At 34.2% G+C, this 144179-nt stretch overlaps 11 protein-coding genes across 12 annotated transcripts in view; 5 read left to right on the top strand and 6 right to left on the bottom strand.

The window, feature by feature from the left end:
• The window catches only part of LOC132546902 (annexin A7-like), a 16744-nt gene extending 8250 nt beyond the window's left edge, over positions 1-8494 (bottom strand). Inside the window, exons 1-10 of the mRNA XM_060210629.1 lie at positions 8480-8494; positions 6955-7156; positions 5856-5932; positions 5290-5370; positions 4922-4966; positions 4180-4242; positions 3513-3527; positions 1934-2174; positions 1630-1724; positions 1-12 (exon numbers count right to left, since the gene is read on the bottom strand). The exon at positions 1-12 is cut by the window's left edge and continues 102 nt beyond it. Of these exons, the coding sequence (XP_060066612.1) occupies positions 1-12; positions 1630-1724; positions 1934-2174; positions 3513-3527; positions 4180-4242; positions 4922-4966; positions 5290-5370; positions 5856-5932; positions 6955-7156; positions 8480-8494 (846 nt within the window). The remainder of the gene's footprint in view (positions 13-1629; positions 1725-1933; positions 2175-3512; positions 3528-4179; positions 4243-4921; positions 4967-5289; positions 5371-5855; positions 5933-6954; positions 7157-8479) is intronic.
• Positions 8495-12789: 4295 nt separating this feature from the next.
• On the top strand, positions 12790-23990 carry LOC132546905 (annexin A7-like). The gene is made up of 14 exons (XM_060210632.1): positions 12790-12798; positions 12955-13030; positions 13883-13935; positions 14338-14439; positions 14567-14686; positions 15706-15967; positions 16172-16266; positions 17220-17333; positions 18287-18377; positions 19612-19712; positions 20155-20409; positions 20922-20997; positions 23027-23139; positions 23865-23990. The coding sequence occupies exons 1-14, from the start codon at positions 12790-12792 to the stop codon at positions 23988-23990; spliced, it is 1593 nt and encodes a 530-aa protein (XP_060066615.1).
• Positions 23991-27509: 3519 nt separating this feature from the next.
• Positions 27510-55358, bottom strand: LOC132546884 (protein N-terminal asparagine amidohydrolase-like). Of its 2 annotated transcripts, none has more exons than XM_060210612.1 (12): positions 55299-55358; positions 48001-48051; positions 44810-44921; positions 37256-37361; positions 36637-36702; positions 34834-34936; positions 34079-34152; positions 33622-33675; positions 32996-33049; positions 31649-31749; positions 30928-31041; positions 27510-30499 (listed from the first exon to the last, which is right to left on the bottom strand). In XM_060210612.1, exons 3-12 carry the CDS (start codon positions 44888-44890, stop codon positions 30338-30340), a joined length of 915 nt encoding a protein of 304 aa, XP_060066595.1. In that variant the 5' UTR covers positions 44891-44921; positions 48001-48051; positions 55299-55358; the 3' UTR covers positions 27510-30337. The 2 variants fall into 2 exon arrangements, with proteins under 2 accessions (XP_060066595.1, XP_060066594.1); XM_060210611.1 differs by lacking the exon at positions 55299-55358 and adding an exon at positions 53281-53352.
• A 1999-nt stretch (positions 55359-57357) lies between these two features.
• On the top strand, positions 57358-59275 carry LOC132546895 (cocaine esterase-like). Its single transcript, XM_060210623.1, has 2 exons — positions 57358-58907; positions 59101-59275. Exons 1-2 carry the CDS (start codon positions 57358-57360, stop codon positions 59273-59275), a joined length of 1725 nt encoding a protein of 574 aa, XP_060066606.1.
• Positions 59276-65251: 5976 nt separating this feature from the next.
• Positions 65252-67475, top strand: LOC132546893 (carboxylesterase 1D-like). Its single transcript, XM_060210621.1, has 2 exons — positions 65252-66792; positions 67045-67475. Exons 1-2 carry the CDS (start codon positions 65252-65254, stop codon positions 67217-67219), a joined length of 1716 nt encoding a protein of 571 aa, XP_060066604.1. The 3' UTR covers positions 67220-67475.
• Positions 67476-73445: 5970 nt separating this feature from the next.
• LOC132546892 (fatty acyl-CoA hydrolase precursor, medium chain-like) lies at positions 73446-78657 on the top strand. Its single transcript, XM_060210620.1, has 3 exons — positions 73446-73503; positions 75592-77149; positions 77922-78657. Exons 2-3 carry the CDS (start codon positions 75600-75602, stop codon positions 78094-78096), a joined length of 1725 nt encoding a protein of 574 aa, XP_060066603.1. The 5' UTR covers positions 73446-73503; positions 75592-75599; the 3' UTR covers positions 78097-78657.
• A 4759-nt stretch (positions 78658-83416) lies between these two features.
• On the top strand, positions 83417-85791 carry LOC132546894 (fatty acyl-CoA hydrolase precursor, medium chain-like). Its single transcript, XM_060210622.1, has 2 exons — positions 83417-84969; positions 85617-85791. The coding sequence occupies exons 1-2, from the start codon at positions 83417-83419 to the stop codon at positions 85789-85791; spliced, it is 1728 nt and encodes a 575-aa protein (XP_060066605.1).
• Positions 85792-89397: 3606 nt separating this feature from the next.
• LOC132546906 (cocaine esterase-like) lies at positions 89398-91685 on the bottom strand. Its single transcript, XM_060210633.1, has 2 exons — positions 90133-91685; positions 89398-89572 (listed from the first exon to the last, which is right to left on the bottom strand). The coding sequence occupies exons 1-2, from the start codon at positions 91683-91685 to the stop codon at positions 89398-89400; spliced, it is 1728 nt and encodes a 575-aa protein (XP_060066616.1).
• Positions 91686-97739: 6054 nt separating this feature from the next.
• LOC132546907 (cocaine esterase-like) lies at positions 97740-100026 on the bottom strand. Its single transcript, XM_060210634.1, has 2 exons — positions 98480-100026; positions 97740-97914 (listed from the first exon to the last, which is right to left on the bottom strand). The coding sequence occupies exons 1-2, from the start codon at positions 100024-100026 to the stop codon at positions 97740-97742; spliced, it is 1722 nt and encodes a 573-aa protein (XP_060066617.1).
• Positions 100027-106614: 6588 nt separating this feature from the next.
• Positions 106615-115472, bottom strand: LOC132546912 (lysophospholipid acyltransferase 7-like). Its single transcript, XM_060210638.1, has 7 exons — positions 115249-115472; positions 113729-113855; positions 111593-111752; positions 109010-109161; positions 108219-108427; positions 107701-107880; positions 106615-107467 (listed from the first exon to the last, which is right to left on the bottom strand). The coding sequence occupies exons 1-7, from the start codon at positions 115470-115472 to the stop codon at positions 107131-107133; spliced, it is 1389 nt and encodes a 462-aa protein (XP_060066621.1). The 3' UTR covers positions 106615-107130.
• Positions 115473-123565: 8093 nt separating this feature from the next.
• LOC132546908 (solute carrier family 15 member 4-like) lies at positions 123566-135718 on the bottom strand. The gene is made up of 10 exons (XM_060210635.1): positions 135412-135718; positions 130131-130229; positions 129486-129571; positions 128859-128998; positions 128269-128438; positions 127537-127715; positions 126142-126328; positions 124659-124859; positions 124071-124205; positions 123566-123801 (listed from the first exon to the last, which is right to left on the bottom strand). Exons 1-10 carry the CDS (start codon positions 135716-135718, stop codon positions 123566-123568), a joined length of 1740 nt encoding a protein of 579 aa, XP_060066618.1.
• Positions 135719-144179: the final 8461 nt, after the last annotated feature.

The following is a 144179-nucleotide window of genomic DNA, read 5'->3' as shown; positions in this document are numbered from 1 at the left end:
TTCAATCAAATCCTGTACAGAAAATTGTGAGGTGTCGGGTTATAATCCTTAATATGCTAACAAAGTTAGGGTAGTGTTATGCTGCAATATAAATTGAATAACTAATGTATCAATATCACTTCATAGGTGGTTTAAAATATGTTATGGAATATCATATATAGGCTTACACCTTAAGGAAATATGAAACAAAAAAGAGTGATAAATCCCATTACATGTATTTTATTTCCAGCTACTGTTGCTAATGATTTTCAAGGGGCTCCACTCTATTTTTCAAACTTTTTTCAAAGATGAAATAAAACTGTAAAATACAGATATCTTGAAAATAAGTTGAACAAAGGAATTTAATGTTCATTTCATGACTTCTGTTAAAAGAAAATCCGTTTTAGTTTGAACTTTTGGTAAAACCGCAAAAATTTGAAGAACCAGAAAAACAAACTTGACATTATTACAAATATGTTGGGATTTCTTAAATTAATTTTGTGTTTAGTTACACTTGCTGTTAAGTATTCAAGATGGCACCTCAATGTAATGTAGGAATGGACATCTTTCACTAGAGATTTTGTTTGCTGGGTTAATCTTCTTGTAGCAGCTGGAAGCTACCTCACTGAACAACATACAGGAGGTCATCCAGAGCAATTAGGGTAAAAGAGATCCGAGAGGGATCTTGGGACCCACCATCATTTGATCTTTATTAGTTCTATTAAATTGGGATCTTTTCCCATCTTTCCTCTTCTCTCCTCTGTTTTTGCTTTTAATGATACAAAATTTGAACATTCCTTTGCAGAAATAGTGATAATATTCTTTAACTGCCAAAATGAAGATGGCCACCTGTCAGTAATTTTGTTTTTCTGATCAGTCCCAAAGTCAAATGGGCACAAGAAGGGACCAAGAGGAACCTACATATTAAATTTGAGAGATCCATCAGGTATTTCTCAAGAAACAGCAATAACAAAATTTTAAAGTCAAAATCCAACATGGCTGTTGCCAATCAGTCCCAAAATCAAATGGACACACCTAGGGACCAAGGGAAATCTACATAGATCCATCAAGTACTTCTCAAGATATAGCTATAACAGACTTCATTGTAAAAATCCAAAATGGCCAACTGTCTGTCATATTGTTTCTCCAATCAGTTCCAAAGTCAAATGGTACAACTAAGGACAAAGAAAAACCTACATATGAAATTTGAGAGTGATCCATTCAGTACTTGTTGAAAAATAGCCATGACAAACATTACTAAGCAAAATCCAAGATGGCCAATTGTCAGACCCAAAATTGAGAGGGCACAGCTAGGGATCAATGGAAGTTGAAATATGAGAAAAATTCATTCAGAAATAGTGATAACAAAAATTGATTATGGACGGACAGAGCGACAGACCACTGACAATGGACGATTTGAATAGCCCATCATCTGATGATGGTGGACTAAACATCTATGACTACCACAGATTGGTTTGTTTCACAGCTTCCTGTGAAACACTAACTATCACCTTGGACCTTTGCCTGACATTTTGTTGGCCGATGCTCTGACAGACTGAGCTTTTGCAGCCCCTCAGTGGAGATCAAGCCTTGATGGGGTATTATGCCTGTAATATAATGAACCCTTTCCCCCACCCCAAACCCACATACCCTTCCATAAGCTGTTTTGAATGCTTTCTTGAGCTTTTGTCTCTGTTCATTTGATCTGGTAACGACAACATGGATAATTGCATCCTCATTTGTTCCTGTAATGATAATACAAGGATCTCAATTCTATATTGTTTATTTATTATGTATGGTAAGAAAGGAAAGATAATCACATTCTGCAAGTGTCAACACAAAATTATGAGTTAACTGACAAGAGTGTTTTGTTATGAAATTAATACTATATAGTCTGGATAACTGGTATAGGGAATTTTAAAGTGAAGATACATTTATCAACAAAATTACAGACCTAAACCTTTCATAGCCCATCTGAGGTATCTGGAGTCATGCTCAGCGTTCCACTTTTGCCCTGTGACGTCTTCATCTTCCTCACTGAGGAGGAATGCTACGACTGGGTCTTCCTTTGGGTAAACCTGCAAGGCTGTCACAGTACCAGAGGTCATATCAAAGGTTCCAGATAGCTGTAGGCGTTTCCAGCATTCTGTTTTGTACACATTCTTCAGGTGTGCCTTCACCTCATCAGTCAGTCCCTGTTAAGTTAAACAGACAATATCAGTTGAACCATAAAATATCTATGATGTATGATTGCAATTAGGGTAATGTTAGTGGACATTTAGTGAATCTGGCAATGTATCACAACCTAGTATCAATATATCAACTTAGTATTGTACCTGAAAAATAGTTTTAACAATGCAATACATGTAGCTATGATGTCACACATCCAAAGCATTGGCCGACAAGAAACCCTACTGCAAATCTTAAATGTAACAAACTTACAAGGACCATACAAGCTTTTTTGTCATGTGCTATTTTTATAAAGTAATTCAAAATGATCCAGAAGTTTTTCTCTGTCTCTTTTTAAGTAACAGAGTTTATTATACAGTATATAAAGAGATAAATGAATAAAGAAATGAATAAATAATAAGAGGCCAATGGGCCTAACAGTCATCTGACTATAAAGACCTATAAATGAAAGAGGCCAAATAGGCCTAAAATAAATTGCTCAACTTCTCTACAGCTTACATAGAAGATATTGTTGGTTTATCAAGACATTTTCTGCAAGTTTGAAATCATATTCTCTATACAAACACTACACAATTGCCATTAGTTCAGAAATATTTCTTGTTGAAAAAGCAAGCTACAGGCCCAATATTAAGACCCTTGGCCTTTTGGTTATTGATGAGAAGTTGCTTAAGCATTTCAACACATCTGACCCCTGTGACTGTGAAAGTTGGTTAATTATCAGCACCTTGGTCCTTTCAGGTTTTGCGAAAAAGTCATTTAAACATTTTAACACATTTGATACATGTGACCATGAAAGTGGGTCAATGTCATTCATATTTACAAAGTTGGTAGCCCTACATACTAGCATGCAACTGGCATAATATCATCATTTTTGGCCTTTTGGTTTTGGTCCTTTTAGTTATTGAGTAGAAGTCATTTAAAGATTTAAACATATTTGATCCCTGTGACCTTTCAAGCAGATCAAGGTCATTTCTATCAACTGGAGGTTGATCAACTTTTTGAATTGAAGACATGATTCTCCATTCTCCATGATGTTTCAGAATAAATTTGGTCGAAATCCATTTAAACATTAGGAAAGAGTAGCATTTTGAAGCAAAATCTTGTCTAACTTCCCCTTTTTAGGGCCCACTTCTTAGTCCCTAGTCCCTAGTCACACATTTTTGTGGTTTCTCAACAAATAACATTCCACGGACCCTTGATTTCATGGACAAATGTAGCTCAATAAATCTACTTATACTAATTTAATAGTTCATGGACATATGAATTCAAATGTCATGAAAAAACATCATTAATTGTATAACAAAGAGCAAGATCCCTACACACAAAGAATAATTTCCACTTACCCCTGACGATGTAGACTGCAATTGAAATTAAAGGGAGTAAAATTTAAGGCATGTAGGATTATGTATGAAAATAAAAAGAAACATGCTAAGTTGCCTGGTTTGTTACAACAGGAAATACATTGACATAATAACATCAATATCATGTAGTGTTTAATAGGTGTGCAAGTTACATACAGTGTTTCAAGTCTTCATAGAACAAGTGGAAAATATCAATCAAAAAATCAGTTAACACAGCAATCAAACAAGTGATTCAATTATACCACTTAAATTATTTCATACAACTGATTTACTTAAGTGAATGATTCAAAACAGAGATATAATATAAATAATTCCAATGAAGCTAAACCAATAATGTACATTTGTAAAGAAGCAGAAAATGTGACTCATTATAACCCTGATACTGATTTGTAAATGACAGCAAAGTTACAGGATCACAATAGACTGATATTTACTCTATTGAATTTTTGATGAATAATCCATCCTGCCAGATAGGTACTATACTTTCTGCTGCTTGAAATATTCTAAGTTTCAATAAAGCTGTAAGACAGCAATGTGTGAGAAAAACAACTTATTGTGCATGTGACTTTCAAACAGTTAAAATGGAGACAATTAATAAAAGTAGTCACATGGGTTGGTAGTGTATAAGTTATTCTTATTGCCTATTTACCTGTTCCTCTTCTTCTTCTTCCTCTTCTTCTTCCTCTTCCTCTTGTTGTTGTTGCTGCCTTCTCTGTAAGATAATCAATACTGACATCATATGTGGCTTACAATGTTCAGCAGAATAAGACAAGCATTTGCAAAGGAAAAGTGGGAAAACCTTCCATATCCAACAAAGCATAAATGTGTAAATGGGGATTAATCTTCAGGAGTCAACCTGAAGGCTGAGAGGGTAAGTTTCCTTCTTTGGAATTGCTTGAGTGAAATTGTGCAATTCAAAGCATCAAGGCAATATCAGTCTGACCTCCCAGAGTTACTGCCCTTTGTTTTCATTTTGTCAGTACATTGATGGTTTAGTGATAAGATTAACAGCGGATGGGGGCTGAGAATGGGCAATGTTAACTCAAATGTCAGAAAACTGTTCATGGGAGAAGGGTGGCTCATATGGAGAATAGACCTCTACTTCAACTGAATCTGTTCTCAACCAGGAGTTTACTCTTTGTAAGTTTCATCATAGTATCTAGCAGACATCCTTTTGCTGAGAGGTCAAATATAGTGAATCTAGCAAATCAGGTAATGCGCATTAAATAAAATTGAATATATTTAAGTTTCTATGAAGTTGAAAGCTATGTGTTGTGTTTTTCGATTTGTCTGAAGTGTGAATTATGCACTTTACATACACATGCACTTATGAGAATTGAAGAAAGAACAGATGATTTTATAAAGGTCAACTTAACAAGAAATAGTTTTACCTGTTTTCTCATCATCTTCCTCTGTGCTTTGGCTTGTTGCTGAAACTACATGTACAATATACAGAATATTATTTCAGTGTATGTGAATATCACACTAATTTACAATTATGTTACAGTAGAACACAAAATCATCGCTACACACAACCAAATGATATCCAAAACACAACTACGTTGTACAGTGTTATATTTGTAAAATATCGTGTGTGATCTTGAACTGTAAACATACACTTCAGGACAAATTAATCTATATTTGCAGACCAACATGAAATTGCTTACAACCTTAATGCCAACAATTTGTAGCATATATATAATTTACTGTAAATGTGACCTTGAAAACAGTGCTAGACTGTATGACCTTGAACACTTACCATTTGCTGCATTTGCATCTGTTGCTGTATCATCATGTTGTTGTAGGAATCATAATTGACAGATTGTGGCATCGGTTGTTGCTGTAATAATCAGTAAGTATCTCAATAAATGACAATAATCAAACTTTTAAATGGTAATATTCTCTCCACTGAATAACCAAACTATTCAACAGAATGTAAATAATTTGAAAAAAATTGTGTAAAACAACCTGCTTCTAATTTAGCATTATTTTCAATTTGTCTACATGTGCTATGTTGGAGCAACATTAATTTGGAAAAGGGATACTTTGTCGGACTGGAACATTTGAGTTAAAGATTATGAATACCTGAAATATGAAAACATTTTGGTATAGCATATGATTTTAGAATTTTGATCTCTTCTTCAGTGAAATCTTAATTTACTTTATTGAAGAACAGTGATTAATAAGTCATCTAAATTTTCCTGTTTAAAAAAAAAAAAAAAATGATTCAGCTGAACTTATATTCATAAGACATCATGTAAATGTACCTTGTGTTATAAGTTATTGTTTTTTAGTGTAAGCCTGAGTTTAGATATATAGACAGACCTGGGGCATTGCTCCTTGGTAGGAACACTGTTGGACAGCAGGGACAGTAAAGCCAGCCACAGCGCCACTCTGATATCCTGAAAATACAGGGAGATGTGTCAGTGCTAGAAATTGAGTTGATCTATCATACCTCTACTGTCCAAATCAAAATATTTGTTAAAAACTTTTAATTATTCATCAATCATGTTTATTTCTGTGTATTATCGTATTATGATGGTTCATACTCCCGGGAAAACTCTCGCTACTAAATCAACCAATGAGCAACTTGGATTCTCTTTCATCTACTTAGAGTTCCTACCTAAATTGATATTTGGTAAAAGATTGTGCCCTCTGAGGGGTTTAAATTTATAATGTATGATAACAATCTGCAATTATTTGGCTTTAACACATTTTAATGTATGTGAGGGAGATTTAGACAGGTGTAAAATGTTGTTTTTTTTCCCTGAGTGGGTGGCTAGTTTCATTTTTGAACTTCAGGTTGTTGACTTCTAATGAAGATGAAAGTCGAGATGACGTTTATCCTAATTAACTATGCCATTTGTAGCCTTTGACAGGTATGCTTCTATGAATCAAGACAGTTGTTACTTGAGTTGAACTTAAAATATCAATACTATTAGCTTAAATGCTAAGTAATAACATAACAGTGATTGATTTAGTTGCATAAGTCCAGAACAGTATGCAATAACTGGCTAGATAGGAGGTAAGATATCAAAACATCAGCTGGATGGTACACAAACCAGGAACATTTTGTCTAAAACACTAACTAGATGGTGAGACAACCTGACAGATACTTAATTAGAATATGGGTCCTCATGTATATCTGACTGCAGGATATCTCCATCATGCAGAAGTAATTATGCATGCTCAGGATTTGGCGTAATTAACCTATGACCTTTGGTCAGTTGACCTCTCATTTCTAACATGCTATAAAATGACCTTGACACTTTTCATTTGACTATGAGGTTGATTTCTACAAACCTCAGGCTACATGATAATAAATTGCAAGGTAAAAGATCCAAACTTTGACCAAGACATTTGAATGAAAGATTTCACACTTTCAGCTATGTTCAGGTGAATTCTGCTCATATTTGTAACTCACCCCCTCCATATGCGCCATGTTGTCCCCCAGGGGGAGGAGCTGAGCCTACAGAATATCCCCCACCATATCCACCATATGAATTCACATTATAGGCAGTGCCACCCCCATATCCTCCATAGCCTGGTGGGGGAGGGGGGCCACTATTAGGGGGTGGGTATGCTCCACCACCATAAGCTCCATAACCTCCTCCACCGTAGTTACTCTGAAACCAAGAATGAAACAGAATTGTAAATTGAGAAAACATGGAAAAGTTCCTATGTCTATACTATCTAGCACAAATTATACAAATGTAGGAAGCTTGCTAGGCTAAACCAGGTTTATACCATAGTTTTCAACTTAATTGACATTCTTCATATACCTAAATCTTATTTCCTTTGAAAATTTCTCAGTTCAAATATTTTTTGATTCATCGACTGTTTCAAGTCAAATTAATGTGAGAAGCTTGTCACATGATCTGCAAAGCAATTTTGGGAAAATTATATAGGATCTCATTTCCCAGAAACAACAAGAAAATATGATCAAAGTGTCAAGGACACTTATAGGGGTGTGTATGATGCGTCTTCAAACAAAAAGGCCTAAAGAGGAAGTCATGGTGGTACTGGAAATGAAACTAAAATACAAACTTCCAGGATTTAGAATATTATAGGAAATTAGTTGCCAACACTAACATCTTCCATGGAATAACTGAAAATATTTAAAAATCTTTTCAGTCATTTCATGAAATGAACACCTTAGACTTCAAAAGTACAGACAAAGAGAGATAAATTGAACAGTAGACGATAACAAGTTTCTTCCAAACAGAGGAGAAGTGTAGTATTATGTGCATGAAATGGTTCCAAAATGTCTTATAAAACATGCCATCTTACATTTTCTTTTTAATCTATTGATCTTATATACATATATTCATAAAACAACAACATCAACAACTTCAAGAACTAATTTCAAAACACATTTTACATCCTTTCTGCAAAGACAATCTTTTTGTGGTTAAAATTCTGTCCAGGCTATAAATAACCTATAGCTAGCTTGCAGCTGATCTTTGATCATGAATATAGACACACAGTATTTAAAAATATACCAAACATCTCACCAGAATCACAATATAAACTCTATTTCAATAAAACTAGGGCAAAGAATGAACAACAGAAAGATTGATATAAAGACTCCTGAAAAAGTGCCAGGAGTTCTGGAAGAGTAAGTGTCTTCTGCTTCATTGATGACACCTGCCATTTAAATCTTGGTCAATCCAAGTAAGTAATGTCAAGTTTTCAAATGAGAACATGGGATACAATAACAGAACAGGGAAACTAAAGAGTATCAAACACATTCAACTTCTTATTGCACAAAGAAATATAATGAGATTACTGCGACGACCTTAAAACTTGCCCATAATTTTCACCATCCTAGCTGAGAATTGTACTGATTGATAACTTTGGATCTTCACTTGAGGTTCAAATGTGGTGCTATACTGATGTTGCATCTGCTTCCCATTTAATGCACCTTATGAAAAAGTGTAACAACTCACCCCATAGTATGACATGCTTCAGGTCCCTGTAAAATGAAATAAAACCATAAATATCACACCTCCTATGTACTGTTTAACTTTTTTAATTACTGCAAACCAGTGTTAAGCAATGGTACACACATAATAGAAATTAACAAGTACCATGATTTATCAATTATTATAAACATTTTACTGATCAGCTTTCTTGCATGGTGAAGGTATATTTTCCTTAGGAAGAACTGGTACATGTAAATGGAACTTGCTTGGATAACTAGCAGACTTGGCCTTTGTACAAAGGAAACACAAGTTATTAGAAATAAGGTGTAAACAAAATGTTAAATCAAAACTATAAGAATTCATCTGTTTCATCATTCTCAGATTGAAATATAAAGGGAAATCAAAGAAATTCAAACTGGGATTCGAACCCATATACTCTGAAATGTTATCAATATTCAAACTTTGATTCGAACCCATATACTCTGAAATGTTATCAATATTCAAACTTGGATTCGAACCCATATACTCTGAAATGTTATCAATATTCAAACTTGGATTCGAACCCATATACTCTGAAATGTTATCAATATTCAAACTGGGGTTCGAACCCATATACTCTAAAATGGTATCAATATTAAAGATATCCCGTCAGATGTTGCCTACATTTATCTAGTCCCGCCCACTCATTTTACGTTGATCAAAATTAACCGCTTAGCATTGAAGATCACATATATTGGCTACCTATGTAACGTTAGCTTTTAAGTATATAATAGTACATGGCACTGACTGCATAAGGTGTAATAGATTGTAATCATAGAACCCATAGAAAATGAGTTGTGATTTGAAAACAATTTAGGACAATTACTTTCTTAATGGGATACTGTAAACATATGCAGGTAAATGATACAGAGGCTTACCTGTGATAACGAAAAGATAAACAAGAACGATACTACGAACCAAAGATTCAGTCCTTAGTGACTGGTAAACAGTTTGTCTGATGTTGATCTAGGTGAGAGCGACGCTACGCTCGGCGGAAGTTTACCTGGCGTCGTCTGCTAGATCTGTGTATAAGTTGGTTCTAATGTATTTTTTCCGTTTCGATAAACTTTCGTTATTCGTAATTAACTGAAAACTGATTTTCGTTCTAATTTTTTGAAGTTGGGAGACATATATACGTCGTAAGAATATTATTTATTGTAAATTCGTTTACAGATATGGACACAGAGGCTTATTCCCAGCCTGCGTCCATCATATATCCTAATAAATTCCTAATAAATATACATAGTGTAGGTCTTGGATTCGATGTCTTTATTTCGGCATGAAGAACTACGTATGATACACTGCTTATACATATGGATCTATTAAATTTCCTTTTAGTAAATACGTATGTATGCATATAGATCCAAAATTTTCGTGGCCACTGAAGAAACTCCAGGCCTTCGGAGGGAACTTTCCTCGCCATTGCTGGACAAATGTAATCAATGATTTTCATGATATCATGCGTGAAGTGAAGATGTTTGGTGTTTCTTTTGTATATATTTTTTGTATTGAAAATATATGAAGAGAAAAACAGGAATGTTGAAAAATAATATTTGAAAGGTTTCGCTGGAAATACCGACTACATGATAGTATACTGGTTTGTAAGACTTGTAATTATTGATTGTGGATTTCAGAAACTTGTTCAGTTATGTATTATTGTTTTCTAGAACATTTATCAAAATCTATCGAGTGAGAAAAGCCGGTGCCCAGGAAAAGCATTTAAGCAACAAGGGATTTTTTTTTTCATATTTATCATTAAGACTTTTTTTTTTTTTTTTTAAATAAAATCGGTAATCTTGAATAAAACACAAGTTTATAGTTTCAAAACAATGTCTGTACGAGAAAATGAAAGAAGTTTGTATCTTGCTTGATATCCATAGTCATGTTAAAGTAAAGTAAATGTTTAAGTAAAATGCATTGTACGTGACTTTAGACAACGTTTGGTCTTGTAATAAAATTAATTTTGATTGGGTACTGAGTGGTTACACAATTTAGTGTCGCTTTCCCTCGGCTGACGGATCATGATCGTATCCAGTTTTGCATTGCAATTGATTGTGGAGTGCTAACCAAACGGACTACTATAACACAATTCAGAGAAAAAAATCACGGAAGCTGGGAAAATCATTTCGCAATTCACCTGCATTCATTTGCATGTATTACGCAACTAACGTGTTTTGGTTGTTGGCAGCAACAAATACATTGACTTGGGACATGTACAACTGTTTCCCTTTTTGTTTAGTACCCTTCCACAAATTCAGTTAAATAATGAACTTTGGGTCACAATAAGGCCTGACATTTCTTGGCATATGAAACACAGACACGAATGGCGGTCACATTTCTTTCTTTTAATCCTACGAGCCATGTTATTATGAAAGTACCGAGTCAATTTACACATTTATTGTCAACCTATAGGGAAAAATCCATGTATCGTGATTGGTTCTGATGGTATAATATACGTGGCCCGTCTTGTTTATGCTAGTCATCGCCCGTTTCTTTGTTTTCTAATCCACATTACGGCCATTGTGACTTACCTGTACTATATTTGACCAAAACAGCTTAACCTGCGATCTCGTGCAAACCTCCAGGTAACAACGTCTTGGAGACATGTAAACAACTAGCAAGCATATGCTGATCACATGGATGTTTGTATCGAAAGACGATTTGGCGTTATTTAAAGCTTCTCATTGAGACAAACAGGTGGGTCTCTAGGTAAGTTAATGAGGCAAGAGTAATTGATGTCACCTCTTAGCCGTCTAACGATATGGTTTACTATATGATATTGATAATTGTATAACGGTCTTTGAGTGCTTGATGGAAACAACTTCGAGTGTGTTGGGGGTCTTATGATATTGTAATCAGCAGCTGCGACTGTTGCTATGTACATAACACGCTCATTTGAAAGATCTTTTCCTTTCTTGAATGGGTTCAGTGTAAGTCGGAATGTAACATTTCAGGAGTTCACGGAATTTTTGCTTGATCCATAACAATCGGAAAATTAGATCTAGATGGAAAAAATGTTACATGTACCGGCAAAGTTTCCTGGGCTCGCACAAAAATGATTTTTCTCTTTTTATACTGTACATGCAGATATTTATTTTTTAACCGAGAGTTTCAAACTCGAATAATAAAACGAATCACGTGTAAATTAAAATGCTTTATTAGCCCAACATCATCTGATGGTAGGCTATTAAAATTTCCTTAGGTCCGTCCTGCCATCCGTCCATCAGTGAACAATATTTGTTGTCGCTATTTCTTGAAAAGTACTGGGCGCATCTTTCTCAAATTCCATATGTAAGTTTCCCTTGGCCCCTAGTTGTGTGCGTTATATTTTCGGACTGATCAGAAAAAATAAAATAGCCGACAAGAGACTGTTTTTGATTTTGACTTTGAAAACTTGTTATTTTTGTTTCATTAGAACTCAACTTCCATGTGCAGGTTCATCTTGGACCCTAGTTGTGTCGATTTGATTTTGGGACTGATAAGAAAAACAAAATGGCCAACAGGTGTTCATCTTTTCTTTCGCCAAGTAAAGTTTGTTATTGCCATTTCTTGAGAATTACTCAGTGGATCTCTCTCAAATTTCATGTGTTGACTCCCCTTGGTTACTAGTAGTACCCATTTGATTTTTGGACTGATAAAAAAACAAAATGGCTGACAGGCAGCATTTTTGAAAGTTTGTTATTAATTGCTCTTTCTTGTTAACAACTGCATAGATCTTTCTCACACCTCATGTTTAGGTTCCCCTTGATCCTTTGTTTTGTCTGTTTGAATTTTGGATTGATCAGAAAAATAAAATGGTGTCCAGGTGACCATCTTGGATTTGGCAGTTAAAGATGATTTTTGCTATTTCTGCAAAAGAATACTGGTAGTGTTCAAATTTCTTATCATTAACAGCAAAAACAGAGAAGAGAAGAGGAAAGAAGGGAAAAGATACAAATTACAAAAAACAAATAAAGTTCAAACAATAGTGGGCACCAAGATCCCTCTGGGATCTCTTGTCATTTAGGGTTAAGGATTTGCAAATAAGGTATTCTTCAAATGAGTATACGATAATATTAAAGGTCAATGAGGTCATGCTTGAAAAAGAGCTACATTATTGTCCGACATACGGGTGATAATATTGGTAGTAGTAGTATCCGTAATGGTTGGATCTCCGGAGTTGGATACAGCTGGCGATTTTTTCAATAATTTTTAAATGTTTGTGTAACAGTTTGAGTTATAAATATTAGATGAAGTTTTATATTAATGTATTCATATGATTTGTGATTAACAGGTGACACTTCAGAAAGTACAAAATGGCTTACGTAAGTAGAAAAAAAAATAAATATGAAAATCTTTATCAAATGTCAAAGCAAATGAAATTAAGATTCTTGTTTTATAATTAAATAGAACAATCAGACATATAAACAGCTAAAATCTTTTCAGAAATAAGATTTCATTTTGTGTGTCTTTATTTGCAGTATGGCAACCCGTACCAAAGCAATTACTATGGCGGAGGCTTTAGCTATCCTAATCAGGCCTACCAAGTCAATCCAGGTATATATGGAGTCAAAATATCAAAGTAAATTGTGTTATATTGATCCAAGTAATATCAGCTTGTCTTGACCCATAGCCCATATTTGACTACACTATTATAGTTATTAAAACAGCCCTCAAAATATTCAGTATTCAGAATAATCCATATTTAAAAAAATTCACAAGACTGTTCTGAAGTAATCAAAAAATGTCAGTTTGCCTATTTGCTTGCCTTAGTCTGAAATGCCTGAAGTCTACATGGATTGGTGATACACATGTTTTCATGTGCAATAGAAGATTAGCTGTTCATACCAGTATGAAAGCCACTGATTAGGGGTTCATTTGATGAATTAATCACGACAAGTTATGTTTTCAATTAAACACAATGATCATTCTTGAAAATAAGTTCTACAATGATATTTTAACATTTGCCATTGTTTTAGATATTTTTGAGTTGCCTTGAATCATACAACTTGAAGTTGATATGTGGATTATTTAATGTAAATAAAATGACAATTATAATTGATAACTCTGTATTTAGTGTGGAGTTATGTCCCTTTGAATTTAAAGCCATGTTGATACGAACTTACATTCATTATGGTATGGAAATAAATACTTTACTTACAAACTTATGGCTTGTGCAGATCGTCATAAATGACAGAATTTCTTAAGTTTTCTGTGACGTTTTAAAAGAGTTGAAGTCTGTACTGGTTTTCTTCCCCACATCAATATACAAAGATGTGTGTCATTAATTAAACAGATGTGTGTCTTTCCATTTCATTTCATATCACTTCACTCAGCTTATGTTTTGATCAGAGCTATAGATACAGTAGGATTTTAAATCATTACAATATCATTATGTTTACATTACAGGACATCCAGGGTATCCTCCACCCCAACAGATGATGATGAACCCATTTGCTGGTGTAAGTATTATATTGCTAACATCAAAAACAATCATCCTAGTTATGACCTATTTCTTTAATCCTGACCTTGACATCTGTATGCATATTGCCCCAAACTGTCATTCTTTATATGTCTGGTGATGACCTTGACCTTTATACATACAATATTTACCTGTAAATACCACACCTGATGATTTCTGATCTATGTAAGATTTCTTTTACCTACTACACACAGATGCTGTATTCCATAAGAAAGGTGGCAATTGTTATAAATATTTTCTGTTATAAGCCCAGGTGGCAAACATATAGACTCCATACAGGGCATGGACATATCAAAGACAATGATATTGTAGCTTTACAGCCATACATGGGCTTATCACCAGGCATGGTTTTATTGTTAGCTAGATATCTTATGCCTTCTAGATGCCGTGCCCTATGCAGCAGATGCCTCCTACCATGCAAACAAGCATCACCATTAACACAACCTGGAGCACAGACAGCTGCTTTCTTGACCTAGCACAGGAGGTACGTAGAGTTTATTGTAGAGTATAAAACCTTGATTAGCAATTTGCCTGAAAATTCCTTTTTATTCAAAATTTCAGTCGAGTAAGTTTAAACAAGTAATTGACGGCAGTTAATGCTATTTCTATAGGCTGGACTACTTGATGACGAGGAGGAAGAAGATGAGGACGAATATGAGGAAGATGATGAAGAGGAGGAAGAAGTCAAGAAATCACGCAAGAAGATCCGCAGGAAGGCTAAAAAGAAGGCTGTAAGTCCAATAGAAGAAATCATTATCCCCTCCCAACAAATGTCAGAAAGGGGAATGGGGATATAGAGAAATTCCTTATACATAATGTAACATGAATCCTTGTCAGTGGCCTCATTCTCTCAAGGATTTGATCAAACTTCACACACCTATAATAGATCATTATATCTCAAAGGATTCTCAATATTAGGGATATGGGATCAAGGTTAAGGTCACTTATTTTTAGAAATTCTTTTTAGCACTTTAACAGCTTCATTGTTTGAGGGATTTCATTCAAACTTCACATGCTTGCCCTTTTGACCATACTTATTTTTGAATTTCAAGGGGATTTGTAATGCCCTGACTTTAGGATTTTACAGTATAGCTGTCTTATCCCACACTAAAATAGAAATCCTGGTATCTCCGGTGTCATATCATATTTGTATCCCCTATCAGAAAAGGATCCTGATCACTTTTCACTTATCAGAAAAGGACCTGGGGATCGCTTTTCCTCAATAAGAAAAGGATCCCCCCTATAGTATTTTGATCCCCCTTGTGAATTTTATTTTAAACTTTATAGCTTTATAAATAAAATAAGATATGATAGGTAACTGTGTCTGGAACTTGGTCACTGATACCTGGGCTACCTGTACAGGTCTGGTTACATAACACCTGTTTAATCTATCATTCATAACAGTGCTTATTTGGGCTATTTCTGCTGTAAAAAAAAAAAATGTTAATTACCTTGTGAAAATGTCTTAAAAGGATGCATATTTCATTTTATACATAACATTACCGTTGAAGGTTACTGGAAATCATAATATTATGGCACACGTCTGATCCATCAATCGAAACAAGAGAAGATAGCTACAAATACTAAAAAAATAAATTATTTGTCTGGGTATCAACAAAGATTAAGAGGTTAGAGCAAAATAGTGTTGGAAAGTTCATTTATATTGAGTAGTTAGGTCACAGAAATGATGTTAATAACAAAATTATATATTCTGAAGATACAGTTTCATTTAGATTATAATTGGTTACAGAAAGTAGCAGAGAAAATTGCTGGTTTAAGTGATGAGGACCGAGCAGCCCTGAAGTCTCGGTACGTAGCCAGATTGAAGGAACACTTAGATAAATACAACAGTTTGGAACCCACTTCTGGCACTGTCAAGCCTTACACCATGTATACAGATGATGATCCTGTTGTTCCATTCATGGACACCTTTGATGGTACACCTGCTGCTGGAGAAAAATGGAACTCGGAATACGACTGTATATACCTTGATGCAGCTATGGATGGTTTAGGTACTCTCTAGTTTCAAGAACATTAATTGATTTCCAAACTTCTCCAAGTTCCTGACTGTTCAATCGATAGTTAATTAGCCCTATTTTTGCCATTGCTTTATAATTACATGGCATAACATGATATGTCATACATGAATAAAGGAATTAACTCTGATTATATAAAACAGCCAGTTATCTAAAGTAGGATTTATTTTACTTACTCAGGTACAAATGAGGATGCAATCATCCATGTTGTCACAACCAGATGTAACTCACAGAGACAGGAACTGAAGAAAAAGTTCAAGACTGCTTATGGTTCGGTGAGAATTACTGAATTGCATTTGTATACATATAAGTACCACTGTGTACATAGCAATGAAAAGATGATGACCTGGATCAGTCTCAGAAACAAGTGCAGATCCTGATCCGTTGGCTTTAATGACTTTGTTGCCTTTGTTTTATTATATAGTGCTTCACTTCAGAAGAATACATCACTGGCACCTGGAAGCATTAAAGATATATCATCACTGCCATTCAATGAAATCTGAATACAGAGAACAGGGGAAGTTATTGTAGTCAAGGACAAGAAGTGTTTATGAAACACTATGCTCCCATTGCAATGAAACTCTGAAGTAGGACATACTGTACTGTACTGTGTAAGGCATGTGACAATTGATGAAACATTTTTGTCTTCATTCTGGTAATTATTTAACAGTTTTAATTTAATTGTTATGGCCAAATTTTAAATTTTTTTCAAATACAGGTCAAAGGTCACGGTCAAGGTCACAAGGACAAAAGATTTTGATATCATCGGAAATGTCTTGTCACATAGAACACAATGCCAAATATGAAAGCCTTAACTGTTACGGTGCACTGCAATGATGTCAGCCCCACAGAATTTTCCATGAAAATAAACTCTTGTAAACCCTATAGCTATGTAAAGATCATAACCCCAACTTTGGAATTTTATGTTCTCAAAATAAAACCTGTGCACATTACATGGGTTTTTTCAGTAGTTGTGGGCAATGTTAAAGTTGACAGCAGACAAACAAACAAACAGCACAAAAACAACATGCCCACGATCTTTTGATCCAGGGGCATAAAAATCATTAATTTCTTCATGTTCTGTGTTTAAACATTTAATACATTGCTGTAGCTCCATGAAATGATTATTTGGACTGATGCAGCCATCATACTGTAGAGAGTTATAGTAAATTTAAATAAGTTATATTCAGCTTTTCACTAAACTGCATTGTTTTCATAATACATACAGGACCTGATTGAACGCCTGAAGTCAGAACTCAGTGGTGACTTGAAGGAATGCATTATGGCTCTGTTTGTGAGTCCTGATGTCTATGATGCTTGGTGTGTGAGGAATTCTATATATGTAAGTATCTGGATATATAAAATTCAATCCTAGATGTGAAATATATGATGTCCCATAATCACTATTTAAGGTCAGGATGACTGAGAGTAATAGTGCTCTGTCTGTCATCGTCAGCAGTGCATAAACTTTCCATTCAAATGACTTCTTCTTGATAACCAAAAGGCTGGTTGGTATGTTCCTATGATGAAGCTTGACAAAGTTTGCGAAAAGAAATTACCTTGACTTATATTCAAGGTCATAGGGATCTGATTTGTTAAAACATTTAAGTGTCTTCTTCTCGTGACCTTCATGGCCTTGATGCATGATATTTGGTTGCTTTATTTCTAGGATGAATCCTGACAAAGTTAGCAAAATGAAATGACCTTGAACCTTTAAATGACTTCTTTCATGAGCTAAAAGTCCTAGATGCATGATATTTGGCTGGTATATATATACCAGGTTAGCGCTGCGGGCAAATTGGACCTCTTATGATGATTAAGCATTGAACTGTCTTGTGGCATTTTTGATCATTATAAATGACACTTTTCAATGTAATCACACCATATTGGGAACTATAAAGGCCTTAACAAAATATTTTAACATCTATATATATTATCACAATCAATTTTGACTGTCTAATACTGATTATTGATTTAACTGAAATGGAATATTCATTATTGACAGTGAAATAGTCATTTTATCAACAATACACTAAGGTCATAATGTTCACACCTTGGATGGTATCTATTGTATCAGAAATCAGATATCTTTCTGTTTAGTTAATATAGAGGCATTTTCATGCAAATGTATAAATTGTATTTTACCTGCTTTATTTTGTGTGTAATTAACTTTCACAATTTTTTTGAAAGTTAATCACCATGATTATAGGTATAGCATAATGTACCAGTGTAGTATCCCAAAAATGTAAAAATGTTTGAAAAAAATGTTGGTTCACAGTAAGTGTCTTGTTACAGGGCTTAGGAACAGATGACTCCGTGTTATGTGAGATTATGTTTTCCCGCACCAATCCTCAGATTCAGGCCATGGTGGAAGCATACAAAGATGGTAAGCTAGCTCGGCTATTTCATGTGTAAAATACTGTAAAGGTGGAAATTGCGCGAGGGGAAAATTTATGCTAATTACATGAATGTCAAAAATTTTCCCTGCGTATAAATTTCCACATTTACAGTATACCATATTTACACTAAAATTAAACACATTATCCTGAACAAATTCACTGGATAACAGGCTTATTATGTGATAGATAATATTCAAATGTGTTCATTAATAATAATCACATATATATCGGACGATAAAACAACTTACTGATTTTTTTTTTTTAATTTCCACTAATTATGCAAAAGTCATTAGATTGTGAGAATAAGAAAGTAAGACATGCATACAATGTAGTTAAGTATGGGAGAAAATGAAAGCTAGAAAGATATCTTACTGGTTTGGTATCAAATCTCACTGTTTTTTTTCTGGAGAAAGTTATTTGGCCATAAGTTAGATATTTACAGATGCAGTTTCTTTTCAGTAGGGCAAAGATTAAATGATAAGATTATGTTAATTTTTTCCATGCGTTTGATTTCCCACAAGCATTGTAAAACTTAAAATCAGACTATCCGCAAAATTTTATCATTTATTGAAAAAAAATTGATGAAGATCATCAGTTTCAAAATAACACTGGTTGCCATTCGTTGTTTTGATCTAAGATAGCCGAGTTCATCACGTGACCTTGATTTCTAAATTTTCCTGCATCTCGCATGAGCAAAGACAATCATACGAATTAGTGTTGGGTCACTCCTATTTCATTTAAATATTTTGACGTTTTTGATTAAATGGTTATGCAAGCTTTTAAATAATATATTTAACAGAAAGTGCACAAATGTTAACAGATGTTTAAATGTTGTAATGCTTATTGTCAGCCATGAAATGAAAATCTAACCATTCAGTCCCTTAAAGATTTTGACAGAATGTGGTGAGCGATATGCCAAAAAAAAAAAAAAAATGTACATTACTTTGAGTTTTTTTTTTTAGGTTTCTGAGTCTTTACTTCACATATTAAGATAAAGATAGAATTTTGCCAGAACTTTCAAATACTTCAAATTAACCAGGTTATTCAAAGTCTTGAGTTTGAATTAACAAAGTGCAACTCTATCACTGAACACTGAAATAAATTTTAGGAAAGTTATTGTTATTCTACGCATTGACTCTTTCTGTAACATTTCAATTTTTTCCAAGTTTGTTATTTGGAAAAACAATTGATAGTAATAGATGTGTATGATTATTCCTACAGTTGCTTTTCCTGAACTAAAAGCCCCAGAGTGCGCCATGGAGGAAGACATTGAAAACGACACATCAGGAGACTACAAACGACTGTTGATATCGGCATGCCAGGTATAACGCTTGTTTCTACATCATTTTAAAATTTTGTCGTTGACACATTACATGAATAACTTTGCCAGTGAGTTGGTACCAGTGAGTGATATGATAGACAAAGCTGTGTATTATACTTTGTTCATACAAGATATCCTAACTCAGAGTTTAAACTACATGTATTGAAATTTAAGAACACTAAAACTGAAGGGAAAAGCAAGTGCTCCAGAATGGTAGAGTAATTAACTTTTCCTTTACATATATTTTGCAGTTTGCTTTGATAAGTTCACTACCCATTTTAACCACTTACAAATGATAAGTTTTTATGTAAATCAGTAAAACTTACAACATACCATATATATACTGTATGCCGATTCATGCTTTTGCTGTGGTGGAAAATATAAAAATGGCCTAAAACATATTTTTTGGTAAATCTGATTGTTTAATTTTTGATTGCCTATAGGGTAATCGTGACACTATTGACTTTGAGAGGTTAAATGAGGCTGTTGAAGAGGTCAAGAATGACATGGACATGCCTACGGGGATGTTTGCTGTTAACCATGACAAGTTGGTCGATGTCGCCAAGGCACAGCGTGATGCACAGAAATTGTTTGAAGCAGGACAGGATAGATGGGGCACAGATGAAGAGACTTTCAATCGGATCTTTTCCACTCGTGATCCCTACCAGCTTAAGAGGACATATGCTGAATATGTAAAGGTCAGCATACATATACAAACTACACCCAACAAAAGGTGTCATTGTAAAAACTTCCATGCACCAAACGCTGAAGTTATTTTTACTGCAGTTTTGTATATATATGTATATACATTGAAAAACCCGTTGACTCTCTGATGGCGTTTGTACTTTCTTATCTAAGAGACTATTTTCATTATCTACAATAAATTTTTTCTTACTTATTAAAGAAAAGTATCAATATAATCTAAACTCGATTTGCTTCTTTATAGCTAATTGTTTAAGGAAGGAAGGTTAACAAATTGCCAATTAAGATGTCCTAAACTTATGTAAGCACACTATAAAAGCTCCTGCACTTACAATATTTGAGAAACTGAATGTGTTTTATTTGAGCTGAAAATAAGCCTTGAATGTGAAGAGATGATGTCTCAACATTGAATGCCATAAGAAGGAACCAAGCTTTGGTATCTATGTTTAAGATGACTGTAAATCAGAAATCAGTGGGGTCATCCTCAATGTTACAAAATGTTTTACAGTTATCCCAGTGTGATATTGAGAATGCGGTGGATGACGAAACCTCTGGAGATTTTAAGATGGCTTTGTACACCTTAGGTAAGCACTTACAAACCCCAGCTAGTGCTACTAGAGGGTATTATATGTAGATGGGTTTGTGAGCTGTCCATTAGTCTATCTGTGCCAGTAACTTTTATCTGGAGCATATCTCCAGTGCTAAATTGCATTTAAAATCTATATACAGTCGAGACCCGATAATCCGTGCTCCGTTGGTCCGGAAATCTCGCAGTCCGGACGAGAATCAACGGGAACTGATTTCCGTAACATTATTTTGAGATACTAATTCGGAAATCCGGATTCGCAATCCGGGCACGATTTCCAGGAACCAAACCCAGAAATATGGTCTTTTTTGAGTCAATAATCCGGACGGAGAAAATACAAAAGAAATTTTTTTTTTCATAAAAAAAATAGACTGCTAATTCATCTTACCTAACTGAGGGCATTGTCCGTCACACATCATTGTATATCGATTGTATCAAGCTGACCTCTGTTTAATGTCATCATAAATTTTAAAATTATAATTTAGGTCAAGTGACATATTGCGATCACTTTTTGTTTAGCGCTTTTGTCATGTGTCGAGTGTCATAAACAACTTACATTTTCGGCTTCTTCTCAATAACCATAATGCCCAGGGTACTGATATTGGGCCTGTAGCTTGCTAGGATAAAAGGCCAACAAACTTGTGAAAATAAATGACTTTGACAAATTTTCAAGGTCACAGGGGTCAAATGTTGATATTAGATATTTAGCATGATGAGATGAAGAGCTACCAGCTTTGTTAAAATGAATGACATTGAGCCACTATCAGAGTCACAGATGTAAAAAAGTTTTTCAATGTTTAAATGCCTTCTTCTCAATAAACAAAAAGCACAGAATGCTGATATTGAGCCTGTAGTATCCTGGGATGAAGTACTACCAAGTTTGTCTATATTATTGACTGTAACCCAGTGTGCTGTTATTTGGTCTGTAGCATGCTTGGATAAAGGTGTACCAAGTTTGTTAAAATGAAAGACATTAGTTCACTTTCAAGTGACTTCTTCTCAATAAACAAAAGGCACAGGATTCTGATATTGAGTCAGTAGCATCCGAAATGATGTGTTACCAAGTGTGATTATATTATTGGCCTTGACCATTTTTTAAGGTCACATGTGTCAAATATGTCAAAATCTTTAAACAGCTTCTTCTAAATAACCAAAAGGGTTAGGGTGGTTATGTTGGGTGTGTGACATGCTGGGATGAAGGGTTATCAATTTTGTTCATGTGATTGACCTTTTCTATTTTTAAAGGTTACAGCGGTCAGATGTGTTAAAATCTTCAAATGATTTCTTCGCAATATTAAAAATTGTCAAAGCTGTTGAAATTGGTTCTTTAACATAAGTTGATGAAGGACTTTGACCTATATTCAAGATCTCTTCAGTCTGATTTCCTTTTCAAGAAAAATAGGTCCCAAGTAATGACATTTGTGTATATTAAGAATATGAGTTTGCAAAGACTGTTTTTATGAACCAAAAATGTCTTCTTTGTAAGCTGTAGTGTAGGCCTATTTGGCCTCTTGCATATATAGGTCTTTTAGTCAGATGGCAGTTAAGGCCTGTGGGCTACTTTGTTGTAGATAATTTGTTTATTTTCTTTCAGAAATAATTAAACTTGATTAGAATTATCAGTATAAGTTGACAGTTTGATGACATGTACATATTGACCTCAGCTGACCCCCAGGGGCTGATGGACGGGGCCAAAAATGGGTCAAATTGACTGATATTTCAAAGATGTTCTTCTTTTCATGGATGGAAGATTTTATATTGAAAAATTATATTTCTGAGTTTAGTTTCTTTTAATTCAAACTGGGTTAGAAGGTTTGACAGGGGACAGCAGATAATGTTATGCACAGTTTAAATTTGCATTATGTGTACAATGTAGATAAAGTTATCTTACTTTTTTTAACAAAATTATTTCTATGACATGTTACAAGAAGTACTTTTACTCAAGTGACTGTTAAGACCCAGGGACCTCTTGTTTTGTTTTTTGATAATTCTTGTTTTCCTACCTATTCTTACGTTCATCTTTCCAGTGATGTGTATCAAGTTTCCCCCTCGATACTTCGCCAAGAGGTTGACTTTGATGATGAAAGGATTGGGTACTGCTGACTCAGACCTCATCAGGATCATTGTTTCCCGCTCGGAGGTATGCTTGTCTGATCATTATCATCAAATTATTGACAACATCATGCTCTTTTTCTGTCTGTAATGTCTTTATATATCAGACATAGTTGCTAATGGTATCTTAATTCAGTTCAGCAAATTGGAACATCTTCAAGAATATTGTCTTTGGTGGTATGAAATATGAACAAAAATATATGCATTATTTATTTCAAAACAATTTTGATATAAATTCTATCTACTTGATGTGTTGCCAGGTTTCATTGCAATATCTGTGGAAAACTGTTTTAATTACAGTCTAGTTATTTCCCTTAGAAAAGTATCCATTTTCTGTTTTGATTTGAAGGATCATCATTGATTCCTGAAATTTCTTTTCTTCTTTCTTGTTAATGAGCTTAATTCTTATAAAATACACAAAAGATTTGAATGTTAATTATGGTGTATACCGTGATATGATTTTACATAAAGTACATCAGGCCCCAGTTGCTCAAAGCTTGTTTAGATGTCACCAGTGGTAAGTTAAAATGTTAAAATACGAATTTAACAAAATTGGAAACATTCTTTACCATTTTCACTTGCAACAATTTCAATTTTTTTGCTTACCACTGACTAGTGCCATTAGAGGTGATGACTGTTTCAACTTGCCTGTTATACTCCAAATATTTCAGGGAGTTATGAGATATTTACACAAGCTTTTAAAGTTTAAATGTCATTGACTGTAACGATGGCCTTGAATTTCTTTGTTTACAGATTGATATGGAACAAATTAAGGCTTCATTCCTTGAAGAGAATAAACAAACCCTTTGGAAGTGGATCGAGGGAGACTGTAGTGGGGACTACAAGAAACTTCTTCAAGGAATTGTAGGAAAAGACTAGTTGGCAAATCAGCATCTCGGGTCACCAATCAGTAGAAAGAATCCTTATGACCGAGGAAAGTGATGGGATCTTTATTGACCTTTCAGTGACAAATATGATTGTTTGTCCCTTGTAGTGGAATTGATAATTTTTTACTGAAAATGCAGAAATATCAATGCATATTTTAGGTGTTTGGACATAAAAAGAATGAATTTATTGATGGGTGTGTTGTAGCAAATATTCCCAATTAGATTTGAATTGCTTTAGCTTAGTTTTTGAAATAAACAGTTTTTGTCCATTATAAAACAGCAATACATGTTTTGATACATTACGTTTAATGCCAAAAGTTAAGCGCAAATTGATGGATTGGTCTATTTCATACCCTTGATTTATCATTTATGTATGAATATCATTTCTCCCCTGTTTTTACCTGTTAGAAGTGTTAAGTGTTCTGTGAATGGTAGGAGACTTTTGATCAATATAGCTAAAGTCTTGTCTTTGTCACTGCAATTGTATTTTCTTGAGAAATATTGATATGGTATTAAAAACCAGATATAACAGGGGTTGAGAGATATTACCTGGTATTATTATACACACCATGCAAAAGTATTGTATAGGTCCTGATCAGACAGGAACTGATTTAGACAGGTTATTCCAGAGTCTGGAAAATCAGGCATTACATTGTATGTTAATTAGGTAAACACATACGTACAAGCTTTTTAGTGAATATTTTTTTCAATTTAACATATTTCATTTGTCAGACCAAGTCAGATCATGTACCAGGAATTTGTAACGAAATTGACTAAATGAGTAGAGAAAACACGGAGTGTTGATGAAATATTGGTAATAATTTATTTTGATATAAAGTGTTTTATGCATTTAGTGCATTGTTGTGTTACCTAGTCTTGTACAGGAAGTCTTGGTGAGAATGTTTGGAATTTAATTTGTGATGTCATTATACACGTTACGGTCCCTCCATGGACAATGTTGGATACATAGTACAGGTATTTAAATGATCTTACATCAGTATTATTATAGACATTTTTTTGTCATATGAAAGTCCTTCTACATGTTTTTGTGATATATATCCTTTATTCTTTACCTACGTTTTTTGTATCTTAAATGATATGAAATGATTTTATTTACATGATTTTACACAAATTATTATTTTTCTACCGTAAATAAACAATATAAAACCATGTTTACTATATTTATATCATGTGACTTAAAATAGCTTTAATTTCAATAAATCTAAAATTTTGGAAAATTATACATTTATTTTGAAATTTATTAATTACTGTACATTTGTATTTCTTATCTGTGATAGTGCTGTAGATCTGTTTGTTTATCTCAAAGTGCATAATATATACTGTATACAGGGGATGCAACAGTGATAGTGTTTGTTCAAATATTGAAGTTTTGTCTCCCATTGTAATATTTATAAAAACACTTCATAGATATGTAGGACTTTTACAACTACTCTTTACCAAGACATTCATATTATGTACTGACACATTTCAATAAATTTTCCTTTCAAAACTGTTGTGTTTTTTTATTTCATTTTGCATTACATCATTCAGCGCAGATAGGGCATGATAGGTAAACTCTGATTAGGATCTGAGGTGTGTAGTGAAATGCTCCTTATCCGTCGCTGTTTGTATTTCTCAGGAAGCTGAGAAATGAACTGGTCTCTGCTGTCATGGTTGTGTTCTTGAACACCACATTTCCCCTAGTTTCTCTGGATGTTATGTGCCTGGTTCCCCTATGTTGTTCTGTGAGGCAGCCACCAGCTACTACAAGGCCTCGAAATGACCCTGACTGTTCACAGGGCAATGAACCAAACACACAGGGTAACAAACTCGACACAGTCGTAGTACAGCCAGCAATAAGATAAGAGTAGATGGAAAAAAATTGTCTAAAAAGCTTTTGTAAAAATCTTAGGAAAGGAATGTTCATGTTCAAATCTTGACTTCACTAACTTTTATTGAAATTGAACTGCCCGATATTGAACTTATGGCATGACAATCCAAAGATACAAATATGTGACAAAGAATACCCTGAAATCTTGACAATAACCCACAGCGTATATCATTATTCAGTAATGACTTTATGGCATGAAAATAAGTTGTTTCAAAGACCAATTTGCATTCTAGATGTTTTGAGCTGCAGACTGAGTGTGGCGAATATGCATTAGTTATGTTTGAGAATTTTTCACAAATATAGAATTTCCTGTCGTTGCCTGAACAAGTTATATTTTCCACACAAAGATGTATTGTTGATAGTATAATTAACAAAACCATAATCTGATTTCACAACAAATTGCAAAACACACACGTCTATTGCCAAATTGGTCACCAGATAAATGGCAAATTGCAATTTTAACTTAAATTTCGGTTGTGACCTACATAACATTGAGATTGCCCTACTAATTATTAAGATACTTTTCCTGCAAGACATCCATGATTTTTTTTTCAAGAGACTTCATGACTGTCTGCAGTCTGTTGCATTTAAACCTAATGGCAATATTTAGTAATGAATTTGATGTAACACAATCTCTCATTGTTTGGTCAGAACAACATCTTGGATTGTATTTGTCGGATGTCACTTGTTACACCATAATCAAACTTAATATGAAGCATCTTCACGAGTCAATGGTGTTTGAAACACTACCCTTTTTATAAGAGATCGTCAAAGGTGTTTGAAATGATACCCTTCTTTAAAGAGATCATCAAAGGTGTTTGAAATGATACCTTTCTTTAAAGAGATCGTCAAAGGTGTTTGAAATGAGACCCTTCTTTTAAGTGATCGTCAAAGGTGTTTGAAACGCTACCTTTCTTTTTAGAGATCATCAAAGGTGTTTGATACGCTACCTTCCTTTTTAGAGATCATCAAAGGTGTTTGACACGCTACCTTTCTTTAAAGAGATCATAAGAGATTATAATCCCAGGAAGTCTGAGGATATCAAGTATATGGAGATACACTATACAGAGACCTACAGCATCATAAGACATGAAAGAGTTACCACTGATCATAATCATAAAGCCATGGTCCCTCATTTTCAGAAGTCGTTGAGTAAATAGGTCAAGGAGTAAGTAAGTCAGCAAGTAAAAAATGTCAAGGTGTAAAAAAGAAAATGGAGAAGTTTTTGAAAATTTTTAACATGGCTTTCAAATATTGATTTCAAATTTCCTAAAGTTAGTTGAAAATGATAAATGGTTTGGTGGTTTCAGAATATTTGTTTAAGTTATGCATTTATGATTTACCCAGTTCACTTACTAAATGCAGATGATCAAAATCGGAACCATGACATAAACGTCTTTGTGACCATAGTACTGTACACTTTCATGACTGTGGTGAAACTTAGTTCCCGCTACAGTATATAAATTTGATTCCTATCAAGGAATGAACATTTATACTAGTTCAATGTATATTTTACTGTTCAAACACTTGCTAAATCATAGTAAAATCTTCTATCATTGTGTTGATGACAGAAAACTTCAGCTATCACATAATACAAAACAGCTAAACTGATTCTCTTGATAAAATGTTTAATTCATAACAATTAATTGTCATACACATGTAGAATTATCACATAAACCACAACAGCTTGGTTCAGGAAAACTTTCAGCTGATACATATTTAATTTCTACAAGCAATGAGTAGTGAGGACAAGCTTTTTATATTATATCACTCATCACAATCATAGGTTTCTGCTTATACTGCCACATTGGTAGCAAGACAGTGTCTTCATACACTGACCTATCAAATTGTCATTAAGATAGACGGCATCTGCTGTAGTGGAAATATCAGTTACAAATATATTTTCAGTTATATAATCCTAAATTAAGTTTTTATTCTTTAAAGGTCTTTCCCTTCATTGGTAATACAGAGGTTTGCATTACATGTTATAATACAGACCCTTTGTTAGCTTTGGGTCTGGCAGTAAATCACAGTGGCTGGGACAAGGTGGACATACTTAGATTTAATGGTATCACATACTAAAAGGGTTCATAAAATAACAAGAAAGCTTGTAAGATGTGAAAACAACATTAAAACTTTGATCTTTCCAAAACAGAGAAAAAAAAATTGCATATAATCTAATGATTTTTAACATTGAGACTGATTGCTTTATTCATATTTTCTTTGTCAATTTTTGGAATGTAATAACATGGATTCTTCCCCTTATTTCAGTTCTAGTTATGAATTCTACTGAAGTTTAAACTCAAGGGTACATATACAGTAATCATGTAAAGTCTGAATTGAAGAGACACATTACCTACATGTATTTGAAGACTTGACATGTGCTAAAAACATGAGATATATTTTTGATTCATTGTTTATATCATATACATTAACTTTCAAGAAAACTGCCATAAATCAATTAGAATTCTCGAATACTTCATTTAATGCAGACAAATTCGCGAATACATGATTCTGTGGACCCTAGTCTAGAAATGACTATGAATTCATCATTGATGAGAGTGAGAGTGATCAGAGACATGGACTTCAAAAAACTTCCCATATAAGCAACTGATAGCTTTATATAGGTCGCCATTTTGTCTATGACAGTCATGCAACTATACCTGAAAAGTGATTCAGTCATGAGATACTGTAAATGGTATCTACGAGTACAGACTACTCTGTAGAAACGAATGCTCCACATGCTTTACGGCTTGGAGAGTTTTAGGAGTTGTTTTCAAAGTAAGATGAAAAGTACTTCAATAGGACAGACATATTGTGTAGCGTTTCATATTACCAGCATATTTATACTTATCATACAATTTTCCTATTTATATTGTAATTCAATAACATACTTCTTTTTCATGTTTTAAACTCTATGTTTAAAAGATAAGTTTGTGATAATATGAATTGGAATATATAAACTCACAGAAGTGTCTGTAAAAGCGAGTTGTGATAACAGCGGAATAACAAGGATGTCATGAAGAGTTTTGAACAAGCAATCATGAGGGATTGAGTTTGTCATTGGTTCTCCTCAAAAATTAATGTGAAAATAAATCCCACATGAAATGCAAGTGATTTACAGGTAAATAACAAACTTAATATTGTTAAAATTAACAAATATACTTAACATACATGTACACAGGTATCTTTTACTGTTGGAAAGAATTATTTGAAGATATTTTTTCCTCACCAACTAATTTACATTTAACACACAGTAACTATTGTACAAATTTTTGTCTAGTAGTTTTATTAATTACATTTCAAGTATGAAAGTTTTATCCTAATATAATCAAACTGAATTAATATTTTTTAACTTTGGCAAACAACATATCAACTTTACAGAAAACCTACCAGTCTGCAAGCAGCATTACAAATTATGCTTCTGGACGGATAAACATTATGTAAAACATATTTCCCGATTTTTTTTCAAGTATGTTTGCTCTTGAAACAATGAGTAAACTCCAAGTTAGACAAATAAGTGTTTATTTAATATCCTTTTTCAAACCCAGATTAACGACTTCAATCTGACAAAACATAAAGACAACACAAACATAAATCACTGGCATTTCTATAAAACGTGCATACTGTCAGATAAATATATTTACAAAATTGATAAATTCTATAATTGGAAATTAAGCATTAAAACACAAGAGTGGATGTTCTATCAAAAATGAGATTACATTTATTGGTATAAGAGATGCCGAAAAAAGGCACAAACTCAGTTCAGAAAGTTCCATACACATTTTAAATGACTTCAACATTTTATCACAAACATAATTTTGATATGAAATATGATAACATTCTTCAGATAAAGAATTTGTTGTACCTTAGATATTTCCATCAATACTCAGGTGACACCACACTTACTTAAGTAGATTCTTGAAACTGATTTTGAGGCAGTTCCTGAGAGTTTGAGTAAAAAACCTTTCAAAATTTATGTCTTCAAAAAAGTCAATCTTTATTACTTTTCAGACTCGCTGGCTCTGAGATGATGGATAAAAAAATCTTCCCATTCAGTTTAATTAGCTTTACCATCAACAACCAATAACTCTTGTCACTACCTCCTCTGTAAATAAAATCTGAGATGATATATGACTTGCTGATGGAGTTAAATGCAAGTTTCTCATGGCTGCCTCAGTAACACCTGACCGCATCTACTATGACGCCTCATCTCCAAATCGACAAAATTATAAGTAAATAACTTCCAACATGATTTTCCCATTATAAAGCATGCAGAGATAATGATGTCACTTGGAAATTTCCATGATGAAGTGCATATGAAATGGCATGGAAAACATAAGTAAAATGAATATCACAGAAATACCAAGGGAGACAACTCTTAAGATCCTGATTAACAGTAACAAGACAAATGACCACTAATGAATACACATGCTGTAATTACATCATCATACAGGTTTCCACTTTTTGTTCTCCAGTTTGTAACAGTGAGGTTTTCCATCTTTAAACACTGTCTTGAGAGGCTCCGGATGCTCCTTAATCTGTAGTAGTGCTGCACGTACATGGTCTTCAAAGTAAGGAGGTTCCTGTTCAGGTGATGTTGACAGGTGCTACAAATATTACATCAGTATCAGTTAATAATTTTGAAATGTTGTTACAAAGCTTGTAATATGGAAAAAAAGAAAAAAAACAAAAACAAAAAAAAGCCTATGGTATGTGTCCAGTAATTGGTTTTTTAAGAATTCATATTTTAGATATCTATTCTTTTTCCCCTTAAATTCAGCATATTATTGCTCTATCAACAATAAAGTGTGATGAAATAATTCTTCCAAAGAATATGCTATCAAATTATAAAAAATTGATACAACTTATCATTTTTATGAAATCAATATTTAAAAAAAAAAGTTGGTTATCTCCCCTACGTCAATATACTTTTACCAGTTTTGCTTGTGATAATTTGTTTGTTATCTGGTATGAGGTGAAGTAGAGCAGTTTTGATAATTCAATGTTTATGTACCAACAATGTTTCATTAAGTACCTCTCTGATAAAGCTTTTTGGAAGTCCACATAGAAGGTCAATTTCATCCATAGTTGAATAGTTAAAGGGACCAATGGTGAGCGTGTTACTTTTCGGGTCATAAATATTGAGAACCTGGAAACCATCAATAGATAAGATATTCAGATTGCATACAATGATATCCCAGATAACATTTTAAAATCAAAATCTAACATCTGCCTACATCAAAAGTGTAACACACTAACTTAAAGTTTTCTTTCATCCATGGAAACAAGATTTTTCGGGTGTCACACAAAAGCCCTCACCAAGCAGAAATATGCAACTTTTTTTTATGTTATTGGTATTGAATTTCCTTAATTGTGTCAGATAGTGGATGACCAAGTCTGGTAATCAAAGTTGGGCCAAATTTCAATTATCATTAATTATCAAACTTCAATTCAATTTTCACATCCAGAACTGAATAAAAGAGTAAATATTGGTAACTTCCTGAAATTTTCTCATGTAAAGACTCTTAAAAAAATACATTGATGGGTACCAAGTGAAAATTAACAACATAAGTTATGAAAGAAACATAAAAAGTTGCATAATTTAGTGTCTGTATATTCTTTTTTTACCTGTTTTTTAAATTTTTTTTTTCAGGTAGATTTTTCTAGGGTCAATATATCCGAACTTTTCTCTGCAAACAACTCTCTTGACAACATTTTACAAATGAAAATCTGAAGTAAATATCTAGCTATCTTACGTCTTCAGATCCTGTAAAGTGTCGAGCACTTCTCAGTGGCTGGTCAGGACCATGGTCAGCAAAGCTCGCTTTAGATATCTCCCCAGTTTTAATATCTATAGCTGTAAACAATTATACAGTCAATTATCAAAAGATACATAACCCATCATAAGAATTCAGAATGAAGGATCTGACAAGTGTTGGAAAGATAAGACTGCTAAATAAATTTATTGTAACAATTAGTTATTTGACAATTCATTACAAATCTACCACAAGTTTTCCCTCAAAAGGAAGAAATACAGAATATTCAGCAAAAAATCGAAGGCATTTTTTGAACTAATGCATGTACTTATATCCTTTTAGTGAAAGTATTTGATCAAACAAGAGATCCAGTGAGATCTTGGAGCCCACCATTGTTTGATCTTTATTTATTCTTTAAAAGTTGGGTACTTTCCTTTTTTCACTCCTCCTTCTGCTCTTAATTATTTAAAATTTTTAAATTCCTCTAAGATGGTCACCAACAGGCAATTTTGTTTTTCTGATCAGTCCAAAAATCAAAATTGTAGAAATAGGGAGTAAGGAAAACCTAGGTATGAATTTGAAAAAAATTCAACAAGTATTTGTCAAGAATTAGCATGAACAAATTTCCACAGTCAAAATACAAGATGGCCACCATTCTGCCAATTTGCTTTTCTGATCAGTCCTATAATCAAATGTACACAAGTAGAGACCAAAGGGAACCTACATATGAAAGATCCATTCAATACTTCTCAAGAAATAGCAATAATAATCTTTCATATGGAATTAGAGAAAGATCCATCCAGTTACAGCTCAAGAATAACAATAACAAACTTTCATTGTCAAAATCCAAGATCGCCAACAGTTCATTTTTTTGATCAGTCCAAATATCAAAAGAGCAATTAGGGACCAACAGGAACCTTTGTATGAAGTTTGATAAAGATCCATGCAGTACCTCTTCAGAAGTAGCATAAGCAAGAATAGTTTAAGGAACGATGACAGACGAATGATGGACCAAGGACATGCCGATTTCTGAGGATAGTGGGCTAAAAATATTTATAAAACATGTTTATCAGTGTTATCAATAATATGTAGAAAAAAATCATGAAGATTTGAGCAACAATGGTGTAGAGGTTGTCAAGCTTGAGGTGTTAGATTTTCCCTATATTTGAGGATGGAATGAAATTGCAAAAGACACAGACTTAGAAAATAAAACTTAAAAGGGAAACCCTTACATTCTTTCTGCTTGACCTTTTGGTCAAGATGCAAAATGTTTGAACTATCAAATAAAGAAACATTTGCAATATTCCAAAGTAAAACAAAAGTAAAGAATATGCTGTAGTTACTTACCAATGCCATAGATATTGGGAAAAGGCAAATTTTTCTTCCGGATATTATTCATGTCTACAAGGAACAAGAATGATAAATATGAATACTCCTTCAATTTTAGTACATTGTATTTTCTAAAGACTAAAACTTTCATTGAAGTATTAATTTTTTAAAGTTTAAACATTGGACTACATAATGAAAGAAGCAATAACACTATGATATGTTACAATGTAGGTTTGGTAGAAGTGAGGGTCGGGCAAAGGGAAGGATAGCTGACAAAAGCAAACAAAAGGCCTTAAGACATGAAGTGTTGAACTGAGTAATGAAGCAATAGGTGAGAAAAGCTCTTGAAATAATACATCATATGAGTGAGAGAGCAGCAGGGATTCAGTCCATGTTGCACTATTGTGTGATTAGGCTTATCTCTTGCCAGCAATCTCAAATGGTTACACTGTACAACAGCAGATTTGGTGTGTTTAGGGATAAAAAGGTATGTGAATAGATCCAGGTGTCAATCACGGCAGTATGTGTGCAGATCTACAGGCTTATACATGTTCAGCATTACATCACATAACAACACATAAACCAATTCCTAAAGCTGAGTTATACGTTTATAGCAGACATTTCACAATCCTAGATATAAATACCTGTGATACAGCAGGTTTCCAAAAAGATGTCATCCTCAATGTCATGGAATGCCTCTGTAACAGAAAGAATATATCAGGATAGTTCTCATAGACAATCCCATACACTGGTGTTCAAGTCAATTATTTGTAACAAGGTCACTGAAGGTTAGCATTACTAGATCTTCATCTATACATGCTTCATGCCAAATATTACTTCACTGTTACTAAAAAGTATTAAGACATTTGACCCCTGTGACTCTGAAAGTGGATCAGGGTCATTCATTTGAACAAACATGCTTGCCTCTCATCCAGCATACTACACACCCAATATCAGTACACTGGTCCTCTTGGTTATTGAAAAGAAGATGTTTGTGAGCTAATAATTAACAATCCCCTAATTACACCAGTGTTATCTGCATCATGAGGGAGTGTAATAACAAGATATTAGTTTATATGATGATAGCTCAGTGCAGCTCACCGAGTGTTTTTATGGACAGCTCAGCTGAAACACCTCTCTCATCACAGAAACCTCCGATCAAATGGAGCTCCAGTCTGCAATATATGCAAAATAATCATCGTCACTATAATGTCATATTGTAGTAAATATTGAAGTGTTTATATACTAGGCTTTTCCCACTCATATGGGAATGGGCCTTTTTATCTCATTTTGGGAAAAAATGATTAATTAGGAAGGATATTTTAAGAATAAATTTTCTCTTTGAGGAATTTGGAAATATTATGAAATAAATTCAATGAGCCTTGCACTTGTAGGTTCTAGATATAAACCTAGTTTGAAACCTCATGAGAGTTTGTCCGTGTATTACTGCACGCTTACTTCAAATATCAACCAATGTTTTATTTGAATTATAACAAATACATTTATCATATTTCATCTTGTTAATTTGTACAAACATCTACCAAAAGTTTGTGACACATGCCAGTATCTGTGGTCACACTTTGATATTTGAATGTATTACAAATAATATCACATAACATTAGTATTTAAACACACTGCTGAACAGTCTGAAATATCTGCTATCAGAATATTACATATTATATCGAATTATATCTTCAGGATTTGCTACCTGGTTTTACCTTTTTATGTTATTGAGGCACTTAAAAAAATTAATAACACGATAATTAATCCCAAGATATAGAGACTTGTTACCATAGTTGTCATTACTTACTGTCATACCATTATACACTCTGGGAGAGATTGAAATAGTAGTTTACCTTCCACTGCTGTCTGGGAACTCTTTCACAAGCCTCAACATTTCCTTGGCTGCCTTCTGTACACCTGAGCCATCAAAATGAGCAAGGCATACAGCTCCAGACCCTGCAATAACCATGAAATTTTTACCAGATTGATATAATTTCTCTTACTCAATACATTCCTTGGTCAAAGAACTTATATTGCCTATATGAAATTGAATTTCATTTGCATAATTTATAGAGCATTTTCTTTTTATTGTACAAGTGCATGTACAGTGCCTATGGCACAGACCTTTAGACATTAGTACCTGTTGCATTATCAGGGTGGCTGGCATGGGGAGTTGAAAACCCAAAATCCCTGTGATGAGATTAGTTCTGTGGTGGCAGTATAGCTAAGGATCCAAGGATAAAGAACTACAGTGTATGATGATGGTATTCGATACTTCCAATTGAGAAAAGAAAGTGAGACTAGAAGTGGACAACACTACCACTGCTTATGTACATCAATGTACAAGAAATCCTTTGTCTTCTTGTATGGTTTGAAGACAGAGATGTTTGCCCTTGTGTGGTATAAAGACAGAGGTGTCTGCCCTTGTGTGGTTTGAAGACAGAGATGTTTGCCCTTGTGTGGTATAAAGACAGAGGTGTTTGCCCTTGTGTGGTATAAAGACAGAGGTGTCTGTCCTTGTGTGGTATAAAGACAAGAGGTGTCTGCCCTTGTGTGGTATAAAGACAAGAGGTGTTTGCCCTCATGTGATATAAAGACGAAGGTGTTTGCCCTCATGCGATATAAAGACAGAGGTGTTTGCCCTTATGTGGTATGAAGACAGAAGTGTTTGCCCTTATGTGGTATGAAGACAGAAGTGTTTGCCCTTATGTGGTATGAAGACAGAGGTGTTTGTCCTTATGTGGTATGAAGACAGAGGTGTTTGTCCTTATGTGGTATGAAGACAGAGGTGTTTGTCCTTATGTGGTATGAAGACAGAAGTGTTTGCCCTTATGTGGTATGAAGACAGAAGTGTTTGCCCTTATGTGGTATGAAGACAGAGGTGTTTGTCCTTATGTGGTATGAAGACAGAGGTGTTTGTCCTTATGTGGTATGAAGACAGAAGTGTTTGCCCTTATGTGGTATGAAGACAGAAGTGTTTGCCCTTATGTGGTATGAAGACAGAGGTGTTTGTCCTTATGTGGTATGAAGACAGAGGTGTTTGTCCTTATGTGGTATGAAGACAGAGGTGTTTGTCCTTATGTGGTATGAAGACAGAGGTGTTTGCCCTCATGCGATATAAAGACAGAGGTGTTTGCCCTTATGTGATATGAAGACAGAGGTGTTTGCAGCTCAATAGTATGCTGTTGGTTGTCTTTTGTTTTTTACCTCGTTCTTATTTAAGAACATGACAACTTACTTGCTTAGACTGACCAAGATTAAATATGCCAAAATTGCTGATATAGCAGAAGATGCTTTCTCTTCCATTATACTCCATCTTATTGTCCTTGTACATTTTCAAAAGGTAAATCTTTTTCTTGTTTTATTTAACCCTTATTTCATCAATTTTTAATTTGAATTACATGTAAAATTTCGATTTTATTGAGATATTCATTTTTTCAAATCCAACATGCTGAAACATGTAAATTAAGGATTATATTTAGGAACACTGGATTTAGAAGGTTTTTCACTATCTATTAGTTGAACTCGAGTACTAGCTACCTTCATAAGTTACTACCTATTACAAAATAGATTTGATAATCCAATATCTAACTTCCTGACATAAAACATCTAGATATCTCAACAAACATTTAATAAAAGACCAAAAGTTACTGTACCTGTATGGCGTAGAACAACAATGTGGCATGTTGTGGCATCCTCTGTTCCTAGAATGTTGAACACTCCTGCAATTCAAGACAAAAATGATAATTAAGGTATACTTTCATGTATTTAGTCATAGAGCAATAAGTTAAAATGTGATGTAATTGGCTGCCCTCAAACAACAAACTTAATTTCTTGAATGAATCAGTTATCAGGGCAGCTTGAGTGAGGAAATTCCCTACTTTCATAATGACCTTCACAGCAGTTATTTACCAAGTATGTTCTTTGATATCACAATTGGTCATATCACATTAAGTGTAACTGTAATTATTAAAGGTTGTCAGTTCAGCAAGAAATTAAATTGTGAAAAACATTTTCTGCATCTTGAAAATAAAATCAATAAACTGATTATAGTCTGTTGAAAAATAAATTTCTTGAGGTAAAACTAATTAAATAAGAAAAATTGAAAACAGTTATTCAAGCACAAAATCATGGCGTATTTAATGAATCTTATGGCAAAAATATGATAGGAAATATGTAAATATTCTGTTTAACGAAGGTTTTTTTGGTTAGCGTATACAACAGAAGACAATTAAGGCTTTTAATGCCAGAAAGACAAAAGAAAAAGTAACCAACCATCCTCGGGAGAAGTGACTGCCATCTCTCGCTGACCAACATATAAAACCCCTTCATCCTGTGAATGCATCTTACAGGACTGACAGCACAGTCGTTTGGACGAGCTCTGGCAATGGCAAAAGTGATTATTTATATAATTGTAGACGTTGTCATGTAAATTATGATGGCAATGATAAGGCCAACGATATGTATGTTCACAAATCAGATGGCAACAGTGAGGGCAAATATATGTATGTTCTAAAATCTGATGGTAATGGTGAGGGCAAATACATGAATGTTTACAAATCTGATGGCAACAGTGAGGGCAAATACATGTATGTTCACAAATCTGATGGTGACTGTGAGGACAAATACATGTATGTTCACAAATCTGATGGCAACAGTAAGGGCAAATACACGTATGTTCACAAATATGATGGCAACAGTGAGGGCAAATATATGTATGTTCTAAAATGTGATGGTAATGGTGAGGGCAAATACATGTATGTTCACAAATCCGATGGCAACAGTGAGGGCAAATACATTTAAGTTCACAAATCTGATGGTAATGATAGTGCAAATACATATATGTTCACAAATCTGATGGTAATGGTGAGGGCAAATACATGTATGTTCACAAATCTGATGGTAATGGTGAGGGAAAATACATGTATATGTATGATCATATATCAATTTGGTGGCAAGGTGAGGACAACTACCAGTGCATGTATAAACATGTTTCTGATGGAAATGGTGAGGGCATCTACTTGTATAGTCACAATTCTGATGGCAACATTAAAGGTAGTTGATGTAAAAAATGTTGAAGTCTAAGTCTACATTTTGTCAGAAATATATCAACAATACAAAGTAAATGGAATGTGATACTTGCTACATGTGCTATGTTAATACAAACTACAGATGACAAACCAGCGCTGTAAATGTGATCTCAATCACCAGATCATGATTTCAATTAGAACCACAAACAACACACAAGTCATATATCTACATTCTTCAAAATAAATCATAGTTTTATCTTTGTTTTTATAATGAAGAAATGTGAGGCCACGTTGTTTTGTACCCGACACTCTAGACTTTATCTGTCCATCTGTGACTTGGGACAATGACCTTTAATCCTGGTAAGGTGTGCTGACATCTGTGCAGCACCTTATACCTACCACAGATCACAGAGATCAAATAACCACCCATTGTTATAGGTGTTGACAAGTTACAGAGGAAAATGTTTATTTTCCAAACACAAGTGATTGTTTATCTTCAGATTTAGAGCACACAGACATGTTGATGTCTTTTTTAAAACCCAGTTGTTATATCTACTTTAAATATGACAGTTGTTCAAATACTTGTATACTCCCACACATATATGAACAATAGTGATTTCTGCAACATATGTACATGCAATGTGTTACAGACACAAGGTTTAAAATATTTATCATATGTGTCTCATAAATGTTCAATGCAAACAAGGCAGAGTGCCATGCTACTCTGTATATCAATGAGATTGCTCCTAAATTTGCCATGAGTTCTGGCCCTTTTGTTTGTGTAAGACCTGTTAATAAAAATCACGAATATAAAACCCTAAGTATTATGTCATTGTAATACATTTGTACTTTACGGGTATACCAAAATATGACCTACATAAATCTATGTGTTATGATAAGTGGATTCTAAAGGCTCAAGTTTCCCTATCCTAAGTACAAATACAATTAGATGAATCATTAGATAGAATACGTGTAAGAATACGTGTGGATATACTTTACGATTTAATCTCTGCCAGTGGTCATCTGATATGGTTTGGTATACACGTACAGAACTAGGCTTAAGTCCCACCTCACACACAGGTCATAATGTACAGTCAGGAATATCATTGACTAATCTACAGTAAATGGCTTTATAAAAAAACAGATAAACAATGAACACTCAGTCAAAATGTATCTTCTTTACTGATTTCCACAACTACTATTTACTGAAAATTATTGGTGTTATATAATACAATACATATGATATATTTTATCATTATGTACAAACATTTGAATCAAGATATTATGTACATGGATCTATTGCTGTAAATTAACACATCATTTTCAGAATTTAGTTTTCAACCTATGAAGATCTTAAATATTAAATCATGGATGGCAGTTATAACTGTATAGATAGATATATAGATAATTTGGTAAGATTACAATTAAGTTATTTTACAACAGCACAGTGTAGAATATTACGAAAGTGCCATAGAACGGACAGGATAAAAATTGAATTGATTTTACAATTCAGTATTGAATTTGTTCAATTGTTTTTCTGAGATACAAATGAATCATTTTAACGAGTCTTTGGTATCAATTTGAAAACAATGAATTAAATAAATTGTTAAACAAAACAAAACTTTCACTGAAATTGGGAATAAAACAGAATGATGGTGGATTACAATTATTTTCAAAAGTGATTAGATCACAGCAAATGATGTAATTACCTTTAGTACGAAACAACTTCATCAGATATCAAGCTTTACAAGGGACTAGAGTATGTATCATTAAACTTCATCAGATATCAAGCTTTACAAGGGACTAGAGTATGTATCATTAAACTTCATCAGATATCAAGCTTTACAAGGGACTAGAGTATGTATCATTAAACTTCATCAGATATCAAGCTTTACAAGGGACTAGAGTATGTATCATTAAACTTCATCAGATATCAAGCTTTACAAGGGACTAGAGTATGTATCATTAAACTTCATCAGATATCAAGCTTTACAAGGGACTAGAGTATGTGTCATTAAACTTCATCAGATATCAAGCTTTACAAGGGACTAGAGTATGTCTCATTAAACTTCATCAGATATCAAGCTTTACAAGGGACTAGAGTATGTATCATTACTAGGTTACATTCTGATTTACTCATATAAGCCATATAACATGTAAAGCATTAGCAATGATTTTCCTTCCAGACAACTTTCATCAAAACTGAATGGAACTTGAGCAAGTTACTTTATAACAAATTTAATTTAGAATAAAAAAAATTGAATGACCAGTGAGTTGAAATTACAAGTTTATTGCCATCCATTATAATAGGTATGGAAACTGTGTAATAGGAGCTATAATCCTTATCATATATTCAACAGTCCACTTGAGTCCAGTATTGACACATTTAATTCTATTTCAATAAACTGCTATATCCCTGGAGATTTCAGCACCCTATCACTATAGTATATATATCTCTCTGTGTTATCACCAATGTCGTTCATAGACAGGTCCACACTTTTATAACAGATAATTACAGAATCAATGTTTGGAACCCAAGTGAAAGCTATCTGGAAGTCTCTATACCTGTAATGATAGTCAGTGTATCTACCTGACCCCAGTACTTACACGGATGGTATATATATATAAACACACATTAGAGGAGAACGTGAGAGTACTAAATACTTGGAGACTTACCGTATTTACCCAACAATAAGCTATGTCTGGTAAGAATTTGTATGCTAGCTGCGTGCATTAAATGACACCGGGTAAGATTTGAATGCTGCCTCCCTGCATTAAATGACACTGGGTAAGAATTTGTATGCTGGCCCTCCAGATAAATTGACACTGGGTAAGAATTTGTATGCTAGCTGTGTGCATTAAATGACACTGGGTAAGATTTGAATGCTACCTCCCTGCATTAAATGACACTGGGTAAGAATTTGTATGCTGGCCCTCCAGATAAATTGACACTGGGTAAGAATTTGTATGCTGCCCCCTGGATTAATTGACTCTGGGTAAGATTTTAATGCAGGCTCCCCTGGATTAATTGACTCTAGGAAAGATGTTAATGCTGGCTCCCTGGATTAATTGACACAGGGTAAGAATTTGTATGCTGGCCACCTTAGATTAATTGACACTGGGTAAGAATTTGTATGCTGGCCCCCTTGGATTAATTGACACTGGGTAAGAATTTGTATGCTGGCTCCCCTGGATTAATTGACACTGGGTAAGAACTTGTATGCTGGCCCCCTTGGATTAATTGACACTGGGTAAGAATTTGTATGCTGGCCACCTTAGATTTATTGACACTGGGTAAGAATTTGTATGCTGGCCCCCTTGGATTGATTGATTTTTTATGGACCCCTGGGCTTATGGCTTGATAAATACAGTATACCACATGCAGTAGTGTACTCTGTATTTTTATAATTGTAACAAATATGTTTAGTATTATTAGCATTTATTATATCAAAGACATTTACCAACTTTTAATACAGCAAATTAAGTGCTATCCACTTTTAATCCAGCTCTAAGTTTTTAATACTGTATACTCCTTGACAGGAACAGGAATTCCTAGACAGGTATACTAAACTCTAAGTACATGTCTATAAGTATATCCATACTAGACTTCTAGACAAGTATACTCCTAAACAGGTGTTTTACTCCTGGTATGTATACTCCTTCTCCTAGACATATATATTCCTGGATCGGCAATTGACTCCTAGACAGGTAGTAGGCTCCTATTCCAAGATAGGTAGTTGACTCCCCTGCATTGTATAATCCTGTACTTGACTCCTAGACAAGTACTGGACTTCTAGGTAGGTAGTAGACTCCTAGGCAGATAGTAGACTTATAGACAGATTCTAGACTCCTAGGCAGGTTTACTTTTTGACAGGTGCTTGACTCCTAGCAGATAGTAGACTCATAGACAGCTTCTAGACTCCTTGACAATTATACTCTTAGACAGGTGCTTGACTCCTAGGTAGGTAGGAGACTCATAGGCAGGTAGTAAACTCAAAGACAGCTTCTAGACTCCTTGACAATTATACTCATAGACAGGTGCTTGACTCCTAGGTAGGTAGTACACACCTAAACTGGTACTAGACTCCTAAACAGGTTTACTCTTTGACAAGTACTTGACTGTCAGGTAGGTCCGTGAAACAGAGACCTAGACAAGTTTACTCCAAAACAGGTACTTGACTCCCATGCATGTACATGTACTAGAGCTGGTAGTAGACACCTAGACAGGTACTAAACTCTAAGACAGGTATAATCTTTGACTGGTGCTTGACTTCCAGGTAGATACATGAACTAGAGTCCTAAACAGCTACACTCCTGTTTGTAAGAACTTGTCTCCAAAACAGGTACGAAACATCTAAACAGGTACTCGACTTGCATTGGAGAAATTCAATATGGTTTCTGAACATAACACTGTACCTAATATTCTGGGTAAATATACCTAAGCAGTAAGGAAATTACTTTCTCACATATATTTCAACAAAAGATTGAATACTAAATAGAAATCATTTGATACCTGCCTGCCATAAAGGAATGTTACAATGAAGATTGTATACTACAGATGTGGTCCCTAAAACACTACTCTCTGGACCCTGACTTTCATTCTGACAGTGCTACAGATGTGGTCCCCAAAGCACTACTCTCTGGACCCTGACTTTCATTCTGACAGTGCTACAGATGTGGTCCCCAAAGCACTACTCTCTGGACCCTGACTTTCATTCTGACAGTGCTACAGATGTGGTCCCCAAAGCACTACTCTCTGGACCCTGACTTTCATTCTGACAGTGCTACAGATGTGGTCCCCAAAGCACTACTCTCTGGACCCTGACTTTCATCAGATGTCATTCTGACACTGCTATAGATGTGGTCCCCAAAGCACTACTCTCTGGACCCTGACTTTCATCAGATGTCATTCTGACACTGCTATAGATGTGGTCCCCAAAGCACTACTCTCTGGACCCTGACTTTCATTCTGACAGTGCTACAGATGTGGTCCCCAAAGCACTACTCTCTGGACCCTGACTTTCATCAGATGTCATTCTGACAGTGCTACAGATGTGGTCCCCAAAGCGCTACTCTCTGGACCCTGACTTTCATTCTGACAGTGCTACAGATGTGGTCCCCAAAGCACTACTCTCTGGACTCTCAGTGCTACAGATGTGGTCCCCAAAGCACTACTCTCTGACTTTCATTCTGACAGTGCTACAGATGTGGTCCCCAAAGCACTACTCTCTGGACCCTGACTTTCATCAGATGTCATTCTGACACTGCTATAGATGTGGTCCCCAAAGCACTACTCTCTGGACCCTGACTTTCATCAGATGTCATTCTGACAGTGCTATATCCAGTATGATGTTAGTCCTGCTGCTTTACCAAGATTTATGAAGACATTCATTAACCTTCCAAAACATTACTTAATGATGTACAAGCTTGCTCATTAAATAAGCTGGTAAACCTATACAGTTGACCTTGGTTGGAATCTACTTTCAGCCATATATGTAAGGTCTGTAAACTTAAAGCTCTTCTGTTCAAGTTCATCTTCACCATTCTCCTCCCATGGTACTGCCAGTTCCACTTCGATGATAATCTTTGACTGCATTTATTTCAGTGCCATGTCTTGGCAGAGTGTTGTGTCTATAATACTTGGGAATACAAGCTTCCCATCCAGGTCCACTTGCAGTTCTCACTTCTTCCTGTGGCTGGTCTCCTCACCTCAGATGTCTCACCATATCTCAAATCTTCCACTGCCTTACTTTCATATTTACACTTTTCTTCCTCTTCAAGGTCTGCCATTTAATTCACTCAGGACCTTGTTGTGACACCATCTTTATCTCCCATGCAGCAATGCTACCTCCTGATAGTATGTGTGACATTGCCTCTCATGTTCCACTCAGCTTATAAATGGCAGAAAGTAGATGGCAGTGTGTTATAAATTCTTGTTCTCAGTGAAAAATGTATTGATTTATTGATACTTCACAATATCGTTCAACCATGACAGTTTCCAATCAATGATTCACAATATCGTTCAACCATGACAGTTTCTACTTGGGTACTTTCTACTTCAACCATGCTCCTTGTTTGGCTAGGAGCAACATCAATTGTAGCAATTCTAGTTTCAGGAAAGAAACCCCAGATTGATTAGAAAACATAACAATAACTTCTAGACCGTGTATAGAAATTCATGCGATATGCTTCACTGATAACTTACCTAATGAAAGTGACACAGTGGTAGTCATTGAAAAGTAAGATATACATTAATGATACTATACTATACAGATAATATGCAGTTCTAAAACTTAAAATACAAAATATAAACATCAGATTTTGGCTTTTGAATCACTTCAAAATCACTGACACAATTTTTAGAATAACAAATGCTAGTAAATGTAATTATGACAAAGTTACAAAGTCTCTTAGCATGTGCTGGATGAAATCTGCTCTTAAGCTAACTGGGCTTTAAAGTTTAAATAATGGAGTCCTTGGAATGATTGCTCAATTGCTGGTTACTTGACAGGTCATCAATTTTTTTTATAGAAATATCTAAAAATAAGAAAAAGTTGATTGCAACCTTCCTGTCTATGGAAGGTCAATTTGAACTCCTCTCAAATAGATTTATTGAAGAATCACACAAGTTTTGAACTTGAGTGAATCACAAAGTGAGAAATTAACATGAACTAAATATATCACTCAGATGTACAAACATTGTGTATACTGTTAGTACAGCCACAATGATAAACATGAAGCTAGGATCAATGTTGTACCTGTATAAAGGCTTACTATAAGGTCCCTTAAAATTGCTTACCTTAAAATCATAACGGTCAAAGAATTCTTGGAGAGATTTTGGAACATGTCCAATAGAAAGTCCATTAATAAACAGAGGCATGTTGTCACATCCCCCAGCACAGGTGTTCAGGCTGAAATACACAATAGATTTCACTATTGATTACCTTATCTGGGGTTAAACAGGGACAAATATATAACATCTTTTCTATACAATGTACAGGTAATACAAAAATCTAAAATCCTTACTGTGGCCTTGCAATATGTGTATGTTTGGTGAACTGACCAGGTTTCAATAGACAAAACACCTCATCTAATCATGAAAGAAACTGATTCTAATTGGTAGTAATTATGTATATAAGTAAGCTTTCTGTATACATTTTAAGCATTGAAACTTGTCAGATCAAATCCTTGAGTATTCCGATATCTGGGCACATCCATCATATACTTGTCATCACTTGTAGATGAAAATTCCAATCCTCTCAATTTACAACGATTCTAAACCTGCATATTTGGATGTTTATTCTGACATCATATTTGGCCTACAATTTATTGGATTTGTCAGTGTGTCAGACTCGACAGGTTTTAGTCTGTAGACATAAACTGACATGTATAGAATCTGATACTGTAATCTAAGGAGACAACATAGTTCTATAAGAACTCTACTGGTACAGTCTAAGTACAGTACCTCAAAAACAACATTACACATCTATGTATTTGAGTGCATGCCAAAATTTTTCACCTTTTAAGCAAACACTGAATCACGGTTACAATAAAAATATTTCAGTACATACCAGGGCAAATTATTCCATAACACAAAATTTAACATTTAAAACTAGAACATGATTTTATCTACAAGCATATTTTATTAAACCCATTAAATCTAAAACAGGCCTTTCTTCTGCAGCCATTTAAACTGCACTTCACTTACATAATTTATAGCACCATAACCAATCAAACCATAAATGTACTGTATAATAAAATAACCTGATATTCACACTATTGTCCAGTCTGAGATGACAAGATTTCTGATATACAGCGATATATCAGTACTATATTCTATATTTCTACAAATCTATTCAGGTATATAATTATAACTATCTTGTCTGTAATCATATCGCTATGAAGAGTAAAACTGAACTAGTCATAGACAGCTGTACTAGGTAATCATACTGAAACCGAGTTGTATTCATAGAAATTTTTTCAATTCTCATTCATTCAAAAATTTTCATCTCATTTTATCATACCAGAAATAAACAAGACATTGATAAGGGTATATTGACATGTAATACTATATGCAGTCTTTAGAAATACCCTTTGACATTAATGGCTGAGGGTATTATTCTACGAGTCATTATAGTACATTATTATTACAGTTCCTCTATTCATTTTGTGAACAATATATCTATACAATACACATCCATTTAAGTTGTCAGAATATAGTACAATGTACTTTGACAGGCACGCTTGTAGTTTGTGGAATATCAACAACATTGATTTGAAAGCTCACACAATTGTAGATGTCTTCAGGTATTTTAAGCTACTTTACTGCTTGGGCTTTTCAAGACATTAAAAAAAGAAATATAATTTATACAGTGAATATTCATCATCATATGATTAAATGTGAAGGAGAAAAATATGAAATATAGTAAGTTCAACCCAAATGAAATATACCAGATTCAATCCAATACACACCCTTACTGGGAACTCAGTGAAATACTGTTTTATGTTGTATGATATTGTTGTGTATGAAAATCTCAAGTTTCTTGGTCTGTTTTACCTGCATGTATTGATCTGCAGGTAGAATCACGATATGCCTGAACAGTTTAATGAAAATCAATTTGTTATCATTTCATCATAATTGAATGTTTACCTGCATGGCTTATCCTGTTCATCAATATTAGATATGACAAGTATTGATTGTGAAGGAAATTTTGTAATTATCCAAATCGTAGGATGTTGTTTCATCATTCTACAATCTTAACCTAGACTGAATCAGAGATCAATTTGGGTTACATGGGTTTATAACAGAATAACTATGGTTGGTTACAATATGCTGAACAAATTAGCTAATTCACATTGCTGACTTTAATGAAATTCTAAACTACATTGTTGCATCATAGTAATGGATAGGTGATACAGGTAAGTTTGTTGTGTTCTGCAAATAGTTACACTTTGACCCTTAATAATTCTGAACACAAGAACAATACTAAAAGGCATATACATAACATAATATTTATACTATGTATATAACATGTATCAATACATGCACAGTGTATATATACATACATTGCATACCTTAATGATACACATAAATCTTTCTCAATTTTTCAAAATATGCTCCATTTTCTCAAGACATAAAACAGCCTCAATGACTGGCATAGTCACACCATCTCTTGTGCAGCATTATGGAAAAGGAGCAGGTTTTAGCTTCTCATTAATCAAATTCTTCAATTAAGTCTACTTTAGGTGCTTTACATAAGTAATAAAAACTGAATTTTATGATTTTTCCACTTTATGTTTATATAATGTCCAATTCTCCAGTTTCTCTTTATTTTCTTATCATTTCTTCATACAAAGGTTGGCTCCCCCAACGGCAGAGCTCAAACATATGTGGAAGGACGAGTAAGACGAAGCTTATCTCACCAAATGACATGAAGCTGTCCTTCAATAATAAGACAGGAAAATGGAAGGTAACTACATGTATATTTTATCATCTCTGGCCTCTTCATTCCGTCAAAGGACAAGGCTTTAACTAGAAAAGTATGGGGCATTTTTGTCACATTTTGAAAAAGAAAATTGGTGAATTGGGAAGTGATGAATGACTAAAATGTGAAATAATTTCAATTGGATATGAGGCCTATTGTCAGACCAAATATGCCCTGAGAAGTAGCACCAAACAAGAGAAATGAAAATACTGATGCAGATTGGGAGGAATGGGCTCTATTAAATGCGAGTTAAGAACCAAGATGAATGTCACAGGATCGCAATAGGGAGATCAATTTCTTTTTAAGAAAGTAAGCTACTTATATTTGCAATTCTGAATATGTGTTAATTGCACTGCACACCTTCCTCATCCTGTTCGATGTTTTTACCGCATCCTAAAGCTTTCTTTACAGCATGCACTAATTTCACAATTTTACTAAAAAAACAGTACTGCAATCTTATTAAGGCATTTAAAAAAATGTTATGTAAAGATTGATATATACTTACATTACAGTAGAATGACAGTAGTAATGCTGTTGGAGTTTAGCTTGACACGCCCTGTAACATAACAACAAGTACTTTATACACCAAAAATCCCAAACATATGCTAGTCAAATACCATGCATAGTAGTTAATTCAACAAATTCCACGACAAAGTCACATAACATTTAAATTGCACCTTTAAGTAAGAAAATTCCAGATTCTAACTAAGCAGTAAGAAAATGTCAATACTTCAATGTAAATGACAATTGACATACCTTTGACAGGTACAAATAAGGTTCCAGTTACAGAGCACTCTAAGATATACATGTAAGTACTGTACAGGTGTATATATCTACTACACATACCCGTGGCTGGCTACCGTACACATTTAAATGTCTTATCTTTGCCACCATTTACAACCACATACCTGTTCCAATCAGTTGATTGATTGATTTAAAACTAGGCCCAGTGGTGGCAGGCTTTGAAGCGACAAGCTATATGCTGATCAGGATTAAAGCTATTTATCAGCTAACATAACAAAACTACTATCAATTTCACAAGAGAAATTAGCATATTGGTAATGATATGTAAAAAGCATATTACTATATTTATACATCCACAGATATTCCAAATGAATAATAACAATAAAAATTAATTAAAAACAACTATTGTAAGTAACATTTTCTTCTTATTATTATTTCTTTAATTAATTCATCTTTGATCTCTATTTTGTTCTGGTAACACTGTCTATTTTTGATACCTACTGAAATATTTAATTGGGTAATTTCATAGGAAGCTATTTGCATGAAAATTAATAATATGATGTGACACACCCACCTGTTACAGAGACCTTCAGTGTGTAGAATCTTGCTATTACAGAACAGAAAACAATATTTGTGCTTTCCTTCCACACTCAACTGATCTATAAAAACCAACACGAATTAAATTGGCAGCCTTCCTAAGTTTGTATTTAACCCAATCCTTATCATTGTAAATGAAGTACTGTATATATTTAAGGTCTTTATAATTCTATACCTTTTAGTGAAATGATTTTACTAAATTTCAGCCTCTAGATATCCAGACTTCAAACTTAGCTTATTTAGACACCGACAATTACTGAAGTCAACATGTTTTGATAATGAACTGTCCTTACTAAAATACATATGCATATTATATTCTAACCTATATACATGCTGGTTGATATATCACCAATATTGTCCATTGATATCGCCAGCCACTTCTGTTACATACAATTTCTGTACAAACATGCATAGAAAACTATTATTACAACTGCAGAAGTACTGAAGTGTCATTTTCAGTGCCATGATTGCATTCCTTTGTATTTTAGTTGAAAGAAAAAAATCTGATAGCAGTTTCCTGTTTGAACACTTGGCCTTTAGGACCTATAATGCTCACCTGGTTTAGTTTGCTGAAATTGATTTATTTTGACTAAGTGAAAAGAAAGTATTTAAAACACTTATATCTAATTCCAAAAGGGGCTTAGGTATACTCTTCGTAAAATAAAAACTGAGTTCTCTTTACCAAGGATGTCTTCAGTTTCAACATCAGAAGGATTTGAAAGACTTTGCTCTCTTTTCACTATCTAGCCCTGCTCTTCCCACCCCAGTGGCCCTGAACCCATTGTTCAAACAAAATTGATCCTTCACCCAAGTATGTCTCAAACCAAATTGGGACAGAATCTAGGCATTCCTACATAAGAAGAATGATTTTAAAGAATTTATCCTTTTCCCCCTACTGGGTCCTATCCCTCCCACCCTATAAGATTTATTCTTCTTCACCCAATCATGCTTCCAGGCCAAATTGGGACAACATCCACTTATTCCTACAGAAGAAGAAGGACTTCAAAGAATTTGGCCTATTTCCCCTAATGGGCCCTGCTCCTCCCACCCTAAAGGCCCAAACCTAAAGTTTATGCAAAACTGATTCCTCTTCATCAAAGAATGCTACAGACCAAATATGGGCAAAATCCTTTCATTCCTACAGGAGGAGCAAGATTTTAAGGAATTTGCTCTATTTCCCATATTGGGCCTGACCCTCTGGCCCAAGGAGGTTCAAACATATTGTTTATACAAAACTGATTTCCATTTACCCAATCATGCTTCAGACCGACTTCAAAGATTATTCTGCAATTCTTTAAGAAAAAGATTATATTTTAAAGAAATTGATAGTTTCCACATTGTGACCTGCCCAGCTGGCTCCAGGGGTCCCAGACCTTCACCTAAGCATGCTTCAGACCTAATCTGGCACCTAAAGGCCGAAACCCAGTGTTTATACAAAACTGTTTTCACTTCATGCAAGCATGCTTCAAACGAATTTTGGACAATATCCAACAAATCCTGAAGAATAAAAATGATTTTAAAGACATTGATAGATTTTCCCTCTTGAGCCCTGTCCCTCTGGCCCCTGGGGGCCGATTTCCCTTCACCCAAGAATGCTTCGGACCAAATTTGGACAATATCTCGTGAAGAACAAGGTAGATTTTAAAGAAAGTGATAAATTTTCCCTATTAGGCCTTGCACCCCCAGGCCCCAAATCTCAGACCCATCATTTATACAAAATTGGTTCCTCTTCCCCAAAGGATGCTTAAGACCCAATTTAATAAAAAAAAAATACCTATTAATCATTCATGACTAGTTGCAATTTATAGGAAAAATTGATAGATGATAGATGGACAAACAGACGACGGACAGATGACGGATGCTGGACAACGAACACTGTGGTATCCCTATAGCTCATTTTGCCTTTTGGGCCAGGTTAGCTAGGTCAGAGTTGGTGAAATATAAATTGATACCAATTCACTATCACACATATTGGGGAACATGAAATGGTAGAGTATGATAAAACATTCTTCATTCTTTTTAGTTAATTTCTAAGCTCCTGTTAGATGACTGCAAAAATATATTTGATCTATGCATTACACTCATATGTATCGACATAAAAGAAAACATATTCCATGCTGACAGCATTACATGCATTGATTCATATAAGTTTTACAACTTAACTTACATTGCCAGGTCAAGAATTTATAGAATGGCTCAAAGTTATGCTTATAGTTTTGTTGAGTATATTATTAGAAAACAAAAAATTCATGTTGGAGGATCTTTATATTTAGTTCTCATGAAACTAAGACAGCAGTAACATAAAATAATGAAGTTATAATATTGAAGAGAGTTTGAAAAGCTTTGACTTTTCCTGGACGAATCACTGCAGTGTAGTCATATTTCAATGATTGGGGTGAAAACTTCGATATTTTTCACAGGTGAGCAGAAATGACTTCCTGATATCATATATAGTTTCACAGTTAAAATATAAATCTTCAAATAATTGTTCAGAACGCAGGAAAATACAACATGTGTAAAACATAATCTGATCTAGATTGGCCAGCATCAATGCATTGCATTAATTAACCAGTTTCCTCCCATCTTGCTGATTGTATTTGTACAATCTCTAAAAGAGCTGACATTCCTTATTACTCATGGTAAAAAGGTCTTTTTTCACAGTAAATACTGTTATCTGATTTGTTCAAAATCAGTGGAAATACAAAATCTTATCTTTTCAAAATAAAACTTTATATTTTACTACCAAAAACAAAATCATTAAGGTAGAAGAACTAGGCATACAATAAATGTGAAAAGAAACCAAATGTAAGAGTGACTTCCAGAAGCACAACAGCCACAACACTATGAGCCAAGCCAAAAATTGACAACAATATATATAAAACAGATTACACATGTACATATTAGATGAATGGAAGTATTTTTAAAACATTTGTTTCTAACAAATTAAGTTTATGGCACAATCTATCTAAGGTGAGCATAAACTCATTTATAGAACATTTACCTGTAACCCTTGAAAAGACAGCTGTGAAAATTTACTGATGACAATGCAAATAATGCAAAGATAGATAACTCTTACAGAAAAATCAGGAAGCTGAGGGATCTCTCTCATATTATAAACTCATGTACAAGTTTCCTGGTTTTTCAATAATATTTTTGTGGTTTTAAATCAGTGACAGATTTAGATTTGTAAAAGTAATCTTATAAGTAGAAATTGGACTGCCTATGGAGTTGTCAAATGATCTAATATATATCTATAAGTTAAGCTGTACTGTACAGTCCTGAATAAAATAAAAAAAGAAGTGGTATCCATCTGAAAAATATGCAATAATCAATTTACTAAAAACTTCGAACTCTTGTTTAGCAAGCTAAGCTACCTGAGTTCTAAGCTAGATCATGGATAAAGGTGGACACTAATTCTGTCATTCAATGCCAATTATACTTTCGAATTATAATATGCTTAAAATGAAAACATAACAGCACCTACATGGACAGTACTGTACAGCATTGTACATTATTTTAAAGTTAAACATAATGAAGTTGTACTGCACATTAAAATTAAGAAAAATAATTAAACACATAAAGCACATTCAGTTTTTTTTATGAAAGGAAAAATAGCGGATAGATATCCAGAACCCTTCTGATTAATATATATTTATATCTATGTCCAAGTCAGCCATAGCTCGATTCGAGAGGGTCCTACATGTCTGCCAAATGAAACTTTTGTTACTCCTGCAGGGTGTGTGTAACACAAAACTGGCCATTCTGCACAAGGGTTGGTTTGTAGTTTTAATATCTTAAAATCACATCAGGAAACGAGATGATCATTCTAATTAACAAGAGGCCCATGGGCCTTAACAGTCATCTGATTATAAAGACCTATGTATGAAAGAGGAATAAATAGGTCTAAAATAAATTGCTTAACTCTTCTACAGTTTACATAGAAGACATTGTTGGTTCATCAAGACATTTTCTACAAATTTGAAAACATATTCTTTTTACATGCACTACACGATCGCCATTACTGCAGATGTATTGCTTGCTGAAAAAGCAAGCTACAGGCCCAATATCAAGACCTTTGGCCTTTCCTTCATTAAGAAGTTGCTTAAGCATGGCAACACTTTTAACCCCTGTGACTTTGAAAGTTAGTCCAATATCAGCACCCTGGGCCTTTTGGTTATTGAGAAGCAGTCATTCAAATATTTTAACATATTTGATACCTGTGATCTTGAAAGTGGGTCAATGTCATTCATGTTAACAAAGTTGGTAGCCCTACATCCTAGCATGCTACAGGCCAAATAACATCATCCTGAGCCTTTCAGTAATTGAGAGGAAGTGCTTAAGCATTTCAACACATTTGACACCTGTGACCTTTGAAAGTTGGCCCAATATCAGCAACCTCATCCTTTAAGTTATTGAGAAGAGGTCATTTAAACATGTTTCATACCTCATGAAATAATTGCCTACCCTTCCTGCTGAACCAGGCCAGGCCTAAGCTTGTTGAAATCCACTCAGGCAGAAAGGAGAACTAGGGTTCATCACCTCCACCTTTGTGGCCCTGTCCCTCGACTCCTAGGGGTCAAATCAAAATTCTGAATTTAAGAAATGATTACCCTCATCTAATGATGCATCAGACCAAATTTGGTTGAAATCTATCCAGTTATGTAAGAGGAGAAGAGTTTAAAAAAAAGTTTACACACAATGCACAATGCAGAATTGCTCCAGGATATCAGAATCTTCTACATACAATTCCATTTTGGTATACAATATGCTAAAGACGAAGAAACAATTACAACTCTGCCACAACAACCCCTGTAAACCAATTTAACTAAAAAAGTACATGGAATTTGTTACCCAGTAAAGTTCCAGCATTGAAAGCATTTATAGATGAAGTAAAACAGATATCCCAACAATGCACCATACTTAAAAAAATAACCTTGGTGTGACAGGTAGTTCAATTACTATTAACTTAGGAAAGTGTCTTATCATTTTCTGTGTCAGTACGCGTTAGTCAACTATGTTGGGAAGTTCCTGTTACACGTGTCGTGTCAGGGTGGTGGTGTCATCGTCCATATTTGGTGTTGTTTTCGTCCTGTATGTAAATTAGGGTGTAAGGAGTCGTGAAAAAGCATGCAATGGTGAGTGGAGTATGGCAGTGAAATAATAAAAACCCTTTTACACAGCGTGTAAGACGCACTATAGCCAGGACCGTCGTATATACGGACGTATCCTCTGGGGTCCATTTACATATGCCCGCATGATAGTACAAAATGTGTACAGAATGAAGCACTTTACCAGACCGACGGGGTTTTGGAAGGTAAATATTATAATCTACGTTTCAATTACTTTCATTCGCGGAATTGGACTTGACATGTATACAGTAAATTAAAACGTACATGTTACATAACATATCACCATGTCATAGTACTATCCAGCTATTTGTGTATTTTTTTCAGGGGTTTCATGCTATAGCTGTTCACGGGAAGGCCCAATAAAAGAATGGCAGGCAATTTCGTTGTTGTTATACTTGACCTGTGACATTGGGATGGGAGAACAGAAGGCCTTGCAGGGCTTAAAACAAAACACCAGTATTGTGATCAAACCAGCGGACAAAGGCTCCGCAGTGGTCTTCATGAACACAGATGGTTACATTGATTAGGCCAATTACAAGTTATCAAATGAGACATTCTATTGCAAAGTTGGTCATGCTTCGATGTTAGAATATGCTCAAAATGTTGATGCTACCATCAACAGGATAATTGAAAATGGGGGTATAGATACAGATATAGCAGAATTTTATAAATTTTTTATGATAAATTTTCTTTTTCTCAATCAAACAATTCTTATTTAGAGTATGGCTGATATGTACCAGTATATTACTTTCCTCGGAGTGTGACATGCAATTGTTTTCGATGCTATCGCACATATACCCTCAGTGTCTACAGTGCAAAACGTACCAAAATTTATATAAAACATTTTTGATACTTTATTTCATTTCAGTAATAATAACCATAATTTTAGTATGCATATCTCCCACTAATTCCCATTCATTTGTATATAATATAAACAAAAAAAAAAATCAAGTTTTTACATCATCGCTCTCGATTTAACTTTATTTGTTTTTATAATGTAATTTATGTAATATTTGTGTTTTATTCGTAAAGGGGCTTGCATCGTTTGATAATTCGTTATTATTACTTCATTGATCATATATATGGTCTTTATGATATACCAGACGATGTCTTGCTGCACGAGCACCTGTATATTGAACGTAAACAACATAAGCTAAAATCCAGTCCCCTGCATGATACAGGTGCCTGTGTTTGCTGTTACTGCACGTTACATCAGGAGCTTGATGTACTCAGTCAGCTAATTTTCATTTTCAAAACAATGGCATTTTTCAATAACTAAACTGATTTATGATCATATATACTACATCATAAGTTAAATTAGCAAAACGATTACTGTAAAGGCCGAGACTTTCAACTGGGGCAGGGCACATTCAATTCAGTCCGCCATCCGCTTTACAGTTTAGTAGTAACTAATAATTTCCGGTATAAATGCACTAAAACACTGATAAAATTGCGGACACAAACCTCTTTCCTAGCTCAGCAATGATTATCTGAATAACCGGTAATTCGAAGTAGTTGAAAACAGGACATAACAAAAACCTGCATAATTGTGACCAGTATCGCACATATAGTTCGCTGAAACTTTCTGCAAAACACGCTGTGATTTTCCGAATTTGTTTTAAAAAGTTTCCCAAATAACTGTTTCAAAGTCCGAGGGCTCAAAATCATATATCACTACTTGAGCCTCCTCACTAAATGTGTCCTGCCACACCAACAGACATAAATATGACGTCAAAGAAAAATTCATACACTACAATAGATATTGTACAACAACCCCGAGTAAAAAAAATATGAACATATATGTTATAATTGAGCCTAGAAAATATTGACTAACTGACTCGAATTTTCAATTTGCCGTGTATAACGGCCCTGAAGTGAAACAGTGGTTTGAGGCCTGCATGAAAATGATTTTAAGGAACGACAACTCTTGTACAAATGTATGATTTATTTATCGATTTAAAGGCAGGCATCGACAGTTTAACACACAGAAAAGGGAGAGTACGGAACCTACTACTTACTGCTTCATTAAGGTAAGCATTCACATTATTTGGAGGTGCGTTCTGTATAAGAAATCCACCTTTGCATAGTGTAGCAAAACGTTCAAAATTGAAATTTGTGATTATTTTACGTTATTGTTATGTTTTGTCAAGAAGATGCTATTCAAATAGTGACATACGCTTGCCACTGGGCTCTGGTTAAAAGGGACGCAACTGATACAGAATTAACTGACGCATTAAAAAACAGAAAATAATGGACCATTGCAAAGAACGTCTATCTCGACACATTTTTCTGAATAGTCACAGATATGGTATCGATCTTCTCAGAAATAATCACATGTACGTATGAAGTGAAGGGATATTTCATTGTGTATGTATTGCTCTGTTTCTGAATTTATATATAAAGTAAGATTTTGGATATGCTGGCATTTCATATCAATGGCGAAGTAGGCGGGGAGAAGGCAGTTCTGTAATTTCTCTCCCACCTTTTTTTTTGTTATCTTATTCGAAAAAAAAGAAAGTTAACTAACAGTTTTATTTCATGTTTAATGAAAAATATATGTATATCAGCGATTTTTAGAAATTAATATTTCCGTTCAGAAACGAAATTTACCCGACATATCATATGATCATAATCCAAACTCAACTTGAATAAAACCAGGGCAAAATATACTATATATATATATATGTATATATATACGTAGAGTTCAAGGAGAATAAGGTCATAAGAATAAGTGTCTACTTCATCACTGACGACACATGAAAACTTACCCATAATTGTCATCAACCATTATCTTTTGAAACATTGTGTTACGAGTTTGTCAGTCAGTTGACGATTTCTTGCACGAAAATCTTGGTAATTGGAACAGGGCCCTGAATATCGAATCAACTGCGACATGTAAATATCTTAGGTCTTGGATGCAGGGTATTGCTATACAGAAATGGAAAATTTACAATAGCGAAATTGAAACCATCACGCTTATCATACAAGCGGCTGATGTAGAAGAATCTTTAGTGACTTTGATTTCCAATTATGGTGTGTAAATACCATGAAAGTTTATGTTATTTAAAGACATCAATATATATGCGGCTGCAGCAGAAGCCACCAGTACCATCCAATACTTTGATAGTATAAAGAAAAGAAAGTGTCCTCAATATAATATAGGGCTAATCATGTAATGTCAAGAGATCATAAAGCAGTAGCATGTATGGTAACGTTTTCAATTAACAGGTATATCAAAAAGATTATGCTGACCCCTGGGTCCTCTATCTTCAAAGTCAAATAATTCCAACACAACAGGCTTGATAAGTATAGATACAGGAATTTTCTGATTATTGTACATTCCCTGTTATTTCGTTGTCATTTGTTTTTGTTTTCATTTATACGGAATTCAGATGATCATGACTGTGTACCAGATTGTATGGCTTGCATCATTGCTGGCTGTGGCTGCCTCACAGTCCTTCCCGGTAGTCAACACTCCTTCCGGTCCAATCAAAGGCATTGTTGTTCCTACTCTCGGACATGATATAGTTCAGTTCCGGAATATTCCTTATGCTAAACCTCCCTTGGGCAACCTTCGATTTGAGAAGACTGTTCCCATTGAACCATGGAAGGAAACTTTAGACGGCACTGTTTTCGGACCTTCATGTATACAAGATATTCACTCTTTACCAGAGTTTTGGGTAAAAGCAGAAAATAACATTACTTCAGAAGACTGCCTTCAACTTAACATATATGTGCCAGGGGCGGTTTCAACATCAGAGAAAAAGTCCGTCATGTTTTGGGTTCACGGCGGAGGTTTTCAGATAGGAAATAGCTGGTTCCTGGATCCGTCGTTTTTAGTACTCAAAGATGTCATTGTGGTCAGTATTAACTACCGTCTCGGAGTTTTCGGATTTCTAAGTACAGGAGATGCCGCCCTGCCGGGTAACTATGGACTATGGGACATGATAGAAGCACTGAAATGGGTAAATAAAAACATAGCATCATTCGGAGGCGACCCTGAATCGGTTACCATTTTCGGAGAATCGGCAGGAGGCTTCGCTGTTTCCTATTTATCAGTTATTCCAAGCAATGAAGGACTATTTAAACGCGTAATTCCTCAGAGTGGAGCTTCAATTGGTGATTTTTGGGAGGTTAAGGATCCATTCATACTTACCAAGAGAGTTGGTAGCTATGTTGGCTGTATCACTGAAAACGACTCGACTGTTGACCGGAAAGCTCTTGTAAGTTGTCTGAAGGAAAAATCTGCTGAAGATTTATTTAAAGCTCAAAACGACCCTAATACAACGGACTTTGGAGATATACCCATTAGTCCACAACTATGGCCGGTTATTGACGGAGAATTGCTCGTTAGAAATCCAGACAAAAGCTTGGAGGATTTGACATCTAAAGAATCCATTTTCTTTCGATCTCTTGACATGATGGCAGGAACGACGGACAATGAAGGTTCAGTTGTTCCATTTCTTGTCATGCAGTTACAGGAGTCCAGGAACTTTAATGTATCAGACGGTATTCCAACTGTTGTATTGTGTGAGGATTTAGCCCCTGCGTTTGCCAGACAAGCATACAACGATGAAACCATTGTACCGGAAATGCTCTGTAAAGCCTACAGTGAGGAAAACATCCAAGAACAATCCAGAAGTATATCAAATTTGTTTGGAGACATTGCTTTCGTTGCTCCAACTAAACAATTACTGAATTTCCATTCAAGGGAAAGAGCCAGTTCGAATACATACCAATACTTGTTTTCAAAGGGCATTACGTTTCCCTTTGTAGTTCCCAATTATAACTGGTCTAGAGACGGAGCTGGACATGGAGTTGATCTATTGTACCTTTTTGGTCCGGATGGCATGTACCAACTCGACGAATCTTTATCCAGTACGGAAGGACGAGAAATGACCGAAATTCTTGTGAGCTATTGGAGTAATTTTGCTAAAACGGGGTAGGTGATGAAGTTTCTTGTCATTATATTCGAATTATCAACCTTGTTGTCGTTGATCCATTGTGATGTAGTTTATTGGACTCAACCACTTGCACATAAAATTGATGTTTTGCTATTTTCAATATTTCAATGTTATGTTTCATAAAATTATTTGTGCTGCTAATTCAAACCACCTGTTTTTCATCATTTTCAGAAATCCCAATGGCGAGGGCCGCGTTCTCTGGAAGACCTTTGGTCCAAACGAACATAACTACATGAATTTGAATGTAGAACCTGTCATGGATCAGAATGTATTTTCAGAGCGCATGAAGTTACTGCTTGAGGATATCCCGAATAAGCTTAGGAAGAGTGTTAAGACTGAGCTTTAGGATTTGTAGTAAAGATTCAGTCTACAGCATGTGAGCTTTGTGTTTGACTTGTAGTTAGTTCAAGCTGAAATCAAGTTATACTGTGTACTATGTGAATCTATTGTAAGAAAATGTGTTAAAACTTTACTTTAGGTCTTGTAGTTAGCTCAGGATGAATTTAAGTTATACATTGTGAATCCCTGATAACGATGAGTTTTAAAATTGAACTTTTACTTAAAACTTTCGTCATGTATTTGTTTTATAACAGCTGGCTTTATCACTAACTGTAGCGGAGCAAATCACGTGTACAATGCATATATAGATCAACAAGAAAATACCAATATGTCAACATATTCCTAATCCAAGCTTAAATTCAATAAAACAAGGGCAAAATATGACCAAAATAAACAATTACACGGGAACTCTTGAAAAAGAACAAGGTGAAAAGACCAGGTGTTCCGGAAGATTAAGCGTCTTCTGCTTCATCAACGACACCCGTAATGTAAAGCTCGGTCAATCCATGTAAGTAATAGGTTTTCAAATAACAAGGTAGACAACAACGGAACCAACGTCCAGTGTCATATCATACAAAGAAATAAATTATTTCTCAATGAAATCTTAATGACGACTGGAAAACGTCCCATAATTAGATGTCGAAAAACATTTTTATCTCATATTTTGATATCATTATCAAGAATGTATTTTAATTTGTAACAGTGCAGTTTTATAAAGATAAGCATATAGCCAGACAATCGATGTGTATATAAATATGAAAATAATATTAATATTAAAAGAGTCAATATAATTTGTACACATTTTTTTAACCAAGGGAAATCTGAACTGATTGGAATACATTTATATTGATATATTTCCGAATGAGCAAACTATTTCAATACTATTCAAACATAATGAGAATAATGACAACCCAACCCCATGAAAAAGAAGTTCGAAGTATTGCGTATTGTCCAAACAAGTAAACCAGACAGGCTGATATAGCATTTAGGGAAACATGGATGTCATGAACGTGATATAAGCATGTGGTGTATGTGTTATATTACGTCTCCCGAAATTATTTATCATCGTTGGGCTCATATTCGGTTGTTTTGCAAAAAGTGCACGGTTTGCTTGATTTTGTGGAAATATATTTTGCTCCCGAAATTCAGAAGAACTATAATTCATGGCAATTTATATATTTAACATTTTATGGACATATAAATTCGTGGATTAAGTGTAACAATGAATTCAACGGAAAAACTTCATGTATTTACAGTATACGAAAGTGACATTAAATTGTTGTTACGATGTAAATCATTTCTCTTATCATCATAGTTATAATATGGTTATACAAAATGGTTGAATATATGTGTGTATTTTGAGGCCTGATCATAGCATTTACCGTTGGAATGAAAATTCAAGTATTATTGACAACGATTTTAACACATAGCAAGCAATCTAATGGATTATGATATTTACCGTGGCATTTATATGACCCACTAACGGAATATGCATTTTATCATTAAATATGAGAAAATAACATATCACCAACTGATAATGGCATGTTGGGATAACTTGTGAAGTGACAAAAAAGTATGATTTGATATGTAAAGATGGACGATACATTTACTGTGTAATTCAACTTACTCGCTTACCACTATGTTCATGTGTAAGCAAACCATTCATGGACATTTTGTGAATCTGTGAACCTGATATTAGAAGCGGTAACTCTCCTATCAGGTTTTACATTGATGTTTTTGATACTACGGCCTTTAAAAGTATGAAATGAAATAAGTTCATAGTACATGCATGTATACATTTATCGGGTCATAATCTAGATCACTGTTAAACACTTGTCTCTCGGTGTTCTCTGTCACCATGTTTAAGTGGACCGGTGACGGCTAATATTGACAATAGGGTCTGGCATGTCCTAACTAGACCCAAGTAAACCTAGATAGTTTGAGAATAAGGTAAACAGTAATTTGAATAAAATAGATCAAATAAGGATTATTCGTTCATTTTGAATTTTCTTAATTCTTAATTTTTTTTTAATATGTTAAGAAATGACTATTTTTCTACAATGTTTCAGGTAACAAACCGTCTGATTAAAATGCAGATCCGAATAAGATCTAACAACATCTCATAACAGGTCATGTTCTGTTAAAAGTTTGCCTTAGCCAAGCACATTACCGTTTATCGAATTTTGAAAGTGAACGAAGGTAGACGAAATAGCTTGCATAATCCTAGTTGTTTATTAAATCATTTCATCACAACATGTCGACTGAAGCTAGAGCATATCTTTATGTCAATGTGATTAAAATGCTACCTGAGCGAAAATAAATATATGAATTTTTATCAGAATGGTCTACATGTTGTGACGAAATGACTTGCTGTAGATGTCATTCGGGCCATTCATCTGTTATTAAGTACAGATGGTGCGAAGGTCGCCAGAACATGACTCCTTATTGGATGTTATTAGGTCCTTTACGAAGAGTGATAGAGCTATAATTAAGATACGCATTTTAATAAAGATGGCAATAACAAATTAATACATAGCTTCCGTACTGATGCAAGCTTCAATATTTGAAGAGGAAAATCAATTCAAACATATGTACATGTATCTTTCCTACTTGGTTGATTCTACAAAATGTGGATTTTGCATTCTGGGCTCTGGATTGTGACAACAGAAGTCTGTAATCGCTCATTCCTGAGAAGTACTGGATGGATCTTTCTCATATTTTATATGTAGGAATAAGAGAAATAAGAGGAAGGAAGATAAAAGAAGGGAAAATATACAAGTTTCAAAAAAAAAAAAAAAAAAAAATGAAGACCAAACAATCATGGGCGTCAAGATTCCCCTTGGATCTCTTGTTTTTATGACGTAAGGACCTATCTCATAACTTTGATCACATTGTACTTGCTCTTAAACAGTTATGCATTTATCTCTCGCTGTAATCATCACTCTGAAAAGATCTTTATTGTTTTCTGTAAGTAGACAAATAATAACTGACTTCGTTTTCGCATTTGAAAACAACACTAAGAAACAGTGTTTCTATGTTGAAATCCCACATGTTTCTGGTCAATATGGAATAAATAAAAAATGAGCTATGTTATATATTTTGAATTTTTTGAAATTTTGAATACATATTGACTATGTCTATATCATATTTACCAACCATGCAACAAATCCGCCAAGATGTGATAAACTCTAAACGCAGACTTTCGAGAGATGCAGGTTGATGATGAATATAGGGAAGTTTTATGATCGTCATAAAGACCACATTCTATTTCTTTGTGTGATATTAAGTTAAATGTGGTTGATAATCGTTAATATGCATGTTGGTTTCATTGTGGCTTTTTAACAGTTTTACCTTTATCTCATTTGGTGACATCAATTCCATTAATTGACCATGGCTTATACGACATGTCGTCGATAAAGCAGGAGACTTTTACCCCCAGGAATATCTGTTGTATTCTACGTGTATTACTTCAGGAGCCTTCTTGTAAATCTAGTTCATAGTTCATTGAGCTTGAATCAAGATTCTATTGATATTTTGGTGTTGTTGTTCAGTCATTATGGGAAAACATATATTGAGAGCGAGAACCAGTCTTAATCATTAGAAGATTTATCACGTTTTCTGTTAGTTTTGATACAACTTTCAAGAACAATATACTGCGTCACATGGGCCATTTCAAACCAACGAGTAAATGAATGATGTTTATCTTGATTTTGCTGAGTCGGCGAAGGATTGCTAAGGAAATATGCACTCTGAACATTATCAGGAGGAAATATCAACTGAATAACATACGCAATGCACATCAAACAATACAATTTTGTAATTCAGTCATCATCAATAAATGATTGAAACCAATATGTTAGTTTAAAAAGTTTCACGAATCTGTCAAAACACGAAATATAACACAAATATCCTCTTAATGATATCAATTTGTTGTGCGAAGGGTTCCATTTCTGATTTGTTACGGCCGTCTTTATCTTTCTATATGTAACAGATCGGCGTTAACCCTTTAGCACTTCGACAATGTATGTAAAAATGGTTACATGTCACCAATTCATTATCACATGTCCTCCGATAACGGCATTTCATTGTATACTGCCATGAGTGCTATTATAGTTAGAATTTATTTTTGTTTCAATTTTTAGAACACTTGATAGAAAAGCAATTAAAACAAAGCATTCTATCACTGTGATACAAGTTATAAGGTTGTAATTATTCCTTAGTTGATAACACAGACATTTCTTTCTTTTGACCTCATTTCTGTCTTCCCCTCTTCCTACAACATGTGGTATCATCATTACTTCATATTGAGTAGTCGGAAAGATAATTCGTCTTCCCTTTACGAAAACCGTCGGGGTTGCTCGTGGTAGCGATGTAGGTGTACGCATACTACATACGACCATCTCCAGACAACAATTAGTGTTACTCATATACCGTGATACGCCAGTTTGTCTATACATAGGTCTTACATGTCGCTTGCTATTTCTAGCACAGGTTGTCTTTGAGTTAGATCCCGTGCTTTATATGTGCTTACGTTTTCAAATGAAACGAACTGGTTAAATTTCTTATAAACCGCTTTTAAAAGGTATTATCAAAAACTATACAATTTTGGAATTTTATATTAAATATTTTGATGTGCAGTAACATATCGTACGATACGAGTAGTATGAATAAGCTATTCGATTAAAGTGTGCGTGAGATTTGCTCTGATTGATCAAATCACGCAGCGCTCCTAACACAACATACCTTTGCTACAGTGTACATACGCGTGTGGTGATTTAGTTAACTGTAGATAAAAGCAGATATCCATAGTTCAACACCCAGATAAAAGAAGAGTGGGGTACTACGGCAACAGAGGTAAGCAATATGATTTATACATTTTACAATTAAAAAAACCAGTATAGAAAAACGGCTTTGAATATTATGGTATTGTTTAATGACGTTCACAGCCACCTAGTGACTCAACATAAGGAGCTCAACCGATACAGACGCATTAGAATGTAGCGCTTTATGCAACAGTGACACAGACATTATCTTGTTTATGTTGATATCTTTCTGCTTGCAATAAATGCGTGTATTTTATGTAGACGGCATTTTATTACGTGTGTACTGTATGTGTGTTTTATAGCAGTGTCCCTGATTCTGCTGACACTAGGTATTGAGGATACATAATCGTGTCTTCAGTAATAACAAATATATTTCACATTTTAATATTTTAGTATCTTTTACGTCAGATATACTAAAAATACTAAACACACCAGTGAAAGATATTTGTAACTACTGACGACACTACTGAATATTCTATTTATTACACTTTCACAAGCAAAATACATGTAGCTAAATTACTGACATATTTAGAATACTTATAAAACAAGGAAGCTGACTAGGCTTTTCGCGGGCACTACTCACTCATTATAACTTCGCAGTGCGATGGAAATTTATTTTCATATTCACATAGAAAATGTTACTTATTCGCGTCACTAACAGACGTAATGATGTAAAGCGTTCAGAGAGAGTTAAACTTCAAGTTACTCCGCGGCTGAAAATATGGCGGAAACCTAGCTGTCGATGTCCACTGCTCCACTGTCTAGCTCCGGCTGAGGATTGAGTTAGACATCTGATAAAGTAATTTGAAATGCATTGTTTGCTTACGCCGATGGAAATGAAATTGTATCATGGAACGTAGTGTTACTTGTAAATGACACCTCCAAGATTCTGGTTTTGTACCCCGGGTTTGTCAATTGTATAAGCTGATTTGTTGTCCCTTTTCATTCATGTAAGCCTGCAAAGGTTTTTTTCACGAAAATGTGATATTGTTTACCTGTGAAAAGTTAACAAGACAATATTGATTTCTCAAATAACTCCAGAACAACAGACTTGATAAGCATAGGAAGATATTTACTACCTTAGATTTAACTGCATTTGATACAGTCAATCGGAAACAGAAATCGCTTTTTTTTTCTGCAGAATACACATAGTGACGACCATGGCTGTATACCAGATTGTATGGCTTGCATCATTGCTAGCTGGGGCTACCTCCCAGTCTTTCCCGGTAGTCAACACTCCTTCCGGTCCAATCAAAGGCATTGTTGTTCCTACTCTCGGACAGGATATAGTTCAGTTCCGGAATATTCCTTATGCTAAACCTCCCTTGGGCAACCTTCGATTTGAGAAGACTGTTCCCATTGAACCATGGAAGGAAACTTTAGACGGCACTGTTTTCGGACCTTCATGTATACAAGATAGTCACTCTTTACCAGAGATGTGGGAAAGGGCAGAAAATAACATTACTTCAGAAGACTGCCTTCAACTTAACATATATGTGCCAGGGGCGGTTTCAACATCAGAGAAAAAGTCCGTCATGTTTTGGATTCACGGCGGAGGTTTTCAGATAGGAAATAGCTGGTTCCTGGATCCGTCGTTTTTAGTACTCAAAGATGTCATTGTGGTCAGTATTAACTACCGTCTCGGAGTTTTCGGATTTCTAAGCACAGGAGATGCCGCCCTACCAGGTAACTATGGACTATGGGATATGATAGAAGCACTGAAATGGGTAAATAAAAACATAGCATCATTCGGAGGCGACCCTGAATCGGTTACCATTTTCGGAGAATCGGCAGGAGGCTTCGCTGTTTCCTATTTATCAGTTATTCCAAGCAATGAAGGACTATTTAAACGCGTAATTAGCCAGAGTGGAGCTTCAGTTAGTGAGTTTTGGGATGTACATGATCCATTCAGACTTACCAAGAGAGTTGGTAGCTATGTTGGATGTATCACTGAAAACGACTCGACTGTTGACAAGAAAGCTCTTGTAGGTTGTCTGAAGGAAAAATCTGCTGAAGATTTATTTAAAGCCCAGAGTGACCCTAGTACAACGGACTTTGGAGTTTTAAAAGTGGCTCCGCTGTTGTGGCCACTTGTTGACGGAGAATTGCTCGTTAGAAGTCCTTACAAAAGCTTGGAGGATTTGACATCTAAAGAATCTGTTTTCTTTCGATCTCTTGATGTGATGTCAGGAACGACGGACAATGAAGGTTCAATTTTGCCATTCCTTATCATGCAGCTGCAGGAGTCCAGGAACTTCAATTTATCAGAAGGTATTCCAACTGTTGTATTGTGTGAGGATTTAGCCCCTGCGTTTGCCAGACAAGCATACAGCGATGAAACCATTGTACCGGAAATGCTATGTAAAGCGTATAGTGAAGAAAACATCAAAGAGCAATCCAGAAGCATATCAAATTTGTTTGCTGACACTGCTTTTGTGGCTCCAACTAAACAATTACTGGATTTCCATTCAAGAGGAAAGACTAGTTCGAATACATACCAATACTTGTTTACAAAGGATATTACATTTCCCTTTATAATTCCCAGTTTTCCATGGTCTAGAGGGGCTGGACACGGAGTTGAACTATTGTTCCTTTTTGGTCCGGGAACATTGAATCAGTTCGACGAATCATTATCCAGTACAGAGGGACGAGCGCTGACAGAAATTCTTGTGAACTACTGGACCAACTTTGCTAAAAATGGGTAGGTTTTAAGGTCTTTTTTAGTATATCTAGACTTTTTACATAAATATCATATTTAAACATTTCACACATAAATTACCAAATACAATATATAGTTATTGATCTTTGACCTGTTGCAAGATATTGAAGTGAACTCAACTACTGGCACATAACACTGATGCTTTGCTTTTTCCTAATTATAATTTCTTAATTTCTTGTACTGCCACAGTTCATACGTCAGCTTGGACTAAACATATACATTGCCTGTTTTCAGAAATCCTAATGGCGAGGGCCTCGTTCACTGGAAGACCTTTGGTCCAAACGAACATAACTACATGAATTTGAATATAGAACCTGTCATGGAACAAAACGTTTTTGCAAAGCGCATGAAATTGCTGCTTGAGGATATCCCGAATAAGCTTAGCAAGAGTGTTAAGACTGAACTTTAGGTTGTTTTTGTATGAGGTGAAATCATGTTATTATGTGTGAATTCCTAGAAAATGTTGCAACTGAACTTTATATCTTGTAGTGAGAAGTGAACTCAAGCTATATCGTGTGAAATCCTAGTAAGTGTTATAACTGAGCTTGGGGTCTCGTAGTTAGTAGAGAAATCAAGTTAAACCATGTGAATCTTTAATAACCAAGTATTGAAAATAAAGATCATGTTATTTATGATTTATGTGTTGTGGGGAGGCATGTTTATCATTATGGTAGTTCGTTTTCATATTAACAGTGCCATTTCATACACCAGTAAACTTTCTTTGTAGACTGTCGAAATATATTTGTTTTATAACAGAACGCTCTATCATTTACTGTAGCGGAGAAATTAAAGCATGAAATACTAATATAAAAATACTGTGATCTTCTTTTGATATCATGATGAAAATATTTTAACTCTGTAACTGTGTAGTTTCACAGGAAAATAAGCCTTTAAACAGACAATTGACTTAAGGCATAATGTATTATAGAACCGTATATAAACATGATAATCTTGATATTTTGTGTAACTTGCGAACATTTTATTAACCCTAAAATACGAAAAATAGAGGCAATGTTGTAAATACATGTATGTCGTTTCATCAGCAATCATTCTACTGTCACGACAATGTAACCTGGCCCCACTCTCATGGATCTTCCGTAACTTAAGGGATTTTCCTTAACTTACGATTGGCCATAGAAAACATTACGCAAGTTAAGGAATTTGTCTTAGACTTAAGCTTTGCCTAAACTTATGTAATGCTCTTTTATAGTAGTTAAGATTTCTTTGAGGAAGATTCGTGAAACTGGGGCCAGATAGTGTAAGCTGAGTTTCGAGCCTGTTTTCAAGTTTCAAGTTGTTAACACTAAAAAACGAAATTGTTTTTTTCTCTGCGTGGTCCTTATGCTCCTCCATAAATTGTTGTAATGTGGTCATAAAATGTCCGAATATCTGTAAATTATGTAACTCATATGACAGGCACAGCATAACATAATATGGAAAGTGACGTTTTGAAATAGTATATACATAGACAATGAATGTGATTTGACCTTGGAGTGTGACACGCTGAATAACGATTCATTTTACCGCTAAATTTCGCTTACACGCTCACCATTTTTATTTTAACATTAGCTTTGTCTAACAAACCTAAACAAAGCTTTGATTTTACAGTTTTTCCCCACTTTCCAATATTTCAAACTTGTTATATGAATCTGTGAACCAGATATTAGAAGTGGAATTCCTCCATCGCATTTTAATTAGATAAACATCAGCAATATTTTGCACAAGGGGTCTGTTGAAGCTAACATTTCATAATACTCCCAAGGCAGAAATATCCCTGTAATTTCCCACATTAACTTCAAGCCCATTGCATTCAAACTGTTCAGCTATAACCACACCCTGCAATAACTGAATGTACAAGACCTAAGGAGAACTTTACCGTCACATTTTTTCTTGTTCTATCTCTACTTATAACTACAGTCCAACTGGGCACATAGTTACTGGTGACTTGAATTTTTCATGAAGTGTCCTACATACCGTGAAACCCCGTCCGTTAATTGGAATTGGAATTTCAAGTTAATAAGGGAGTCCATTAAAACACATGAAAGAGAAGGGAAGAATCGAAAATATGCTTCATTGAGTTCACTTTTATTCTGTCCTTTTCTCTTAGAGGAATTTACAGATAGAAAATGTACATTTCAAGATCTACATGTCAGCTATGTCATAGTGCCTGCAGACAACGCGCGCAATATTTGGATCCTTGTCTGCAGACATTAAATACATTTCCTGTACACAAAAATGATTAGATTTGCTTGTTAAAGAAGGAAACCGCACCTATACATTGAGTAACGAAGAAAAACTTGCTTATCATGCTTCAGTATCTACGTGACAAGAAACCATATAAAACAACTATATATTGCTGGTTCTTGTCATACGTTTTCTCGTTATTAGATCTTTATTCCTCAAGAAAGATGAATGGCGGTACAAATATATGGTTATGAACTATACTAAAGCGTATTTCATGAAAAATATGTCCAACTCAAAGAAGAAATAAATGGGTGACGAAATCATAATACTGATCGAGTTTCACGTCGGCAACATTTTCGTCGAGTTTTGTGGTAAGATATTCCAACAGACAATTGGCACACATTGGGAACTAACTGTGCCCCTCTGTGGTTGATCTTTTTTTCTTTCATAAGAGGCTGAATTTATCGAAGAGCTAATTAAAATGGCATAAAGGCCTTGCAAAGTCTTTTCATTTCACTTCTAGATATATTTTATTTTATTATATTTATTTTTTACTTCCACCATATGTGCCTACCAGATTTGGAAAGCCACTTCGGTCACTTATCTCGATCTTGATTTACAATGAAACCAACATGGACATCTTTCTGCCAAGCTGAATGATTAGCGTATTGATTTCAATATTAATTGATAGCATCATCCTTGCATCTCCATCCTCTGGTGATTGCATGTCGCAGTTGATTCGATATTCCAGGACCTATTACTATTATCGTCAGCTGATGGACCCGTAACACAGGGTTTCAAAATATGCTGCTTGCTGACAATTATGGCGAAGTTTTAAGGTCATCATAGTGATTTCATTGAAAAAATATTCTATTTCTTTGTGTGACATAAATATGGACGTGTGTGATGCTCATTAGGTTTTTCATGTTGGTTCCGTTGTTGTATACATTGTTCTTATTTGAGAACGTGACTCTACTTTCTTGGATTAACCATGATTTACATAGCGTGCGTCGTCGATGAAACTAACTCTTCTGGAACACATGTTCTGATTCTCCTTGTGCTTTGAGTGTTTGTAATATGAATATGTTGACATGTTGGTATTTTCCTGTTGCTCTTTTCATATAAGGTATCGCGGCATTGAATACCTGTTGTATAGGATGAAAGAATTTTGTAATACAAGTATGCATAAATTTATGGGGTCAAAATCAAGATCGCTGTTGAACACTTGTCTCTCGAGGTTTGCATTTGCCACAGTAAGAAAGTGAGTCATTGACAGTCTATATTGATTTAAGGCTCTGACATGTCCTTACTAGCCCCGGGTAAACTTAATTGTAAGTAAAACGGGATTTGTCAACCCTGCAGATCTGATATCTTTCACATTAACAATATTTAACCAAACTATTATACTCGAAGTATTCATTGAAAAACTGCGGATTGTTGAAATATTGGTAATTTTTGTTGCTCTTTTTATATAAGGTATCGCAGCATTGAATACGTGAAGTATAGGGAAAACAATTTGTGTTACTGGTGTGTATACATTTATCGGGTCATAATCTAGATTGCCGATAAACACTTGTTTCTCGATATTTACCTCTTTCATAGTGTTAAAGTGAAGCATTGACAGCTTATATTGATTTAAGGTTCTGACATGTCTTTACTTGAGCCGAGTAAACCTAAATGGATGTGAAATTGAGAAAAACTTCTACATGAAAAAAAAAAAAAAAAAAAAATCGATCGTCTGTGGATTATTCGTTTAAGTTTAATTTTGTGTTATCTTAAAGTCTGTTTTACAATTGAAATGGGTAATGGTTTTAATCTTTCATAATGCCAGTAGAAACATCTTTTTTTGATAATTTCTTATTTCGTATTTCTTATACAATTGTTTCACATAACTATTCCATTGATGCAAGTGTCAAATTCCATACATATATTGGAGTATGTATAACTGCCTAACCATGCTAGGAGTAGTAATGCAGCGTGACGTTAGTCATTTCTGTGTCAGCATATTCACTGATATCCTTACAGAGTATACGAAGAAGTTCCGTTCTGTTCTGTGACGATCAGTAAACCTTAAGGTTAAGTAGGTTAGGTTCTCATATTAATCTCCCACTAAATCAAACAGTGATCACCTCATACTCGCGCCTGACCTTGACCGGTTCGAGAATAAACAGCCTTGAAACCACTCTCAACCGATAAATAAAACACGACATCGAAGGAATGAAGTCTATAGGTGACATTTTTTGGTATGATTTAAAAAAAAAGGATTTTTAAGCATTTCAATATGTTGGAAGTAAAACTGAGTTTATCAACCCTACAGCGCAGAATAAAAAAATGCATAACAAAATGGTGGTACTCGAAGTATTGACGAATCGTTTAAAAACTGAATAAAATGTTAACATATCTTTCGCTGGCTTGCAGATATTCGACCAGGCATCTTGATAACAATGTTCCTTACACTACTTAATAAAATTACTCTATTTAGCAAATTGATGAATTTAAATATGGCCCTAGCAAAAATATAATACTTTTTAGATTTACTTATTCCATAAGCCAAAATCACTTATACCAATATCTGAAAGAAATATCTAATTAATGGTTGTCGCCAAGAAAGTACGGATATGAACACGTGACTTTTCAACACGCTGCCCGATTTTTTCGATTCGTTCTTGATTAAAAGAACATTGTGTCTACAAGATTAGCATATGCATTAGAACTTGATATTCCTATTTGTCTAGACGGGAACAGAAAAAAATATGACACAACGGAACATTCTTTTTACCATTGTAACTTTAAAACCACCAGAACTCTGTGACCGTAGTGACAAATCGTTTCTGGCGGTCGGTCTACCTTTTCGCTGTTAACGCGTGTTGCGTAGTCACGAAATCCTGTCGAATACATGTTTTATAATAGCACAGATTAATCTTTCAAACAGTTTTTTCCGAACAGCACTACTCGCAATTAAAATAAATTCTTTAAGACATCTTCATTCTTTGTTGATGTGTATGAACATATATTTTTTTCGAATAATTTGTTCATTGTTCGCAGGCTTGTACTTGCATTGCATGATCGTCAGAGGAAAGTAAAGTTGAGATCCCTTCTCTCGCTCTCGGCTCTTGGGAGGTTGAGGGTGCTCCTTAAATCTGATTTTGCAGTTTTGAATATATTGCGCGCCTCTAACCCGAATTCATGGACCCCCCAGAACTTAATGGTGTAATTTAATGATATGAGCATGAATTAAGTTCGTTGAGAGGTTCATGGATATATTTTTACACATTTTAAAAGTGATCAAGGATGACATTTGACTTCGATCGATGACCATCCAATCTAGTCAGGTATAGTATACTGTGGTACTGTGATGTTGTGATGAACTAAAAAAATATCCAGAGTTTATGTGCTTACTACTAAGATAATGCACCTTAAGTAAGAGGGGTGGGTATGGGGTGTAATCCAAAGACCAATAACTACAAAGCAAACTGTAAGATGTATTTTCTATATTACAGCACGTTGTTTATATATATTGCTGTAGTAAGTAATTGTACTTCCTCCATATATAACTGACAGACATATAATCTGCGATTGTTTATGTCACAAGGCTTGTGATAATAGAACCTACAGATGGCCAATCTGCAAAGTCATTCAGAAATAAAAGTAAATGTTTAGAGTCCTAGGTAAATGCTTTTATCTTTTACATTACATTTGATACTTTCTGTATTTTAGTGGAAAAATCTATATTATAATTCGGTCTCTGGGTGTGTCCTATAATACAAGAAATTCAGGGATATCCTCTCTGTTTTGATTTATTGTTACATGCATGTAGGTACATGTATGTAAATTATTATGCAATCACCTATACTGCAACAACAAACTGAAAGAGCACGCACTGTTTATAAAACTAGTGTAAGAGTAATTATGTGCAGAAATACATAATACTATAGATAAAGAGACGTCACATCGCCTTCAAACTTTGTTGTTAAATGAACTAAATGGTTAGATATTCTTTTCATAACTGTTAAAATTGTGTATTTTCTGTTAATTATGAAATTTTAAAATCTGCACAACAATTTTATTAACAACGTTAAAAAACTGAAATAAAATAGGAGCGACCAAACACTAATTCATATCATTATCGTTCGGAGAGAGTAAACAATGTCATTCAATTTTAGATTCAGATTAATTAAAATTAATTTATTTCGCTCCGTCATGCGTATAGTGTGAAACAATAGGTCATTTTACAAAGTTTTATTTATAACATTTTTATATGTACAGCTATCCACTGCACTTAACCTCTCTAAGACAGCTGATCAATGATGTAAACACATATCCGTAACTTTATTTATTTTAAATCGTATGCAGTGAGTACTCAATAACTGGACTTGAGGTAATTCCTGATAGCATGCCAACGACCAATGACTCGTCAAAAGCCATACAATCCGGTACTCGGTACCCAGTTGTGGATTTAACTTGAGACAGTGTACACAGATTACCACACCAGTGACCTACTTTCAGCTGGTAAGTGTTCTTTATCATCACACATACACTGGTGAGAAGAATAATATATGGTCGTACACGGTACGGAACATATATAACGACAATAAATTATAACGGAGATATTATCTACATTACTGCCAACATTTTAACAGATTGACTTTCGTTGGTAGATTACTGAGGTCAATCATTAATGTCACCGGAAATTGCGACTGTCGAAGCGGCTCAGCTACGTAAATCGATAATAATAGTTGACTAATCAAATACTGTCACATCTCTGAGTATACATGAAACTTCATAAATGTTATGAAAGACCTGACTAATCGTATTAACTGTGACCGCTGTCGCTAGGATATAACTGACATTGCAGTTAGTCGCAGGGGTAACTGGAGAGTGGATTGTAACAGTCCAGTCCCCGGGTTCTGGTAGTTACGCATATGATAAATAGAAAAATACTAAGACAAGTGTCCATGCACACATTTTCGTTTTAAACATGTTATATATTCACTGTAAAATACGCCCCATTGGCTATTTAGACCTATTGAAGGTCCAAAATAGGTAGATTGCACCGAAGATATAGGACATGTTACGTCGAAACGTTGGATACAATGTACATATGTATATGCCTTGTTTGATCTTGATAAACCTGTCTGTTCACACCCAGAACAAACAGAGTTTAAGATATCTGATAAAATTCTGATCAGAATGAGGTATTTTGTAAATTTGTCGATAATATTGATTACAGACGAGTCTATATTCAAACAGGGTAGGGTAGATTGTAAAACAATGCACGGCTTACGGTCTTTTAAAATTATCGAAAATTGGGGAAAAAACGTAATCAATCGACTTATGGAACACACATACCCGTCTTTCTTTGAATCATTTTAGGTCCAATTTCGATTTTATTAATTTTATTGCATAATAACAGTGTCATTTCTCACAAGCAGCTCGGGTAGGTAATAACTACATATCAGACCGTGCACTTTTTGACAAAGGGAAACAGTACATGTATCACACGGGCATATCAGGGATAAAAAGTGATAAATATGAAAGTTCCGTTGAAATGTCAACACAACAGGTCATTCTGGTAATAAGTTTCCTATTTGTGTAATTGTTTTCAATTTCGCAGAACATATAAGGGTATTTACATATACATGTGTACCTACATTCTCAGTTCTAATCATGGAAGCCAGGAGTCAAGTGATTTTGCTACGGATGTGGTCGTGAATTTTCTGACACTCCTACTCAAACTGTTGTTGCGGGTATTTGCCAGATTGAAAGCATTCTAATATTGCATGCAATATTTAATAGAAAATGTGTGATAACAAGACCTGTCCTTTAATCTTAATAAGATAACAACTATATTAATAGGCTTGTTTGTTTTTTTTTTGCTGTTTTTATCGGTCCTCAGAGAAAGACTATCACATGTCTGCTCTATTTCATAAGGTGACTTATTGTAGTACAATCTATGAAGTCGGGGTTGATTCTTCCGATATCTGTTGATGGGACATTGGAGAACCCAACAATGATTTTCAGTTCATAGAACTAAGATATGTTATATAACCCTAAAAATGATATGCATAAGACGTTCATCTATGACACGATTAGGTAATAGCAAACGAAGGCATAATTCATATGGAAATGGTGTGCTGTGACGAAGTGACGGGTAACGATTCCAGACATCGAAGCTCAGATTAGAGATTTGTATATACTTATAAATTATACTTGAGAAAAATCTTTTTTTTTCTTTCAAAATACTTTTTCCCTATAAATACATAACTCGTGTAACAAAAATCGTTTAATTTTTAAAAATGTTTGTTTTTTAATAAAATGCTGTATCATGTGTCACAGGACCCCAGTAATATTTATATTTTACTACTTATTACCGGTAAAGACATCCTCAACGGTATGTAAATCACGCTAAAAGAAGTGATTTCAATTACCATTTATAGGGTATCAAGATGCCTTCGAGACAAGAATTAATTAATTTTCAATGATGCAGTTTTAATATGTCATTAACCTAGAAAAGAACTCGAAGAAAGGATTTTGCCCGTTTGATTAACCTTGACTGAAAAAGTATCAGACGCATAAATAATTTGTTTTTAATTACAGGGATCAAGATGAACCACATCCTCTTCTATCGTTCGATCCTGTTCTCCATCTTCATTACATTTACATCATGTCAGACTTTCCCTATAGTCAACACTCCATCCGGTCCCATCAAGGGTGTTGTCGTCCCTGCTCAAGGTACGGATATTGTGCAGTTTCGTAATATTCCGTTCGCTAAACCTCCAGTTGGCAACCTAAGATTTGAGAAACCTGTTCCAGTAGACCCCTGGTCGGACATCCTTGATGGAACTGTGTTTGGACCTTCTTGTATGCAAGATAAATCCCTATTTGCAGAACTATGGGAAAAAGCAGAAAATGCAGAAGTGAACGAGGATTGCTTGCAGCTGAATATCTATGTTCCAGGTGAGGTGACAACTACAGTGAAAAAACCGGTAATGGTTTGGATTTATGGTGGTGCTTTTATGATGGGAAGTACATTTACATATGACGGGTCGTTCCTGGCTATGAAGGACGTTGTAGTAGTAACCATCAACTATCGCATCGGAATATTTGGGTTCTTAAGCACTGAGGACTCCGCTATGCCTGGTAACTATGGACTTTGGGATATGATCGAAGCCCTAAAGTGGATAAATAAGAACATAGCATCATTTGGGGGTGATCCTGAATCGGTAACCATTTTTGGCGAATCGGCCGGTGGTTTCGCAGCATCGTACCTGTCTGTGATTCCAAGCACTGCAGGCCTTTTTCAACGTTTCATAGTTCAGAGTGGGTCTGCTGTAGGATTTATGGGCATTGCACCAAATCCTGTCAGAGCTGCGAAAGCTACAGGGAAATTTGTTGGATGTCTACCAGACACAGATGGAGATGTCAACACCAATGATCTTGCAGACTGTCTCAAGCTCAAATCGGCTGAAGAATTAATGAATGCTCAAAGGGACCCAGGCACGCAATTTTTCGGTTATTTCTCTGTATCACCCTTACTTTGGCCAACCATTGATGGGGAGCTTCTTCCAAGATCCCCCTTAGAAAGTTTGAATGACCCAACCTCAAAGGAATCAGTTTACTTCAGATCATTGGATATGATCGCTGGTACAACTAGCAACGAAGCCTCGGTAATTGCAATGTTTTTAGGATGGCTTCAAAAACCGATGAATTTTAGCATGACTGAAGGTATGCCAACGGCTGTGTTGTGTGACGTTTTTGCACCAACATTAGCAAGGGAAATGTTTAGCAATAATTCCATAGTTTCAGATTTACTTTGTAAAGAATATTCTTCTGATGATATGGCAGAACAAGCAAGAAGCATTTCAATTTTGCACGCGGACACATGGTTTGTTTCTCCCACAGTTCAACTTCTAGGTTTTCATGCTAACGGCAAAGCTTCACCTAGAACCTACCAATACTTATATAATCAGCCAATCAATTTCCATTACATGGCACCACATTTTCCGTGGATGAAAGGGGCAGGGCATGCGACCGAGCTGCTTTACCAGTTCGGACCGTCAGGTCTGAACGAACTGGATGAATCGTTATCTACTGTTGAAGGCAGAGCTTTTTCGGACGTCCTTGCTCGATATTGGACTAACTTCGCAAAAACAGGGTATGGATATGAAATGAACGAATGCACGCACACACACACTCACACACACACACACACACACACACACACACACACACACACACACACACACACACACACACACACACACACACACACACACACACACACACACACACACACACACACACACATTTACGCACTTGCGTCACGCACGCACAAAAGATCGCATAATCACCCTTGTTATAACGTCATAGATAATGTATCTAGAATATCATATATATTAAAATATAAAGGTTCAATTAACAGTGTCTGGTGAAATACTTGATATCAAAATAACTACAAACCACATTTCGAATGAAGCATTAGCGTTTTCAATTTTTTAATTTTCATGTTTCTAAAAAATATCATAGATACATTAACTATATATTATTTACATAAAAAGATACCTCACCTAATTCAGATTTTGACTTAAGATTACAAGTCATCTGCAAGTCAGTATCACATACTGAAATGTCTTGATCATAGCTTTATTCTAATTAATCTTTTTTAAGGTAGGACGTTTCTAAAACTTTTCTACATTTTTAGCATAAAACTACAATCAAATGATAGCTATGTGTTGAATTTTCATATTCTGTTTTGTGTCCTATGGAAAATCCAGTAAATAACTAATGACTAATTCCACTGTAAACATCCTTAATGCTGGTTTCTCTCTGTCAGCAGTCTGTTCGGTAAAGACTTCAATTGTTCAGTCGCATGTTTTGTTATCTTTTTTTATACGATATATATTAAATGAAGTTTTTATCTAACGTAGGGACCCTAATGGAGATGGTTTGGTCCCGTGGAAACCATTCAGTTCCGAAGGTCGGGACTATATGGAGTTAAAATATGAACCAGTGCCAGGTCGGAACTTGTACGAGAAGAGGATGAAGTTTCTTTTGGAGGAAATACCGAACAAAATCAAGAATAATGTCAAAACTGAACTGTAGCCATTCATTGTCCTTCTTCGTTGCCGTTCTCGTGGAACTAGATGGCTCAAGGCTTCAGTACTGATACTAGTACGGCTTTAAGGAAATCAAATGAAATTTTGAGGTGTTATCAACCGTTATCATTTGACAGGGCTCCATGTAAATCTTCAATAATACGTCTTTATTTCTGTTGAGGTTAATTGGATATTTGATCAGTTGTTTGAAAACGTTAAGAAGATTGGATATTTTGACCTACTACTCAGCATTAGATCTGGATTTTTGTGATATGCATAGTTAGAAGTTTTCAAGTACTATTTTTTACGAAAGCGACGTGCCAGGTTTAAGTGGTGGAAGAAAGCCGTAGTTACCGGAGAAAAAACCCAGACCTGTGGCACATGATGTACATGGACGACTTCACCACTCGACCATCGCAGCCCCTTGACAAGGGGTAGGTTGCTGTTCAGATCAGAACTCTGAAACCGTTCAAGAAAACTATTGTTATCAAGCTAGCATTATAGTAGTGTCTTTCAATATGGAGAACTTCTCATTTTAAATACTTTTTTCTTGTACATGATAGGTAAAATTACACATTTTAGTTTTTGCGGATCAGAGCTGTGAAGCCGTCCATGCAAATTTAGTGTTATATACAATAAATAGTTAAGAATAAACACTTGTACTTGACGTTATTCTGAAAATTATCAGAAATAGGAAAAATACGAAATTTATTAATAATAGGACTACTGTTCCGATGGCTTTGGACTTTTCTCATTGACTTCCTAGGTTTCAAAATTCAGGCCCACTGACGAGTCCTAGATGGAGGAAAAAAACTGTATGATGCTTGTTAATTCAATGTTTACTTATGTAATTCTATATTTGTATATAAGTCGCTGTCTTATTCACTCTGTTAAAAATGCTAACACACTTTGAAAAACATACACATCTGATGAATTCTCAATATCTTGTCTGATGTATTTAATTAACTAAAACTTTCATTTGTAAGTTTTCCTTTTCGTTGCAAAATACATCTTTCAGTCGTTGCCTAATAAAACTAAATTTTATCTAATTCAATAGATTTATGGGTCAACAGAAATGTAGAAAAAGGTCTAATGGGTGCTACCTTTGCTATAAATAATGTATGTTAAAATGAATCCCGAAGGTAGGGGTGAAAAATTGTACCAGATTTCAACTTGAATACCTTGATAATGCAAATTTTACGCTATGTAAATATCACTGTTTGCACATGTGTAACTGTAATCTCATGCCATTGTAAATATTCATAGTGGTAACCCATATAGCGACATGGACACAACAGCCCTAGACATCCCATGACTGAAAAATTCAATCTGGAATTGACTGACACTACAACAAGTTCATTCCAAATGTCTCGTTTAAAATCCATTTTTATTCTTCGCATATTTATTGTTATTGATTAATCATTTCAAACATGTTTTGCATATTGTATGTAAAGCCTTATTTGTAGGTTGTTTAAGGTAGAGCATCTTTGAGCCAGAGTACTTTTTGTATTGAGTGTGGGGTACATATGACAATATGAAGATACCATTTAACTTCATTATATTATAAACATATTATTAAAACTAGATTGTTCGATATCTTTAAACAAGAGTGTAGTGATAAGATAAACGCATCTTCCAATGTTTCCAGTACAAGTATATCAGTGAGGACATCTAACAAACTGAATGTTAAAATTGGGAGGTATAATAATAGAGAATGGAATAACAGAATATGCACTTTATGTAACAGTAGTGACATAGAAGATGAATTTCATTTTATGGTTAAATGTTAAAAACATGCGGATTTATGGAAACGTTTAAGTAGAAATATTCTTGTTATAGACTCAGTTAATTAAATTTTTTTCCAAATTTATCATAATGGGTAAATACAAAAGAAATAATTAAATGGTACGTGGGTAATATGTTCAATTCCCTCTACACTAATTGATGATGTGTCGTGGACGAGAAAATTTGTTGTTCATACCTGTATATGTTGTATGTCATTCTGAAGTGCTGAACTGCAATGCTCCAGGTAATAAATAAGTGAAGTGAAGTGAATTGAAGTACACGGAAACACAGAAGCATTGTGTGATATGTTTTAACTGTGCAGGGGTACGGTTCTCTTCTAGCTTTGCGATGGAGGAAATTTCTCTTTACCTCGACCTGCTAGGGACCAGTGGCACACCATATCTTCCGTTACTCATTGATCAATATATAATACACGGTGAATACTCTAGTAGCAGGTGGTTGATGTATCAGTAAATCAGTAAAAGTAATCGGCTTTAACGTACATAAATATTAAGTAGTTAGATGTTATCTACGAGAGACAATATGTTTGGGTTGTTTATATTGATACTGTGTTCACAATCCGTGAGGATGTGTATGACTAATTAGAAGTGATTTTCCCTCATTCTGTTAAGGTTATTATGAAATAATCACAAGAGTCAGGTAATAGTTGCACAAGTCTGAAATAATTGGTCATGTAAATGAAAAAATGTACTGATAGAAAGCAATATATTCTCCGGCTATATGAAGAACATATCAACGATGTCTCTTTCTTTTTTTCCTATCCGAGCAATATACAAGACCATTTAACGTTGACCGTATCAAACAAGAATGACCGGTTTTCTTTCAAGTAGGGTATTTATATAAGCCTTAGTATCTTATAAAAGGTCCAGGTTGTACAAAGCACACACACGTGAGTACAACGTTCCAACCGACACACTTACCCTCTGCATATCACATTAGCTCTACTCTCGATACAGGTATGTTGGTGCTGGGTGAGGGAAATGTCAGAGATAAGATTAAGCAAGGGATTCGGACACATACACTTTCTTTTGTATGACACGTTTAATGTAATGTGTTGTAGATCTTGCGATTTTTCGTGCTTATTTATTATTTGAATTATACACATATGTGAATATGCTCCTAGAAAGTCGGATTTAGAGTTGAAATGACATGTTTTTGACCATTTGTCATGAGTTTTTAATGCAAGTTATTATTATGAATGGATCTTGTACTTTGTAACCCATGTTATATAAGTAGTTCTTTTTAACAAGCGTGGGATTACTCTTCTATGTACCATGTAGTGATTCGAAGCTATTTTTAGTCACATGGTGCTATTTAAACATGTATCCTGATTTGTTCCATGTGGTTAACAGTGTGTGTGTGTGTACAGTAAAGTGGTTAGCCGATGTAACGTTTAAAATTGACCCCTGGTATAAAATGGAACCGACTAGAAGGGTCCGTTAAAAAGTGATCAATGAAAATGGACCCTTTTCAGATCGACAATATTGCGAAATCAATATTGCTTCCACGATTGACCGGTAAGGGTGTGGGTTGGGCAGGATTAAGGGTGGGGGAGGGGGAGGGGGAGGGGGAGAAGGTGGGTGTCTTTTGACTTTACATTGTACGATGCAAAAGTATCAAATATTGATTGATATTGATCACTTTTGACTTTTGATGACCTATAAATTGACCTTTGATATAACTTTACGTTGTAATAATATGTGTAAAGGAAAGAGCATACATTATAGATTGATATTGAATACTTACTTGACCTGTGGTTACCTATATATTGACCTTTGACATAAGTTTGCATGCAATATTGATTGATATTAATAATTTATTTGACCTTTGGCGACCTATATATTTATATAAATATTTTACCTTTTTTCTTTCACAGTTACCTTCCTTTCCTATATTACATTCTTTGTCGTAAACCTCTCCTGCTGCATTCCCATATTCTTCTACCCCATCCTTAGTTATATCAGATCGATTGTCTCATTTTGTCACCTTTTCTCCTGTTGTTAATAACTTTTTTATGGGAACACTAACCAAAATGTATGACCAATATGACATATGGACTTTGGTGATCTATCTATTGACGTGAAGAAATACCTGCAGTATAATCATATGTGGAATTCAATTTGTTTTGAAATATTCAATGACATATAGTTGTAAGGGTTTAACGCTCTTGCAATAACCACAGTCAAGACTAGAACCAAGATCATAAGGGAGGATGTAGCCAGGAAAGTAATGATTCATTTCTCACACTTTGTATCTTTCTACTTATGCAGTTAATACCCGATCTAACGGTCAGGTGATCACGAGCGTAAGGCACTATAGGAGCCTTGTTTTCTTTCCAACTCCCTGGAATGCATCAAATACATTGTACGTCTTCGGGTACATATCCAGGATTTTGGACAAGATGGGTGCACTTGCTTAACTGTTTTCTAGATTTATGTCCTGTCCTCCTTCCGTTTCTGGTTATTATTTTGCTTTTTATCTCTGTACACAATGAAGAAAAATTCCAAACATTGTAGAGTGAGACAGGTGGTGGGCTGTCTATTTCCCCCTTCCTTCGAGGTCTGTCGACTCTAGTTTCTTTTCGCCGTTGTTAGGAATAGCTCGTGGAGTGTGCAAAAAATGTGATTGGTGAACTCGTCGTGTCCTTGAGGAAATGAGGAAAGAATGAAGGGAAAATAAGTTGTCTTTAACGATTTGAGCTTTTCGAACACTTATACATATTATGTTTCTGAGCTGTCCGGTCCAAGAGGCCAAACAGTATAGAAGATATCAACGTCATTTATTTTGATAAACTGACCTTTTATCTTAATATCAACACTAAATATAAGGTCAGCTACCACTGAAGATTGCCATGCTTTAACGTTCCCTGTTGGCATTAAATCCAGACTGATTTTTCCGAGAAGATATGTTTTCACAGTTTCACTAGATCACTATGCTTTCATATTAGTATGATCACATGATTGACTTTACTGGGTAAATTATTTTTGTAATATTTTACAAAAAAAAAATTATCGACTCTTCAACTTATTTGTAAATGTCTACTTATTGTAATCCAATGAAGAATAACACGGTTGTTCTTCTAGACTATTTTTTTTAACTACTCAACTTGCTATAATGACGTAACAATACTGAGATGGATATGGCGCGCAAGACGTCCGCTATCATTTACAATGAATTTACAAAAAACGATTATGTCGTTAAAAGTTATGTTATTACTAATATAAAACATATATACCATTTATCATAAAATAATGAAATATTGATAAATATTGATGAATTCACAACAGTCGATAAGAACATAGTAACAGGAATTTGAGTTTTAGATGATATAAAAAGTATATCTGCTTTAATGCACAGTATTTACCTACATAATAATATCATGAAGAACAAATAATAAGCATATATCTTCATTGTCTTGATAATTTTTTCTAGATAACAATAAAAAACTTCACATAAATTGATATGTATAGCGCCTTCTTTCGGTCATAATGATATCAATATATTTGATTCAGGGTTACAAGATGAATTTCCGGATCCTCCTATGTGTTTTGCTACAGTATGAGGTGATTGTATTTGCATCAGGTCAGACATTCCCGATAGTCAACACTCCTTCCGGTCCAATCAAGGGAGTGGTCGTCCCTACCCTTGGAAAGGATATTGTGCAGTTCAGAAATATTCCCTACGCAAAACCTCCAGTTGGCAATCTCCGATTTGAGAAACCACTTCCGGTAGAACCATGGACAGAAACACTCGACGGAACTGTTTTTGGTCCCTCTTGTATACAAGATAAATCTTTTTATCCGGAGCTTTGGGAAAATATGCCAGAAAATCCGGAATTAACTGAGGATTGTTTACAGTTAAATGTTTACGTACCTGGATCAGTTTTAAATGATGTGAAGAAACCAGTCATGTTTTGGATCCATGGCGGAGGTTTTATATTGGGAAATAGTTGGGAATCTGACGGGTCACTCATTGCAATGAAAGACGTTATCGTAGTAACCATCAACTACCGTCTAGGATTATTTGGATTTCTCAGTACGGGAGATACGTCACTACCAAGCAACTTTGGCCTTTGGGATATGATTGAAGCCTTGAAGTGGGTAAATCAAAACATAGCTTCATTCGGGGGCGATCCTGAATCTGTTACAATTTTTGGCGAATCGGCAGGTGGTTTTGCTGTGTCATACCTTGCTGTGATTCCAAGTACTGCTGGTTTATTTAAGCGTATCATACCTCAAAGTGGATCTGCTGTAGGATTTATGGGTATTGCTCCAAATCCCGCAGGCGTTGCAAATGCTGCGGGGAAAGCCCTAGGATGTATAGCTGACGAAAATGAAGATATCAGTAACAAAAATCTGATAGTTTGCCTCAAAACCAAAAGTGCCGACGAGTTGTTAAATATTCAACAGAATCCAGGAATTCAATATACAGACACTTTTTCTCTTTTACCTCAGATCTGGCCCATTATCGATGGAGAATTACTGCGGAGGTCACCTTACGATAGTTTAAATTACCCGGATTCTGAGGAATCTTCTTACTTTAGGTCTTTAGATATGATGACAGGCACGACCAGCAATGAAGGATCCCTGCTATCTATTATTATGTCTGAACTTCAAGAACCCATGGGATTTAACATTACTGAGGGTATTCCTACAACTGTTTTATGCGACGTTGTTGCTCCAACATTAGCTAAGGAAATGTTCAACGACGATACAGTCGTATCCGATTTACTTTGTAAGGAATATACGGCTGCCAACATCAAGCAACAAGGTAGAAACATTGCAAATCTGTATTCAGATGCATGGTTTAATGCTCCAACGGTGCAACTCCTCGAATTCCACTCAAAGCATAACAAAAACGCTAACACATATCAATATTTGTATACCCAAACATTGACCTTTCCTTATGCGATTCCTGAATACCCGTGGATGGAAGGAGCAGGACACTCGACCGAACTGGTTTACATGTTTGGCCCGAAAGGCATGAACGAAATGGACGCATCCTTGTCAACGAATGAAGGAAGGGCATTTACTGACGTCCTTGTTAATTATTGGACCAACTTTGCCAAATCAGGGTAAGACTCTTCTATTGTAACACATAAAAAGACAAATCAAATATATATGTAATAAAAGTGCACCATACAGCGATTTCGTCACTTGAGGTCTCTTGAAGGATGCGAGTGATGAAAGTGGGTGAAAATAGAATGGTTATACAATAAATAAATCTATTAAAAAAAGGACTAAATTGCGTTATACATTAGCTGCATCCTTCTAGAGATATTTTTTGCTGCAACGGGATAAAAGTTTAAAATCCAGAAGTTTGTTTTTGAAAATCAATATCGATCATAACTTGCAGCAAAGTAGGTACATTAACCCTTTAATCATATTTTGGAAAATTTTGAAATTTTGTGAATATTCTAAACCGGTATTTCTATTCCTCGTCATTTAGACGTAACATACAATGATAAGCTGTTAAACAAACAGTGTCAAAAGATTGAACAAAAGATGTATATATTCCCCGGCCGGGTGTAAATATAAGAGAAAAAATAACTGATCTTGGTATAAAGAATAAATGCGGCGCATTTTGATACTAATACCAGTTTAACAATAGGTTCATTTTCTGTTGAATTATTAAATGATAGAGAGGGACATCGCATAACATCAAAACAGATCTTAACCATTCTCTTGTTTACAATATTCATTTTAGACTTTATTTGCACAGGAATCCTAATGGAGATGGTTTAGTACAGTGGAAAGAGTTCACACCAGACAATCGGAACTATATGGAGTTGAAGTTCCAGCCGATACCGGGTCAAAACTTGTACGGAAAGAGGATAAAATACTTGTTACAGGAGATCCCTAACAAGCTCAAGAAAAATGTTAAAACAGAACTTTAGAATTTGAATTAAATAATGACTTGTGTATTGTTTGATATCTAGTTACCCATGTGAATTATAAATCACCAAGTAATGACATTCGACAGGAGTGTTTTAACGACTAAACATCGTCAATTAATAGACGACCACCAAAAGAAGTTCACGAAAACGTCAAAATTGTGGTAGGAAGAATTAAGATATATAATGTACTTGTTTATAATCATCAACAATCAATTTAAACATCGGTCGAAATTTCTTATTTCTTTTTCGGATACCACCATCCCAGTTGTTTTGTCGGTAACCACTGTGATATCATCTACACCTGTTTAAATCAGCTAGGGCGTGTTCTTTCACGCTGTATTGTTGTCCTTTCTGCTTCCAAGTTATAAATGTCCTTATGTATTACTAAGAGTGACGCGATCCGAATTCAAATGTAGTTTTTTTCATCATATATCTCTAATTTCCAAATACAGAGAATAAAAGAGTCATTTTTATTTTTAAAGTTCTATAACAATGTATTTCCTGTGAAAAAATCCCAAGAAAACAACCATAACAAGTTCATAAAAACAAACTCAAAATATTTATGATCATTGACTCATGTACTCATTTGATTTACAAATAATTCAACAATACAATGAAAAACAAATTCCTTAAAATATCAAATAATAATAAATATAATGTTTAATCACTTACCTTGTATTGACTTTGCAGGAGAGTTTTTGATATAAAAAGCAGCTTGTCAATGAATATTTTTATAATTTGTTGAAAATATGTAAAATCAGCATTAGATTTATTGTCTTTTTGTTGCTCTTAGTGAAGTGATGTTGCTTCAAATTCATTATTAATGTCATCTCCGAAAACAATATATCAGAAAGTAGAAATCTTCCGATATTCAAATGTTCAAAGTGAAGTGTCTGGTAAAGTGTGTCATTGGTCGCCATACTGAAACGAAAACACGTTTCGAGCCCGTTCTTCTATGCGGAACGAAACTGTGCCACTTGCATGCCGTTACGAGCGGATAAAAGAAAGCGGCCATGTATACAACTAGACAGACAAGTTGCAAGTAAATATAGACAACGTGGACATATGAAATAAACACACAGGTAAACAGAAAACACTGCCTCTAACCGATAACACATACATAAACAGAGAAACACTTCCTGTTATATATGATACATCTGACCTTAAGACAAAAGTTTGGATTATAGTTTTGTTCATACGTTGGTAATTTTTTCAAACTCAACTTTTCATGCATTGGCGAGGTTGCTGGAGAATCACGGCAATCCGTACAGACAGGGTAACAAACTTCATTAATCAACTGCTGAGGAGATATCCAAGCTTCTTCCCACGGGTCACAAGAAGTAGTATAAGCAGAATATATTTGAAGGTTTCGTATCAATAACAGAGAAAGCGAATTTAAGGTAGTTAAATAGATACCTATAATGTTTCCTGTAAAGTCTCGATTAAATCTTCAATCTTGACAGGAAGATCATTACTGATTACATGTAGTTGTGTTATATATACTATCAATGTCATTACTTACCTCTTGAAGTTGTATGTATTTGAATTGCCCCAGCATACTAGCAATATAATCACGAATCACATGTATTTGAATTGCCCCAGCATACTAACAATATAATCACGAATCACATGTATTTGAGTTGTCCGAGCATACTAGCAATATAATCACGAATCACGTGTATTTTAGTTGCCCGAGCATACAACCAATATAATCACGAATCACAAGTATTTGAGTTGCCCCAGCATACTAGCAATATAATCTAGAATTACATGTATTTGAGTTGTACCAGCATACTTACTATTAATTACGAATTACTTCTATTTAAATTGTCGTTACACACTACAAATATCATTACTGACGACTCGTGTTATCGCGACTAAAGCTAGTGCCAGTATTAATGAATGCGCTGTTTCTCTACACGATGTTAATAGGATTGATGCGGGTTTCGAAAATCCAGACTATCATCATCATCATCATCATCATCATCATCATCAAAGATGCACGTTATTACTACCAACGTATTAGTGTAATTATTGATGTTGTCGTACTTTATGTTAAACGAATATTAAATAGTTTTAGTTTTTGATGTATATGCATTGTGTATTCAAGTGTTGAAGTTCTGTGTGACAGTGTTCTTCTTTTTGATATTTAAACGTTTTACTGTCAATATCAAAGAAAGACCTACTTGTGTCGATTATGAATAAGCAAACGTAGCAATTATTAACGCTTCATAGCATCCTTTAAAGTTTATCAGTAGAAGTAATATAATGGGAACAGTCAGAGATTAACGAAGGACAATAGAAATGCAGTAGAATAGCTTGTCCTTGTATACCATCCGTTCAATTAATCACTATCACTTACCTTGTACAGATAGAGACGTCTGCTAGGTATGAGAGTAATTCTTTGGTCTGTGACACAAGAGGTTTAGGATCATTTTAGCTAAGCGGACATGCATATGAGAAAAACCCAAACAAAAACGAATGTATCTACACGATTATACAAAGCAGTATGTAACATAATAAAGCCTGGTTAAACGAGTCAGAACGAATACACACGAAGGGTCTTCTATTCTGAGCGGTTGTAAATAGAATGCAGAAAATATATTGATGCTTGTAGGATATTGTGTTTGTGTCTTGGAATTTTTGTTTTATTTATTAAAGTTTCTTTCAAATGGAGATTCGAATTGATGTATCATTCTCTATGGAATAATGCAGCAAAAGTTGGAGACAACACCATGTGTTATGAATTCATTTCGTTGTGCTATTATTGACTGAAATTAATCCCTGCATTAAGAATATCACTTATTGCATGGTTATCGTCTTTATCGACATTCTGACATTAGACCTACCTTCAAACCCACTGGATGCAGAAAAAGGTTAATCGGAATATGTCACAAAGGTTATCATGCTCTCTTTCACATTTAGATGACACATTTTAGTATGTCGTTATTGTAAATATCTTGAAGGTCGTTAACGGTCATCTGCTACTGCCAGGAAAATGGCCTCCACCATTTGGCAAGCGTCAGAAAAGATTGTTTAGGATAAGATCATGAAAATGATAACCATTACCTAAGAATGGGTATTAATTCCTAGATAAATGCACATAAAAACCATACAGAAGAGATAAACAAATAAATCAAATAAATATCTTCGTGTGTCCGTAATACAACGTATTTGAATTAAGGCTCGATGATATGCCGATATTTTTTATTGAAAAAAATATTTTTCCCCAATCGCTTCTTCCAACACTTTAATATGTATTGAAAGACGTTTTTCTTCTGTGAGTCATTTTTACCATCCACTCAAAAATTACCGTGTTTATTCTAAAGTATTCCGCTTCATGAATTGGACATATACCAAAAGAAATTGAACTTGTACTTAGTTGAAAATAAAGTATCATTACAGTGCAACAACAAGACGAATAAATCATCGAGCAAAATTCAAATTTAATTAATTAAAAACATCGTGAAACGATTAACATAGCTACAAATAAAAAAACGTTATTTTGATTAGTGTATTTACAATGATAATTGTTTATTGTTTATGCTACATATGTATGTTATTACTTGAGAAAAGTATTGTCATAACCTTCAGAAATGATTGTTTCTATAGCTCAGTCTTGGCAGCGGACTGTATTTTGTTTGATATGTCCTGTGATAAGAACTTCATCCTTTTCTCGAACAGGTTCTGACCCGGACTTGGTTGGTACTTCAACTCTAGATAGTCCCGGCTACTAAGACTGAACGCTTTCCACGGAACCAGGCCATCTCCATTCGGATTCCTATATAGAATACAAGACTCCGTCATCAGTAATAAGATTCGAAAAATAAAGAATAAAGTATGATAGGTAAAAATCATGTGAATGATAGAGCTACGATTTACAAATAACGGTTTCATGATGTCCACTACCTTCATTGCATCAATAAACGGGTCAGTAGTTTAATTTGATAATGAAAGTAAAGAAGTATAACTATATCTTCTAATGTTATTGTTATGCAGATATTTTATATAAACAGGAATCTCTGCATGATGAAACATATAAAATCTATTTATCCATAATCGGAACTCCATGGTTTACGATCACTTTTGCTCTCTTCACCGTTGGAACATATTACGATGAAATTGAAGGTTCAAGCTCAGTAGTTTGATTGGTTCCATGAGAAACAAATTAACCAATCACAGACTGATACGCTCCCTCTGGAAATTACAATTACAAACTAGTCTTTACATCTTTTCCACAATGTGTCGCACACATGTAGTCTTTAATTTTGCCATGAAGTATTTAAGGGTGCAGAGAGCGAGTGTGATTGTAACCACTGGCGTATCGAAGACGCTATTTACCCTGATTTGGCAAAGTTGGTCCAGTACGTGACGAGAACATCAGTAAAAGCTCTTCCTTCGTCCGTGGACAAAGATGGATCCCTTTCACTAAACCCTGTCGGACCAAACATATACAACAACTCGACCGCATGCCCTGCTCCTTCCATCCATGGATAAGTGGGAATCCAAAACCAAAAGTTCACTGCCTGAGTATATACATATTGATATGTGTTTGGAGACAGTTTATCCTTCGCATGAAACTCAAGAAGGTGCATCGTCGGAAACACAAACCATGAATCCGCAAATAGATTTACAATATTTCGTGACTGTTGTTCAAGGCTGTCAGAAGAATATTCCTTACAAATTAAATCTGATGCGACACTATTGTCATTAAACATCTCTTTAGCTAATGTTGGTGCCACAACGTCACATAAGACAGGGGTTGGTATACCTTCTGTCATATTGAATTTCATAGATTCTTGAAATCCCGCCAAAAACATCGGCATTAATACTCCTTCGTTATCAGTCGTACCTGCAAGCAAATCTAGAGATCTAAAATATATAGATTCTTCCGAGTTCGGATCATTCAAAATGTCCAAAGGTGGCCTTTGAATCAGTTCTCCATCAATAACTGGCCAAATTGTTGGTAAAAGAGAAAATGTTCCAAAATGTTGAGTCCGAGTCCCAGGATTCGACTGGGCTTGTAATAATTCATCGGCTGTCTTTCTCTTGAGGCAATCCCTTAGCACATGATTGTCAATATCGCTGTCTTTGCCAGCTACACATCCAACTAATTTCCCTATAGATTTGGCAAATTTTACGGGATCTCTTGTAACACAATAGTATGCTATAGCAGATCCGCTTTGGGCAATCATGCGTTTGAATAAACCAGCAGTATTTGGAATTATACCCAGAAATGACACAGCGATGCCTCCGGCCGATTCACCAAAAATAGTCACAGAATCAGGATCGCCCCCAAATGAAGCTATGTTTTTATTAACCCACTTCAATGCTTCAATCATATCCCATAGTCCAAAATTGCTGGGCATTGTTAAGTCTCCCGTGCTAAGGAATCCAAATATCCCTAGGCGGTAGTTAATAGTAACTACGATGATGTCTTTCATTGTCAAAAATGAGGCATCATAGCCCCAACCATTGAAGAGTACTAATCCTCCACCATGGATCCAAACCATCACTGCCTTGTTGGCATTGGTCGAAACATCTCCCGGTACATAAACATTTAGATATAGGCAATCTTCACTCATCGCATGATCTGTATTTTCCCCTATAGCTGACAGGAAAGATTTATCCTGCATACAAGAGGGTCCAAAAACAGTTCCATCAAGTATTTCTGTCCACGGTTCTATCGGAAGTGGTTTCTCAAATCTAAGGTTACCAATTGGAGGTTTCGCATACGGAATGTTCCTAAACTGCACAATATCCTTTCCAAGAGTAGGGACGACCAGTCCCTTGATAGGACCGGAAGGTGTGTGGACTGTCTGGAAGGACTGGCATGATGTGTAGAGTATCATCGTGAAGCTAACCCACACGCAAAGTAACAGCTGGGATGCCATCATTTTATCTTAAATAACAAAATCTATAAAACTCTACGATGAATGTTAGTAAATATATAGTTATTTTGTACTTGTTATCAGATATATACTGAAGTCGTGTATATTCAAAGGTATTGAAATTTGACCTTTTCAGTATTGGACTACAATTATCTGATCAAAGAAATATATTATCTTATTTTTGAAGAAAGCTTACAAATAAGTATGTACATAACGAATTAATAAAAGTACTGTAGGATATTCGTTTTAACTAACTATTTTCATAGACAACGCCAAATCATGTTAAAATGTTCCCTATTTTGCTCGTTCATTGCCTGTTGAGAGCCAGTGTGTTTAACAATGCATTGGTATATGTGATCATTAATGAGAATGGTAAATGAGGAACCACACCTGGTAAAATCATTACTACAAAGTATAATGGTATTCTTAAGCTAAATTTTGTATTATTACCAACTCCATGTTTTCTTTTCCTACGAAAATATAATTATTTACTAGATTTTTTTCTAACATATTAAGTTAGCAAGTTATATATATATATATATTTATAACCAAGGATTCCATTTCTTGAATTCATTTTATTATTTACGGGTACTGATAATATCATTGACTTTGAGGTTGCGACCTTTACAAGAACCATTTTAACGTAGAAGGTATTGTTTCCGTTAAAAGTACCACGAAGTTGTTAGTGAACTAATATTACTAACTATTCTAATTTGTCTCTGTGTAGGCTTATATAATCACTTAACAGTTCGTATCGCGGACCCTGAACTATTTCCAATGGTAGTTTGTCTCCGTCCTCGCGTATAGATACCATGCATATGTTGTTGTTGAACACTATATGTAATTCTATGGTGACTTTCTCTGACTTATACAGCTGGTTGATACTAAAAAGTAAAATTCGCTATCTAATGACTCCTTCAAAGTATTACTAGTCAGTATTGCTATGTTAATAGATTGTTTGGCCAAAGACACATTCATAAATTTTGTTGTACAAGCAATTTAGTAACACTGCAATGCCTACTTAAAAGTTCACATGTTACTGTAACAGACAGAGACATATGAGGTATCTAATAATGCAGTTATATCTGTAAGTCAACGGTAATATTACTCACCCAACGTACTTGTGGTATAGACGTCCGCCAAGCCAAGGAGCAGAGAGACTATCAAGTCCCGAGTCCTGCTTTCAACATGAATACCCTGATCATGCAACTTTTACGCTATATATATCACTGTTTGTTCATGCGTAACTGTAATCCCACGCCATTGTAAGAATTCATACTGGCAAACCATGTAGTGACATAACAATTACAGACATCACACATAAGTGAGCATTCAATCAGCAGTTTTAAACAACAACCACAATTGCTGATATTGAAACAAGTTCATTCAAAATGTCTCGTTTAAAACTATTTTTCATTCCTCACAAATTTATTGTTATAGATTAATTATCTAAAACAAATTTTGCACATGGTATGTAAAACCTAGTTTGCAGGTCATTTAAGGTAGAACATTCCCGTACCTGACAATGTAGAAGTGAAAAAGCTAGTCATACCTTCCATCTAAGTTACCAAATATCTCTCAAAAGCGGCGATTCTTCTGCACATGTATTGTAATTCAAAATTCGTCCTTGTAATTTTTGCGATACGTTATAAAACGGTAGCGAATGGCTGTATGGTGTGAGAGATGAACTTTTTAGATTGGGTGTAGGGTACATATGGCAATATGAAGACACCTTTACACCTGAAAATATCATAAACATTATCAACATTAGATTGTTCGATATCTTTAAACAAGAGTGTAGAGATAGATAAACTCATCTCCCAAATTTGATGATATCTTGAGATAATAAGTAAGTCTAACTTACGTACCTTATAGCTCGAAATACAGTTAGGAAGGTAGAACTAAGATGGCCTAAATCTACTTATGATGCGGTTCGGTTCAAGCTAATCTATGTAGGAATCCTGATGGTCCTGTGTGGGCTACACCTGTAGGTTCTAGGTGAACGAGTGTCTTTATTTTCTATGGATATCACGTGCTATGGACAGCATTGTCCCAGTATTGTACCTATTTTCATGAACATATATGTATATGTATGTCTCATTATACCCGATATCTGACTGTGTTCTAGGTGACTAATGTACGGACATCTTTGATCGTGCTGCCAGATAAGTTAATTATTCTTTATGAGTCTGCAATCCGGTACCAGCCTCATTGAAGGAAGTTCGACTGGGACGTTCTGATCTAGAAGTAATGACCAAACCTCTTGTGAGCGTCATTCTATCCAGACAGTATCGATTCACCGGAAGTGGCTGAAAATGAATGGATGAGCGTTAGATATGTGTATTTTATATATAGTGGCAAAATAGTAAAAATATGTGTACATTTTGCAGAATTAAAATTGTATGTATTGTATCGTAAAATTTTATGTCATTCCACACCACATTTGCATGATCAAGCTCGTCCGTTGTTAAAATCGGTCTAAATGTCTATTTCTTTGCGGATACCACAATTCCAGTAAATTCGGGAACCACTGGCTCATCTGACACCTGTATAAATCAGTTAGGGCTCGTCACATACAATAAAACATTCGAAAGTTAAAGTTGTATCATAACACTTAAATGACATAACATATTTTCATGGATTGGCGAGTTGCTGGAGAGTGGCGGCCATTCGTACAGATAGGCCCAAAAAGCCTTATTTGTGTCACTTCATCAATGAATTTATAAAATCTGCAAGCTTCTTTCTACAGGTCACAAGAAGTAGTATAAGCAGAATATATTTGAAGGTTTCGTATCAAGAATAGAGGAAGCGAATATAACGTAGTTCGATGGATACCTATAATGTTTCCTGTAAAGTCTCCATTAAATCTTCAATCTTGACAGGAAGATCATTACTGATTACAGTAGTTGTGCTATATATACTATCAATGTCATTACTTACCTCTTGGAGTTGTATGTATTTGAGTTGTCCCAGCATACTAGCAATTTAATCTAGAATTACATGTATTTCAGTTGCCCCAACATACTACCAATTTAATCACGAATTTCTTGTTTTTGTGTTGCCCCAACATATTACCAGTTTAATCACGAATTTCTTCTATTTGAGTTGTACCGACATACTACCAATATTATCACGAAATACTTGTTTTTGAGTTGTCGTTACACAGTACCAATATCTTTACTGATTACTTATCGGGACTAAAACTGATACCAGTATTAACGAATGCACCGATTCGCTACACGATGTCAATAGAATTGATACGGTATTCGAAAATCCAGACTAGTATCATCATCATCAAAGAATGTGTGCCGTCCCTGTATTTTCGTCACTTATTTATCGCAAACCATGTCAGCAGGTTATCTGATAGTGCATGCACAATATCAAAGATGCATCTTCTTGTGTCGATAAAGGATTAGCAAACCAAGCAATTGGTAATGATACGTAGCTTCCTTTAAAGTTTATCAGTCAATGTAATATAATGGGGACAGTCAGAGACTAAAGAGGACAATAGGAATGCAGTAACATAGCTTGTCCTTGTAAACCATGCGTTCAGTTACTCAATCACTATCAACTTACCTTGTACATATGGAGACATTACTCTTTGGTCTATAACACAGCGTGAATTTTAGGACAGTTTTAGCTTACACACATGCATATGCAAAACAAACAAACACATATATATTTTCACAATTATACAAAGCAGCATATAACATAAGAAAGCCTTGTTAAACGAGTCAGAACGAATACACACGCAACTCTTCTATTCTGATCGGTTGTAAATAGAATGCCGAAAAACCCTTTAATACGTTTAAGTTTGTAGGACATTGTTTTAATATCTCGGATTTCTTTATTAAGGTTGTTCTCAAGTAGATAAAGAAACATTTTTGAAATTATGTAAGCCGTATATACACAATACTTAAACTTGGTCTAGTTTATTTATGTGTGTATATTAACTTCACACCTGAGTGGGAGAGGGGTATTTCATCAAGCACCTCATCTCGAGATTCCTAGTATGGGCATGTGCAGCCAACCACATGCTCTCATAAGCCCAAATAATTATTACTTCATTAGGCACAAACCGAGGAGGAATTCTCTCCAGAGACCTGGTAAGATTGACTCTCCAGTTCAATCTATTATAATTTCAATTGATATGTACATCAATAACTATAAGTATATGGCATTATGTCTATTCATTGTAATTGTAGGCTTCTTCTTGTGTACATGAATAAACTTCCAAAAAGATCCCTACATCTGGACTTGTGTTACCAGACCTGAGTATATTTTATTATCTCTATTACTTGTAAACAACGAAGAGGATGTCAAATCAGTTCTACTTATACCAGCAATCCATTGAGGCCAGCTTAATCATTGTCTACAAGAAGACGACGCTCCAAGATATTGAGAGAAACATTTTATCTGTAGATGAGAATACTGTAGATTTTTATAAGAATAAAGCAAGTAATATATTTAGGGGATAGTATGCTTGTTTTATGCATAAACTCCAGTACACTGTATATGCATTTAAACAAACATGATAATGAATTTTGGTTTTGCATCCCGTGTTAAAATGAAAAAAAAATCCATTATATAATCTTCAGAATATGAATAAAAACAAGTAATTTTCGCAATATCAACGAAACTCAACAAAAACCAACACCTGTAAATTTTGTTCGAAACAGTCCCTCCCATTGTCTTGAGACTATCTAAACGTTCCTTTCAACTATAGATGACGTAGCAGCTCCGCTCACTTTCCTATCTAGTTGTCGATAGTTTTGGCGCGTGGTATGAGTTGAGGCATATGAAAAGGCTTGAAATATTTGTCTCTGTGGATTATCTGTCTAAATTGTTGTTTATATTGGTTTCTGGTGTACATGCCATAAATTCGTCATGTCTATCTCTGAATGTTCACTAAAATATATAGATCGATAAAACAACAAACACCGTGGACAGGTATCAACTAGAGATCATGATAGGAAACTCATCCGAAGTTCTCAATGTGTTTCTTTCAAATGGAGATTGGGATCTATGTATCATTCGCTATAGAATTATCCAGTTAAGCTATCGGGGTAATATTGACTGAACTCAATCCCTGCATTGAGAATATCATCTGCTGTACGGTTATCGTCTTTATCGACATTCTGACATTAGACCTACCTTCAAACCCACTGGATGCAGAAAAAAAGTTAATCGGAATATGTCACAAAGGTTATCATGCTCTCTCTCTCTTTCACATTTAGATGACACATTTTAGTATGTCGTTATTATAAATATCTTGAAGGTCGATGTGCATCATCTGCTGTAACCACAACTTTAAGTTAGCGACAGAAATCAGAAGTTTATTAGGGATAAGATCATGAAAATTCTCTAATGAAAGAAACGTTACATAACCATTACTTTAGAATGGATACTAATTACTAATAAGGACATACAAACCAGAAATAATGTCTTAGGAAGATAGAAACAAATAAATCAAATAAATATCTTCATGTATCCGTTATATAACGTATTTGAATTAAGGCTCTGTTGATATGTCGATATCTTTTTTTTTATTATTTCCCAATCGCCTCTTGTGTTCCAACAGTTTAATATGTATTGAAAGACGTTTTCATCTGTAAATCATTTGTACCATCCACTCAAAAATTCCCTTATCTATTCTATAGTATTTTGCTTCATGCATGGGACATATACCTAATGGAATTGAACTTGTACTTAGTTGAAAATAAAGTCCCATTATCGTGAAACAACAAGATGAATAAATCCTCATTTAAGTTTAATTCATCAAAAAATAATGGAATGATAAACATAGCTACAAATCAATAAAACGTTGATTTGATTTGTATATTTACAATTAAAGTTGTAAATAAGAAATCAGGCATGAAATAATCAAACAACATTTTCAAAAGCATGAATGCAAATATGTTCGTTTAAAGAAACCAAAACATGGTACTATACAGACATACCATTGAATGGCCTTGTTATTGTTCATTGTCAATCGGTACCTTGTGTATGTAAAATACCTAAGTAAAGTATTGACATAACGTACAGAAATAATTGTTTCTATAGCTCAGTCTTGGCAGCGGTCTGTATTTTGTTTGATATGTCCTGTGATAAGAACTTCATCCTTTTCTCGAACAGGTTCTCACCCGGACTTGGCTGGTACTTCAACTCTAGATAGTCCCGGCTACTAAGACTGAACGCTTTCCACGGAACCAGGCCATCTCCATTCGGATTCCTATATAGAATACAAGACTCCGTCATCAGTAATAAGATTCGAAAAATAAAGAATAAAGTATGATAGGTAAAAATCATGTGAATGATAGAGCTACAATTTACAAATACCGGTTTCATGATGTCCACTACCTTCATTGTATCAATAAACGGATCAGTAGTGTAACTTATTAATGAAAGTAACGAAGTATTACTACACTAATCCTGCTTTCTAATGTTAATGTAATGCAGATATTTTATGTAAACAGGAGCATGTGCATGATAAAATATATAAAATCTATTTATCCATTATCGATACTCCATGGTTTACGATCATTGTCGCTCTCTGCACCGCTGGAACATTTGGTTGGTTCTATTACAAACAAAAACTAACCAATCGCAGACTGATACGCTTCCTTTGGAGATTTCGATGGAGCGACACCCAACTTTATAGTCATTACAATATACCGGTATGCGACTTCGAGATCGTTTGATGTACACACGTAACCTTTTATTTTGCCATGAAGTATTTAAGGGGTGCAGAGAGCGGGTGTGACTGTAACCACTGGCGTATCGAAGACCCTATTTACCCTGATTTGGCAAAGTTGGTCCAGTACGTGACGAGAACGTCAGTGAAAGCTTTTCCTTCGTCCGTGGACAAAGATGGATCCCTTTCACTCAATCCTGTCGGACCAAACATATACAACAACTCGACCGCATGCCCTGCTCCTTCCATCCATGGATAAGTGGGAATCAAAAACCAAAAGTTCACTGCCTGAGTATATATATATTGATATGTGTTTGGAGATAGTTTATCCTTCGCATGAAACTCAAGAAGATGCATCGTCGGAAACACAAACCATGAATCCGCAAATAGATTTACAATATTTCGTGACTGTTGTTCAAGGTTGTCAGAAGAATATTCCTTACAAATTAAATCTGATGCGACACTATTGTCATTAAACATCTCTTTAGCTAATGTTGGTGCCACAACGTCACATAAGACAGGGGTCGGTATACCTTCTGTCATATTGAATTCCATGGATTCTTGAAATCCCGCCAAAAACATCGGCATCAATGATCCTTCGTTATCAGTCGTACCTGCCAGCAAATCAAGAGATCTAAAATAATTAGATTCTTCCGAGTTCGGATCATTCAAACTGTCCAAAGGTGATCTTTGAAGTAGTTCTCCATCAATAACTGGCCAAATTGCTGGTAAAAGAGAAAAATTTCCAAAATGTTGAGTCCCAGGATTCGACTGGGCTTGTAATAATTCATCGGCTGTCTTTCTCTTGAGGCAATCTCTTAGCACATGATTGTCAATGTCGCTGTCTTTATCAGCTACACACCCTACTAAATTCCCTATTGATTTGGCAACTTTTGCATGATTCCTTGAAATACCCAAGAATGCTATAGCAGATCCGCTTTGGGCAATCATGCGTTTGAATAAACCAGAAGTACTTGGAATTATACCCAGAAATGACACAGCGAAACCTCCGGCCGATTCACCAAAAATAGTCACAGAATCAGGATCGCCCCCAAATGAAGCTATGTTTTTATTAACCCACTTCAATGCTTCAATCATATCCCATAGTCCAAAATTGCTGGGCATTGTTAAGTCTCCCGTGCTTAGGAATCCAAATATCCCTAGGCGGTAGTTAATAGTAACTACGATGATGTCTTTCATTGTCAAAAATGACGCATCATACCCCCAACCATAGCCGAGTACAAATCCCCCACCATGGATCCAAACCATCACTGCCTTGTTGGCATTGGTCGAAACATCTCCGGGTACATAAACATTCAGATATAAACAATCTTCACTCATCGCATGATCTGTATTCTCCCCCATATCGGATAAGACAGATCTATTCTGCATACAAGAGGGTCCGAAGACAGTGCCATCAAGTATTTCTGTCCACGGTTCTATCGGAAGTGGTTTCTCAAATCTAAGGTTACCAATTGGAGGTTTCGCATACGGAATGTTTCTAAACTGCACAATGTCCTTTCCGAGAGTAGGGACGACCACTCCTTTGATAGGACCGGAAGGTGTGTGGACTGTCTTGAAGGACTGGCATGATGTGTAGATTATCATCGTGAAGTGAATCCAAACGCAAAGTAGCAGCTGGGATGCCATCTTTTTGTCTTAAATGACAATAATGAATATGTAGTTATTTTGTATTTGTAATCAAATTTATACTTCAGTCATGTATATTCAAAATTATTGAAATTTCACCATTTCGGTATTGGACTACATTTTTCTGATCTAATAAGTATATCATCTTATTTTTGTAGAAAGCTTATGAATTAAAATGTACATAACAAATGAAAAAATGGGCTATTCGTGTTCCAACGCCAAATCATGTTAAAATGTTCCCTATTTTGCTCGTTCATTGCCTGTTGAGGGCCAGTTTGTTAAAATTGGTATATGTGATCAATAATGAGGATGGTAAATGAGGAACCACACCTGGTATAATCATTACTACAAACTATAATGGTATTCTTAAGCTAAATTACGTACTATCACCATCTCCATGTTGTCGCTATTATTTTTAATTGTAATAAACTAAGTAAGCAAGCTTTTATTTTTTTCATATCCTAGGATTCCAAGTGTTGCTATCATTAAATTATGTACGGGTACTGATGATATTGACTTTTATGTCGCGACCTTTACAAGTACATTTCCCATTTTTAACCTAGAAGTTATTATTTCCATTAAAAGTATCACAAAGTTATGTGTGAATTGATATTACTAACTATGCTAATTTGTCTCTGTATAGGCTTATATAATCACTTAACAATTCGTAACGCGGAACCTGAACTCTTTCCTATGGTAGTTTGTCTCCGTCCTTGTTTATAGATTTCATGCATATGTTGTTGTTGAACACTACAATTAATTCTGTGGTGACTTTGTTAACAGCACATTTCTCTGACTTATACAGCTGGTTGATACTAAAAAGTAAAATTATTCTAGAACTCTCTATCTAATGACTCGTTCTAAGTATTACTAGTCAGTATTGCTATGTTAATAGATTGTTTGACCAAAGACACATTCATAAATTTTAATGTACAAGCAATTTAGTAACATTACAATGCCTACATAAAAGTTCCCTTGTAACATTGATAGACAGAGACATATGAGGTATCTAATCATATATGTAAGTCAACGTTACCATTACTCACCCAACGTCCTTGTGGTATATACGTCCACCACGTAAATATCAAGTCCACAGTAACTTAAGGGTATGATACTACCATAATCAAACAAACTCGCGCTTTAAAGCGACATCCGTTAAATTTTAAAATTATTTAAAGATCATTTTTCATCTTTTGAAATTGCTTTATATCCATATGAAGTAGTTGTGGACATGACAACAAAAACCACCAGCCACAAAAATCTGCAGTAATTTGATGTAATCCATAGCATCAAAAACAACCCGCTCCATATGCCTAATGAATACTTGTTTGGCCTTTTCCTTTTGTCAATCGACTTTGTACTGTATGGATCAAGGCACATCAAAATGGCCCTCAAACAACCCAAGAAATATATGAAGATTTCATGTCACTCAATAGACAAATGTAGAATGTTTCGCTTTAAACAGCGACGATGAGGTCAAGTACAGCATGTTTTATGTTGATGTATACAATTAGCGACAGTTTGATGAAGTAAACAGGTTCTTTGATTAGCTACAATGCACTAACAGTCAGAAATAGGAGAAAAATGAGTAATGCAAGATGATAATCCTGCAGATATTTGAAGCAAGCTAGTAGATTAATATTGAAACGAAACTACCTAAGATAGCTTGATTTATCAGGTCAGCCAACTGAGGGAATATTTTTATGATTTCATTCTCCGTATATTTTTTTCTTTGATTTAATTTTTACGAAATTCGCTTCAGTATAGTTCACAACCATATATTTGTATCGCCGTTTACCGTTTGTTGGAAAAGAAAACGAGTCTCCTGTCCGTTTCTCATACGTACTATGCGTCGCAGTTTTTGCATCCGATCTTGTATACGCATTCTACGACGTTCTGTTTTGGTGTTTGATCCTTAGGATGGAAATGTCAGTTTCGGAATCTTGTGAGTTTCATGGCTGTTTTAATACCATGATACCACGATAAATACTCTGAATGGTCGCTGACCGGTATTTGATGTAAGGGAGGGCTACCCGTCCACTAATTTTGTTCTTTTCCTTAATGTTTCTTCACTTAAATTTTTCTTTGCCCTCCCCACGTTCCTCGTTATTCTTTTACATTGCCAAACCAGTGTCCATGATGAGTACGGCTTTCCTTTTGTCTGCTGGTAAAATTAGTAGTGCTTTTTTAGCAATGAATCTTAACACAAACCTTTCAAGTGATATATTAGTATAGCCCGCCGAAAAAATAACGAAAATCTCGCTTTCGCGACTTTACATTGCAGTTGAAACAAAACAAATTATATTAATTAAACCAACTAGTGACTATTTTTTCTCTATGATATGATTTCTCCTTTTTATCCATAGCAATTGGTATTTAAAAATCTTCATGATGACCTTTAATCAGTCATTATCTTGGGATTTATTACCTTCGCCCTTTCAAGAAACTGTATTTTGATAAATATTGACGCTTACTTTTTTATTGAGGAGAAGCTATATTCTGTATATATTGCATATATACAAGGCACACAACAGAAACAATTCTTTATTACAAATAGCATTTTATACAAATAGAATATCTACATAAATGTATCACAATATAATTATATATATTTATACATATTTGCAAGAAAATACGACGATTTATATACAACTGTTTAGAAATACAACACCGTCTTACAACTGTAGTAAAGTATAATTAATTAATAGTGATATCATAAAATATTAATCTTTGTGACTTTTAAACAATGTGTTTACTGTTAAGAATATGAAATCACATACTGCTTTTCTGTTTGATTATCAGAAAAAATGCTTGTAAATAAAAACATTTAACTTCTATTTCAATCTATAATCATATCTTCTTTTGTTGTTGTAAATAATATTAACATCTGCGCTAGAGGGGAAGGTCTCAGTAACACAACATATCTGGTAGTGATGCAGAGGTAACAATCTGGATTGATCTTACCTCCATGAAAGTTACTTAATTACAAATAAATTTTTGTATGCAGATTTCAATTCACATTTAGATGTTTTCAATAATTTTGAAAAAATTACTGAAAAAGTTGCTCTTATTTGACCTTTGACCTAGATCTGAAAGAACGTATGACCAATAGATTTTATAAAATCATATATGTGTCCTAGCATTCCAAGTAATTCAAAAATATATTGACAGATATTTCACTAAAATCCCTTATAAAAACATTCTGCAACCTGAAAGACTACCAAAATAGGCCTCAGTAACTTTATCCAATAGGAATTAGAAAGGATCACTTTTTCATCTTTACTCTGATGTGTACGTGGTAAATGTCAGTACTGTTTACATATACAGTAGTAGTAAATACAAGCACCATAAGCGTTAAATCATTTTCATTTTCTAAAAATTATTAATTGATATCGGTGATATGGCATAACTTAAAACTCTTACAGACATTTTTACTGATGAAAAACATACAAAAGATAAATAGCTGATGGACCTTTGTATTTTGTGTTTCTCTATGTAAGTTTCCAACCCATTTTTTTCTAAAAATACACACACGCCTATTTGTGTACATGACAAGGGGAAATCCTGGTTTGGTAAAAGCTGACATCTTTGGTAACTGCAGTAACATTTGTTTCTTTTCCTTTGGTAACTGCAGTAACGTTAGTTTCTTTTCCTAACTCCTTACAAATACTTTTATCATTACTCTTATTTTCATGTGATCTCAGAACACTATTTGTGAAACTTTAAAACAGATTTCATTAATGCTTAATTAAATATTCATGATGCCCAACTTCAAGACAGACATTTCTACCTAATAAATATTCCTACATCTCCTTACTGAAGTCTGTGGTGATTCAACGACCAATCCAATTAATCCCTTTGAAGTGGTGAAAAGTTATTTTGACAGAAAATACCAAAAATATGTTATAATCATAGTTTCATATCTGTGAATTTTCTTTCACATATATGATTTCTTTGAGTTACCAGTGACATTTTTTTTGTACCACAAAGATGCAAGATTTCAGTTATTCAAACATAACTTTCTCAAATAACATGAAGAGTCAGAAAACAATCAAAGCAAGCTATTGATTGGGGACACGAAGACAGTCTGAATTAATGAAAGTTTGGTTCTGATCTTTTTGTAGACATTCTGTTAGAGTTAAAATGTCATTAATCTATATAAAATTAAATTTTAAAAAAATCTACAATACCATACAACCATGGAAACTATAATGAAAGGGACTAAAACAATCAAAATTAATCCTCTTTCTGTTTCTTTTAGTAAGTAGGTAGTTATCAGAAATAAAAAAAACATACAAGATTTGTTCTGTCCTAGACTCTCCTGAAGAACAACGAACAGGACAAAAAGACACATTGTCATGCCTTCTTCCTGTAAACTAGGGAGCTATTTCATCACTTTATGTCTACCTAAGAACTTTAAGAATTTTAAAGCATTTTGATCACCACTAACAGACATTGTATGACTATTAAAAAAAAATCTTTGCAACTTAACACATATGTCACTTTAAGTGATATGTAAATCAGTTAAATAAATCTGACCAAATAGTGTAAAACATCAAAGGATCAATCCTCAAGCAAAATTGTACTCTTGATATAGATTACGATATAAAATGAAAATTTAAGTTTTCAATTAAATTTAAATGGACATTAACACACACAACATACAGTACACAGAAATGTAAATCATATCAGAAGTAGTGTTGACATCTCACCTGCTTCCAACCATATCATGACCTGCTTAAACTGTGAAAGAAGCACTTCATATTTCTTTATCTTTGATTAGTATTTAAAAATTTCAAAATCAGTATTTGGATCTACTATAGTCAAATTAATGTTCAAGCATATCAGAGAACATAATCTCAATACATACAGGTATGATAACTATATAACAGACTTGATGATGACCCTTGTTTACCCTTTTACACATCCAGTTTCCCTAGATTTCGAAAAACAATGACCAGATATTATATGACAAGATGTCGGCAACACTGAAAGGGATACGGGAGTATTAACACTGAGGTGATACTGGGTTTAATATGTGAGGAGTAAAATACCATTCCAGGTGACAATGCATTCCACACTATCAATGTAGACACATTGTATTGAATTATGATCTTACATAGCATTCCTTGTTACCAGCATTCAGTGATCACTCAGGTATACCCTTAGAAAGCAAGAAATGAAGCACCGAATAAAAAGTCCTTGAAATTACAGTTTGAACATTTGCACGGGAACCATTTCTGTATTCATACTTTTCTTGACGCTAACTTAGAACCTTTACTTGTCATACTGTTGTTAATAATGATCCAGAAACTAGAATACCTGTGACTTATTATGTAGAGCATCATTATATTTCTTTTTAACTCTCTCAAACTATAAAATTACAACTTTGCCAGAAGTGACAGCTTTTAAGTTCAAACAGTTCAGTTGAAATGTGAACAAACATCCACTGTTCAAAACTCAACAATTCAGATTCAAATGGATATGAAAAAACAAAACAAAACAAAAAAAGTTCAATGTTAGATTTGCTTATCATTTAAATTAATGCCCTTCCTTATTTCCTGAAACATCATCATAAAACTATGAAAACATCTTCAAATTTCCAGGTACATTTTGTATTCTTAAGTAATTTTCTGGTTTTGCATCCCTATATTTTGTCTATTATTTGTTTTACTTCTTTAGATGAGAAAACTTTAATGCAAATTCTTTATTGATAAAAAGAAAATTATCTAAATCTAAATCTGACTACTTAATCTTTATCTAACTGTTCATACTAACATATGTTTTTACTGCATTATAAATGCATACCAGCATTAAAACAAACCTAATGAATGATAGTTTTTTATATTTAGCTTATTTTCATTGCCCAAGAAAGTGTTACAACAATGCAATTAACAGTATATTAGCCATGTTATCCTGAAAATTAAGCTGTCTAAAATTTATACCATTACCACACTCATAAAAAGACAGTTGTTCTGATAACAATTGTTGGCAGTCGAATTCCAAGCTAACCATGAGTTTTGGAATGTTCCTCTGCCAGTATAATTCTTTAAGAATATAAATATCAGGAAAACTGATGCACTCACTTCAATATAAATGTATACAGCAAATGTAAAACCAAGATAAATAAGTACATGTGTCCAGCAACTGTAAAAACAAGATAAGTAAGTACATGTACAAAAATTATCTAAGTTCACGTCATCATGATACATTTCTTACAATATCATTAAGGCCTATAACAAACCACCTAAGAACTGAAACCATAATTGAAATGAGATCCTCTTATATTAACACAGATTTCAGATACCTGGTGAACTTTTTAAATTAATCTTAAGTATTTTGACCTGAAAATTAACCTTTTATAAAACATGATGACCAAAGTGTCATCAATGATATTTGTAAACACAATTAATATTTTATCTATTTCATCCAGTTTTGCTGATTAACATTTTGTTAATTTAAAAAAAAAAAAATATCAGTAATGCCCAAAAACTATGAAAATGAAGGAAACTTGAAAGACATATAAAAAAATGTAGAACATACATAAAATAATGTATATATAACTACATATTACATGTATGTCACAATATAGTAAATTGAATATGACTTATGTATGAACAATGGAATCAATGTTTTTGGATTTTTTTAACTGACACAGTTTAGATTTGAGCAACTGATAGTGACAATCGTCAAAAAAAATCATAGCAATTTCACTACTGAAATGCTTGGCATGCTAGCAATTAATCTAATCTTGCTTCAAACACTATATTCTATTTATGTTTTTAAATAAATCTATCTCAAATAAGAGCTAGGTTATTTCTTACTATAATATCTCTCTTCTATCAGCGATGATTTCCAAACTATCCACACATTATTTTATCTCTCTGCCTGACTATAACATGTGAGATAACATGTGGTAATTCTAAATTAACTGACCATCATAATTAAGTACTTTAATTTGGTATGGAAAATGTCCAGTTCTATTGTAAATTTTGATACCAAAGGCTTACATACAAACAAAAAATAGTTTTAGCAACTTCTAATAATCAAAATTCTTGCTCACATGAATTTTTCTCACACAAACAAAGGATTCTACAGAACTTCTTATTCCTTTTTCTTTTCACTCTTTGGTAAAGGCTTAAGACGACCAATGACTAAAAATATAACACCCATTATATGGCCGATGAAATAGACAGAGTGCCAATATGCTAACGTGTAGTCCAGTCTAAGCAAGAGGAAACCCATACACATGTAATCAAATGCACGCATCTTTAAGAACCAGTTTATCCAATCAAACATTTTCCCAGCATCTCCTTCCTTTCTGAAAACACGCACCATTCTGTCTTCTGCAGCAACAAAGATGGGCACAAGTCCAAAGCTTAGGTAGTATCCGGGATGGACACCATGCCAAAATGCACTGACAGCCATTGTTATTGCAACTCTGTAAAATTATTAAGTTATACATTACATTATGACGGAAATCTTTGGGTTGCATGCATGATTACAACATACACCTATCTGTTGTGTAAGATAATGCAGTTTCATGGAAAGATTCACTCCTAGTAAAGTATATAAGTACCAGGCTGAAAGTTGTTTTTGTGTTGTTAATGTACTTCATAGTTCTAAGCTTTTTACGACTTTCATAATGGACACACAATACCAGTGAATACTTACTTGAAAGGTGCTAGACTTTTAGGAACCCTGTGGTGCACGCATGAGGCCAGCCAGTACTGCACAGTCATGTTCCAGCTCCGAAGTCCATCCCTTACTCTTGGTGCCAAATCACAACCATAGATATCTAGATTGTGTATTGTTTCAAAATCATACTTAATCTCTTTCACATCTTTGGAATTTCTGGAAAATTGAGAGCTAAAATTAACGTACACGTTTTTTTAACATACGTTGTAGATTGGTTGACATTCAAATAAGAATACATTAATGGTAGAATCTTGTAGAAATAATCATCTAATTCAATTTTATCACAATGAAGTTGAAAAAAGCTTGTCATAAAATTCATAGAAAAGTATTTCAGAAACTTTGCAGTCAACTTATACCACCTGGACTTCTTGAAGGTTTTCAATGACTTATCAAACAGAAATAAGAAAATAATGCACCATAAAAATCTCCCTTAATGTGTGAAACATGAGCATACAAGTATGTTTATTAAGATCTGATATTGTAATTCAACATACGCTTCATCTAAAGCTGCCAAATCTGTAGGTCCTTTTCCACATCTAGCTTTACACTGCACTGGATATGCACCCAGTGTAGAAGCCATGGACATGCATTCAGACACCAACCATGCAATGTACATCCTGGCACGGAATATGGTAAACATTGGCACCATGTAAAACAGTCGGAACAGAAATGAGCGGGTGAAAAATTCACCTGATTCAACATACTGAAAATGAAACAAAATTGTTCATATTAAGTTCAGTTCTGCAACATTTTTAAAGACAAGATAATTGTAAGCTTCCATGGATACTGTCTTCCAGATATTGCTTACTTCAGTTGATTTATCAAATATCAGTAAAATCTCAAGTTACAATATAAGGGAGATAATATACTTCAAATATGGCTATCAGCTTTGTATCAATAGACAAAAAGTAAAATGGGTCTCAACATTATTATTTTATTCAAACTCTGACTGCTTCTTTTAGTATTTAATGGGTTTACTTTATATTTCATTCAATACAACATGACAGTGACCACGTGTTTTAAAATCTCTCTCTTTAAATCATGTGTTCCTGCATTGAGTTGACACAATCAATGAAAGAAGTAACTACCTGATATAAATAACATCACTGTACTAGAGCTAGCATAATTATAATGAGATATCTTATCTAGATATGTCTGAAGGTATATGCATGTACAATGTGGAAATTTTAAGGAAGTTAACTGCAGTTCTCATATTTTCTTCATTCATTCACTAAAAGATCATAATTTAAATGATTCATTTGCTAATCTTAATTGATGTGCTTACGTGTATACTGAAAAAGTAGGAGAATCCAACAAAAATCACAATGAGGAATGGGACAGCTTTCATTCGTGATACAAAAGCATCTAGTGTAGGAATGTCTGCAGATCGGTCATTATTTATCATGTCTATGTAGGTTCGGTACTTGTAATAAGGACCTAAAACATAGGAAAATCAGTAAACTTGTGACAAAAACATCACATACTTTATATGAAATGCAAATCTGGTACACTGTATTTATCATCTGAAGGTTTTCCATAGGTAATATTTAAAATCCTTTATTACATTTCTGCCTGTGAAATATAGGAATTTATCAATGTCATTAAAACTTACATCATCTCTGTAGTTACGATATACAAAATCTTACATCATCAATAGTAATGATAAATAACTTTTCCAGTGTTGCTTTCTAGTCACTGTATTGAAATTCACTAATTTCCCTGTTCAGATCCAAATAAAGCATCGTCTAAATACAGTGCAAGTTGATTTCCATCAAATCATTCCTGTGCACATTTCTGTATTTCTCTATTTTGGTATATAAAAATGGTTTTGTAAGCTATTCTTACCAGGTAACAAAAAAGGGTAGAACAGAACGTAAAGCAGCCTATTCAAAATGGCGTGGTCTTGTTGTCACGTGTAATGTCAAATCTGATGTCTAAAGTATGTCATTATCTCCCTAACTTGTTGTCAAGTGTAATGTCATATCTGATGTCTAAAGCAAGTCATTATCTCCCAAACTTGTTGTCAAGTGTAATGTCAAATCTGATGTCTAAAGCAAACATTTATCTCCAAACTTGTTGTCAAGTGTAATGTCAAATCTGATGTCTAAAGCATGTCATTATCTCCCAAACTTGTTGTCAAGTGTAACGTCAAATCTGATGTCTAAAGCAAGTCATTATCTCCCAAACTTGTTGTCAAGTGTAATGTCATATCTGATGTCTAAAGCAAGTCATTATCTCCCTAACTTGTTGTCAAGTGTAATGTCAAATCTGATGTCTAAATCAAGTCATTATCTCCCAAACTTATTGTCAAGTGTAATGTCATATCTGATGTCTAAATCAAGTCATTATCTCCCAAACTTATTGTCAAGTGTAATGTCATATCTGATGTCTAAAGCAAGTCATTATCTCCCTAACTTATTGTCAAGTGTAATGTCATATCTGATGTCTAAAGCAAGTCATTATCTCCCTAACTTGTTGTCACGTGTAATGTCAAATCTGATGTCTAAAGCAAGTCATTATCTCCCAAACTTGTTGTCAAGTGTAATGTCAAATCTGATGTCTAAATCAAGTCATTATCTCCCAAACTTATTGTCAAGTGTAATGTCAAATCTGATGTCTAAAGTATGTCATTATCTCCCAAACTTGTTGTCAAGTGTAATGTCAAATCTGATGTCTAAAGTATGTCATTATCTCCCAAACTTATTGTCAAGTGTAATGTCAAATCTGATGTCTAAAGCAAACATTTATCTCCAAACTTGTTGTCAAGTGTAATGTCAAATCTGATGTCTAAAGTATGTCATTATCTCCCAAACTTATTGTCAAGTGTAATGTCAAATCTGATGTCTAAAGCAAACATTTATCTCCAAACTTGTTGTCACGTGTAATGTCAAATCTGATGTCTAAAGTATGTCATTATCTCCCAACTTGTTGTCACGTGTAATGTCAAATCTGATGTCTAAAGTATGTCATTATCTCCCAACTTGTTGTCAAGTGTAATGTCAAATCTGATGTCTAAATCAAGTCATTATCTCCCTAACTTGTTGTCAAGTGTAATGTCAAATCTGATGTCTAAAGCAAGTCATTATCTCCCAAACTTATTGTCAAGTGTAATGTCAAATCTGATGTCTAAAGCAAGTCATTATCTCCCTAACTTGTTGTCAAGTGTAATGTCAAATCTGATGTCTAAAGCATGTCATTATCTCCCAAACTTGTTGTCAAGTGTAATGTCAAATCTGATGTCTAAAGCAAGTCATTATCTCCCTAACTTGTTGCCACGTGTAATGTCAAATCTGATGTCTAAAGCAAGTCATTATCTCCCTAACTTGTTGTCAAGTGTAATGTCATATCTGATGTCTAAAGCAAGTCATTATCTCCCAAACTTGTTGCCACGTGTAATGTCAAATCTGATGTCTAAAGCAAGTCATTATCTCCCTAACTTGTTGTCAAGTGTAATGTCAAATCTGATGTCTAAAGCAAGTCATTATCTCCCAACTTGTTGTCAAGCATTATGTCAAATTGGATGTCTAAAGCAAACATTTATCTCCCAAATCTTTTTTTAAATACCACTTTATTTTATGTTTAGATCAATATTGTTCATGTTCCAGTGGAGTCTCTGGAAAATAAGCTGACTACCAATAGAATTACTGAATACATTTCATGCAACGTAAGTAATAATAATCACAAAATCAATACTGGAAAAGATGATCCTATTAGGATTTTGGAATTCAGTAGTGATTTACTAATTACATGCCGAAGTACATTGTATTGATGGTATCATTAGCCATGTCAACATATAACTATTTTATACATTCTTGTGAATCTACAAAAAATGAGTAAATATCAAACATGTTAAAAGTAAGTGATTTACCTGTAAATTGCCCAAGGAAACAGTATGCATACAGAATTATGTCGATAGATGATGGATTCACCTCCTGGTATTTTTTCTTCAAAGCCATTTCCTCAGATGAACAATCCTCTCTCTTTGAGGAGGTGTGAGTGTCATGGATTTCAAAACCAATTCCCACCATCTGTGGTAATTACCAATATACAGATGTACATACATGATAAAGATCATACAGAGACTGACTCATTCTAATGTTACAGATATACTTTATAAAGATGCAAATTTGGCAATTTATAATCAAGAAAAAATAAATAGCAATGTCTATTAATTATAAATTACCTCAGCATAGTTAGATAGCTAGAGTATACAGGTTATATAGTGTACATTGTACTAAGGTCATATGAACAAAGCGCTCTCTCTTTCTCTCTCTCTCTATAATATATATAAATAATAACATTGGAAACACAAGACACTGCAAATTCTAGCTTGTATATATGGAAAGAATCTAGAAAGTAATATTGATAGTATGGTCAGATACTGGGACTGGATCTTAACAAACCAATGTTTGTTGAATGCATATTACTGGAATAGAAAATTATGATAAATGAAGTAATAATGATGGTATGGACAAGTGAATTGTCAAATTTTCTATGAAATCTGCACCTTTATTGAGATACAGATATTACATAAATTACATCACATACATAGAACATAAAACAGATACAAAGACATAAACTAAAATTGAGAACAGTAGTGTAAATTTAGGTGTATCCTGCACGTCAGCCAATGTGATATACCAGTACTTGATCATGTGTGCCAAGTATCATTTGCAGTATGTGGGAGGAGATCAAAACATCACTCAATCCCTGGATCAACAATCGCTGATGTTCCATCAAACAGAAATGCCCATACATTTCAACATGCCAAGTCATATATGGCAGGAGTTGGGGTGACCAGTAATGCCTCAGTCAGAAATGACACTGGATCAATCAACTCCAAACCTGCTACCAACTCGGCATAAAGGAGAGATGATCTTGCTACATCAAATAGGTCTGATCAGACATACCTGGTAGTCGATATACCTCATGCCACCACTGAGGCAACTTGTATAGGATAAGGATTGCCCCATCCACCCAACCTCCCAAGCAAATATTTTTCCCCAAAAATTGTTCATTTTTTTTAACTTCCATTCCAAATTTATTGCACTTCTCATTTGAATCTGAAGTCTCTGCTTTTGTTCCAATTCAAAACTGGCACTGATTATTATCTCTAGTCTGGAGATAGAAAATCAAGTTTTCTGGGGCGAGTTTTTGTGGACGAGTTTATGAATCTTGGGCCTTTTCGACCATATTCAAAATAACATTCTGTGCCTTTAACAAGTGATTTTTCTCAAAAATACTTTTTAGTGTAGCTATAGATACAGTCATTAAATTTTGTTTATTCTTAATAAAATAATTCCTTTTTTAGAAAGGGGCCAAGATGTAACAGTAAACTCCTTTCCACAGAGTATGACATAAAAATGTTTTTCTCTGCGATCAAACATGTGCTCCGTGACTACAGTGCAAAACATATAGAGATTTATATAAGACATTTTTGATATCTGAATCACCATCTTTCATACCAAAACTTAAGATGATTTTTTGTCCCTTATAAAGGGCTTTCAATGTCTATCGGCTGAAGGGATTATCGAGATTCCTAAATTTACCCTACCATTCTAAATTTTAGTTGATAGCTTTGTTTCTGTTTTATGTTGTATGTATGTGATATAATTTATGTAATATGTGCGTCTTAATAAGGGGTAGATTGCCTTGAAAATTTGACAATTCACTTGTCTGTTCTGTCGTTACTACTTCATTCATCATATGTCATATTATATATTTTATGTATATGTAATTAGGGCACACCAGAAGAAAGCAATGGACAGCAAAAAGTGCAGTAAGATGTGACAGAAAAAAAATCAGCTAACTTTAAGATAAATCCACTGTAAAAGGAGCAGCGTACATGTACACATCACAAGTAAAAAACTGTTCAGAAAAAAAGTCTTGGCAGATTTCAAATCTGTATACATAGTCAATTCTGAGAGTACTATTTGGTGAATAGCATCATATACAAGCATTAAATATAAATGAAATCTTTTGATTAAAATAGACAACTTCCTACCCTTAATGTGAGAAGCAGCTGTACAGCATTAGACAGTGCTGGTGCTTGTGGCAATCCTATGTAGTGACAGGTACGGAAAAACAGCAGGTACCCAAATCCCCAAAAGAATAAATAAGTGTGGCATTTCCTACAAAGTGAAACAAAGCAGACTATTGATTTAATATAAAACAAAATAATTTCAACAATGCATCCATGCAAATGTGACAGTTGTAAATAATTTTGCCAGTTAAAAAGACTTATGATGGAGTCCTTTAACCTTTTCTGTAGTAGCAGTGATCATGAGTATGAAGAGCAAATATGTGAGGTGATGACAATTGAATAAAAAATTTAACAGAAGAGGGCAACCAATTCTTTAATGATCAATAACTGATTATTTACCTACTAAATTAAATGTTGTTTGTGTCTACATTCAAACCATGAGTAACCTACAATAAAGAGTTAAAGAGAAAGTACCATTCTTCGATATTGAAGAGTTCTCTATACATTATAAATACAAATATAAATAAATAAATAAACCATACTATACATTGTTTACATGCTCAACAAATAGCAGAAGTTCTCTACACTGCAGAGATTAGGCAAGGGAACAAATGTTGATTCTAGAAGAAACTCCTGCACATCATTGACCAGGAAAGAACCAACATACCAATAATCCTCCCCTGTCATCCATGCATCTTGCAGGCATGTTCTGCGGGAGCGGGGTCTGACACTCCTGCTTGTATGCACTCATCATGCGAGTCATACACAATGTGCAATCCATTAATTGTCATACAAGTTACAATATACAATCTTCAAATCATCTATAATCTTCGACCACGGCTATCAAGCTTGCGTCTACAGTACAATGTATGGTATCCATCGCTGGACATTACCACATTCAGAGCCTTCTCAAAAATAACGGGTATAAAATGGCCAGGAGCATACACATTTATAAGATAGACTCATTTTATACATTCAAATCAACAATCCAAACTTTCGAATCCCGAATGGATAAACATTGGGGGCAAACTGAATGTATTTATAATCATGAACTGGACAATAACACACTGATCCATATCCGGGATGCTAATTCTTTTTAATTCTGATCTGGATATACAGGCATAATAAGCCTGCATCCAGTATATATTATTATTATTATTAATTGTATTAAAATTTGCACAGTACACTTTTTGTAGCGTAGACCCCTGCCAGGTCTGCAGGTCGAGTCAGTGTATAAATCAGCTTACATTGCTCAGTTACTTGTACCTCATCAGCTATACATGTATCTCCTAGCTATAAAAAACTTCTTCCTTGACCATGTTCGAATGCTCTAATATGTACTTATATCCTCTATAACCTGATGAGCATCTGAAAAGTTTAACATCAAAACACTGAGTATAAATTTAAAAGGCCTTGGTTAGACTCATAGGGAATTAAAATGTATATAAAATAATGTTGAATTATGCAGATGTTTGTCTAACGGAATGTCTCGGAATTTATCCGACAAACCACTGTTTGTACAAGTATTTCCGGGAGCTTACCGCGGTCCACTTATTTTTATCAAGATGCAGCTGATTAGGGTGGTCACAATTGAGTGAAAAATGTGCCATCGACACGTGATGCAGGCAATCGACACTCCCATTGCGGTACATATCGCCTTCTTGGTAAACGAATTGTTGCACAGTTTGACAACATGAGCGATTGGTATCGATACAAGAAGGATAATACAATATATCACGTCGTCTGAAAGTTCTACCAGCTCCATGTTTCTCTTCCACTTATCTCTCTTCATTAGAGGAGAGTAGAGGGCAGGGCACATAACTCTTGATCTAAAATAGTTTAATTGCAATATTATCAATATTTACGATTTCATTGCTATGAGTTTACACATTGTAAAGGAATATACTGATGTTTCCACAGAAGTAGAGTATTGATGATAAGGTTAAGAGTAATATTCGCCTCAAACGAATGATTGTTTCATTCATAAATGTCATAAGGTAACGTGTACCTGCTCAGAAGTAATGAGTAAGTTTGGGAAAGAGAAACATCTTACGACATGGGTCGGGTGGCAAGTGTTAGAAATATCCCATAAAATCAAGAGATATTTTGCAAAATATCTTTTCTGACGGAACCCACATGACTTCTACCTTGTATGATTATGTCGAGCAGTCTTCGTGTGAAACTTTGCACTTTCCGTCCACTTTCAATAAACAAATGTTATGATGGCGATTTTAACCGCATATATATAATTATCCCTCTCTCTGTCTGTCGCTCTCTTTTGCGTCCCTTGGCAAGCAAAAAATAAAACGTGGAGGCGAGTTTCTTAAAATCCTTTATAACATTAAAACAAAAGTAGAGTATACAAATAAGATACATTTTATCACTTATGTCAGAAAAGTTAAAATTTGACAGGTTTTAAAGTAAAAATACATAGGACAAAATGGAAAGAAAAAGAGGTTGTAATTTTGGTTTGACTATTTTCAATTCTTGACTTAACGTCAACATAATGGCAACATGAAATGTTTTTACCAGTAGTTATATAATTATATTGAAATAGTAGATAATTTTTGTTACCTTGGATTTCTATTTAATGGTCGATTTACTCTAGCATTAGAAAACATTGCTTCGAAGGCTAGATATTCCAGGTCTTCATTGAACAGAAAATTAAGAAATTTTAAATTCAATTTTGAAACTAAGATCTCATTATTCGACACCTATATTACTTATTTACTTAATCATGTTTGGTAAGTTGGAGGATTCAGTCCTGCAGTGAAAGGTCTGTAAATAATTAGATGGTTTAAGTTGAGTAGGACCGATATCATTTACAGATAAAAAATAACTACTACAAAGCACTGGTTAAAATTACTGACATCTGAAAATTGCGTTCTGAGACCTTGTTATGAAGAGCTAGTCAAATTAAATATCAATAAACCTAGTTGTAAGACTAACTTTGTATACCAAGTCAAGCTTGAATGAAGTAGAGTTGGTTTTAATGAAGTTTGGTTAGATCAGCGTGTGTTTTATTTTTATACACCAAACGTGTGCAAAATATCAATTCAAGAAGTGAGAAGCAACCTAGAAAATTCTTCTAAATCTCGGCTGTATAAGTAAAGTATAGAAACAGGCAGGTATAATAGCATTCCAAGGGCTCAACGGCAATGTCCCCTCGAAATATTAATGGCATCGAGATGAAACCCATTTCATTTCGCTGTACCAAGTCTACTCAGAGATCCGAACAAAACATATCAAACCTTATTATTTCTGTCGTATTCAAATTAAGCCAATTATTCTTATCCAAAAATGTAAAAGAAAGAAAAAAAAACCAAACAAAACAAAAATGAGAAACCTTAGTAAGTATTAAATACAAGCTACGTTTAACAGAAAGTCTATGTAAAATATCTGATCAGTTGTGTTGTATGTGTTCCACAAATAGATGTCAAATATTTTCTTTAACATGTTGATAATATTGTATCGAATGAACTTTTCAAAATATAGTTTTTTTGCTTTATACAATGTACATCATATGACGCATGGATGGAGGTATGCACTTTGAACGTTTGAAATACACGCATCGGCCTATAGGCATTGGTTATTTCAAACAGCGAGTACTCAACTTTGTTATATCATATTCAAAAGGACATAGGCCACATGTAAGCATATACATATATAAGTTAAAGACATGTGACGAAGAAATGAAAGCGCTTATGTTTTACAACTTGGCATGCTTTCCAGGCTAACTTTTTCTATATTTGCTGACCACGGAGAATTGAGAATTCATCACAATTTTACTATATATATATCAAAATAACTTCGAACAACGTATACAAGTGAACTTTACTTTTGTTTATGTATATGGCCTCAATAAGTAACGACATTGGATCAAGCCACTCGACATGAACGAATGAGAAATGATCTATACATGTTACTGCAGACGAGTAATGACAGTCGGTACATCTTGCGCTACCACTATGATATCTTAGGATTAGCCTAGGTTTTGTGCAGTTAATAACTGGTGATTTTTATCGAAAATAGTTTTTATTCACATAATACATACATTCAGTAAATATTTACAGTAAAAATTATTATTTTTAATTAACAGTTCCTAGAGTGGACCGATATGTACCGGTAAACTCATTTCCTCGGAGAGTGGCAGTGAAACAAATTTCAGCACGATCATATACAATGTGCATGTACTCTCAGTGGCTATCGTACACAGCATACCAAGATTTTTGTCAAACATTTTTGATATTTGAATCACCATCTTTCATACTACATCTTAAGATGGTTTCTGCCCATAATAAAGGGTCTTCGGCGTCTATCGGCCGAAGGTAGATATATATATAGATAAATTTTGAACACGATTTAGGACATAAATTATATTTACATTTTCGCTGGATTAGAAAGTGGAGGTTGGCTGTTTTATGTTTCTAAGCACAAATGACAATATGAAAATTTTATTGAAGTATTTTTATTGATAATATTTCGCATTTCTAGCAACCGTTTACATGTATTAATGGCAAACCAACTAATTATATTAGGTAAATAAGACATTTAAATGGCAAATATCAACCTAATGACAAGTCAGGTATTACTATGAAAACCTTTAAATGGCAAGTCAAGCATAACTCTGAAAATCTTTTAATGGCAAGTCTGGTATTACTATGAAAATCGTTTCATGACAAGTCAGGTATTACTATGAACACCTTTTAATGGCAAGTCAGGTATTACTATAAACACCTTTTAATGGCAAGTCAGGTATTACTATGAACACCTTTTCATGGCAAATCAGGTATTACTATGAAAATCGTTTCATGGCAAGTCAGGTATTACTACGAAAACCTTTTAATGGCAAGTCAGGTATTACTATGAAAACCTGTTAATGGCAAGTCAGGTATTACTACGAAAACCTTTTAATGGCAAGTCAGGTATTACTATGAAAACCTGTTAATGGCAAGCCAGGTATTACTTTGAAAATCGTTTCATGACAAGTCAGGTATTACTATGAAAACCTGTTAATGGCAAGTCAGGTATTACTATGATCACCTTTTAATGGCAAGCCCGGTATAACTATGAAAATAGTTTCATGACAAGTCAGGTATTACTATGAACACCTTTTAATGGCAAGTCAGGTATTACTATGAACACCTTTTAATGGCAAGTCAGGTATTACTATGAACACCTTTTAATGGCAAGCCCGGTATAACTATGAAAATCGTTTCATGACAAGTCAGGTATTACTATGAACACCTTTTAATGGCAAGTCAGGTATTACTATAAACACCTTTTAATGGCAAGCCCGGTATAACTATGAAAATCGTTTCATGACAAGTCAGGTATTACTATGAACACCTTTTAATGGCAAGTCAGGTATTACTATAAACACCTTTTAATGGCAAGTCAGGTATTATTATGAACACCTTTTCATGGCAAATCAGGTATTACTATGAAAATCGTTTCATGACAAGTCAGGTATAACTATGAAAACCTTTTCATGGCAAGTCAGGTATTACTATGGAAATCTTTTAATGGCAAGTCAGGTATTACTATGGAAATCTATTAATGGCAAGCCAGGTATGACTATGAAAACCTTTTCATGGCAAGTCAGGTATAACTATGAAAATCTATTAATGGCAAGTCAGGTATTACTATGAAAACCTTTTCATGGCAAGTCAGGTATTACTATGAACACCTTTTAATGGCAAGTCAGGTATTACTATAAACACCTTTTAATGGCAAGTCAGGTATTACTATGAACACCTTTTCATGGCAAGTCAGGTATTACTATAAACACCTTTTAATGGCAAGCCAGGTATTACTATGAACACCTTTTCATGGCAAATCAGGTATTACTATGAAAATCGTTTCATGGCAAGTCAGGTATTACTACGAAAACCTTTTAATGGCAAGTCAGGTATTACTATGAAAACCTGTTAATGGCAAGTCAGGTATTACTACGAAAACCTTTTAATGGCAAGTCAGGTATTACAATGAAAACCTGTTAATGGCAAGCCAGGTATTACTTTGAAAATCGTTTCATGACAAGTCAGGTATTACTATGAAAACCTGTTAATGGCAAGTCAGGTATTACTATGATCACCTTTTAATGGCAAGCCCGGTATAACTATGAAAATAGTTTCATGACAAGTCAGGTATTACTATGAACACCTTTTAATGGCAAGTCAGGTATTACTATGAACACCTTTTAATGGCAAGTCAGGTATTACTATGAACACCTTTTAATGGCAAGCCCGGTATAACTATGAAAATCGTTTCATGACAAGTCAGGTATTACTATGAACACCTTTTAATGGCAAGTCAGGTATTACTATAAACACCTTTTAATGGCAAGCCCGGTATAACTATGAAAATCGTTTCATGACAAGTCAGGTATTACTATGAACACCTTTTAATGGCAATCAGGTATTACTATAAACACCTTTTAATGGCAAGTCAGGTATTATTATGAACACCTTTTCATGGCAAATCAGGTATTACTATGAAAATCGTTTCATGACAAGTCAGGTATAACTATGAAAACCTTTTCATGGCAAGTCAGGTATTACTATGGAAATCTTTTAATGGCAAGTCAGGTATTACTATGGAAATCTATTAATGGCAAGCCAGGTATGACTATGAAAACCTTTTCATGGCAAGTCAGGTATAACTATGAAAATCTATTAATGGCAAGTCAGGTATTACTATGAAAACCTTTTCATGGCAAGTCAGGTATTACTATGAAAACCTTTTAATGGCAAGTTAGATGATTTACAGAGCAAACAAACATGACAATTTAACAAGATAATAAGAGGATTCATCATTCAGAACTCTGTCTAAGAAAGGACCTTATATCTGACTGGAAGTGAAATTGGCACGTGCGTTACATCTTAAAATTTGACCCAGATCTTTGACTCAATGACTTTGGAAATGGCGAAATGACTTTAAAAGACTTAATTGCACATTTAATTATGGCAGTGCTTCACCGGGTAAAATATTAGATGTTTTTGCCTTTGCTTTGTTCATAGAAACTACCAGAAATGAAGTGGTGACAGACACTTCATACAGGACTATATGATACAGTGGACCTTCATTATTTTTATGTTAAGAAAATTTCAGCTACAGTCATGAATGGTCAATAATCCATAAAAGTAAAACCTTTCAATATCACAATAGGACTTCCAGCAATAATGATAAATTCTGTAGTCCGTATTAATTGGAAGCACTGCTGTATAATGCAATGGTTGTTAAGTAGGTCCTATTCAACATGAGACCATACTTATCGTGCCAAATTAAATTGTGCAAGATAATTTATGACTATGTTAGATTTTCTCAGCTGGATTATTGCTAAAATCACAATTAATCAGAAGACAGTAACACATATTGTAGATCTGACAATATTATAGTGTATGATATTAATTCTACAAATATTGTCTTGTCAAAATTTGACTGAAAATCGCTCTTGATATATTTCTCCTGATTAGTGAACCTGATACAAGCTAATGACTTATATAACACGCCTATTGATGTATCAGGAAATTATGTTTTGTCTACAAGCCTGTCACTTGCTTGATCAGTATAATTATTAAATGATTGAAAACAACTTCAGCTTTATAAAAATCTGCATATATTTATCTAGACATACCAATACAAAAACATATTTTGCAGCATATCACATGATGTAATTACATCTTTGATTCTCAAGCATAGCTTAATTAAATATATAATAAATAATAATATAACCCTCATATATCACATCTCGAAATCTTTAACAAGCTTGTCGGTTCTTATGTTGATAAAGTATATAACATAAATATATTGTTCTTGTTTTGACATAAATCAGTAAACAAGAGAAATGATTACTAGTGCTGCAGTAAGAAATAAAAATAATAACATCCGATTCTTTAAATTAAAACATTAGAATAAATTGAAGCCACTGATACCTTTCTGATGTACATTTCAAATTACATTGTATCAAATGTTATTACTTATAATTACCAACGATATTACTAATACAACGGTGTACATGTACCCATTTCTTTGAGTTTACAAGAGCAGCTCCTATCGCTGACGGTCTAAGATAATACTAAATACAGGCTTCGGGGTCTATGCATCACTGTAACCCTTCTCATAACTTTATCTGAAAGATTTTATATTCACGCCAACTACACAACTTCTTTGTAAATGTAATTTTAAAGATAAATATACAAGAACATATATTGTGACATCATTAATTTTTGTGGCGCTCAAATTTAATGGTTTTCCCAAAAAATGTATTTTCGATGGCACTTGACATTGTGGTTAAATGTTGCTCATGAAATCCGCTAGTTCTGTAATCCATGTCAATGTTTATCTCTCTATTATTTAGTGTAATGGAAATTCGTGGATTGCGAGTATCCGTGAATTCAACGAAAATAAATCTCTCACGAAAAGGAATTATTTTACAGCAGAAAGTTACCCATTAAAGATTTAAATCTATGCAAAACAGCTACAATTTTTGTTCAGTCGATATAAAAAGAAAGCTGATAGAATGTAAAAAACAGTATACTTTACAAGAAATTTATTAAGTTTCTCATCTACCTGAAATATGATATTTCCAGGAATATCTTATTTTCTTAGTGAGACATACAACATGTTATTTAGTGATTATCACTACAAGTTTTACTTCTAATGAGCTATTGAATGACCTACTTTTATCAACTGTATTTTGTTTCCTTTTCCACGTGAAATCCTCGGAAAACCAAAAATAAATTTCAACACAATATATATTTGACAATATTTCCCCCATCTAGCAACAGAGGTATTTTAAGATAAAAGAAAAAAAATGGACATAACCAGGAACTGACTCCAAAATATTTCTTACGATTTGCAAGAAATGGAAATATGTAGATCAAGCTATAGACATAGTATGTCTTACTGAGTACAGACACATAATGGAATATATCGACGGAATAGCTTTTACTACTGCATGTAATTAATACAGTTTAACATATCATTAGAAATTAGAAATTCCCAAAAAAATACGGTTGGGGAATGTAAAATCAAGATTACAATGTCCGCTTGAATTTCAATTTCAGTCGTTTAACAAATGGTTTTATGCAGTTTCAGTAATGATAATCACTTTCCATTTGAATGGATTTGAACACTGAAAACATTATAATGTCAGAATGATTTTCCTTGTAGTTATTTTATAGGAAATGAGTGTTTAATGCCCCATTAACTGAAAGCTATCTCGAGCTCCTTGAAAAATATCTTCCTTTAAAAACAATAAATTAAATTAAATTTTTAAAATATTCTTTTCGTTGTTTCGAATATCATTCAAAATTATGTTTGTGCATGTTTCTCAATTCACTCTACATAAGCATATATCTCTGTTACAGTTGAAACAAGTACTGTTAAAATTATCTTTACTGTTAATCAAAACTGAGTTGAAAGGCATCCATTCAATTACACAATGTGTCAGAGTCCATTTAATTCACAATTTGTTTGAATAATCAACCAAGTAAAAGAAACAGATGGATTCAAAGAAAAAAAACAGGTGTACACAAATATATCCTTGCAAATATATCACTGCTGATGACATGTGCAATCCAACATTTAACATGCGAGTTACTTAGTTATTAAGTTTGCCACCCATATGGAACTCCTGGATACATTTTCAATGTAGTAACGGGTATTTTTCAGTTATGTTATTTAACACATTTCCTGCAGCAAAAGTGTCCTTTATGCACAAAAGTTAGAGACCATTAATTTTGTTTCATTAAAGTTTCCAATCTTGCTACATTGTTTACCATATAACGATATGTTTTTCAATGTTAATGAATGTTTTCATTTCTACAAAATACAGAAGAACGGTGATGGACATTACATTTTCGTATCCGTAGCAAGTGGGTTATCGTGGTAACCAGGTTCATATTCAATGTGTTTTTTATCCATAATAGGATCAGAGAGCAGTTCTGGTTTCTGTTCGATTGATGCACGGGTTTTGTATAACTTTGCAATGATAAGGAAAACCAGAAAGTTCACAACCATCAACCCGCCGATGAGAAAGAAGAGATATTCAGCTTTTCCTTCGTTAATTTCATCAGGGAACCAAGGATCTGAAGGAGAAAAAATTGTTTCATACGAAGTGATAAACTCAATTAATGTTTTATTTCAGAGCTATTTTTTTCATGTAAGTCACGTGTCTATTTTACAAACGAATACATTATCCCCATCTTACTAGGTTCAGATGGTAGTATCAGGTATCGATTGCAGTGTTCTTGTTCGATTGAAATGTGACTAAGTACTATACAACAACCATTAAATGTATTGTCCATACGCATGTTAAATAATACTTATTTACTTCTAACCCTACAAACAAACATACCACCAGTAGACGCAGCCTTGACAATCACAAGGATTAGCGTAGATACATAGTTTCCAATTCCGGAAGTCATTAGGAACAGACCCATCACCAAACCTTGCATGAATTCTGGCGCTTCGGAATAGGCAAACTCAAGACCTATTCAAACAGACATGCTGTATCAGTCAATGCAATAAGGAAAATAAAATGATAAAATAAACTCATACAACATTTTAAAATCTAGTTAAAATAGAGTTTGTCATTTTTGCTGCACTGCAGTGTAAATTAGGAGAGAGGACTTTACAAATCTACCTTCAATATTGTATTTTCCATTTTTCAAAACAAGAGTCCCATTAGACCTGTCATTATCAAAACATTACACTCAGTATATTTATTTCCTACAAAGAAATATTCTATTTGCAAAAACGTATCCATTTCTTTATCGGTCTGTCATTCCTTAAGTTGACATTGTCGTCCTGTTAGGTTATAGTGGATTGGTTAATCAAAAGATGTTTGTTATATTTCCCGAAGTCGTTGGGTTGGTAGAAAAAAAATGGGCGCCTATACTTGTAGCTACTGATCATGCATACGAGCAATCCCAGTTAAACTTACCTGATATGCTTGCAAACACTTCGCTGGCACCAACAAGAGCAAATTCAGGTACTTGGAGAAAGACGGACAGTGTTGACGCATTGAACTTGTCATCAGCCAATTCTTGAATGATCCCCCCTGATTCTGACAATTCTTGTTTACGGTATATTTCAAGTACTCCCGCAACCACAACAGAGAGGGCAGCCAAAATCATTCCCAAACCTGGACACAAAAAAAAAATCACTAAATCTTTAACAGTGTTAATGAAATTGTTTGTCTATACGATGTTATATGACAATAAACCTATGTTTGCAAATATGTCTACCCACGTGGATACAGTTTCAGTAGATATACAAACACACACAAAATCACTGTCCGGTAGTCAGCCTTACACAAAAAATTAAATCATAGGTTATATTTTGAGGTTGCCTGGCCGTAGATACAAGCTATAAGCCCGTGTATGTGTTAATGTTAAACTGAGTTACTAATATTAGAATATCAAGCGTGAAAAAATTTTCATTGAAAATAGTAATATCTTCTCAGAAAAGGTTTCATTCATTTGGATTTTTTTTTATAAATATGTTATATTTAAGTATTGAGTCTTGCTTTTGCCAATTTCATGGGGCGATGAATTGATTTGCGCTTGAGACAAATGTATTGGACTGCGAAGCAGTTCATATTGAATTTGTCTCAAGAGAAGCTCAATTCTTCGCGCCATGAAATCGATAAAAGCAAGATTCAATGCTTGTTTTTCAGTTAACAGTCTGCAATAACTAAAACTTGTGCAAGTCTAATGGATTGCATTAAAAATATAATACAACAAAGTAGCAAATGTTCAAACAGTATTACACCGGCAAAATAAGATTATGGGCCACTTTGAAAAAACGATGTGATTGAATTGTAAATATATTTTAGAAGTTATGAAAAAATCTCTGATAGCAATACTCATTATATCTTTTATTTATTTTTATCAATTTATATTCTGCAAATCTGGAGCAACTTTGATAACTTTTATTTAAAGTTTAACATCAAACATGTGTAAGGGCTCTCCCCCTAACTGAATATGTACAGAATGTATTCATATGTCAAAGTCAATCACAATCTAGCCAAATTCATTGACAAATTTGGTAGTTCAGTTGAGTCCAACTTGAGTAGAAGTTGAAATATATTCTAATACAAATGATGATAGTTATATGGCCAACAAGTGTTGTTCGCTGGTTGACCCAGAGCTACAAAAGGTGTTCTGGACAATTATGTCCTGAAAAGCTTAAACTTTGTAATATGTTCAGTTTGGAATTTTAACAAAGTAAATATTAGATGAAAAGCGTAAAGTTATGTTAAGATAATTCATTTCACAAAAGGATTCTAAACACCACCAGGTATGAATATATTTCGACACGGCAGAAAGTGCAGTTCTGAAGATCACTGACAATTTTACCATGGTTAGCTAAACATAACATCATCTGAATTGTTATATGATTCACGCGAGAAAAAAACTACATACCAATTCGTTGTAGATGAGATGGACTGCGCCCATATTTAGCAAGCAAAGGGTAGATGCCACGGTCGATGATAGGGATGAGAACGAGGATAATAACAGTGTTAAAAATATTAAGGACTGCTGCTGGCATCTTCACATCTCCAACCATCACATTCATCCGCTCACTTTGCAGGAAAAAGGTGGACTGCATCTGAAAGCAGAAAGTATATGATGAACCTACTATCCACAAATCCTCAACTGAACCATATATAAACATTGAACGGCTTTCAAAGTAGTTCCATGCTTATAGAAAATACATGTTAATACTCTTTTCATTACTATAATGATATTAGTTCAATATATGTATTCTCCATACATGTCTGGCATTTTGACATTTGATATTTGCATAAATCATCAAAATTCCTTCAGAGGACATTAAAACGATACCTATGATTCAGGATGAATGATGCAACGAACACATTTTACAGCGTAATAAAATGGCGAGGACATAAGAATAACTTAAAGGGATAACAAAAGGATCCTTGCACCAGTTATTAATGATATTCATTAGCTCTTTTCTGACTGATAATTACTATTTTCCCCTGAAATATCTGTTGCAATCAAGCAGTATCGTCCGTTGTTTATATAGGCTGTGATTGAAATTATCTTTTCAATGTGATATTGTTTAGTAATTCTAATAACAATATTACTATAAACCAGTTATGGCAGCAGATATATCAGTGTGTATGTAATTTACCTATAATTGTAGAACTGTATTTGTAACCTGTAGTCAAGAACCATTGACCTTTGATTACAGGTATGTATTTACCACCTGTAGTTATAAAACATACATTGTACAATCTGTTATTACAGGTATGTATTTACCACCCGTAGTTAACAAACATTTACCTGTGACTAAAGGCCTGCATTTACCAACTGTAGTTATGAAACATACATTATATATACCTGTGATTAAAGGCCTGTTTTTTACCACATGTATTATAAAACATACATTATATATACCTGTGATTACAGGTTTGTATTTACCACTTGTGGTTAAAATCATTTACCCGTGATTACAGGCCTGTTGTTACCACATGTATTATAAAGCATATATACCTATGATAACAGGTATGTATTTACCATCTGTGGATAAAAAACAATATGTACTTGTGATAACAGGCCTGTATTTAGAATTTGTAGTTATAAAAAATATTTACCAGTGATTGCAGGCATATGTTTACCACCTGAGTGTATAAAGCATACTTACCTGTGATTGCAGGCCTGTGTTTACCACCTGAAGGCATCAAACATATTTACCTCTGATTGCAGGCCTGTGTTTACCACCTGAAGGTATTAAACATATTTACCTGGAATGCAGGCATGTGTTTATCACCTGAGTGAATAAAACAGATTTACCTGTGAGTAAACTGCCCAATACATAATAATGAGTAGAAATACAGGAAGAACTCGGAGGACAGCTATGACGCCGTCCACCATCTCGTTACTGTAAGGCCCTCCATTATCTTTTCTAGCCGTCTTGAATCCTCTGCATTTTGTGGCAGTACACACCCCAAACGCTTTACTCAAGATGCTTCCTGTAAAGCAAAAACATTTTTGATGAAAGAATATAAGTAATTACGTCATCAATTAAAGGGTACTGAAAGGAACGTCACATTATAGAAAACTCAACAGTATTCTTCAACAAACAAAAGAAGTAATCATTTACATTACATATAATGAGTACACGTACATCATAAAAGTGATAATAAAACTATTGAACATTTCGATAACAGTTGTATCCCTTTACAGGTTCCATATATACACTTGGTAGTTTTAGATGTAAAATATGCTGGAGGAAGAAGAAAATCATTACTAATGTTCCACTGATATGCACCTCTTCAAACCTTGTCAAATAAAGTCTGGATAAAGCGTTGTCAACGCTCCGGGACTCCATAAAATAATAAGGACTTACTTTAGAAATGTTTTACTACTGAAGAAAAAATTAACAAGCATTGGCATATAAATACTTCACAAAAAAGAAACCTAGGGCATGTGATAACGGCAAGGTATAACCAACGAGCAGTAGTTAATTTAAGATAATTTGTTTACTGAAGTGATAACCTTCATCTTATGAAATGACCTTTGTACCTCCCACAGCATTGTTGATATACATGTTCCTGGCAGCAACAAATATGATGAGTGCAACTATCATGCTGGCGAGAGGAATGATAAACCCGATAGTGAAGCTGATGTTTTGTTGGATGTAAGCCACTCCAGAATAAGCCACGAGGGAGCCTGCATTGATGAACCAGTAAAACCTAATAACCAATGTTAAGTGTAAGTCTGAGGTCCTGCATACTGCATTCGATAAGTCATCATAACAGTAATTCGAATTAAAGAGAAGATGATTTTCTTTACAATACTTGCACAACTCCAATAAACCAATGTTAAGTTTAAAATAGCACGAGATGGGGGACTACAATGTGTGCGTTTTAAATTCATCCACGATGATTTTAAAATGGAAAATGCTGCCATCATACTGGGGTTAAATTGATATTTAATATTGTAGTGTAATATAATTAATCATAGGGTGTGAAAGTGCGGTTTTCGTAATGCATTGATCACTAATTGTACTAGCATCTGAAAATGGTCTCCTCATTCTACAAATCGACCCTTACAAGGTATGCGTAAGGAAAGCAAATTGATTATTATCATTTTGATTAATAATTCTTACTGACCAGTTGAAGAAAGATTGCACAGCTTCTGGACCAAGGTCATTTACTTGCTGTGCTCCATATGGACCCACATTGGCCTTGATTCCACCGGTCCCTATGGCCACAAAGACCAGCCCCATGAAGAAGTAAGCCTTTCTTGTTTCCTGTAAAATATCACATTCTAAATATCTGTGAAAATATGTCAGATTTTTCTCTTTCAAAAGGTACGTGTAATGTTATACTTAATGTCATACCAGATAGTCAAGGCAGTGTCAGCTTTTCTGTCGAAGTTCAGGCTTGTATGTTTATATATTTAACGGATTTACGTCCACAAATACGCGTTTTGGCCTTTCAGTGGACAAAACATGTTTGTTACATTACAAGGAATTTATCTAGCAATTATCAAGCGCATGCTGAATAGTAAACGGAATTGTGGCTTTCAACATCGAGATGATTTATAAATAGCCCTTATTTCCAATAATGTTTTCATTGTTGGTTGGTATCATCCTCGATGATATATACTTAACAACAGAATAAAATAATGTGATCAGCAGATGTTGATTACTAAAAATAACTGGATTGAGATATTCTACAACATCGAAGGAAGAGGTTCACGAAAAGATTACTTGATAAAATCAACGAGAATCTTACAATGCTGAGATCATACTCTGCTCCTTCGTCATCTTTACCGAACCAGCCTGTGTAGTCAATAGCAGAGGCAGGCAGTAGAAACAGACCTTGATTTAGAATATAAGGCAAAAAATGAATATATATTAATATAATTACGATAATTTTCTTTTGTATGAAAGTATCGTCTAAAAAGTATTTTTATATTCATGTATATAAAAGAAAGTTGTGATAAAACTACCGTAAACTGGTATATACTGTTATAAAAAGTATAAAGAAATGTCTTTGTGCTTACTAAGTATATCAACTGAACAAAAGATAAAAAGGACATTAGTAGTAATAAGTAGAAGTTATATCAAAGAATAATTAAAGTTGTCCCACTGAAGTAAATAAAACGATATCGTTGTAAAATTTACCTTTGAGCCAAATTCGGATAAGAAAAGGTAATGCAGGCAAATTTTTCCTCTGGGTATTATAATTTAACATTTATTCAAAACGTGCAACACTCTTTAGCTAAATGTTGAAAATGAGAGAGAGAGAGAGAGAGAGAGAGAGAGAGAGAGAGAGAGAGAGAGAGAGAGAGAGAGAGAGAGAGAGAGAGAGAGAGAGAGAGAGTTCATTGATCAACAAGAGGCTTTATCAGAGTATAGTATTTATGTATAACATTACCCAATAAGTATATGAGGCCTGATCCCAGTATTGTGTTGTATTTGCCGGCGTAGGAATCGGAAATGTATCCCCCGACCACGGGGATAAGGTAAACAGTACCTGTAAAAATTGGAACATAATATATAAAATTACATTAAGATGTTGTTCAATATCCTGATGCATACATACAGCTTATCATTATTTTCCATTTAGATGTATAAAAATACCTACCAGAAAAAATGAGGGAAACTTCAGCAGCCTGAGTACTAGGTATTTGTAATCTTGTGGTACAGAAGAGTATCAGATTTGTAATTACACTGTAATATGTTAGCCTTTCACACGTCTCCATCCCAAGAATATAAAACGATATTCTTGTTTGTAAGAATTTTCTGTTGCCTTCTTGATCATCGGACACTTTTTCTGATTCTACAATTATTTCTTCAAGTGGTCGTTGAGTACTTTCACAAGCGACTTCACTAATTTGATTTGATAAAATTGGGAAAGTTTCATTATTTCTGTCGAAATTAAACATATTTTATATGATTCAAACAAATGTTTTACTGACGTCCCTCATACATTTATTCATTCACGTTCCGTAAAATCTCGTTTATTCGCTTTCCATAAAAAACTTTTCTTTCAGGTTCTGCACAAATGTTGGATTGACTTTCTATGCAAATGTTTCATCCACTTGCAAACATGTTTCATTCACTTCCCATGCAAAGGTTATATTCACTTTCCATACAAATGATTCATTCACTTTCCATACAAAGGTTATATTCACTTTCCATACAAATGTTTCATTCACTTTCCATACAAATGTTTCATTCACTTTCCATACAAATGTTTCATTCACTTTCCATACAAATGTTTATTCACTTTCCATACAAATGTTTCATTCACTTTCCATACAAATGTTTCATTCACTTCCCATACAAATGTTTCATTCACTTTCCTTACAAATGTTTCATTCACTTTCCATACAAAGGTTATAATCACTTTCCATACAAATGTTTCATTCACTTTCCATACAAATGTTTCATTCACTTTCCATACAAAGGTTATATTCACTTTCCATACAAATGTTTCATTCACTTTCCATACAAAGGTTATATTCACTTTCCATACAAATGTTTCATTCACTTTCCATACAAATGTTTCATTCACTTTCCATACAAATGTTTCATTCACTTTCCATACAAATGTTTCATTCACTTCCCATACAAATGTTTCATTCACTTTCCATACAAATGTTTCATTCACTTTCCATACAAATGTTTCATTCACTTTCCATACAAATGTTTCATTCACTTTCCATACAAAGGTTATATTCACTTTCCATACAAATGTTTCATTCACTTTCCATACAAAGGTTATATTCACTTTCCATACAAATGTTTATTCACTTTCCATACAAAGGTTATATTCACTTTCCATACAAATGTTTCATTCACTTTCCATACAAATGTTTCATTCACTTTCCATACAAATGTTTCATTCACTTCCAAGAAGAATTATCCATAATCATGTTTAGCAAACGATGTTATGATATTTGTCACTGCTTATTTTCTAAATATTTCCGCCAATCAATGCATAAACGAGAACCAGTAACGTCCAGTGTAAAATGGTATTCCTACTGGCTGATGGTCATGTAGATCAATATGTATAAGTACATATATATGTATACATGTATGTTATACTAACGTTTTTTACAAGAAGAAGTGATAAAAACACAGCTTGTATCTAAAAGATGTTATCCTGCATATACCATAATACATTGCAGTTAAAAAACATCTGTGACCAAAGCTGATACAGCATATTATTACACATATACATGTAACAAATTTAAAGTATGTTGACAATAAATAAAAGAGCAATGAATAAATGGAAAATAGTTTTCGTTGAAAACATTTTCAAATTCACATAGTTAAATGTTAATAGGTTGTTGTTAGTCATAGATATTAAGTCATATTCCATAGAAAAGTCTAGAAGTTTAAGACCTGCAGACACAAAAAAAGGTTACTATTCACAATAGGATAGCATCATTATTTAATGTAGTACCACTACAACTGAATATTTTATTTATGTATTTGACAATTAAAAATAATGATTGAAAACAGTAGTGAACATCATTTTCGTGTACACAGATATCTGTCAATCCCACGGAATGTCATATTTAAGATTTTAGAATCATTCAAATTTTACCCTCAATTCGGAAATCTGTCCATATCACACATTAAATAAAAAGGGTTTTCTCATTCTTGAAATCAATTGATTTTGTAGCTTTACATAAAAAACTGACAATGCATTTTTAGGCACGAGGAAGAATTTCATATATGTTTAGAAAAAATTAGGTCGGGATTGATCCATGAATGTACATTGTACTACATACTAAACTTCATATTAAATGAGAAAATATTGATTTCATGTATGTAAATATTATATATGATTAGATACGTGCATCACAGAAATACAAGTGTTAGAAACACTTTATACTTCCTGGCACACCTGTTATCAGTCGGACAACAAACACATATCTCACTGTACATACAAACAACCTCAGATGTACCCGTATTGGATATCTAAATCGCTAAAACTCAAAAATGAGGCTACTTTACTGTAAATATTTTAAAATATCATTGCTTTAGTTATATATTATGTGACTAGGCTACTGGGGACATGTTTTTGCGTGCGCTATAGTCATCAATTTATTTCCCCTCTCAAGGACTTAGTGATAGTTCTCCTTCATGGAACTTCCCGTGACAAGACACCGATTTGTCACATTTGTACAAGAATCATTATTTAAATATATATTGGCTAAAGAGGGCTTGCAGAATGCAAGAATGGGGTACATGTTTAAGTCTATAAATTTGGCTCAAAGTCTGTACAAATCTACCGTATTTTGAACAGTAACATCACCTTTTTATTTCATTTATTATTGCCTGTTTATAGAAGCAAGAGACTGAGATTTAGCTGCAACTGATTCAATGTTACGTAAGGATAAAACATCCACCGATTTTTTTAAACAGACATGGACAATAACCAATGCTGCTTTTTAAAATACGAGGTCCATAATACCTATGGTATATTTATTGCATATTAATGTAATATATTCATGATAGTAATGAAATACCAGGTCATAATTAACAAAAATAATAATGATAAATCATATCGATACAAATTGTGGTCATTTTGGATCTTATCATTCGCCAAGACGTTTGAAAATTACAACTTCAAACATGTGACTGTTACCATTCAGTTTAGAAAGTCGTATGACACATATCAATGGATATTTTTGTATTAGTTTTAAAAAGCAAGTTAAATCAAGTAAATATAAATTATTAGAAGATTTTATGACAGACAAACAAGCAAAGGAATAGCATCTTTTTTAATTAGAAGCAGATATAATTCGAATTTTTTAAAATACATCTATCTGATTATTTTCGATGAAAGTCAAGCACATGTGTATATTCTGAACCGTGCAACTATTTGAATTAACCTAAACGTACCCTTAATCATTGCTTCAATTTTGCGCCAATCAAATATAACAGGCTTGCTTACAAAAAATTAACTTGAACATAACAATAATAGGCTATTATTTCAAATTGTACTTGTTTACAGAGGTCAAAAATGTGACTCCTATATACAAAATTTATGTCCTAATTTTCTAAAAATTAGGTTAAAGCAATACATTAAATAGCCAATGCACTCAGATACTCAAAACTTCAACAAAATAAGACAAGCCATGACTAGAACTCACCTGTCTTTGACAACCTTGGTATTCAGGCCAATTTCTTATACTGTTTACAAAATATAGATAAAAGTAGGGCGTATTTAGTGATTTCATTGATCTTGTATTATAAAGCATAATTATTATTCATTCACAAAGTTGCCTTTGGTCAGGTTTAATTACTTTCACATGCATTTGTGAATGCATATAATTTACTGTAATATGTGATACAATATTACTATGTGTATCTATAAAGACTTTTAAATTAAAGAAAATATATTAAGAAATTATGTGCACAAATGCATGACTGTACTAGAAAAGGTAATAAAACTATCTAGTTCTGAGGGGACCAATCTGACTATGTAGTCGTAGTAGACATTGCCAAACTATTTTAAACGCTTGTGGCGATATTTAGCTATAGGTAGAAAACCTTACTTTTCAGTTACAAATGTAAAATGTCTAATCATTCAGTTACAATAAGAAAATTTCTTACTATTCAGTTACAAATGGAAAATGCATTATTATTCACCTACAAGTGGACAATGTCTTAGTCTTGCGTTACAAACGGCAATGCCTTACTGTTAATTTGCAAGGGGATAATGTCTTGCTCAATAGTTACGAGTGAAAAATGCCTCACTTTTCAGTTACAAGAGGTCAATATCTTACTGTTCAGTTGCAAGAGAACTAAGACTTACTCTTTCATTACAAGATGGCAATATCTTACTTTTTAGCCTGAAGAGGACAACGTCTTACTTTTTACTTACAAGTGGACAACGTCTTACTATTATAGCATAAGAGAATAATGCCTTACTTTTCAGTTAAAAGAGGTCAATGTCCTAATTTTCAATTAAAAGTTGGCAATATCTGAAACAGTGTTAAGTAAACAATTCTGTAGATTTAAGTTCAGGTAGGCAATGACAAGAGGAAAATGTCTGACTTTTTAGTTATAGATGGACAGTAGTTAACTATTTGGTAACAAGTAACAGTATCTGAGTATTCAGCTACAAATGAGTTGTGTTTCTCTACTTTCGTAAGGAGTTGTAGATACTCCATGTTTCGACAGTATCAAATAAATGTTGCTTTCTAAGTGAGTCGAGATTCTGAATGTTACGACTCTCGGTACAACTAAACAACAACATGTAGCATTATCAACATTTCTTACAGCGGTGTTATCGTTAATCAACAAGATAAAACTGCAGATTTTACGGTCCATGTAAACAATGATATAGCCATGTACATATTATCTATCAATATCTATCTGGGTGGATTCATTTACGTTTTATTTTTTTTTCAAAATGAAAACGAAACAAAATGCTTATTAATCAATGGCAACAGGATCGATATCGATATTTTTACAGAACCATACAAAGGGTTACTTTTCTACACAAGTTTTAAACCCATTTAATGTTTTCTGTGAAATTAAAAGTATGTCCAATTATGACAACTTATAATGAAAACTTACGACAACATTCTTTACCATGATGGATATATTTTCAAACAAAAAAAAAAAAAAGGAAATCATGAATAATTCTTTGGTCTGTAGCAAAGAAGACGTAGTAATTAAATGTTAATTACCTGAGAATACTAGACTAATGTTGGCTGCATCAGAACTAGGAATGTCGAGTTTCGATGTGCAAAATAGGACTAGGTTAGCAACCACACTGTAATAAGTTAAACGTTCACAAAGTTCTGTCATCAAAATACACACCACCACAAGACCAGTCTTGCCACTGAATGCTGAAGACTTTTCTTTTTTCTTCATTCCGGTTTCCTCCATATCGTCTACTATCTCTCTCCTTAGCGCAACAGGCTTTGGACTAGAAGTGTCACCAACGCCACCACTCAGAAGAGGTTTTCGCTCGTCTGGATTAAATTGGGCCATACTGACGGGTTTTATACGGATGCCCTGATAAGAAAATGTAATCTATTAGTTTAATGTAAAGACGGAATAGCTTATCTGCTTAACAGCACAAACAGGTCTGTTTCTCTGTACCCGATAGATGTGTCGCAGTTAATACAGCATTCAGGTTGCAAACCAGACATTGAAAGATTTATAGAATGAAAATACAATGATAAAATGGTATGTAGGAAGCCATACTTGTCTTCAATTTACAAGCTTCTGCTTAGTATTTTGTAGTATCTAGATATCTACAAATATAAATTAGATAGAGTATCATAATAAACAACTACTGTCCACAATAGTTGTACAATTACAGATGATACAACTGCAGAAGAGCATTTTAAATCACAGGAGAGAAAAACAAAAGGAGAGAGGTATCCGGAAATACAAATATTTGAGAAAGTTAAATGCTCCGTCACCTAACGTGGCTCTCAGAGATAAATTTGAGAAATACTAGCTGTTGTAATGAGGAAAACTGGTAAAGAAAGATAGGTTATACATTTTGTTTGAAATATTGTTGACTGTAATGGTAGGCCAAAAAAGTGCTTGTTTTTTTTTCTGTAAAATGTTTGATAAATAGCATTAAGGGACATAATTAAAAACAGTGTTCGGACCAGTTTCACAGTTACATAGATGTGAAACTGTCTATCATTTTAACGGAATATTGTATAATTGTTAACTGTTACCCTTCTTATCTGACTTGTTGTACAATCTTACATCTTGTGCTGACTGTCTTATAATGCCACACGTGATACAGTCTAATGTATTAGGTCGATGGCTACTCTTAAAATCCAGTGCATTATATAATCTGGTATATCGTGTTCACTGTCGCCCTTCCTACCCGACACATTGTACAATCTGACCTCTTTTGTCGCTTTCCACTTTTTCTATTCGATACATTGCACAATGTGACAATTTGTGCAATCTGGCATATTATGATGACTACCACCACCCTTTACAACATCTCTTACTAACATATTAAACTTATCGTCACTCTTTCTATCTGACATATTGTACAATCTGACATATTCTGGTGATCGCCAATCTTTCATATTGTGAAATATGACATCTTGTCTTGTCTGAAACCCTCAGAAAAACCAATCAAAATAAAAACATCATATATGTGTTAGTAATGATATCTGACAACATCACAATTTCTTAACATGATATTCTTACTAATTATTTCAATATCCTTGAAAGATTAAGCCATACAAACCTTTCCTTCAATCGTGACTCAGGCGAATAGTGTGTTATGAATGAAATCCTAACAGTACATGCATGCTTAGTCAGGAGTGTAAGAATCCATGTTGATGTTCACAGCTGATTCTGATCAGAACAAGTCTTGTATTTCCACGTCAATGCCTGAAGTGAAAACATGGAATACTGGCCGTAAAGTTGTATGGTGTGTTCAAATCACTGTTAACTGTCACCACGTTTGCTATCATTTTGTAACAGTTCAGATAATCCAATGCTTAAAATCTGTTTCACAAAAATTCGATAATATACAAAACGAAAGACATTCTGACGAAAATTGCCTTCATACTTAATTATCGGTATTGTCAGCACACTTGGAAAAGAGATAAATACAGCCAATCAAAATATTAACGCCATTATGTATTTTAATTCTAAGCAAGAATTTAAAAATATTTTCAACAAATTTCGAATTTTCGAGTTCGTATACTCCAAAGTTTTTAAAATAAAATATTACAGGTTTTTCTCAGTGACATTTTGTCACTTTGGTGCTTATTTCGTATTTCTACTGTTTTATAAGTTCAATAGAAACTATCAATATCCATGGCCAAATAACATTTTGCACATTGGTATTTTCTTGCTGATATTTTAATGTAGGATGGAGATCTGCACTTTTTATCAATACATATGTTTATTGATCAACCTTATCTATATTGTTATGGGGGTAGGATGGAGATCTGTTTATTGATCAACCTTATATATATGGTTATGGTGGTAGGATGGAGATCTGTTTATTGATCAACCTTATATATCTACTGTTATGGTGGTAGGATGGAGATCTGTTTATTGATCAACCTTATATATCTACTGTTATGGTGGTAGGATGGAGATCTGTTTATTGATCAACCTTATATATCTACTGTTATGGTGGTAGGATGGAGATCTGTTTATTGATCAACCTTATATATATTGTTATGGGGGTAGGATGGAGATCTGTTTATTGATCAACCTTATATATCTTCTGTTATGGTGGTAGGATGGAAATCTGTTATTGATCATTGACAACTTATATATCTACTGTTATGGTGGTAGGATGGAGATCTGTTTATTGATCAACCTTATATATATTGTTATGGGGGTAGGATGGAGATCTGTTTATTGATCAACCTTATATATATGGTTATGGTGGTAGGATGGAGATCTGTTTATTGATCAACCTTATATATATATATTGTTATGGTGGTAGGATGGAGATCTGTTTATTGATCAACCTTATATATATTGTTATGGTGGTAGGATGGAGATCTGTTTATTGATCAACCTTATATATCTACTGTTATGGTGGTAGGATGGAGATCTGTTTATTGATCAACCTTATATATATATATTGTTATGGTGGTAGGATGGAGATCTGTTTATTGATCAACCTTATATGTCTAATGTTATGGTGGTAGGATTGAGATCTGTTATTGATCAACCTTATATATATTGTTATGGTGGTAGAATGGAGATCTGTTTATTGATCAACTTTATATGTCTACTGTTATGGTGGTAGGATGGGGATCTGTTTATTGATCAACCTTATATATCTACTGTTATGGTGGTAGGATGGAGATCTGTTATTGATCAACCTTATATGTATTGTCATGGTGGTAGAATGGAGATCTGTTTATTGATCAACCTTATATATCTACTGTTATGGTGGTAGGATGGAGATCTGTTTATTGATCAATCTTATATGTCTAATGTTATGGTGGTAGGATTGAGATCTGTTATTGATCAACCTTATATGTATTGTTATGGTGGTAGATTGGAGATCTGTTATTGATCAACCTTATATATATTGTTATGGTGGTAGAATGGAGATCTGTTTATTGATCAACCTTATATATATATTGTTATGGTGGTAGGATGGAGATCTGTTTATTGATCAACTTTATATGTCTACTGTTATGGTGGTGGGATGGAGATCTGTTTATTGATCAATCTTATATGTCTAATGTTATGGTGGTAGGATTGAGATCTGTTATTGATCAACCTTATATATCTACTGTTATGGTGGTAGGATGGAAATCTGTTATTGATCAACCTTATATGTATTGTCATGGTGGTAGAATGGAGATCTGTTTATTGATCAACCTTATATATATATTGTTATGGTGGTAGGATGGAGATCTGTTTATTGATCAACCTTATATGTCTAATGTTATGGTGGTAGGATTGAGATATATTATTGATCAACCTTATATGTGTACTGTTATCGGGGTAGGATTGAGATCTGTTATTGATCAACGTTATATGTATTGTTATGGTGGTAGAATGGAGAGCTGTTATTGATCAACCTTATATGTCTACTGTTATGGGGGTAGAATGGAGATCTGTTATTGATCAACCTTATATGTCTACTGTTATGGGGGTAGAATGGAGATCTGTTATTGATCAACCTTATATATATTGTTATGGTGGTAGAATGGAGATCTGTTATTGATCAACCTTATATATATTGTTATGGTAGTAGATTGGAGATCTGTTATTGAACAATCGTATATATATTGTTATGGTGGTAGGATGGAGATCTGTTTATTGATCAACCTGATATATATTGTTATGGTGGTAGGATGGAGATCTGTTATTGATCAACCTTATATATATTGTTATGGTGGTAGAATGGAGACCTGTTATTGATCAACCTTATATATATTGTTATGTTGATAGAATGGAGATCTGTTATTGATCAACCTTATATGTATTGTCATGGTGGTAGAATGGAGATCTGTTTATTGATCAACCTTATATATCTTCTGTTATGGTGGTAGGATGGAAATCTGTTATTGATCAACCTTATATGTCTACTGTTATGGTGGTAGAATGGAGATCTGTTATTGATCAACCTTATATATCTACTGTTATGGGGGTAGAATGGAGATCTGTTATTGATCAACCTTATATATATTATTATGGTGGTAGGATGGAGATCTGTTATTGATCAACCTTACATGTATTGTTATGGTGGTAGGATTGAGATCTGTTATCGATCAACCTTATATATCTACTGTTATGGGGGTAGAATGGAGATCTGTTATTGATCAACCTTATATATATATTGTTATGGTGGTAGGATGGAGATCTGTTATTGATCAACCTTATATGTCTACTGTTATGGGGGTAGAATGGAGATCTGTTATTGATCAACCTTATATATATTGTTATGGTGGTAGGATGGAGATCTGTTATTGATCAACCTTATATGTATTGTTATGGTGGTAGGATTGAGATCTGTTATTGATCAACCTTATATATCTACTGTTATTGGGGTAGAATGGAGATCTGTTATTGATCAACCTTATATGTATGGTTATGGTGGTAGGATGGAGATCTGTTATTGATCAACCTTATATGTATTGTTATGGTGGTAGGATTGAGATCTGTTATTGATCAACCTTATATATCTACTGTTATGGGGGTAGAATGGAGATCTGTTATTGATCAACCTTATATGTCTACTGTTATGGGGGTAGGACGGAGATCTGTTATTGATCAACCTTCTCTACGGAAGGTATGAAGTTTTCCCTTACTTTTATTTTCAATGTTTATGCGATTTTATTTCATCCTTGACTATAGAAAGTTTAAAGAAGGATATATCCCATTCCTTAGAAGATGCCTTTCTCTATTCATACACCCGTACACACTACAACTTTTCACCGACTTCTACGTTGTCAATGTACGCATGCGTGACTTACTGTTCCGCAGTTAAGTCTCAAGTCGGATATTTGCACGATACAATAATGCAACATAGGTAAGTAGGATATGCCTTAATTAGTGATGGGACTTGCATATATGTCTAAATCCGTGGTGGGACTTGGATATTTGTCTAAATCCGTGGTGGGACTTGGATATTTGTCTAAATCCGTGGTGGGACTTGGATATTTGTCTAAATCCGTGGTAGGACTTGGATGTTTGTCTAAATCCGTGGTGGGACTTGTATATATGTCTAAATCCTTGGTGGGACTTTGATATATGTCTAAATCCGTGTTGGTACTTGGATATATGTCTAAGGCTGTACCATGATACACATAATTATAGTTAAAGAGGATCTCTCTATATATTCTATATATGACAGATGTGACTGTGAATAATATTTGATGTATACCACATACAAGGATTTACGGAAGCGTATTCCGGCCACGTTGTGTTATATTTTATCTCAAAATTTTGAGTTAGTAATCCGAAATTTTGATATATTAACCCGAAATTTTGAGATAGCAACTCAAACTTTAGAGACAGCAACTCGAAATTTCGACTCACTAACTCAAAACTAACTTAAATTTCGGATTACTAACTCGAAATTTTAAGTTAAAATAAAACACAAGGTGGCCGGAATACGCTTCCGTAAGGATTAATGTCTGCAAGTTAAATATTCATGCAAACTGTTAAAAACCACAAGGTGAATGCATGCATAATCTATAACAGGCCAAGTTGGCATTTATTCGCGGAACAATGTCATTAAAATATTTCATCTAATCATATTAGGATATTTCATATAATTACATGCAGTAAAGGATCAACATTGCTCCTTGAATAAAAGACAATTTAGAGGATCAACATAATCATTTCTTGTTTTCTTTGATGTGTTAAATGAGAAATGAAAGAGAGTTCAGTATAATGTTGACTTTTATAAGGATCTACTTCAATTATACGAGTTTTGACAAATAAACTCTCCATTTTCCAAACCTAAACAGTTACAAGAATACTTGTATTTTGACAATTGATTAGTTTAATATGTGAAACTGTTACAAAAACTTTATCACAATTTCATTGTCGTATCAGATGCTGACGGGGCTACATTCGATCAAGTGATATTACAACAAATTGAACTCTGGCGACATAAAACATACATAAGACATTATATTGCACGCTCGTGCAAGTGTTCTTTAACGTCGCGCAATTTTAGTCAATCAGATTTATCGGACACATTTACGAAGAGTTCCACAAGGGCGCAATAAGATGTGTTATCAAAGATTTTCAATCCATAAATCCTAATGTTGATCGAAACAAAGTCATAATTGTATAAACACTATGAGTATACATTCCGAAACGTATCATGTATGTGTTGCCAAAAATTATTTATCCCTTAAAGCCTCTATCCGATCATTGTTTTAGATATTTTGTAAAATGAGAAATGATAACCAGATTACGGTTTCCTTTAAGTTAAGTCACTTTCAGTTTCCTTTAGAAATTGCAAATTTCATTATTATTAAAGCATCCTACAAATTGCACTAAAGGGAGACAAGAATGTTTCATCAAATACATTGTAACTACAAATATGTGTAAACTTATTGTTCACCGTGATTACTAGGCATTAATCAGTTTTATATACATTTCAGAACACACATTATAAAACGGGTTGTAAAGTCTATATTATCTGACCGGGTCTGTTCACACTCTACACAAGCACCGTGTAAAATATAGCAACATACAATCTTTTAAATGAAAGTCTATTACCGTCATTTCCTGAACACGAATTTACCTGTGTATGAGAATAATACAATATATATTGATTCTATATGTTATACAATAGCATTTGTAAAATATTGGGAAACTGATTAACAAAATAAGATATGTATGCTTACGATTGTTCTCAGCAAAAATAAAGACTTTTCCCACTTGTTCGAAGTGTTATGGCAAGTCAGTATCACGGATACGGACATCGATAAACAAATTAATTTCGATCATGTGCCATGTCATGTGATTGCGCTAAAACTAGGTCACCGTGTAAATACCTCACGATACCTACCTTTAGATATTCAGTGTCGACAATCCCCATATTTCCTATGTAACAGGCATTAGACCTTTCTGGACGTGTTTGTTATTGTCTATAAACGCCAGACATTAACAAGTTAGTTTGACTCTTTATGTTTTCTTTTAGTCGAACTCAAAAGTCACAGTGTGCAACCAAGCAGAGAGAAGTTTATATACAAATGTATATGGTCCGATTCTGGACTCGTTTCTCTTGTAAGGGTACCCGTCTACAATACTTTGTACAGACCATTTAATCATGGTAGTGTACTGTAATACTTTTAATTGTTATATCCGAACCGCAACGTTTACACATGATGATTTATATGTACATGTGTACGGGTGTTAGCCTACTTCACCGAACATGTGGATTCGAAAAATAAGGGGATTCCCCAGAGGCCTCACAGGTGATTTATTGAATAACAAGGTAGCGTTTAAAAATATTAACAAGATAAATTGTTAATCTTACAATTGTATTTCTCAATTCATTATAAACTGATTACACGCGGTACATTTTTTTTATTTAATATATTGTATAAGTTTATATAATGAGAGCTTGTTTAGATTTCCCTTATTTTACCTTAGGACAGCTAAGGGGGATTTTTCGCGCATCCCAAGATCGAACACAACTGATTCAAAGCCAGAATGGATGGTTCAGGTAAGTTGAAATTCAACTCTTTATCATAAATCTTTTAAATAGTACATCTTTGTCAGAAAATAACATTTCTACATCATTCTTTCATTGTGATGATAATAATTTTGGTGAAAAAAAGTTAAAAGTTCCATTCCATAACACAAAAAAATACAGAACATAAGCTGGAGCTTCTTTTCATCATACACCTCAACTCTACGGGCTCTTATTACCTTTTAACCTCATACTGGTCCATTTTTACCTGCCGCAAATATTCTCTACATCATCGCCTTACATATAAAGTACAGGTACCTTGTTAACATTACAAGCCTCCCCTCTTCCTCATCTTTTTTCCCTTTGACCTGTAAAACGTGTTTTAGGGGTGGTTAGCGCATGGTATAAAACAGACATTTGTATTTTAAAAAATAGATTTTCTTCTTTTGCTGTTTACTGGTGTATAAACTACATAGATATTACACATCGGAAATGTAAATATAAGATTTTAACTTTGAATCGTTTTAAAAAAGTATGTTAGTATTTCTATAGCAAGACATTTTCATGTAATGTAAAATTACTTTTCATCTCAGAATAATAAAAGATTTTTTTTTATTAAACTGAGAAATGAAAGATAACAGACAAAGCCGGATTGAATTCACAAGCTGCATGTCGTACATCTGTAATATACATGCCTTAATCTTTTCTAGGTAACATAAGTTGCTATGGAGACGTATGCACTGCCGATTCCTTCTGCGATGACCTGTCCAGATTTTGTTTCAAATGTGTTCTGTGGCTTCACACCTGTTTTACAGACAGTCATATACTACG

Source organism: Ylistrum balloti, unplaced genomic scaffold (genome assembly GCF_031769215.1).
Source record: "Ylistrum balloti isolate Yb309-2 unplaced genomic scaffold, AGI_CSIRO_Ybal_v1 Utg369920, whole genome shotgun sequence".
Taxonomy (NCBI): Eukaryota; Metazoa; Mollusca; class Bivalvia; order Pectinida; family Pectinidae; genus Ylistrum; species Ylistrum balloti.
This window is presented reverse-complemented; position numbering and strand designations above follow the sequence as displayed.

Coding starts and splice junctions, on each gene's coding strand:
- LOC132546905 (XM_060210632.1), top strand. Junction 14,440..14,566: donor TTCTTGACCTAGCACAGGAG/GTACGTAGAGTT, acceptor CTATTTCTATAG/GCTGGACTACTTGATGACGA. Junction 23,140..23,864: donor TCATTGTTTCCCGCTCGGAG/GTATGCTTGTCT, acceptor CTTTGTTTACAG/ATTGATATGGAACAAATTAA.
- LOC132546884 (XM_060210611.1), bottom strand. Junction 31,750..32,995: donor TCCCAATATCTATGGCATTG/GTAAGTAACTAC, acceptor AATTGTTTACAG/CTATAGATATTAAAACTGGG. Junction 30,500..30,927: donor CAAAAAGCTTTATCAGAGAG/GTACTTAATGAA, acceptor TAATATTTGTAG/CACCTGTCAACATCACCTGA.
- LOC132546895 (XM_060210623.1), top strand. CDS start 57,358: ATGATCATGACTGTGTACCAGATTGTATGGCTTGCATCATTGCTGGCT. Junction 58,908..59,100: donor AGTAATTTTGCTAAAACGGG/GTAGGTGATGAA, acceptor CATCATTTTCAG/AAATCCCAATGGCGAGGGCC.
- LOC132546893 (XM_060210621.1), top strand. CDS start 65,252: ATGGCTGTATACCAGATTGTATGGCTTGCATCATTGCTAGCTGGGGCT. Junction 66,793..67,044: donor ACCAACTTTGCTAAAAATGG/GTAGGTTTTAAG, acceptor GCCTGTTTTCAG/AAATCCTAATGGCGAGGGCC.
- LOC132546892 (XM_060210620.1), top strand. CDS start 75,600: ATGAACCACATCCTCTTCTATCGTTCGATCCTGTTCTCCATCTTCATT. Junction 77,150..77,921: donor ACTAACTTCGCAAAAACAGG/GTATGGATATGA, acceptor TATCTAACGTAG/GGACCCTAATGGAGATGGTT.
- LOC132546894 (XM_060210622.1), top strand. CDS start 83,417: ATGAATTTCCGGATCCTCCTATGTGTTTTGCTACAGTATGAGGTGATT. Junction 84,970..85,616: donor ACCAACTTTGCCAAATCAGG/GTAAGACTCTTC, acceptor TTATTTGCACAG/GAATCCTAATGGAGATGGTT.
- LOC132546906 (XM_060210633.1), bottom strand. CDS start 91,685: ATGGCATCCCAGCTGTTACTTTGCGTGTGGGTTAGCTTCACGATGATA. Junction 89,573..90,132: donor ACCAACTTTGCCAAATCAGG/GTAAATAGCGTC, acceptor TATTCTATATAG/GAATCCGAATGGAGATGGCC.
- LOC132546907 (XM_060210634.1), bottom strand. CDS start 100,026: ATGGCATCCCAGCTGCTACTTTGCGTTTGGATTCACTTCACGATGATA. Junction 97,915..98,479: donor ACCAACTTTGCCAAATCAGG/GTAAATAGGGTC, acceptor TATTCTATATAG/GAATCCGAATGGAGATGGCC.
- LOC132546912 (XM_060210638.1), bottom strand. CDS start 115,472: ATGGAGCTGGTAGAACTTTCAGACGACGTGATATATTGTATTATCCTT. Junction 107,881..108,218: donor TTGGCAGCTTTAGATGAAGC/GTATGTTGAATT, acceptor TCAATTTTCCAG/AAATTCCAAAGATGTGAAAG. Junction 107,468..107,700: donor AAAAGTCTAGCACCTTTCAA/GTAAGTATTCAC, acceptor ATAATTTTACAG/AGTTGCAATAACAATGGCTG.
- LOC132546908 (XM_060210635.1), bottom strand. CDS start 135,718: ATGGCCCAATTTAATCCAGACGAGCGAAAACCTCTTCTGAGTGGTGGC. Junction 129,572..130,130: donor AGGCCTCATATACTTATTGG/GTAATGTTATAC, acceptor TTCTAAATCAAG/GTCTGTTTCTACTGCCTGCC. Junction 127,716..128,268: donor TATCAACAATGCTGTGGGAG/GTACAAAGGTCA, acceptor TTTGCTTTACAG/GAAGCATCTTGAGTAAAGCG.